The sequence below is a fragment of the Chenopodium album genome, chromosome 20 (genome assembly GCF_948465745.1).
Source record: "Chenopodium album chromosome 20, dcCheAlbu1.1, whole genome shotgun sequence".
Taxonomy (NCBI): Eukaryota; Viridiplantae; Streptophyta; class Magnoliopsida; order Caryophyllales; family Amaranthaceae; genus Chenopodium; species Chenopodium album.
In genome coordinates this window covers 28,824,057-28,928,372 of record NC_137853.1, presented here as the reverse complement: position 1 = coordinate 28,928,372, position 104,316 = coordinate 28,824,057, and the positions used below count along the sequence as shown (strand labels likewise).

Genomic DNA, 104,316 nt, shown 5'->3' with positions numbered 1-104,316 from the left:
TGCTAATAATTCTGATGAGTAGAGCTTGGCTAAATGCTTTACGAGCCAATTTAAGTGTACAACAGTTACTTACCCATTGTATTGGCCTTCTTGATAGGCAATGTATCAGCGTAACAGTCGACTGAAGGTTTGGTGTCGATGCAAGGCAAACGGTTTATTACAACATAAAAGCGGCTTTGTTGTGGTGGGATTAGAAGATGAACTGATCTAGCGCTTTTTGGTCGGTAAAGGTTCTCATAGTTCATCACCATACTCCACAATATTATGAGACTAAATCTCGTATACTATAGCTACGTTGCATACCCAACACCGAATTGCAGTTACTTCTGATCTCTATTGTCTTAGGCTAGCTAACCTGATCGTCTTTAGCAAATTTTGAGGTATATAGTGTGAAGCCATAGTTAACGTCATGCTTGTGACAACCTCCTTGGGTTACTTTTAGATTATGGAGCCGATCCCCTCAATCGAAAAGGTCCCATCATCTTCTATTACATCTACTTTTTCAATAAATGGTTCCCCATTATCGAGTAAAGTATAATAATGGTCTTTTATGTTTGGGGTTTGTTTTAATTTAGTCCCTATAGTTTCAAATGGTTGAGTTTAGTCCCTCAACCATCACTAAGGGTGGTCCAAATGCTGATCGGGACAAACTTGAGGGAAACGTTTGATGATTTGGATTTGAAACAACAAACTTGAGGCAAAACATAAAGGACTAAACTCCATAGTCTGATTTAATTGTTGAGTAGACTAAACTTGAGGGACTTTTGATGATTTCATCACCAAATATAACAAAATAGGAAGATGTTAAAACATTAAGGACTTCAATAAATGCAAAAAAAAAAAAATTTTAACAGCCAAAATAACTGAAATTTTTAACAGACTGGCCGACTGGGTGAAGTTTATCAAGGTCGGCCATGGTTTATCCTAAGTAATAAAAACCAACAGTGAGCAATCATACAAACAATTCAAATGTTTTTTCACAACATCCCCTGTTGTTTACACTACTAAAAACGATTTTCCAGGGTTTGATTTCAACATCAAAGTCAAAATTCAGTTTAATTTGTATCATCTAACCACCAAACACAAACTAACAACTTTATTAAAAACCACAATCAACAAATTTGACTACAAAAATCAACTGATCATCAAGCCACGAGTAAACCCTAACAATACCCATAAAATTTTCAACACAATTTTGGGGGAAAAAAATCAGTAACAAGTAAGCAATGTACCTTGCAAACTAGTTGAAATCAAGTCAAGAACGAACATGCAAATGCTAAATCGCCTTCTTTGAAGCTCTGTAAATGGAGTGGTTTTCTTGTAGAACAGGGGAGAGGAAATGAAAGGGCACCAAGCTTTTTTTGGGAGAAATGATTCTTTTTAATATTGACTTAACTTAAATCACTCATTTTGCGCGCTTCCCCATGTAATTTAACCTCAGTTTAACCTTACTATTACTAAGGCTAATTCTAAATCAATTTACCATACTAACCTTACGCGCCTTGTAATTGGTCCACATGTCAAACTTAATGTAGACACCTAAAAATGTCTCCCCAAAACCAAACCCGATGATGAGCAACCTTTCACCGCCACTATTGGTCGGGTTTAGTATTTAATCCCAAGAGTGCTTAAAAATCATATTTAATTAAATTCATATTTTTGAACAGTCCATGGATTAGTCTTGATGTTTGGTAAAAGAATAGTTTTAATTTCAGCCCAAAACCTCTTTCTTATTTTATTGTTTTATTTATTTTTGGCCCAAACCTTTTATTTATTTCTTTTTACTTATTTTCTTATTTTAGCCCAATATTAATAAATCAGAAAATGGCCCGAAATTATCAATCGGCACTAAAAATGCTGAATGAAATTAGGGTTAAAAATGTATTTAGACGGAAAAGTGGGCTGGAAATTCCCGCGCCACGGCAGGAATCTACCGCGTCACGGGAAACTCTCCCGTCTAACGGTGAGAATTCCCGTGACACGGGAAGTTTTCTGTGACACGGGAATTTCCATGTCCTTTCCGCGTAAACCCTAACGCGTTTTCTTCCCCCGTTTGCTAAAAACATCCTGCGTCACACAAAAATTGCACCGTGTCACGGGAATCATTCCCGTCTGACGGTGGAACTTCCCGTGTCACGGTACAGTTTTCCGTGTCGCGGGATACTTTTTTTTAGGGTTTTTATCTTTTTAGGGTTCCGTGTGTTCCCTCAGCACTTTTTTTCTATAAATACCCCCTCATTTCTGAGGTACGGGGCAAAAATCAACTCTCTCATTTCTCTTCTATGCTTTAGCCTAAACACTAGCCTACCCTTTTTCTCTCAAAATACCTTTCTTAAGCACTCCAAGGAGTCCGTACTTTACCCGAGGTTCTATCCTTAAACCACGGCGTGAAAGGTAGAACTGTTTGAGGGTTTGGCCCCTAATCAATTCTATTTAATTCTATTTAATTTAATTTTAATTATTGTTTTATTAATTTTCCTTGAAGTTACTAACGCGTTTATTGTTTTTATAGTAGCAAGCAAACAAAATCAAAGTAAGGAATCATGTTCCTTTTATTTCTATTATTTTTCTAACGATTTTTATATTGTTGGATTTATTGCTATATTGCTTCCAATATTAATGTTTATTCAATTATTTATGATCACCGTATTGCATGTTAAAGGGAATATGTAATTGAAAATCACGACTAATAAGATAATTTGGACAACCGGTTTAGGTTCCTTTAATCTTATTATTAAATCGAAGTGATCACCAATAATTTAGAATAACATGTTGCATTAATATTAAACCAATTTAGCTTAATAATAGTTTGGAGCAAATTGAATATTTTGTTTGTATGCCTTTGAGATCACAGGAATGCTTTTCACAATAAGAATCGAGTAGAGGTCAATACGGGCGAATGTGACTCCATGACTCACTTCGTACCATCATCCCCGATCCTCCTTTCGTGGTTCCGAACCATATGGAGTTAGTAATCTCATGGATTATGAATGGGGTGTAACCTTCACGGGTCAATCGTTGTTGCCTATCGTTGTCCCTTTTCGTGGTTGCCTTTTATGATCCGTGAACGGTTTACAAGTTCCTTAAAAACTTGTTGGCGGCTCCCTACTTTCCTTGTCCCTAATCAATGTCCCTAATCGTAATGTCAATTCCCACTTCCTATGAGTGCCAAGCATATTCACCACTATGCTTTAACGTAGGCGCACTTCGAACGACGCCTACAATTTGGCGACTCCACTGGGGAGGATTCTTGGTTATTTATCGATTTGAGTGATCGGTATTTAATTAAGATGAGTGGATGAGACTTGAAAGATTCTTGAAAAAATATTCCTGTGATTAATTTGGAATTTTTGCAAAAGCATAGACGTTTTAACGTCGCATTTAGATCTGTCCCGTAGGAAAAATTGAACAACTTGATTGCGTACGAAGAAAAACAGGGCACCAGTCAGATTTTCTGATTGTCGTGTCACGGCAGAATCTGCCGTGTCACGGTGCAGTTCACCGTCTGACGGTGGGGAGCACCGTGACACGGTGCTCATTGCCGTGACACGATAGTCTTTAAATCAGTCCGGTGGCTTATTTATTCTTCTCACAGTCAACTTCCTTCGGTTTTTCTGAAAAACCGTATGTGTTCTACATACGTCTTAGCCCCGGGGGATTTAAGCTCTATCAACCCAAAAACGCTCATGGCAATAAGGGTTCATCCGAGTTATTAAATCCACCCAAACCATGGAGTCGAGTTCGATTTCATCACGAACTCGCGGAGCCGCCCGTTGGCATACACCCCAAGGGAGGTTGCCTTGCTAACGCGTCCAAACTCTTAACCATGGTACCCTTTTGACACCAAACAAACCTGACCATAGTGGAACATAGAACTTGACCTTAGGTTGCGAACTCTTCTTTTCATCATTGTGCCTACGTGTACTATGTGTGTATATTTGATCGTTTTGATCTAACCTTAATGATTTTTCTTTGTCTATGGTGGATTATTTTATGACTAACAATTGCCAATGGACCGTACTCACTTATTAATTAGCGTAAAAAAAAAAACAAAAATTTTTTTGCTGTGCCACGTCAGCTTCCACCGCGCCACGGGAAAGCTCACTGTGTCACGGCAGAGTCCACCGTGGCACGGGAAAGCTCACCGTGTCACGGCAGAGTCCACCGTGGCACGGTGGATTTTCAGCAAAAAAAAAAAAATTTGCCGTGCCACGTCAGCTTCCACCGCGCCACGGGAAAGCTCACCGTGTCACGGCAGAGTCCACCGTGGCACGGGAAAGCTCACCGTGTCACGGCAGAGTCCACCGTGGCACGGTGGATTTTCAGCAAAAAAAAAAGAAAAAAAAAATTGCCGTGCCACGTCAGCTTCCACCGCGCCACGGGAAAGCTCACTGTGTCACGGTAGAGTCCACCGTGGCATGGGAAAGCTCACCGTGTCACGGCAGAATCCACCGTGGCACGATGGATTTTTAGCAAAAAAAAAAAAAAAAAATTTGCCGTGCCACGTCAGCTTGTGCTGTGACACGGTACAGTTTGCCGTGTCACGGTGCCTAGCAAATAAGTCCAGTCAGTTTTCTTTTAGTCTTCCGTGTTAATTTGGTCCTCGCATCAGTCATTTTGGTTACTGTTCACATGTCTAGCCATACGATCATACCACGAGTCTTATGACATCACTTAATCACTCACGAGTCAAGAATAGTCCACACACTTTCTTTATGTTCCGACTTGAGTCGTGCACCATGTCGTTTATGATCGTATACTAGGTTCATGCACCCTTTTTCCGTCATAATAAAAAATGAGTGGAGTTTTCTCACCTGTTTTCAAATGCCTTTTTCCTTGCTTTCCTATCTTGAGCAATGAGTCAAACAATTAAGTGATTTTATTTCATTTCATAGCACTTGGTCAAGAAGCATGGGTAGACTGTTACGGTTTGAGTCGCTACCTTACCAACCTCTTATACCTAAGAGGCGTACAAGAAAACCACCACAAGCATCCCCACAGAATCCATTTCCCATTTACTTTCAACCAATGCCCACTAAGGAAGATATGGAGAACATGAACCAGGCCATCGAAAGGTTGTCTACTATGATGGAAGCACTCACTACTAGGGTTCTCACGGTAGAGCAAAACAATCAAAGCAATGCCACTGTAGCTGCAATAGACAAGATCAGAGAACAGATGAGTAAGATCTCTGAAGAGTTTACCTATGTAGAGCAACCTGCCACTTCTTTGAACATAAGGGATAGGCTTCCTGAGAAGTTTTCCACCGCTGACATTCCCAAGTTCAAGCCTACTGATAACCCTATGTTTCATTTGAAGACTTTTTCTGCAACCATGGCTCTTAAGGGATTGGACGTAACACTCTTCCCTATGGTGTTCCTTCTCTCCTTAGAACATGCTTGCCAACAATGGTTTTATTCCCTAGATGCCAAGCGTACTGCGACTTGGCAAGATGTCACCGACAGTTTTATGAACCGTTACAAGTGTAACATTCAAAGTAAGACTTCTGAACGTGAACTCTCAATTCTCAAACAGAAAGAGAATGAAGGCTTCACTGCTTATCTGAATAGGTGGAGGGAAACAGCTGCGCTCTTGGTAGATCCTCCCAAAGAAAAAGAGATGATTCGCCTCTTCATCCAAAATCTGATTCATAAGTACAAGCAACATCTCAAATTTCTTCCGTTGAACACTTTTGAAGCTGTATATGACATCGACATCAATATCGAGGACGAGCTAATAAAGACTGCTGGTAGTAACAATAACAACACTTGGAAAAACAAGAAGAACGACTGTTTTGGGTGTTTTTGTCCCTTGGGAGAGTTACAGTTTGAAGATTGGTCCTGCTGGTTCTGTACCTGCAAAATTAACGGAGACACCGGTTGGGTGGTGCTCCGCCTCCAACGCTCAAGTTAGTAACTTGAAGGAGAGTAAAAAGTGCGAAAATTAAGGTGGGGATCTGCTTGGATTCCAAGCTCAGGAGTTCTCTGATGTGAGAGAAAGTAGGGTGTAATAAATGATTGTGAATGCCCCAAAAATGGGGGAATATCTCCCTATTTATAGGGTCATGGGAAAAAGTGCCCTCCCTTAGGTCATCTGACCTAGGGCAGGTGGGCTGCGCCGCAATAATGCGTTTTTGGGGAATTGGGCCTCTGAATTCCGCAATTCTGGAGACATATCTGGGGAGGCCACGTGTCTGCTGGGATAGGTCAGAGGTGACCTGCCAGCCTCTGACATGTGGCAGCCCCTCATTGGTCCAGGTGTCTAGGGTAAAAAAATCCCCTAAACATTTGCCCCTCACAGGTGGCACGTGGCAGGCCACGCGGCGCCTGTGACACGCGTCCACCCATGAGAGGTGAATAGTAAAACGACTAGGGTTAACGGTAGCTTTTTCCGTTTAACCTGCCTATAAATATAAGTTTACCCCCCTTCTCTCCTCTCACTTCATTCATCATTTTCATTTTCTAGAGAGAGAAAGAGAAGTTTTTAGAGAGAGGTGCTCTGATCCCGGTTGCGTACTCGCCTTTTCAAGATTCCCGTGTGCTCGTTCAAGAACACCCGGTCACCGGCTGTAGCTGTTTTCAGATTTTTCAGAACTTTTTAAAGAAAGGTAACTATCCGTTTCCTTCCTTCAATTTTCTTTTAACTTGTATACATTCTTTTTTCCGCCTGTATACATTCGTTTTCCAAAATAAAATAAATGGACTCTTCATCCACATACACGGCACGGCCTAGGACGCTCAGCCGGTCTCCTGGTACGGCTGAGTTTAGAACCGGGGGTGCCTTTTCCAGACAATCGGATCTTCTTTGCTCATCCCCGAATCCCTCCCTCTCTGTGTCTGTGCAGGACACAATGGCCAGAGTTAAGCAAACAGCTATTAAGCCTAGACACCGGCACGCTAGGAGAGTGCGCGTTGAAGATGTTACTAGGGAGGAGGACTATGAGAGTCCGGATGAGCAGGAAAGTTCTGAGAGTGGTGCCCCCTCCCAAGAAGAAATGAGGAAATCAGGCGGTGAGGAAGCTCCCTCTTCCTCAGAAAAGGAAGAGGGGTCAGGCGGCAATGAGGCTGCTGAGAGGTCAGGGTTAGAAGCTTCTGGCTCTGAACAAGAGAACTTTGCGGCTGACTATCAGGTGCCGGCAAAGACTTCGGACAAGCCTGACCCTAGAAAAATAAGGATGCTGCCGGCTGATAGAGCCTTGCTGAAAAGCAGCTTCAAAACTTTCAAACAGAAACACCCGTTTGGAAACGGGTGGTACATCACGGTTCCGCATGCGGATGCCGTCATGGCCTGGAAGGACGACATAGAGAATGCAGACAATTACTTCGTCTGCTTCGAGGCGGTCATCGAAGCCGGCCTCCGGTTCCCCCTTCACACTGGGATCAGGAAGATCCTCAAAGGGTATGACCTGGGGGTATGGTAATTAACTCCAAATTCATGGGGGAATATACTCAGTTATATTGCCGCCTGTGAATTTCAAAACATAGAGCCTAGTTTTTCGGCGTTTGCTCACATACATTATTTGAGCAGGGCCCCAGGCGGTCATGGGGCTTGGTACACTCTCACTACCTTGCCCCAATATTAGATAACTTTGGACAAGGTGTCCAAATGGTCCGGATGGAGGGAAAGGTTTTATTTGATTTCCTCCCCATCCCTCGACCACAACCGGACACTGCGCCGGTATAATAAAGAGCCGGCCCTCCTTGGCAGAAAATGCGCCCTCCCGGAGCTTTCTGCACGAGCTCGCCGGCAAATAATGGATCCGGGTTTCTTTGAAACCACGATTGAGCCCATGGAGGATGGGACTCAAATTATTGTACCAAAAAACTGGATCCCCCATCCGGACTTTTTCAAGGATGAGAGGTTCTTGTCCGCCTGTGGACTTAGCACCATGTTTCCTCAGGGTAGATTCCTATACTTGAAGAATTTTGCTTTGTTTTCAATAATTGTTAATGTTTCTTTGACTGATGTTCCGTCTGACTTTTGCAGTCGAAGCTAAAAAGATGGTGGACCCGGAAAAGACGCCGGCTAAACCTGCTGCCCAGCTGCGCAAAGAACAGCTGATGGCCAAGAAAGCGTCCTTAGAAGCAAAGGATGCGAAGAAAGGCGGGGTAAGGCCGCCTGTTCCAAAGTTTTTCAATAAATTTTCTTTAGGTACTTTTGCCGGCTACTAAAGTTTTACTTTCCTCTTTGCAGGGCACCGGCAAAATCATTCCTCGCTCCTTCTCCAAACATATCAAAAGAACTGGAGAGGAGCTTCATAAAACTCCGGCTGCCAAGATCCCCAGAAGGACACCTTCCCAGACAACCTCAACTGCCAAACCAGATCGTCCTACGACTGGTGGCAAGTCCCCTTCCAAAGTGAAGGCTTTGAGCGAGAGCTCAAAGAAGACGGGGGACAAAATGCCGGATGCCTCAGAGGAGGCATCGAAGAGTGGTGTGCCACTCGATGCTGCAGCCGGCACTGCAGCGGCTGGGGAGGGTTCAACTCCACAGCTTCGAACTCAAGGTAAAGCTACCATTGAAATTCCTTACCACTTGACTTTATGAGAGTCAAGACTAAGGTAGACCCATCCGGAGGCTCAGTGAGTAGCTGGGGACGGATGAATGCTGCATATGCTGCTTCCCTCTCACCAAGTACTTCTTTTGGTGCAGATGCTACCTCCGGGGCACCTGACTTCCCGGCTTTTGCCAAGCGGACGGTGAGGACCCTCACCCGGACAGAGAAAAATTCAGTACCTGATCTGCAGGTAGTGGACTTTGACCGGATAATGGGCCAACTGGCGGAGGTAAGCTGTTTTAACTTCTAGACTTGTGTTTTTATTTGATTGCATTGAGTATTAACTTTCCCGGCTGACTCATCTAGGTTATGCTGAGAGTGGACGGGCTCCGGGTTCCCTTCAGGCGGAATCAGGAAGAGGTAATTGACGCCAAAAGAAGGGCAATTCAAAATCTCAACTCTGCTGAACATGCATATTATATGTCTGATCTTGCAATTAAAGCAGTGGAGTTGAAGCAGGAGGAGCTGGTTCAGACTCTGACGGCTGCTAATGAGGCTGCGAACAACCGGGCCAACGACCTTGAGCTAAAATTGAAGAATACTGAATCTGATCTCAAGGCGTTGGAAGATGCTGACAAAGAAAATGTCCAACTTTGGGCTAATGTTTCCCGGTTGGGGGTGGAGATTGTCAACCTGAAGAACCAGCATCAGGATGAAATCGCCAAGGAGCAGAACCGGCTGGTCGCTGAGAATGAAAAAAATATTGAGGCCCGCCTGAGGATGGCTTGGAACCTCCTCTACGCAGAAGTGGACTTTGAGTATTACAAATTGAGGTATGATTACGCCACAGTGGCGTATGATGCCCAAGTTCTGGGAGAGGAAGCGCCGCCTCGTTTCAAGGTCTGGGCTGAAGAGCAGGGATATGAGGTCTCTGACGATGAAGCTGAGCAGGCGGAGGAGCAGGAAGAGGATCAAGGGAACCAGCCTAATGAGGCTGTGAACGCTGAAGAGAACCTCCCCCCAGTGCAAGACCAGCCGGAGCAGAAGCAGCCGGAGCAGCAAACTCCCCAAGAGTAAATAAGCTCTTGGATTCAGCGGCAGTATGCCAACCAACCAACCTTTCTTTTTATTTTTCTTTTGCCTTTCCGGCCTGTGTGCCGAGTAATCAGTGTATCTTTTACCAACCGTGGGGTCGGGTAACAATGATTTCTTCACCGGATGTAACTCCGGTTAATAATTATTTTGGCCTCTGAGCCAATTTCTATTTATGAAGTATACCGACTCGGTCGGTTTTTCTTATACTTGCACAATTTTCAATTTTTTCGCTTTTGCATATATACTCTATATATACTTGTGATTTTGCCTATCTTATAAGAAGCATGCGGCAGGTACAAATCCGGCTGTCCTTGCCCCTGGACGGCTGTGTGGTTGGTTTAATCTTATAAAAAGGATTGATTGCCTTGGAAACATCTTATACTTAAAAGAGTATGAGATGTTTGTGAGGCAATCAATCAGAATGGTGATTGCCCCAAACCAAGTACACAGCCGGTCAAATAGCAGGCATACAACCTCTGCCCCAGTCGGTTGCACCCAATAGGGGGAGTGCGCAACTTAAATGTGAAATAATCCTAAGTAAAAGCTAATGACAGTACTCTGGTTGATGTCTTGGAACACCCGGAGTTTCACAGTCAAAAAATTCTTAGGAAAGATTTAAGTCAGACGGCTATGAGTTGGCTTATTTAGCCGTTCAATTTTAACCGCCTGCATGGGTACATAGAACAAGCAGGTAGGCTGTTCTCTGCGACGATTGCACCCGGAGGGGTGTCGCCGGACGCCTACATCCATGATGGGATAGACGAATTTGTAAAAAAGACAATCATCTGGCTATTAGCCTCTGGTCTAGTTGGAGACCGGCTGCATAGCCACTAGGCGGTTTTGTGCCTAGCTTAAGGATCTGGCCATTGACCTCGTGTTACTATGGACTTTTAATTTTAAACACTAAGTATCAAACTTAGTTTTTTATCTTTCCATTGGCCTCAAGTTATTCACATATTAAATTTGGTACTAAACTTTACAGTACTTGTATGGGTAAACCCAGACGGAAATAAAAAGACAATAATTGAAACAAAAGCATTTCTCATTAACACTTCTTGTTACAAAAAACTTTACAATACTTAGAAGTAGTACTTTTTCAGGTTATCTACATTCCAAGTTCTAGGCAGGCGTCTACCGTCTGGGGTTTCCAGGCGGTATGTGCCATCCCTAACTTCTTCATAAATCCGGTAGGGGCCTTCCCAATTAGGAGTTAGCTTTCCAAGCTCATTGGCCCTACCGGTTGCCTCCATTTTTCGTAACACAAAATCGTCAACTTTCAAAGGACGTTTGTGTACTATTTTGTTGTAGGCTCTTGTCATTCTCAGACGGTATATCTCATGTCGCAGGGCAGCATTGCCCCTGCGTTCCGGGAGGGAGTCCAATGCCAGCCGCATGGCCTCCCAATTTGCCTCCTCATTATAGAGCATCACTCTGAGCGTAGGCTCATAGTGTTCAAAGGGTAAAACGGCTTCAGCTCCGTACACCATGAGAAATGGGGTTTCTCCGGTTGACCCCTTGACAGTTGTCCGGATGGCCCATAGGACATGAATTAACTCTTCAGCCCATAAACCACCGGCTCTTTCAATTTTCTTTTTGATGCCGTCTGAGATGAGTTTATTGCCTCAACCTGACCGTTTGCTTGAGGACGGCCGACTGAGGCAAAGTAACTTGAGATACCTTGATCTCCCAACCAAGTCTTGAGCTGAGGCGTTTCAAACTGAGGGCCGTTGTCAAATACCATAGACATAGGTACCCCAAACCGGGTGATGATGTTCTTCCAGATGAAAGAGATGACATCCTTTGTCTTGATATTCTTAACTGCCTCCGCCTCCACCCATTTGGTGAAATAGTCCACGGCCACCAAGATATAGCGTGTTCCGCCTGGTGCAGGCGTATAAGGAGCCAAAATGTCCATGCCCCATTTAGCAAACGGGACTGGGCTGTGGATTGCCGTCAGATCAGTAGCCGGGCAATGTATTAGCTTGCCAAACCTTTGGCATTTATCACATTTCTTCACAAACTCTTTGGCATCTGCCTCAAGGGTAGGCCAAAAATAGTGCCGCCTGGCTCTGACGGCTAGGGACTTGCCGCCTATATGGGAGGCGCAGAATCTCGCATGTAGCTCTTCGAGAACTTCTTTCCCCTTCTCTGGGGTAACACACTTCAACAAGGGCTTGAGAAATCCAGCCTTGAAGAGTTCTCCGTTTCTCAACTCGAAGTTGGCTGCTCTCTTTTTCATGACGGCTGCCTCCTGAGGTGAATCAGGGAGCGTACCGTCTGCAAGATACGCCCGGATGCCAACCATCCAAGTAGAACTTCGATCCAGAATTCCAATGGGCTCCTCATAGATACTTCTTTTTTCAAGAACTTCCCAAAAGACTGGCCGAGGCGTATCATGACAGGCGGAAGATGCCAATTTTGACATTGCATCCGCCGGGTGGTTATCTGACCGGGGCACTTGATTTAATCGGAACTCCTCAAGTGTCCCAGCCTCATCTTTGACAGCCTGAAACCTTATTCACACTCAGGCGGCATAAGGTTATGTTAAATCCTAAGAAATGCGTCTTTGGTGTTGAGTCTGGGAAGTTTCTCGGATTCCTGATTGATCAAAGGGGGATAGAGGCTAACCCTGAGAAGATACAGGCGGTAATTGACATGAAGTCACCCCGCACTGTTAAGGAAGTACAGAGACTTAACGGTTGCCTGGCTGCCTTGGGAAGATTCCTCAGCCGGTCAGGTGACAAATGCCTTTACTTCTTCCAAGCAATCAGGAAGAAGACTAGATTTGAATGGGGGGAGGATGCTGAGGCGGCCTTCTAGAAATTGAAAGAACACTTGCACTCTTTGCCAAGGCTTGTCAGCCCTTTGCCTAGAGAAAAGTTGTACATGTACTTAGCCGTCTCAGACCATGCCCTCAGTGCTGTTCTCCTTGCTGAACGAGACGGTACTCAGCTCCCGGTATATTTCATTAGCCATGTGTTAAAAAATGCTAAACTCTGGTACCCCATGGTGGAAAAATTTGGTCTTGCTTTATATATGGCCTTCAAAAAGCTGAAGCCATACTCTCTGGCACATCCGGTTGTAATTTACACCGACCTGCCCCTCAAGCGGCCAATGTCTACTCTGGAGTCATCCGGAAGAATGTTAAAGTGGGCTATTGAAATGCAAAGTCTTGAAATCACCTACGAACCAAGGAATGCAGTGAAAGGTCAGGCGTTTGCCGACTTCATTGTTGAAATGACTCGTCCGGTTCTTTCGGATAATATTGATCAGGTTTGGAAGGTGTATGTAGATGGGAGCTCTACAAAGAACGGCTGTGGTGCAGGCATTGTTTGTGAATCTCCAGAAGGAGATAAGTATGAGTATGCACTACGGTTCAAGTTTCAGGCCTAAAATAACGAGGCAGAGTATGAAGCCCTGCTAGCCGGAATCCGCATGTGTTAGGCGGCAGGGCCAGCAAAGATTGACGCCCACTCTGATTCTCAGTTGGTTGTTAGCCAGTATGAGGGCACTTATGAAGCAACTCATCCGGCTATGATCAAATATCTTCAGGCTGTCAAAGATGAGGCTGGGACACTTGAGGAGTTCCGATTAAATCAAGTGCCCCGGTCAGATAACCACCCGGCGGATGCAATGTCAAAATTGGCATCTTCCGCCTGTCATGATACGCCTCGGTCAGTCTTTTGGGAAGTTCTTGAAAAAAGAAGTATCTATGAGAGCCCATTGGAATCTGGATCGAAATTCTACTTGGATGGATGGCATCCGGGCGTATCTTGCAGACGGTACGCTCCCTGATTAACCTCAGGAGGCAGTCGTTATGAAAAAGAGAGCAGCCAACTTCGAGTTGAGAAACGGAGAACTCTTCAAGGCTGGATTTCTCAAGCCCTTGTTGAAGTGTGTTACCCCAGAGAAGGGGAAAGAAGTTCTCGAAGAGCTGCATGCGGGATTCTGCGCCTCCCATATAGGCGGCAAGCCCCTAGCCGTCAGAGCCAGGCGGCACTATTTTTGGCCTACCCTTGAGGCAGATGCCAAAGAGTTTGTGAAGAAATGTGATAAATGCCAAAGGTTTGGCAAGCTAATACATCGCCCGGCTACTGATCTGACGGCAATCTACAGCCCAGTCCCGTTTGCTAAATGGGGCATGGACATTTTGGGTCCTTATACGCCTGCACCAGGCGGAAAACGCTATATCTTGGTGGCCGTGGTCTATTTCACCAAATGGGTGGAGGCGGAGGCAGTTAAGAATATCAAGACAAAGGATGTCATCTCTTTCATCTGGAAGAACATCATCACCCGGTTTGGGGTACCTATGTCTATGGTATTTGACAACGGCCCTCAGTTTAAAACGCCTCAGCTCAAGACTTGGTTGGGAGATCAAGGTATCTCAAGTTACTTTTCCTCAGTCGGCCGTCCTCAAGCAAACGGTCAGGTTGAGGCATTCAACAAACTCATCTCAGACTGCATCAAAAAGAAAATTGAAAGAGCTGGTGGTTTATGGGCTGAAGAGTTAATTCATGTCCTATGGGCCATCCGGACAACTGTCAAGGGGTCAACCGGAGAAACCCCATTTCTCATGGTATACGGAGCTGAAGCCGTTTTACCCTTTGAACACTATGAGCCTACGCTTAGAGTGATGCTCTATAATGAGGAGGCAAATTGGGAGGCCATGCGGCTGGCATTGGACTCCCTCCCGGAACGCAGGGGCAATGCTGCCCTGCGACATGAGATATACCGTCTGAGAATGACAAGAGCCTACACAAAATAGTACACAAACGTCCTTTGAAAGTTGACGATTTTGTGTTACGAAAAATGGAGGCAACCGGTAGGGCCAATGAGTTTAGTAGCAAATTTAATATGTGAATAACTTGAGGCCAATGGCCAGATAAAAAACTAAGTTTGATACTTAGTGTTTAAAATTAAAAGTCCATAGTAACACGAGGCCAATGGCCAGATCCTTAAGCTAGGTACAAAACCGCCTAGTGGCTATGCAGCCGGTCTCCAACTAGACCAGAGGCCAATGGCCAGATGGTTGTCTTTTTTACAAATTCGTCTATCCCATCATGGATGTAGGCGTCCGGCGACACCCCTCCAGGTGCAATCGTCGCAGATAACAGCCTACCTGCTTGTTCTATGTACCCATGCAGGCGGTTAAGATTGAACGGCTAAATAAGCCAACTCATAGCCGTCTGACTTAAATCTTTCCTAAGAATTTTTTGACTGTGAAACTCCGGATGTTCCAAGACATCAGCCGGAGTACTTTCATAAGCTTTTACTTAGGATTATTTCACATTTAAGTTGCACACTCCCCCTATTGGGGCAAAACTCTTTTGCGTAATGGATATAATGAAATACCCAGGCGGTTTGATACCGACTGGGGCAGAGGTTGTATGCCTGCTATGTACTTGGTTTGGGGCAATCACCATTGTGATTGATTGCCTCACAAACATCTCATACTCTTTTAAGTATGAGAAGTTTCCAAGGCAATCAATCCTTTTTATAAGATTAAACCAACCACACAACCGTCCAGGGACAAGGACAACCGGATTTGTACCTGCCGCATGCTTCTTATAAGATAGGCAAAATCACAAGTATATATAGAGTATATATGCAAAAGCGAAAAAATTGAAAATTGTGCAAGTATAAGAAAAACCGACTGAGTCGGTATACTTCATAAATAGAAATTGGCTCAGAGGCCAAAATAATTGTTAACCGGAGTTACATCCGGTGAAGAAATCATTGTTACCCGACCCCACGGTCGGTAAAAGATACACTGATTACTCGGCACACAGGCCGGAAAGGCAAAAGAAAAATAAAAAGAAAGGTTGGTTGGTTGGCATACTGCCGCTGAATCCAAGAGCTTATTTACTCTTGGGGAGTTTGCTGCTCCGGCTGCTTCTGCTCCGGCTGGTCTTGCACTGGGGAGAGGTTCTCTTCAGCGTTCACAGCCTCATTAGGCTGGTTCCCTTGATCCTCTTCCTGCTCCCCCGCCTGCTCAGCTTCATCGTCAGAGACCTCATATCCCTGCTCTTCAGCCCAGACCTTGAAACGAGGCGGCGCTTCCTCTCCCAGAACTTGGGCATCATACGCCACTGTGGCGTAATCATACCTCAATTTGTAATACTCAAAGTCCACTTCTGGGTAGAGGAGGTTCCAAGCCATCCTCAGGCGGGCCTCAATATCTTTTTCATTCTCAGCGACCAGCCGGTTCTGCTCCTTGGCGATTTCATCCTGATGCTGGTTCTTCAGGTTGACAATCTCCACCCCCAACCGGGAAACATTAGCCCAGAGTTGGACATTTTCTTTGTCAGCATCTTCCAACGCCTTGAGATCAGATTCAGTATTCTTCAATTTTAGCTCAAGGTCGTTGGCCCGGTTGTTCGCAGCCTCATTAGCAGCCGTCAGAGTCTGAACCAGCTCCTCCTGCTTCAACTCCACTGCTTTAATTGCAAGATCAGACATATAATATGCATGTTCAGCAGAGTTGAGATTTTGAATTGCCCTTCTTTTGGCGTCAATTACCTCTTGCTGATTCCGCCTGAAGGGAACCCGGAGCCCGTCCACTCTCAGCATAACCTAGATGAGTCAGCCGGGAAAGTTAGTACTCAATGCAATCAAATAAAAACACAAGTCTAGAAGTTAAAACAGCTTACCTCCGCCAGTTGGCCCATTATCCGGTCAAAGTCCACTACCTGCAGATCAGGTACTGAATTTTTCTCTGTCCGGGTGAGGGTCCTCACCATCCGCTTGGCAAAAGCCGGGAAGTCAGGTGCCCCGGAGGTAGCATCTGCACCAAAAGAAGTACTTGGTGAGAGGGAAGCAGCATATGCAGCATTCATCCGTCCCCAGCTACTCACTGAGCCTCCGGATGGGTCTACCTTAGTCTTGACTCTCAAAAAGTCAAGTGGGTAAGGGATTTCAATGGTAGCCTTACCCTGAGTTCGGGGCTGTGGAGTTGAACCCTCCCCAGCCGCTGCAGTGCCGGCTGCAGCATCGAGTGGCACGCCACTCTTCGATGCCTCCTCTGAGGCATCCGACATTTTGTCCCCCGTCTTCTTTGAGCTCTCGCTCAAAGCCTTCACTTTGGAAGGGGACTTGCCACCAGTCGTAGGATGATCTGGTTTGGCAGTTGAGGTTGTCTGGGAAGGTGTCCTTCTGGGGATCTTGGCAGCCGGAGTTTTATGAAGCTCCTCTCCAGTTCTTTTGATATGTTTGGAGAAGGAGCGAGGAATGATTTTGCCGGTGCCTTGCAAAGAGGAAAGTAAAACTTTAGTAGCCGGCAAAAGTACCTAAAGAAAATTTATTGAAAAACTTTGGAACAGGCGGCCTTACCCCGCCTTTCTTCGCATCCTTTGCTTCTAAGGACGCTTTCTTGGCCATCAGCTGTTCTTTGCGCAGCTGGGCAGCAGGTTTAGCCGGCGTCTTTTCCGGGTCCACCATCTTTTTAGCTTCGACTGCAAAAGTCAGACGGAACATCAGTCAAAGAAACATTAACAATTATTGAAAACAAAGCAAAATTCTTCAAGTATAGGGATCTACCCTGAGGAAACATGGTGCTAAGTCCACAGGCGGACAAGAACCTCTCATCCTTGAAAAAGTCCGGATGGGGGATCCAGTTTTTTGGTACAATAATTTGAGTCCTATCCTCCATGGGCTCAGTCGTGGTTTCAAAGAAACCCGGATCCATTATTTGCCGGCGAGCTCGTGCAGAAAGCTCCGGGAGGGCGCATTTTCTGCCAAGGAGGTCCGGCTCTTTATTATACCGGCGCAGTGTTCGGTTGTGGTCGAGGGATGGGGAGGAAATCAAATAAAACCTTTCCCTCCGTCTGGACCATTTGGACACCTTGTCCAAAGTTATCTGATATTGGGGCAAGGTAGTGAGAGTGTACCAAGCCCCATGACCGCCTGGGGCGCTGCTCAAATAATGCATGTGAGCAAAGGCCTAAAAACTAGGCTCTATGTTCTGAAATTCACAGGCGGCAATATAACTGAGTATATTCCCCCATAAATTTGGAGTTAATTGCCATACCCCCAGGTCATACCCTTTGAGGATCTTCCTGATCCCAGTGTGAAGGGGGAACCGGAGGCCGGCTTTGATGACCGCCTCGAAGCAGAAGAAGTAATTGTCTGCATTCTCTATGTCGTCCTTCCAGGCCATGACGGCATCCAAAGGCGGAACCATGATGTATCACCCGTTTCCAAACAAACGGGTGTTTCTGTTTGAAAGTTTTGAAGCTACTTTTCAGCAAGGCTCTATCAGCCGGCAGCATCCTTATTTTTCTAGGGTCAGGCTTGTCGGAAGTCTTTGCCGGCACCTGATAGTCATCCGCAAAGTTCTCTTGTTCAGAGCCAGAAGCTTCTGACCCTGACCTCTCAGCAGCCTCAATGCCGCCTGACCCCTCTTCCTTTTCTGAGGAAGAGGCAGCTTCCTCACCGCCTGATTCCCTCATTTCTTCTTGGGAGGGGGCACCACTCTCAGAACTTTCCTGCTCATCCGGACTCTCATAGTCCTCCTCCCTAGTAACATCTTCAGCACGCACTCTCCTAGCGCGCCGGTGTCTAGGCTTAATAGCCGTTTGCTTAACTCTGGCCATTGTGTCCTGCACAGACACAGAGAGGGAGGGATTCGGGGATGAGCAAAGAAGATCCGATTGTCTAGAAAAGGCACCCCCGGTTCTAGACTCAGCCGTACCAGGAGACTGGCTGAGCGTCCTAGGCCGTGTCGTGTGTGTGGATGAAGAGTCCATTTATTTTATTTTGGAAAACGAATGTATACAGGCGGAAAAAAGAATGTATACAAGTTAAAAGAAAATTGAAGGAAGGAAACGGATAGTTACCTTTCTTTAAAAAGTTCTGAAAAATCTGAAAACAGCTACAGCCGGTGACCGGGTGTTCTTGAACGAGCACACGGGAATCTTGAAAAGGCGAGTATGCAACCGGGATCAGAGCACCTCTCTCTAAAAACTTCTCTTTCTCTCTCTAGAAAATGAAAATGATGAATGAAGTGAGAGGAGAGAAGAGGGGGGGGGGGGTAAACTTATATTAATAGGCAGGTTAAACGGAAAAAGCTACCGTTAACCCTAGCCATTTTACTATTCACCTCTCATGGGTGGACACGTGTCACAAGCGCCGCGTGGCCTGCCACGTGCCACCTGTGAGGGGCAAATGTTTAGGGGATTTTTTTACCCTAGACACCTGGACCAATGAGGGGCTGCCACGTGTCAGAGCCTGGCAGGTCACCTCTGACCTATCCCCAGCAGACTCGTGGCCTCCCTAGATATGTCTCCAGAATTGCGGCATTCAGAGGCCCAATTCCCAAAAACGCATTATTGCGGCGCAGCCCACCTGCCCTAGGTCAGATGACCTAAGGGAGGGCACTTTTTCCCATGACCCTATAAATAGGGAGATATTCCCCCATTTTGGGGGCATTCACAATCATTTATTACACCCTACTTTCTCTCACATCAGAGAACTCATGAGCTTGGAATCCAAGCAGATCCCCGCCTTAATTTCTGCACTTTTTACTCTCCTTCAAGTTACTAACTTGAGCGTTGGAGGCGGAGCACCACCCAACCAGTGTCTCCGTTGATTTTGCAGGTACAGAACCAGCAGGACCAGTCTTCGAGCTGTAACTTCCCAAGGGACAAAAACACCCAAAACACTTTATATCTCGATCATAGCAATTTTCTTTTAAAAAAAAAAATATTGCCGAACTAAACACATGCAAGGTACACCAATGATTTGAGGCGACTTTGCAACACATTCATTCCTTTAAAACATTGTCAAACACCCATTCCATTTCTTCGTCAACCACTTTGAGCCTCGTCTAACGATTGACCTTATTTATTCAACCCACATTCACTTAAACTAGGGATGGAAAGATGTGCAATTTGTGTAAAAGTAAGAAAGCAAGTTCAAATAATAAAAAATAAAATAAAAAAAAAATAAATAAAAAAAACAATGTCTAAAGGCAAGTGTTCCAATGTCTTCGATATGAACACGTCTCAAATTGCGTCTCTCATCGAGTGCTTGGTACCGTGCCTGAGAAACATGAATGCTAAGTGAGTGATGAACCACATGATCTGAGATTGCCTACATTGATTCAAAAGAATAAAAAAAAAAAGAAAAGAATTTCAAAGTAAAAAAAATATGTGAAAAATAAAACTTGCAAATTCAAAGTTTTCAAATACACAATTACACATCTCGGGGGGTTTCTCTCGGGTCTTGAGCCTTTTATCCCTTTCTTCCTTAAACCATCAACTTAACCACATTACAACCCTTGAAAGGCCTCTTTGAGGTGTACATATACTTGTACAAAGTTCGGTTAGAGCTACGTTCAGCCTGATTCCTAACGGATATGTAGGCAACCTCACATTGAGGTGCGGCCACATTCATATTCATATTTATGCAAGATCGAGTCAAGAATATCCAATGCTTATCCCTACCCATTTAGAGCTAGACTGGGGAGCTTGAACCCACATCATTTAGCTTACCCATCCTAAAAGAGTCACCATCTCGACTCTTCTCACATCTATTTCCATCACCACAACCTTTGCAGCCAACCTTAGTATCACTTTCACACACTTCACTCACACATACATAGCCATATCATCCTTCCCTTTAAGAACCCTTTATCATGAAATCTTGTTTCAACACTGTGCATGTCATCATCTTTCAAGACAACATTCATTAGAAGAAACATTGTATACTTGCCTAGCTTCCTGACCTGAGCAATATTCATTATTTCAGTGCATAATGTGCTGAGCAACATTTATATATCTAAGATCTATAATCATGCAAAGCATATCGTGCTTAGCTCCTTGACCTAAGCAATTTTCATTATGCAATAATCACTTCATCTATATACGTGCTCAGCTTCCAGACCTAAACAACGTTCGAGATCATTTCTTTAGACCATATATGATGCTTAGCTCCATGACCTAAGTTAATTCATCTATCGTGTCACATGATGCAATTGTCCTTAGCCTCCTGGCCTAAGAACATGTATCATGCATACATCATCTTCAAGAAAAGCAATTCGATCCATGCATGCGATCCATTTCGTCTTGCTGAACGAGAAGTTCAAAACTTCTTCCCTTTATATCTTTTCTTTGGGGAAGTTTAAAAAAAAACTTTTTCAAATTTGTTGAGGGATGTTCGAAAATAAACTTTTTTTTTCACGTCTTTCTTTTTCAGGAGAAAGTCGGTACCCTCCACTCATCTCTTGACGAAAATGACGGAAAATTTTTCTTTTGCATTTTCGGTTGCTTGTGTCTGTGCACACACTCACTCATACTCATACACACACAATCACAAGTCATACACATGTCATGTCATGTCAAGTCAAACTTGGTCAAGTCAGTTGGTCGATTCAATCATAGTCTATACGAGTCCCTTGACAAATTTTTTTTTGCAGGTCTCATCTAAAGCCCACGTTCGGGGATAAGCGGACCATTTACAGCCCACGTCCGGGGACAAGCGGACCATTAACAGCCCACGTCCGGGGACAAGCGGACCATCTACAGCCCACGTCCGGGGACAAGCGGACCATCTACAACCCACGTCCGGGGACAAGCGAACCAATTACATCCCACGTTCGGGGGCAAGCGAACCTTTTATAGCCCACGTTCGGGGACAAGCGAACCAACTACAGCCCACGTTCGGGGCCAATCGAACCATCATCATTTTAGTGATCATCTCCCAAGCGAAGACGATTCACGGCGCAAGGTTCTCGATACACAGAGACTTGCAATTTCATCATCAGACAAGTTTTTCCTCAAGCATGGAAAATTGTCATCTCTCGACTTTCCTCAAGCATGGAAAGTATCTCAACCGGTGGGTTTCTTCAAGCATAGAAAACTGCCATCATCATCTGTTGACTTTCCTCAAGCATGGAAAGTATCATCCGGTGGATTCCTTCAAGCATAGGAAGATACCAAGCATCATTTTGTCACCGATACACTGGTGTCAGATACGTATTCTATCCTTTTACTCTTTTATCTGTAGAACTAACATTTTTCTGCAGGTATCGGCGTATACAGAGTGATTTAGGATTGCAGAACGTTTTAAATCATTCTCCGTCCCAATCGACTACTTTGACTATCGTTTTCGAAACTTACGTTTCTACAAACTCAGTCAAAGTGGGGGCTTTTGTAGACACCTAAAAATGTCTCCCCAAAACCAAACCCGATGATGAGCAACCTTTCACCGCCACTATTGGTCGTGTTTAGTATTTAATCCCGAGAGTGCTTAAAAATCATATTTAATTAAATTCATATTTTTGAACAGTCCATGGATTAGTCTTGATGTTTGGTAAAAGAATAATTTTAATTTCTGCCCAAAACCTCTTTCTTATTTTATTGTTTTATTTATTTTTGGCCCAAACCTTTTATTTATTTCTTTTTACTTATTTTCTTATTTTAGCCCAATATTAATAAATCAGAAAATGGCCCGAAATTATCAATCGGCACTTAAAATGCTGAATGAAATTAGGGTTAAAAATGTATTTAGACGGAAAAGTGGGTTGGAAATTCCCGCGCCACGGCAGGAATCTACCGCGTCACGGGAAACTCTCCCGTCTAACGGTGAGAATTCCCGTGACACGGGAAGTTTGTTGTGACACGGGAATTTCCGTGTCCTTTCCGCGTAAACCCTAACGCGTTTTCTTCCCCCGTTTGCTAAAAACATCCCGCGTCACACAAAAATTGCACCGTGTCACGGGAATCATTCCTGTCTGACGGTGGAACTTCCCGTGTCACGGTACAGTTTGCCGTGTCGCGGGATACTTTTTTTAGGGTTTTTATCTTTTTAGGGTTCCGTGTGTTCCCTCAGCACTTTTTTTCTATAAATACCCCCTCATTTCTGAGGTACGGGGCAAAAATCAACTCTCTCATTTCTCTTCTATGCTTTAGCCTAAACACTAGCCTACCCTTTCTCTCTCAAAATACCTTTCTTAAGCACTCCAAGGAGTCCGTACTTTACCCGAGGTTCTATCCTTAAACCACGGTGTGAAAGGTAGAACTGTTTGAGGGTTTGGCCCCAAATCAATTCTATTTAATTCTATTTAATTTAATTTTAATTATTGTTTTATTAATTTTCCTTGAAGTTACTAACGCGTTTATTGTTTTTATAGTAGCAAGCAAACAAAATCAAAGTAAGGAATCATGTTCCTTTTATTTCTATATTTTTCTAACGATTTTTATATTGTTGGATTTATTGCTATATTGCTTCCAATATTAATGTTTATTCAATTATTTATGATTACCGTATTGCATGTTAAAGGGAATATGTAATTGAAAATCACGACTAATAAGATAATTTGGACAATCGGTTTAGGTTCCTTTAATCTTATTATTAAATCGAAGTGATCACCAATAATTTAGAATAACATGTTGCATTAATATTAAACCAATTTAGCTTAATAATAGTTTGGAGCAAATTGAATATTTTGTTTGTATGCCTTTGAGATCATAGGAATGCTTTTCATAATAAGAATCGAGTAGAGGCCAATACGGGCGAATGTGACTCCATGACTCACTTCGTACCATCATCCCCGATCCTCCTTTCGTGGTTCCGAACCATATGGAGTTAGTAATCTCATGGATTATGAATGGGGTGTAACCTTCACGGGTCAATCGTTGTTGCCTATCGTTGTCCCTTTTCGTGGTTGCCTTTTATGATCCGTGAACGGTTTACAAGTTCCTTAAAAACTTGTTGGCGGCTCCCTACTTTCCTTGTCCCTAATCGTAATGTCAATTCCCACTTCCTATGAGTGCCAAGCATATTCACCACTATGCTTTAATGTAGGCGCACTTCGAACGACGCCTACACTTACCCCTATTGTTTACTGTTTTAATGAAGCTTATAGAAGAAGCTACGCAAATATTGATAAACTTTGCCACGTCACAGTTGCAGGTCCCTCATGTTTGACGTTTCAATTCCAAATCAGCACACGTTTCCCTCAAGTTTGATGTTTCAAATACTAATCATCAATCGGGTTGTCCCACTCAGCATTTGGACCACCCTTAGTGCACTACTAGAAATGATCGATTTTCCGATGGCCAGAATCCATCGGTAAAATTGTAAAAAACCATCGGTATCTCGTTTACCGATGGCTGCCATCGGTAAAAAACCATCGGATGATAATACGTCGGTAAAATCGAAAATACCGATGGAAAAACCATCGGTAATCTTAATACCGATGGTTTTGCCGATGGCTTTAAACTATCGGTACCTTTTTAAATACCGATGGCAAAAGCCATCGGTTTTTTTTTCCCGATGGTAAAAGCCATCGGTATATATCGAATGCCGATGGCTTTTGGCCATCGGTAATTTTTAAAAAAAATAAAAAAAAAATTAATTTCCCTGCCTACCCACCCCGTGCCTGCCCCACCCAACACCACTCTGCCTCTGTAAACCACTTAGCACCAACCACCACCACAACCCTATTCCACCTACCACCGCCGCCGTAAACCACTCAACACCACCAACCACCACCCAAAACCCCCTTAAAATAAAAAAAAAAAAAAAAAAAAAAACAATCTACAAAAATCAACACAAAATAAACCACAAAAATCAAACCGAAATAAACTACAAAAATTAACAAGTGACAAACATTGATGAAAAATAAAGTTAAAAAACAATAAACACACAAAATTTAACAAACATACACCACGAATTGAAAATGGTAGAAAATTAAACCCACAAAAATTCACACAAATAAACCCACAAAAATCAACCCATAAAAACTAAACATCAATAATCAACGAAATTCTAAAATAAACCCAAATTAACTCACCAAATTAAGCAAAAAATCCACATACCTTTCAAATTTCTTCTTTTTTGGGTTTAAATGGTTAAACTCGACCATGAAAATTCCAGATTTGGAATTTTCATGGTCGAGTTTGACCAAAAAAACCTTAGAATTTGCACAAACCTCGTGATGGCGATGGTGGTAACCCCAAAAAATTGTGACATTTCTGCTGATGGTAGTGGTTTTGATGATGGAGAAGAGGGGGAGAGAAAGAAATCAAAATTCAAAAGAGAGGAGGGAGGAGGAACGTAAGAGAAGAGAAGGAGGGAGGAGAGAGGAGAGAGAAAAAGAGGAGAGAGGAGAGAGAATGAGAGGAAAGAGATAGAAGAAGAGAGGGGCGTGAATGAAGGAGGAAGAAATAGAAGGGGAAAGGGAGGCGGTAGTTTAAGTTAGGGTATGATCGTTTTTTTTTTTTTTTTTTTTTTTTTTTTTTTTTTTTTTTTTTTTTTTTTTTTAAAGAAAAATACCGATGGTTAAAAGCCATCGGTAAAATACCGATAGTATAAAGCCATCGGTATTTTTATTTTACCGATGGCTTTTAACCATCGGTAAAAAAAAATTATTTTCTTTTAAAAAATAAGATTTTACCGATGGATGAAAACCATCGGAAACAGTATGCCGATGGTAAGGCCATCGGTATTTTAAAAAATACCGATGGCTTGATAAAACCATCGGTAAAATATATTTTTACCGATGGATTTTAGTGGCCATCGGTATTTCCCATCGGTAAACGCGCGTATTCTTGTAGTGGTGGTGGTTGAGGGACTAAATTCAACCATTTGAAACTATAGGGACTAAATTCAAACAAACCCCAAACATAAAGGACCATTATTATACTTTACTCCCCCATTATCTCATTTCACATTTTTATATCTACTTTTCTAATTAATTATCAATTGTTGGTACCCAATTATCTCTTTTCACATTTACTTTTTTAATAAAATATCAATTATTAACTAAAGAAACAACTCTATTAAAAAAAAAAAAAAAAACAACTTATCACTTTAAATTATGTGTCATAATAAGCGTAAAGTTAATATGAGATATTTAAATCGTCTTCACCCTGGTGTCTAGAGTGCACCTATATATCTATACTATATATTAAAATGCGTTCCTTTTAAAAAAACGGTGCCACGTGGCACTCTTCACAATATGTGTGCCATTCACAATGCCACATCAACATTCAAAGTATATGCGTCACGTAACCTAGCTACTTCATTTAGCAAAATAAAATATGCTTTGTATAAGATTCGAACTCTTAACCTTTGATACATACAAGTGACACATTTACCATCTTAACCAACTTATATTAATATCTCTAATTTCACATAATATTATATATTCCTTTCATTTGTTAAGTAAATTAATTAGAGGCAATATAATTCATTTATTTTTCATAAGATTATAATATATACTGTAATACATATGATGTAAAAAAAAGTGACACCCGAGGCAACGCCCAAACCACTATACACACTACAACATAATTATTAAATTAAAGAACTACACAAACTAGCAACCCGGGGCATCGAGCGGGGTACACACTAGTTATTAATTAAATAGGTAAAATATACTTCTATGATGAAATTTTACCCGGGGCATCGAGCGGGGTACACACTAGTTATTAATTAAATAGGTAAAATATACTTCTATGATGAATTTTTTTTTTATCAATAAGAATCAATTTTGATAGACCATTCACTAAAGTTATTTCCCTTTTAATGGAGTACATTGAAATCCAGAAATAATATTATCTTTAACAATATACTACACCAATTGTTCCTCAAAGGGATTTTTTTTTATTCTTATAGAATGGAACTCTTGCAGTCGTATGTCCAATTAGACTCGGATATTTTAATCCTTTTTCTAAAAAATCTAGTTGGGTTATATAGTATGTACTTCTCTAGTAATTATAAAACTAAATTTCAATGGTCAATCAAGATCACAGAGGTGCATCTCTTGCAAGTAAAGCTTGTAACCTTTGCTAATAGATGAACTCTAATAATTAAACGATTTTAATAACAATTGTATATTAATAAATTATTTGATAAGAAGAATTCTATAAGTACCCATAAGATTATTATTTTTCTCATATATAAATTATAAACATCAATTAAAGTGGATTGGGTAAATAGTGCAAAAAGTCAAAGCGTTTCATTTAAAAAACTACGGAGGAAATTGTTCCGAGTGCGGTCCTGGTGGTGATGGTAGGGGCTGAATCTTAACTGGGTTCCACTAAGTGTACGCACAGTAGCGCGCATGACTGCCCTTGGAGGTGGCTCGAGGAACCCCCTTCGACAGTCAAGTAAGTGTTTGTCTTAGTGATAGAAAGTCTCTTTTTTTTTTTTTTTTTTTTTTTTTTTTTTTTTTTTTTTTGACAGGTGATAGAACGTCTCTTTAGGGTGAGAAAGTATAGATAATATACAATGTGTCTAATCCTCTTTCCGATGTACTTGGGTACTATTTAAAGGCGCATGAACTAGGTTGAGCAAGAGCTGTTCTGATCAGCAGTTCACCAACTATATAATGACACCCTTTGGGCTCAGCGGTGTTATACTCTGGGTCGATGCGCTCTATCTCCTAGGTGATATCTGGGAGCAAGAGATAGTTCATCGGGAGCTATGAGACAACTCATGCTTCATCTTTTGAGTTGTGACCTTATTGGTGGAGCTCAACCACTGGATTTGCTGAAGTCCTCCCCATACAATAATAACTTATTTAGTTTACCTTAGCTCGGATTAGAAAAATAAATTCAGATTAGAAAAAATAAGTTCAAATCAAGTCTGAAAAAGTAAATTCAGACATACTTTATCGTTTTATGTGTGGTTTTTATCGCTACATATTTTTAATATTGTAATTAAAAAATTATGAAATTTATATATAATTTTCATTTATTTTTTTGAAAAAAACATATAATCTTCAATTTCACATATTAATAAAATACAAGATCCAACTTGATATATTAATTCTTTATAGATTATCGTACATATAAAGTCAAAGTTTGGTAAAATTAGATAAGATCATATCAAATCATATTAGGGTAAGTAAATTTAAATTAGATAAGCAAAATTACGGTGAACTAAATAATCCCTTGTAGTTTATTGAACGATGCGAGTACATTTTGTGGAAATCGCTATGATGCTATTCTAATAGAGACAACCTACTCTTCCCCAGCAAAAACCAGTCCTCTTCAGACTTCTATGTAGTTGAAGGCTTATAAAATCATTGATTTTAAGTTTAAGCAGCTTTTAACAACTCAAACATGCAAAACTTTTAAGCACGTTTTATTTGTGGAATAAAATACACTAATAATGTTTCGATGGAACATAAATGGGACCCATATATTATTTTTATTTCCTACTGTATTATTCTTATTAAATCAGTTTTGTTGCAACTTTTCTGGTTATAGGCATGTGCCATTTGTCTTGGAGACAAAGGACAATATCTTGCTACTTGCAAACAATCTCATTAAGACAGCGACCCATTCGCTAACCTTGCCCCTAGTTTTTGTGATTTTTTTGCTTTTTGACAATTATTTTCATCAATCATTTTTTTTTTCTACTAGTATTTAAAATTTGTTTCTTAGAAAATATAACTAAAGTGGGAAGAATAAAAAGAAATGGAGAAAATAGTTTTTAATTTTTTTTATAACCTACAAGTATATGATAACAAAGTCATAGTAAGACTTTTGATTTATTTTTAGGAGAATAACAAAACAATATTATCATTGGATTAAGGACTTGTTCTCTTGAGCTTGTTTCAGATACTTATTACTTTTTTTTTTGTTTTGGATCAAGATACTTATCATTTATCCCTTAATAAATTAAGATTAAATCACACTAGACCTGAAACATTCAGATCTTTTAATTACCATTTACTTATTGCTAAATATCATTAATTGCGTATTAAAAAAATTATGGAAAATACATGTTTGAAAAGTTTATAATGAGACAAATCTAATTAAGAAGATCCATTTTGATAATGTTTTTCTTTATAGATTATATCAAAATACGGTCATTTTATTCTATCATATCAAAGCAGACCAAATTATAAAAATTTAGATCAGATCAGATCAAACCTTAATAAAAATCGGACCAGATCTACTTGTTTTAGGTGAAAAGAACATATTATAATTCAACTTTATCTTTTGGATTCTACATACTTCCACGAGTTTAACAATTTGGTGATAATTGGTGGTAAAAAAAATGTAAAGTACATTACATACAAATATAAATCAAAGTTCCCTTCAAAAAAAAAAAAAAAGGAATATTAGAGTACGAGAGCAGTTTATTTAAATTTCCTTTAAATAGTGTGAAAAATAATATTGTATTCATATATAAAGAACGCAAACATATTTATTCAAGGAAAAATACACTTAATAATCCTAACTATGGGCGATTTACTTCAATAATCCCAACTAAGGTTTATTATTTTTAATAATCCTAATTATGCTATGTGTTTTCCTCCAATGGTCCCAATGACCGGTAACCTGCTGCAGGAGTTTTTTTTTTTTTTTTTTTTTTTAAAAAAAAAAACTTTTTTAGCCACATGTCAACACGTGATTGATCCAAATGTAAAAAAAAAAGAATAAAACATAAAAAAAAGACAAAAATAAAAATATAAATTAAAAAAAATTGCCCAGCCAGCTTCTTCCAGCGCCAAACCCTAAACCCTCCCCCAAACTTAACCACCGGAAATCGGTCGGCCACCCACCTTAACCACCAAAATCGATCGACCGATCCTTTACCGGCCCATCTGACCCATCCCTTGCCCTTAACCCCCGCCACGTCTACTTGACAGCCCTCCTCCATCCTTCCCCTACCTGAAACAACCCCCAACTCCCTTTCCCACACCTCGAAACGGCGAGGAAGGTCATTTTGAGGTGGGTAAAAAGGGATTGGTGGCTGTTTCGTGGCGGTTAAGGGAGGAATGAGGGTGATCGGTGTTTTGGACTAGGTTGCGTGTGATTGTGTTCGTGGTGGGGGTAAGGGAAGAAGGAGAGCGAGGGAGAAAGGGAGGGAGATCGTCGGAGTAAGGATGTCAGCGCCCCGATAGAAGGTGGGCAGTCGGTTAGGGTGAAGGCTGGGTTGTGGTGGTGGGAGGGGTGGTTAATTGGGTTTAACTCTTAATTAAGTTTTAATTATTTTTATTTTTTGATTTTTTAATTTTTTTTTAAAAATTTTAGACCAATTAGAATAAGACACGTGTAAATTTTTTTTTTTTATAATGTTTTAATGGTTTTTATTTATTATTTTTTTTAAAAAAAATTTGGATTAATCACGTGTTGACACGTGTCATGATAACCTGTTATAATAGGTAATTGACTTTGTGTGGACCGGTTGGGACTATTGGAGGGGAAACGCATAGCATTGTTAGGATTATTAAAAAATAAATCTTAGTTGAGATTATTAGAAGCAAATCGCTCATAGTTGGGATTATTAAAGTGTTATTTTCCTTTATTTAAAATTTATGTAATTTAGAAAAAGATAAACATTAAATGTTGCCTACCCCACATATACCGTAAATCTTTTATTTAAGTTTCTCTTTCTGTAAAATATATTCTCCAAAAAAAAAAAAAAAACCTATCATTCATATTTTTTTCATCACCAAAGAAAAATTTTCTTTCATGTGTATTTCTTGTGATGCTTATTATACGAAGTATTATTTAATAATGTTCTTTATCAGAAAATTAATACGTTGTAATTTATATTGTCTGAAATGTATAATTATTAATAATAACAATATGTTCAATCAGTTCAATGCGTCTCCTCATCATGCTTGTTATTATATCTTTGATGAATCATTTTAACTATTCACGTCAATCGATTCTAATTGTAATGTAATTTTATTGTCACATAATATTCAATGCTTATTATGAAATGTTCAATAAATTTTAATTATTTATCTTTGGACTTTACCGGTTTATTTCACATGATAATGTTCATTATGTAGTAATATTATGTCATTCTTTAATAAAATTATAGATGTTCCTTAGATTTGAAAATCAATCATCAACATAGGAAGTACCGAAATTACATCATCCTGATTTCAAAAAAAAAAAAAAAAATCTACACATATACTATATGATATAAAAATAATTAAAAAAATACATTGAATTAATGATTTTCAAAATTAATATCAAATAATTATAATGTTCATAATAATTAAAAAATGATGTTCAAACTAGTTTAAAAATGGCATCTCTGTAAGAATGAAATTGTTTAGGACAAATTTAAGCTTAACAAAATGATCAAAAACTCAAAAGAATACGAGGGTTAAAACAAAACAAACATGAACCCTAAACATCATATATACAATCAAGTAAAAAAAAATTTTAAAAAACTTCGTATAAACTCAAAGAACGCTTTCAATTTACATACCTTAGAACCATAGTTTGATATGATTAAAGATCATAAATCATAATCCGATGAACATCACTTCAACCTCGGGAAAAACAAAATTAATGCAACGATAACTAGAAATAAATTGATAAATACTTTTTCTTTTAGTAACGTATACACGTCAATTATATCTCTCTATTATTAGATTCATTGAAATGACAAAATTAACGCCACAACTACAATTTGAATCACTTTAAAATTCAAAATTCGCCATTGTTTTTCTCTCTATTGAGGATAATGTTTGAGAGGGATAAAAAAGAAGATGTGCAATTAACTAAACAATATTAATTAGGAAAAATTGACTGGAATAATCTCAACTTTGCTCGAGTCGCTCAAAATAATCCCAACTTTTGATTATTTTTTAATAATCCGAACTTTAATGTGAATTTGTTTCTAATAGTCCCAACAGATAATAAAACTTGTTATAACAAGTCACCTAACACGTGTCAGGACGTGATTGGTAAAAAAAATTTAATTAAAATTTAAATAAAAATTAAAAAAATTTAACTAATATGTAAAAAAAAAAAGATTACGGAGTAATTAAAATACTTTAAAAGAATTTATATATATATATAAAAAAATCTCCATCAGCCAGCCACCGCAGCCACCAACGCCTGACCCTTATCTCCTGCTGCCGGTGCCTGGCCCACTCCCCGGCTGGCGGAACTCTCTAGCGCAAACAACCCCTCCCTCGCCGACAAAGCTTGGCGACTTAAACCCTTCCCCCTTCCCACGAACAACCCCCTACTTAGCGAATTTCCCCACCCCCAGTGGCGGAACCAGAAAATTTTCTTTAGGGGGGCCAAAATCAAATTCGAGTACATGTTTATTACAACTCAACGCATTTTCTAATTTCTTATTGGACAATGAATAACACAAAAGGCTCATGTAAGAACCCTCCTCTATATAAGAACCCAATCTTATATAAGAACCAATCTCAGCTCTTTATTAATTTTGATCTAACCATCTAAAATGATCCTTTAGTAATGGCATTTTTTTAATTTTGAGAATTTCGTATTTAGGACGTATAAAAAAAATTAGAACATGGAAAAAAAATTTAGAACATAAGTAAAATTTTAGAACATAGGCTGAAAAGATTTAGAACATAAGCAGAAAATTTTAGAACATAAGAAAAATAATTTCGAAGCAAAATTTAGAACATAAGCAACAAAAAATGTTTGAACATAAGAAAAATTTAGAACATAGGTAAAATTTAGAACATAAGCTGAATAAATTTAGAACATAAGCAGAAAATTTTAGGACATAAGAAAAATAATTTCGAAGATAGCAAAATTTAGAACATAAGCAACCAAAAATGTTAGAACATAAGAAAAATAATTTCGAACATAGCAAAATTTAGAACATAAACAACTAAAAATATTAGAACATAAGTTGAAAAAACGATTTTTAGCATAGGTATAATTTATAACATAGCTGAAAAAATAATTTAGAACATAGGATAAAATTTAGAACATAAGCTGAAAATTTATTTTAGAACATAGGAATAAATTTAGAACATAATCTAAAAAACAATTTAGAACATTAAAAATAATTTGCAACATAAGTAGAATTTTTTTTTTTATCATAAGCTGAAAAAAATAATTTAGAACATAGGAACAAATTTAGAACAAAATCTAAAAAACAATTTTGAACATTGGAAAAAAATTTGGAACATAAATAGAAAACTTTTAGAATATATGAAAAAATTTAGAATATAAGCAGAAAAAAATTTAGAACATAAAAAACAGTTTAGAACATAAGGTGTTCTTACATAAGAAAGGGTTCTTATATATATATATATATATATATATATATATATATATATATATATATATATATATATATATATATATATATATATATATATGTTAAAGTAATAGCAAAAACAAAAAAAAAAAAAAAAAAAAAAACCCAAAACCAAATAAAAGTTAAAAAATCAAAAAAAATGTCAACAACAAAAATTTAACAAATAAAATACAATTTTTTTTTTTAAAAAAAAAAAAGGAACCAAAAAAATGTCAGCTAGAAAGACTTGAACAACTGACTTGAATCATGCAAGTATATAAGTTGAAGCATGTATGCTCAACCAACTAAGCTACCCATAACATATGCTTTCACAGTATAAAATTAATTTTATATGGGCCCCCCTTGATTCCGCCCCTGCCCACCCCACACGTCGCCCTCCTCCCATTTCCCCCTCCTCGATCCACCGCATAAACGCCCCTCCTCCACGGAACGACCCTCGTTCCCTATTCACCAGCCCCCAAAACCTTAAGTCATACTTCAAACTACCTAGAAACCCCCAACGAGATGCCTGCCTTAAATAACCCAGAAAACCAACGGGAAGGGGATACGGTTGGGTTAGCTTCGCCAGCCGGGAGAGGGGGGGGGGGGGGAGGGGGAATTAAGCCAGCGGGATGGGTGTCGGCCATCCAGGGAATCAGGAAACCGCCGGTCATCAGAGGTGGGGTCAAGTTCGGTTCGGGCGGTGGTTGCATTGGTGGTGTTTTTTTTTTTATAATAATTTTTTAAAAGTTAATTAATTAAACAATTAAATCAATAACATAAATTAAAATTAAAATTATTTTTGACCAATTATGTAATGACACATGTACATTAATTATTTTTTTTAAAAAAAAATCACCTATTCATCAGGTTACTAGTCACCGGGACCATTAAAAGCAAATTAATGTTAAAGTTCAGATTAAAAAATAAACAAAAGGTGCGATTATTTTGAGCGAATTGAGCAAAGTTGGGATTATTTGTCAATTTTTCCTATTAATTAAGTAAAATTCACTATATTTATGGTTAGTGTAGACACCCATTTGTGTCTCCCCAAAACCAGACCCAGTGATGAATGACCTTTCACGTCGAACCATAATCGAATGAGATGAAAGTGTGAAAAGTCAAGTGTTGCGGTTTAGTTTTTATTAAAAATTCTCTTCTCTCTGTTTTTTAAAACAACCTTATTTTATTAAAATAGCCAATCTAGTTCAGTTTGGTCCTTAATAAGGGTCCAATAATAGTGTAGTTGGATGGGGCTCGCAAAGACCTTTCCAACGATATATTATAAGCCCAATTCCGATGGATATTGAGGAAGTTATGGCCAAAATACTAAACTGGGCCCGGGTTATTCTTTACATGCGGCCCAATGATCTAGAGGAGGGCCCGATGTTAATTGTTATTCCTAAAATTATTAGGATTAATTGTAATTTTCTAGAAGTTTCTAGAAGGTTCTTTTAAATCCTAGTAGAGTTAGGATTAATAATTATATTAAGATGGATTTTTATTTGGAATAAAATATTATTATTTTATTATTATATTATTATTTTAATTATATGATTTTAGCTTCTATACGGATTCCGTAGATCAAATTTGGTTAAAGATCGGATTCCGCGTGGAAAGCGCGTGAGAACCAGGCTGTCGTCAAACGACAAGTCTCGCGACAGACTCTGTCGCCACGCGACAGAGTGAATTTCTAGTGACAACGTGTAGTTTTATTCCTTATCAAATTCTATGTTTTTCCGGACTATTTTTCTTATAAATGGGGTCCTCGACCTCCGTTTTTCAATCATCAACTCTCATCAAGGCTTACTTGATATTCTCCCTCTCTTTCTAAACCAACCCTTTTGCAAACACAATACCGCATACACAAGACTTAGAAACATCTAGCCAAGTTCGAAGTTGCCTTCGCCTTAGACGTGAAAGGTTGATAATTTCTGAGGGTTTGGTCCCAAATCCAGTCTAAACTTTTTAACTCTTTCTTTCAATTATTTAATTTAATTGTTTAATTCTTTGATTTATTAATTTCATTGAAGTTTACTAACGCGTGTATTTTGTTATTAGAAAGAGGTACGAGGCTTCGAAGTAAGTAATTAGCTGTAGAAAGCATGTTAGGATGTTATTTATTGCTTTCTAGTACATGTTTAGGGTGCCTTTTATTCTTTCTAATATCATGTTAGTACCATATTAGGTTTAAAGCTTTGATTTTTAATGCTTAGTGACATGCTAGGATTTGTTATTTATCTTGTTAGTATCATGCCTAGGATCTTGCTATTGTTATTAAGCTTTATTATACCTTATTATAATTGTAGGGAATATTTCAAGCATTATGATCCCAAACTTGAACCCCACTGTGATCATACACTTAAGTATGGTGGCGTTCCAAAGGGAAGAAAAAGAGAGAAAAAGAGTCGCCAACAAGTTTTAGGAACTTGTAAACCCAAAACGATCCAGGAGATCGTCAACTCCATAAGGTCTTGAACCAAATAGGGTTCGGGGATGAGGGTACGAATCCAATCTACAAAAGAAAGGACCCGCCCTATAAAATTGGCCTCTACTTTGTTCTGCTCGTATTCATGTGCGCTTTCTGACTAACATGCAAACATTAGATTTAACCCTAACCTGTTTATCTATGTTGGTTGAATATTAATGCACAAATAAAACTATTATTGGCGATCACTTGAATTAAAATCATATTAGCCTAAACCAAATTATTAATTATCTTATTAAGCGTGATTTCAAGTACAAATTCCTTTTAAACATGCATAGAAGGTGTGATCAAGCAATAACAATAATATATAATATCAAGCAACATAATAATAAGCAAAATCATAATAATCATAATAATTATAATAATAATAATAATCATGATAAGGCATAATAAAGCTTAAATATAATAGCAAGATTCTAGGCATGATACTAACAAGATTAATAACAAATCCTAGCATGTCACTAAACAATAAAGATCAAAGCTTTAAACCTAACATGGTACTAACATGCTAACATGATATTAGAAATAATAAAGAGCATCCTAAACATGATACTAGAAAGCATTAAATAACATCTTAACATGATACTAGGAATTAAATACAATGATAAACATGCTTTCTACATTGTGAAAGAAATAGAGAGTAAGCTAATCTACTTACTTTGAAGCCTCGTACCTCTTTCTAATAAAAAAATACACAAGTTAGTAAACTTCAATGAAAATAATAAAGAATTAAAGTAAGTAAATTGAAATCAAATTAAATAAAGTTTAAACTAGATTTGGTCCAAACCCTCAGAAAATATCAAACCTTGCACGTCTAGGGCGAAGGCAACTTCGAACTTGGCTAGGTGATTCTAAGTCTTGTGAATGCGGTATATTGTTTAATAAAAAGGTTGGTTTAGAAAGAGAGAGAGAAAATAAGAATTAAGTAATTCTTGATGAGAGTTGATGAATAAAAACGGAGGTTTGAGACCCTATTCATAAGGAAATAATCCGGAAAAGTATGGAATTTGATAAGGAATAAAACTACACGCTGTCGCCAAGAATTCACTCTGTCGCGAGGCGACAACCTTGTCGTTTGGCGACAGTCTGACTTAGACGCGCTTTTCCACGCAGAATCCGATCTTTAATCAACTTGATCTACGGAATCCGTACAGAAGATAAAAACGTGTTTTTTAAAGATAATAATAATAATAATAATGATAATAAAACAATAATAATATTATTTTATTCCAAATAAAAATCCACCTTAAAATAAATAATTATTAAATCTAATAATATTAGAATTAAAAGGAACCTTCTAGAAACTTCTAGGAAGTTATAATTAATCCTAATAATTTTAGGAATAATAATTAACATTGGGCCCTCCTCTAGATCATTGGGCCGTATGTAAATAATTAACCGGGCCCAGTTTAGTATTTTGGCCATAACTTCCTCAATATTCATCGGAATTGGGCTTATAATATATCGTTGGAAAGGTCTCTTCGAGCCCTATCCAACTACACTATTATTGGACCTTAATTATGGACCAAACTAAACTAGTTTGGCTATTTTTAAATAAATAGAGTTATTTTCGAAAACAGAGAGAAGAGAATTTTAAATAAAACTAAACCGCAACACTTGACTTTTCCACACTTTCACCTCATTCGATTATGGTTCGACGTGAAAGGCATTCATCACTGGGTTTGGTTTTGGGGAGACACAAATGGGTGTCTATAGAAGCCCCCACTTTGACTGAGTTTGGAGAAACTTATGTTTCGAAAACAAAAGTCAAAGTAGCGATAGGGACGGAGAATGATTCAGAACGTTCTGCGATTCCAAATCATTCTTATAACGCCGATACCTGCAAACTAAATCATTAGTTAAAACAGATAAAAGAGTTAAGAAACGTGTATCTTGCACCGTCGAGCACACGTCTCTGAAAGTAACCATTTTGTTGTTGCTTTTGTTGTTTGTGACAACCTCCACAGTATCTCGTGAACACCATCATTGAAGGTAACAATACGTCGTCATATTCAATACTCTTGGTGACAATCCTCCACAGTATTTCGGGAACATCGTCGAAAATAACTGTATGTCGTCATCTTCAGGGTTGTGGCTGTATATGGCCACGGCAGTGCATCGCCGCTATAGACAATCTCTTCTTTACCTTGAGGGACCGTCGAAGGTGACCATATTTCGCCATCTTCAAAATTTGTGACATTACCTCGCCACGGCAGTATTTCGCCACTAGACAACTCCTCTCTATGTTGGGATATCGCCGAAGATCATTCTATGTATCGATCTTTAATATACCATTATTTTTTGTCCCAATACTTCGGTGCTTCTTCTTCTTTTTTTTGTGAACCATTACATCGGTGCTATTATTGAACCATTATTTCGGTGCCTTATTATGAGCCAATATGTAGGCGCTTTAAGCTAAGTGAGACGATCTTTCATCAGGTCGATCACTTAATGCAATCGCAATCAAGCTGACTAAATCATGTCAATTTTGCTTAAAAGGGGGCTAACTGGCGTACCAAGGAACCTAAACTGTTGCAATAGATCCACAAAGTCATAATGTAGAACCTATCATTCTGTCCCCGCTCCAGTGCTAGCCAAAAACAGTTGTCGCCAGCATTCACGCCTGTCGCGACGCGACAGAGTCTGTCGCCTCGCGACAATCCTGTCGTTTGGCGGCAGAATTGGGGTTTTTAAATACCCGTCTTCTTCTTCATTTCGCTGCTGCTCTGCTTCGTTCATTCTCACGAAAATTTCACAACACTCGTTCTTGCTCATTTCTTGACCAAATTCGCTCAAACTTGTTGCAAATCAAAGCTTTTTTCATCTATTTTCCCGATCTATGTAAGTTTTGCTCAAACTCTACTCGAATTTTGATGAATTGCGCATTCTTGTTCACGGATTTTTGAAAAATCCGAAAATGTTCTTGCTTAATTTGCTCTGTTTGTTGAATTTTATGCCTTGAACTTGTTTAATTATGCTTGTATATTTCCTTGGGGGTATTTTGAGACTTGTTTGACTCAATTTGGTGAAGAAACGAACAATTCACCATTGTTGGACCTCTTAAGGTCGTGAAGAACAATGTGACTCGTTTTTCGCATTTTTACTGCTTTTCCTTGTACAATTTGTCACAATATTCATCATATATTTGCAAGAAATCGTTTGTTTGCTTGAAAAATGCTTATCATGCTTAGTTGAATTTTTGCTCTGTTTTAGTACTACGTACTCTGTTTTGCGAACATAGTATCATGCGGCTTAGGCGAACCTTAGATATTGTAGAGCCTTAAAATTAATTACTTTTACATACTTTAGCATGGCTAGATGATGTGGTTCTGGCTCTCGATCGAGAGACTCGCGCCGAGAGGACGAGCCTACTAGCGAGGGCGAGGTTGTTCTATCTACATCCAGGCTAGGTCTCATGCCAGATTGGGATGAGCGCACCCTGTTTCACGCACCAGTTCACCATCTGTCGGAGCGAGTCCGACGTGGTCTTGCAGGTGGGAGGACCCGTAGCCACGGCTCGGGTAATTCCACCATCGGTTCTCTCTATGACACCTTCATCAGCCGAGATGAGGGATTGCGTCGGCTTTGGGAGTCATGTGGGTTGACTCCTCTTCTTCTGGCCACCCGGGCCATGCTTTCATACGATGGGGGTAACTTCGTCGTTCGATCTTTGGTGGAGTTCTTTTGGGACACCACCAACACCTTCCACTTTCCCTGGGGTGAAATGACTGTCACTCTAGCTGACTTCAGCCTCATCACGGGGCTAGAGTTCCAGTCTACTCCTTTGCCGTTCGACACCGACATTACGGTCTATTCACCGGACGTTCAGGAGTTGTTGGGGCCGATTGCTATTCGAGCCCAAGCTGAGGCTCATTCGGGACAGATGAGTTCCCGATGCATTCGTCACTGCACATTGGTTGCAGCTTTCGAGGATGATGCCACTACTCGTGAGCAGCGGGTGCGCATCTTTGTGCTGATCCTACTATCAGGGATGTTTTCCCCTGATCGAGGTAGTAGAGTACTTCTTTACTACCTGTCCGCCGTTCGCGACCTTCACCTGGTTGGGACATATGACTGGGCCAGCATGGCCTATGCGGACTTTCTACTGGGCCTGCGACGTTCTTGCCGTCACAGGGCCTTGTCTGGAGAGGTGGCACTTTCTAGCTTCTGGAGGGTCGTAGAGGTATATCTCTTTTCCTTTTGAGATTTAGCTCTAGGTTAGAAGCACAATCTTTACTGACTTTTGCTTTTCATATAGATCTGGTTCTACGAGTACTTTCCCTCACTTGCGCCTGCGAGGCCTTCTCCTCGCGTGCTCCCCGTTGCTGCTAGTTGGGGAGGCCGCCGAGGCTCACCAGAGGCGCTTCGCCTTCGAGAGATGATCCTCTCGGTAGGTCTTTATAAACAATACTTTTCCTTTATCACTTTTTGGTATTAGTTCCTTACATAGTAATTTTGCAGGAGCCCAGCCCGGTCTATCGACCTTGGTCTATTTTTCCTATTCCTGCGCTGGCGGCGCAGTACACTACTGAGCGTCGGTATTTTCTGGGGACATACGACGCGGTGGTCTACCTAGGGGAGAGGGTAGCCATTCAGCACTCCTCAGATGTCTTTGTTGTTCCTGCTCCTCCACCCCGGCACATGTTCCATGATGCCTTGCAGCGGGATCGAGCTAGTGGATCTTCTCGGGGTACTCCTTGGAGATCCCATATTCTCCTCGAGCAGAGTTATGAGGAGGATCTACTACCATTGCTAGCGCCGGCTCCTGTCCTTTCAGAGGAGGCAGCGGTATGCTTTTATTTACTTGACTTGTCTTTTATTAGGTAGCCCCCAACTATTCTCTAATTTTTGTTTTCACAAGGCTGGGAGTTCATTCCCCCGAGGATGTCTATACGCTATCAGGGCATGTACGAGCCGATTGAGGAGCTGATTCCGCCGGCTCCGGAGGGGGAGCGGTTCGTGGAGCGCTCTATTCCCCGTCACCAGACTCGGGTAAGCAACTTCGCATATCTTGTCTTTATGTTTGTTTATAGTTGTTACTGACTTAGTTACTTTGGCAGTTTTCTCGCGAGGTGGTGACAGCTATGGCAAGGTGCATAGACGCCTTTCGCAACCAGCTTGTGAGGTTGTGGAACCGTGCTACCTGTCGTAGCAACGACGCTGAGGAGGTATTACTTCTTGCATTTAGCATCTTTATCTTGCCTTTTACTTATGTTTGCTAATTTTGATTTATTCTTGTAGGGACAGCCTATTCCTTCTCCACGCACTCGGTCGAGACCCGAGCCTAGGAGAGAGACTACTAGGTCCGACTCGAGGCGTCGCCGGACTACTTCAGGTGGTCGGGGTGGTCGTTCTGAGGCCGCCGCTGTAGAGGACTCAGCATCATCTCCTGAGGATGCTCCGACTGGGCCGACCAGCCGAGGTGGGATGGGTGGTGGGACATACGAGGTTGGCTCGTCGTCGCAGCAGCCTTTGCAGCCTCAGCCTCTCTCTATTGGGTACCAGGGTGAGACAGGTTGGCCTGGCCCTGAGTTGCAGTTCCCGCCGACGGAGTAGGGCTTTCTTTGATACTTTTGGTGTCCCTCACCATTTGCGACCTCCTGCACCGTAGTTGTACCTGTAATTTTATTTATTTTGACTTTGAAGGACTTTGTCTATTTTTATTTATTTACATGACTCATGTATTAGACACTTTGTACATATGCACTTATTACTTATTAAACATTTTATCTCTTATTTTATTTTTTCATTTTATTTTATGTGCGTGTGAGTGTGTGAGAAAGTGTAATTTTTGCGCAAAATTTCCGTCATTTTTAATATTAGTGGAGGGTACCGACTCTCTCCCCCAAAAAGAAAAATGAATGAAAAAAAATGAAGGAAAAAAAGGGTATAGTTACTAAAAATAGGCCTAAAATTAATTAAGCTTAATTTAAGTAAAATAAAATAAAATAATAAGGGTAAAAAATGTGTAAGGATAAAAGAGAAAAATAATAATAAGGGTGAAATAAGGATAAGTCAAGTCAAAGTTGAATTCGAGTAAGTAAAACACGGTTTTCAACGCGTATCAACTGTCGCTACTGAAAAAATACTGGCGCCACGTAATCATACCTGTCGCCACGCGACAACTTTTGTCGTCACGCGACAGACTTGTCGCTTGGCGACAAAGTCAATTATCCTAGTTCTCACTGGAGTTGAATTCTGCCGTGAAAAAGCTTATAAATAGCCCCCAGAACTTACATTTTCTGCATAATTCGACCAGATTATTAATTAAGTAAATTAACTATTAATCATGCCTTTAGCTAAGAGAACTTTTTGCGAATATACACGTGAGTGGTGTCGTTCTTTAACTTCCAAAGAGAAAAAAGAATTAGACTTTTTCCATATGGGGGGTATTTATGGTGTAAAGGGGGTAGATCTTGACATAGACTTTATCCATTCCGCCGTAGTATATTGGGATATTAATACTCACTATTTTAGATTTTTTCATGATGAAATTTGCCCTTTACCGGAAGAATTTGGAGCCATTCTAGGCTTTAATTCCACGGATCTTGCGGTAATGCCTAGAGTAAGTGAATATTATTACAAAGATTAATTAATCCCCCCGATGATATTGAAAAATACACTCCCAACTGCTTGGTTCGGCGAAAGAAGCGATTTTTAAAGATAGGTCGCCGTGAGTGGAGCAAGGTGTTTGCCGCTGGTGATTTCACTCTGAACTGGGTTATCCCTTGGTGGAAGATTGAGAAGATGGTTGGTTGTAATAGCCAAGCATACTGCCGTCTCCCTAGCTTATCAAAATTAACTTTTTATTTCCCTTGTAGAGTTAAGAGACAATATGGACTTGCACAAACCATCCCTACGGGAGATCTCCGCCGTCCTTATGAATTCCCTGTGTCGCAAGAAGTTGAGCGCTTTGACATGTATTGGAGTGCTAGGCCCTTATGGGAGGTGATTACCCACAAGGTTCCACCTTGTTTGTCAAACAGTGTAAAGCAATGGCTTGATGGAAGACTTCAGAAATCCTAAGTCAAGGTTGAGAAGACCGATGTGAAGACTCGTCTGGGTGACAAGAAGGTTCCTGCTAAAGAACGCCTAGGAGAAAGAAGTGAATTTAAGACTACTATTATGCCAAAAAAGAAAAGTTCTAAGAAAGACAAAGGAAAAGAAAAGTTGACTCTACAGAAAAAAAAAAGTTTGGGTGGAAAAGAAGCACGGAGTCTTAGCGGAGGGAGAAACTATCTATACTAAAATAGAATGTAGATCTTCTAATGGATGTCTCCTAGCAAAGGTTATGGATGAAGAGGAAGAGTATGCGGACAAGAATTGGAAAAGAATTAAGAAGGAGAAGAAAGATTAGAGCATTGCTTTTCCTTTGATTTATTAGACAATTTTAATTTGTTTTAGTTAATTTTTAAGCTTTATTTTATCAATAATGTAATTTCTTTATTAATTAATAAAATTTCAGCTTTTATTTAAATTAACTTTACATTTAAAGAAATGAAAACAATTAAAATATTTATTTTTCGGGGAATTTCTTCGAGTACGGACGTCGAACAAATTTCTAGAATATACAAAATCTTCCCAGACACTCGCAGAAACTTAGCGCTACTGACTAAAAATCTGTCGCTGATAGTTTCACTCTGTTGCCTGGCGACAAAGTTGTCGTCTGGCGACAGAGTTCTTTTTCTGGCGCCAGTCTTGTAACTTTGCAGACGTGAACTTTTAATTCTGGAATGCGAGATTTTGAAAAATTATAGTGGCCGCACCCTTTTGGGGTTGCTTACGTATCCTTTGTTTAAGGAATCAGGCCAAACGTAGCTCTCTTGAGTGTTTTACTCAAGTAATTATGGGTAGTATTTCTTAAGTTGGTCAAGATTTGTCATATTTGAAAACTCATTGTCATCTATGTCAGTTAATTTAGCCGCGCCTCCTGACAGAATTGTTTTGACAATGTATGGTCCGGACCAATTAGGCCTAAATTTGCCTCTTGGGTCCAAAACATTTTTCCTTAGTGCTTTTAATACCAAGTCCCCAACCTTGATATTTCTAGTCTTGACCTTCTTATTGAAATGTCTAGCCATGCGAGTTTGATAGCATTGGGTATGATGTAGAGCTTCTAGTTGTTTTTCATCGAGTAGAATTACTTCATACCGTGCTCTAGTCCATTCGACTTCATCAAGTTTACTTTCTAACGCAATGCGTAGAGAAGGTATTTCTAATTCTACATGTTGTACGGCATCCATTCCATATACTAGGTTGAATGGCGTATTCCCTGTTGATGTTCGAATTGACGTGCGATAGCCCCACAGTGCGAAGTGAAGCTTATCAGGCCAATCTTTATAATTTTCAGTCATTTTTTCGATAATAGTCTTTAAGTTTTTATTAGCGGCCTCAACTGCTCCATTTGTTTGAGGTCTATAAGGGGAAGAATGGTGATGTTGAATACCATACTTTTGTAGCAGTTCTTCACATTCAGCTTGAAAGTGAGTTCCATTGTCACTTATCATTTCATGTGGGACTCCATATCGACAAATTATGTTTCTTTCGATAAAGAGTGCTACATGTTTTGCGGTGAGTTTAGTATATGATTGCGCTTCTACCCACTTTGTGAAGTAATCTATTGCGACTAGGATGTATTCATGACCTCCTGTTCCGGGAGGTGTGATTTTTCCAATTATGTCTATTCCCCATGTAGAGAAAGGCCATGGTGAAGTGTATGTGTAGAGGAGAGATGGTGGAACATGTTGTAAATTTGCATAAATTTGGCATTTGGGGCATCTTTTTACATATTGATGACAATCCCTATTCATGGTAGTCCAATAATACCCTTCTCGCATTATCTTTTGGACTAGCATTTTGCCATTAACATGTGTTCCACATATTCCTTCGTGGACTACTCTCATAGCTCTTTGAGCATCTTTTTTATCTACACATAATAAAGCTCGACCTTTAGGTACCCTTTTGTGTAACTCATCTCCTATGAGTACAAACTGGGAAGCCAAAAGTCTTAGTGCTCTTTTTGCCCTTTTGTCAGCATGAGGAGGATATTCTCCTTTGGTGACATAATTTAGTATGTCTGTAAACCATGGTTCTTCTTCTTGTTTTTCTTCTTGAATTACTTCATCATCTTCTAAAGCTTGAATGTATGCTGGTTTATGCCTTTTTTCTATGGTCAAAGGCATTTGCTCAATTTCCTTAGGAATCCTAACCATTGAGGCTAGTCTTGCCAAGGCATCGGCAAATTGGTTTTCCTCTCTAGGTAGATAAGTGTATTCCACTTTTTCCAACTGATTAGTGAGGGTTTCCAAATATGTTTGGTAGGGAGCTAAACTTTCACTCCTAACCTTCCATCTCTTTGAGATTTGATTAATGATTAATGAGGAATCTCCGAATATCCGGAGTTTCTTTACTCCTAAGGCTAAAGCAGTTTTGAGGCCTACCACGCATGCTTCATATTCGGCTGCTTGTTGGTAACGTCGAAATCTAACTTTATGGATATAGGAACATGTTCTTCTTTAGGTGATACTAGTAGGACTCCTACGCCACATCCCTTTTGGTTTGAGGCCCCATCAAAGTATAAAGTCCATGTATCATCTTCCGTCATCATTAAATTTTCATCTGGAAATTCGTTCTCTTCCAATGGTGTCGAATCTTCTATTGGGAAATCTGCTAGAAAATCCGATACCACTGATCCTTTGATTGCCTTTTGAGGCATGAATCTTATATCAAATTGGGCTAAGTTAACTATCCACCTTGAGATACGCCCGTTAAGTGTAGATCTTTCAAATAGATATTTGAGGGGATCCATTTGTGATACTACATAAACGGTATGTACAAGCATGTAATGTCTTAATTTAGTTGTGGCCCACACTAATGCGAGGCACAACTTTTCTAGTGGCGTATAGCGTGTCTCGTACTCGAGCATTTTCTTACTTAGGTAGTAAATGGCATTTTCTTTATCTTCTACCTCTTGCGCGAGCATGGCTCCCATTGTTTCTTTTGTAACGGTTAAGTATAACCTTAGAGGTATTCCTGGGAGTGCTGGAGCTAATACTGGAGGATTCGAGAGATAGGCTTTGATCTTTTCAAAGGCTTTTTGATACTCGTCGTCCCATATAACTGGCACGTTCTTCTTAAGTTTCTTGAATATTGGTTCATATATTGTGGTTAGCTTGGATATGAACCTACTTATGTATTGCAACTGGCCAATGAATCCCCGAATTTGCTTTTCGGTTTTGGGCGGTGGCATGGACATGATTGCCTTAATCTTGGTGGGGTCTATCTCTATTCCTCTAGAGCTTATGACATATCCCAAGAGCTTTCCTGAGGTTACTCCGAAAGCACATTTAGAAGGGTTTAACCTCATATTATATTTCTTTAGCCTTTCAAAGAACTTTTTTAAGGCTATTGGGTGTCCTGGACGGTCTTTAGATTTTACAATCATATCATCTACATAAACCTCCACTTCTTTATGCATCATGTCATGGAGTAGGGTCGTTGCTGCTCGTTGGTAAGTGGCACCTACCCGTGTTTTTCAACCCGAATGGCATCACCGTGTAACAGTAAGTACCCCAAGGTGTTATGAATGTTGTCTTTTCCATGTCTTCTTCATCCATAAGAATTTGGTTGTATCCTGCGTATCCATCCATAAATGAGAGAAGTGCATGATTTGCTGTATTATCTACCAAAATATCGATGTGTGGTAAAGGGAAGTCGTCCTTTGGACTTGCCTTATTTAGATCTCGATAGTCGACACACATTCGAACTTTACCATCTTTTTCCGGAACTGGGACGACATTGGCGACCCATTCGGGGTATTTAGATACCCTAATAAAACCTGCAGTTATTTGTTTTTGTACTTCTTCTTTTATTTTAAGAGCTACGTCGGGTTTCATTCGACGTAACTTTTGTTTTACAAGTTTCATTCCTGGAATTAACGGTATTGTGTGTTGAGCTATCTCTCTATTAATGCCTGGCATATCTTCGTATGACCAAGCGAATACATCAATAAATTCTTTGAGTAGATTAATTAAATCGGTCCTTTCATCTTTACTTAGTGTTAGTCCGATTTCAACTTCTCTTTTAATGGTTGGATCTTTTGATATGTCAACCATTTCTGTATCCTCAATTATAGGCGTTTTGTTTTCAAGTGTTTCCATTTCTTTAATTATTTCTTTGTCATTTTCATCATTAGTTAAGCAATGCTCGTCATCTTTAGATAAAGAAAAACAAGAGGAATAAGGGGAAGAAGACATATTATTAAATTCGGAAATCATTACATCAAATAACGAAATGTCCGTTGGGACTTGATTGCTAACAATCCTAGGAGTAGAAATAGAAGGTGGGGATGCTACAACTAAAGATTTGGAAGACTCTATAGGGGAAGACTCTGACTCGGACTCTGACTCAGACGATTCTTCGAACATTGGCCCTTGTCCCGTAGTTACTGAAATCTTCCTTCCATTTGTAGTGGTCACCTTCACTGTTTTGCGCCATCCTCGCTCTTGATCTTCTATAGGAGTGATGAATTTTGAGGGATCAAAATTTTCACTTTGAAGGACTGTTTGAATGAGTGAAGAGTTGTCTTCCACATATATTGGCTCATTCTTTTCTCTTCCAAAGAGAAGTCCCATGACATTAAAGTCAAAGCAAGGGGGTGCTTTCTCCTTATGAATTGGAGTTGGGATCTCATCTAGGAAGTAACAATCCAAAAAGATCTCGAACCCTGGTTGTCTTATGCCATTTACAACGAAAGGTTCAGGAAGTTCATGACAGGGGTAATCCTCTCCTTCTCTTATAAATTGTCCATTTAGAGTGAGAGGATATTGATCCATGGGTATTTCCCTCTTTTGTGTACGAGCGTTCCTTCGTGCTCTCGACTTTTCCTGGGCCCGCTTAAGATCTTCGCGAGTTGGATCAAAACCAAGTCCGAAAGTATCCAACTTAGGGAGGCCAGGTAATCCCATATGCTTAGCTATTCCTTTCTTCTTTCCTAGAGTCATTCCAGGAAAGTGTCCTTGTTTTCTTAGAATAGCATTAGTTACCATGTTTGAGTGGAGGTCGTAATGAAGAGGGATCCTCTCATCCTCCTCTATTAAGGAGACCTCTTCGTTAAAGCCCCACAAATCTTCATCATTTTCATCATGTTCTACATTGATTAGTGGGTTTTCCACTGTTTTGATCCTCATAGATGAAGCATCGATGGTGATTGGTATTCCTCCAACTATGGCTTTCACTTATTGGTGAAGAGATGAAGGGACGGCCTTTAGATCATGAAGCCAAGGGCGTCCTAATAACAAGTTGAAGGATGCTTTAATGTCCACTACTTGGAACGTAGTGGCATGTTCAATTGCCCCCGCCGTTATGTTCATAGTGATTGTTCCTAATGCTTGACAACGTGAGTTATCATAAGCCCTTATTCCTTGAGTTGATGGGGACAAATCCTCATATCTTATTCCTAACATTCTTGCGGTCCTAAGTGGGCAAACATTGATTGCCGAACCATTATCCACAAGGGTCATAGGAACATTCATCACTCGTGAGGAAGTTAGCTAGTCCCTCAGGAGTGGTGTCCGAATCTATCCCCACTTTAGCCAAGGCATCCATGACTGCAACTCTATGCTCTCGGGATGTGGCTAAGAGTTTCCATACATTCATTTCGACCTTAGTCTTTTTTAGTTGTTTGACAACATCGTTGTCTTCTATGATTGGTATAGGAACTTGTTGAGTGGTGGGCATAGGTTGTGTTGAAATGGGAGGTTGCATTTTCCCGGACCTAGTGAGGACATCTATGGGAGAATCTTCTTCGTCCTAAATGTCACTTACTGGGTATATTGTTGATAGAGGAGTCTCTTCGATATCTTTGAGGTAGACATCCTCAACATCACTGTCCCACACTCCATTGATCGCGGCATCCTGTGGGAGTTGGACCAGTTTCTTGTCATCAATCAGTCGTTGAACCAACTCTTTGAATTTAAAACAATTCTCTATTGTATGCCCCCCTGATTGATGGTATGAACAATAATACCTGTCTGTCCTCTTTAGTGACTCAAATGGTCTCGGTTCGAGAGGTTGGATCTTATCATTCTCGGAGAGCATTTTGAACATGTTAGCATATGACGTCCCAATTGGAGTATAAGGTTTGTTATTCTTCTTGGGAGTGTCAATTACTTGGAGAGAGAAAGGTTTCTTCTCCTTGGGTGGAGGTCTACTCTTGAGCATCTCGTTTTGCTCTCTTAGAATCTCCTTGGTTTGGAACAATAATTTGTGCACTTTCGCCAAAAGTAGTGTTAATGCATAAACGTCCTGCCTAGTCGCAGGTTCTTGGTCATGAGAGTCAACGGCATCTTCGAAGATTTCTTCTTCAATGGTCTCAATAGGTTCTATGAGACTAGATGGGTCCACTTGATTTTCTTCGTCAGAAATGGCCAAGGAATCCGACAGTGGTGCGGTGTTGATGCTTGGCTTCTTACTTGCAGGGGGCAATGGAAGTTTGTTACTATCAATCAAATCTTGGATGGCTTCTTTTAGCCTCCAACAATTTTCCGTAGAATGGCCTCTGCCTTGATGATATTTACAGTGTGCATTTGGGTTCTAGCTAGCCGTTCTCCTTTCGACAGGTGGGTCCCCAAATGGTCCAATAGGAGTTATAAGACCTTTTGCGTGTAAACGGTTAAACGCGGTGTCATAACTCATACCAATAGGAGTATAATTCTTCCTAAATGGTTTCTTTTGTCCTTGATTATTGTTCATAGCTAGGACTTCATTCAAATTAAAGGTGCTAACGTTATTTGAGTGGGTGGATTTAGAAGAAGAAGGATTGTCGTTCTTCTTACCCTTCCAGCCACTGTTGGAGTTATTATTAGCAGCTTTTTGTTTGGCTAGGTCATCTTCAATATTGATACCAATATCGTAGACGGCCTTAAAGGTGTGAAAATTACTTTGGTACCTAAGATGCTTGGAGTATTTCTCTTGGAGGTTCTTAATGAACATCCTGACAGACTCTTTTTCACTAGGTACTTCAACCATTTTTGCAGTGGTTTCCCTCCATTTATTAAAGAAGGAAGTGAATCCTTCATTTTCTTTTTGCTTTAGAATTTCAAGTTCTCTATGATCAGTTTCAACTTGAATATTGCATTTATATCTTTCAATGAAAGCACTTACAATAGACTCCCAACTAGAGGTCTTTTCTTTATCAAGTGAAAAGTACCACTGTTGACATACAGCTTCTAAAGACAAAGAAAATACAGAATGAAAGGCTTTCTTTTCTATCCCCTTAATATTCATTATAGTTTCAAATGCTCTTAAATGAAAGTAAGGGTTATCCATAGGCTTGAATTTAGGGATGTCGTTGGCATTGAACTTCTGCGGGAGAAGGTCCTTATCCACCGAGACCCCTTGTGAGCTAATCCCTTGGAATCTAAAGTCGTTGGATAGTTTGCCCAAGCTTTCCTGGATTAGGTCCATTTGTTGTTGTTTCGCAGGGTCATTCATTTGCAGAGTTAAGTTTTTCAATATCTCAGCCAAGTTGGCTACCTCTCCCTTGACTTCATTAAGTTCTTCTTGACTAGCCATTATCTTCTTAGCTTTCCTTTTCCTACCGATTGGTTTGTCAAAAAGTAAGACTTGAACAAAAGTGTTGTCCTTGATTAAACGCCCTTCCTTTCTTGTCCACGCGCTGTAAGTTAAACCATATTTGTTTTAATAACCCGACTCTACACTAGTAGAAAAAACTAAATGGCAAGCGGTTCAAACCCCCTAATGGCAAGCGGTTTTGAACCGCATGCTGTTGGGGGGCTTGCCAATAGCCTTTTAAATGGCAAGCGGTTCATAACCGCTTGCCATTTGTAGAGAAAGGGCAGCGGTTTGGCGCCAAAACCGCTGCCCATTATGGCTGTAAAAAATAAAAAAAAATTATTTTTTTTTTTGGTTTTTTTTCACTTAAATTAATTCACACACAATATATATGTAAAAACATTAATATTTGCATTAATAAATTGTTGTAATATTACAATTTCATCAAAAAAAAAATATTAAAAAAAATTATTACAAATAACAAAATTAATACAAGGCAGTTTCTCAAAAAAAAAAAAAATAAATAAAATACAAGGCTCTTGTTCCACCACCAACCACGAGCACCAGCACCATCATCCACGCGCACCAGCACCATCACCACCATCCATGCGCACCAGATCCCAGCCCACCACCACCATCCAACAGACCACCACCACTCACCATATCCATGAGCACAACCACCATACACCAGACCACGACCACCCACCAGTTCCCAGCCCACCTCACCACCAACACCCATAAACTCGTAACCCAGATCACCACCCACCAAAACCCTCACCGAAACAACAACCTCCACCCAAACTAGCTCATCTGCGGCCATGAAAACGCCAATTTTGGCTTGAATTTATGGTTTTAAAGGTCAAATTCGAACCTAAAAACTCTAGATCTAGAGTTTTTAGGGTCGAATTTGACCTAAAAAACTTGAATCCACACACATGCATGAATTTGCTCGAAATTGTACTTGAAATTTGCTCGAAATTGCCCTCGAAATCGGCTCAAATAAAATTGCTCTGAAATTTGCTCCAAATTTAACTTGGGGTTTTGGTCGAATTTGCTCGAAAATATTGTTTTGTGGTTCGAATTTGTGGAGATGAGAATGAACAAAGAAAAAGAGATTGTGAAAGAAAAGAGGAGCGAAGGACAGAGAAGAAGATTGGAGATGAAAAGGGAAGAGAAGAGGAAAGAGAGGGAGAACGGGAGATATGGAAGAGGAGAGAGAGAGCAGCGAAAATGAGAGTAAAGAAAGAGGAGAGAGAATCGGGAAATGAAGTGAAGGGTGGGCGGCTACAAGTGCTGAGCATTAGTTTTAGGTTTTTTTTTTAAAAAATGGCAAGCGGTTTGGGGTTGAACCGCTTGCCAATATATCTAATGGCAAGCGGTTCAACCCCAAACTGCTTGTCATTATATATATTGGCAAGCGGTTCGCGCCAAAACCGCTTGCCATTTAATATTAGAAGTTTTTTTAAAAAAAATTGGGTAAATGGCAAGCGGATTTTTAAAACCGCTTGCCATTTGGGGCTTCCCATTACGTTTTTTCTACTAATGCTAATTGACTTTGACTTTATGGTTTAAAAATTAAAAAGAAAAAGCAAAAATAGGGTGTATATTTTAGGGGAAGGTGCAAAAATAGGGTGTATATTTTAGGGGAAGGTGCAAAAATAGGGTGTATATTTTAGGGGAAGGTTTAATGAGTTTTTTAATTGGAGGATTAATATCCGACTTACCCCCCTAAAAAATGACGGAAAACACGAATAAGACTCTCTAGACATGGTCATGGTGTGACAAACATGTTATGTGTGTGCATTATGAATGTGTGTGAGTGACATGCTTTGACTCTAGTGTATGACCATTGGACTTTAAGTGCCTAGACTCCATTAAAGACTTGGACGTGGTTTGAACCATTAATAAATCGGTAAACTGATTAGTAGACTGTTTAATTAGACTCGTCGTGATGACTCGAGCAAGAAACTGGACTGTCACTAAAACGACAGAACTGTCGCCACTGTTTAAAGCCTGTCGCCCGACGACAGAACTGTCGCCAGGCGACAGACACTAAACAGAGGCGCCACAGCCCAAATTTCTGCGCCATTGCTAGAACATTAATCTGGACTGTTTCCAGTAATTTTACTCTAAGTGGACATGCCTAAAGTCGTACTAAGGCAAGTTGATTAATTTATTAACCTTAATTCGAAATTAATTAATTGATTATTAGACAAAGTCCTTTTAGTCATTAGTCAATTTATTTAGTCTTAACCACAAGTCAAACAAACGGTTAACACATATATAGTATGCACAAACAAGGATGCACAAGTAGTTCACATAGTCACGATATGATGCAATGAGTTTGCAACCTAACCATGGCTCTAGTTCTCTAAAGTTCAAGGATCTGGGTTAAGTCAAAAAGGGTCCATGGTTATGAGTCCAGATGCATCGCGCGGAAGCCTAACCGTGAAGGGTTGGCGCGTATGGATGGGACCCCGCAAGTTAGGAACTTGCTTCCATGCTTTGGTGGATTCACAAACTTGCATGTACCCGTTGTTGCAAGGAGCGTTCAATTGGGCAGATGAAGCGTGAACCCCCAGAGGTTTATGTCCATATGTAGAACACATATGGGTTCAGAAAAGTGAGAAAAGAACTCAATCAGGAAGTAGAATCGAGCCAACAGTAATAGAAATGGTCAAAACAAGAAGGCAGAGTCCTGGCTCGGTATTGGAAGAACTTGGCGCCAGACTACAGGGACTGTCGCCGCAAAAGAACCCCTGTCGCCAAGCGACAGAAGCTCTTTATAGGCGACAAGCCATGTTTTCTAGACGCTAGTTCCTACATGCCTTGGCAGGTATCTGTGTTCTTAGAATTTTCCAGATTTCGCAGCGTTATTTCGATTCTAGTTGTGAAAGAAATTTCTCAAATTTCCTACGTGTAAAAATCCTATGTTTTGACTCATTGGTCTCCCCCAATGAGAACCTTTTAATGCATATGACAATAATGTTAATCAAATTACGCACATGAAATACTTAGAATTTTTCGAGTCTCATCCGCTCATTCTAAATAATTGCCAAAATAAATTTCAGGAATATGAATAGAAATCCTCCCCAGTGGAGTCGCCAAAAACTATAGGGAACATTTCAAGCATTATGATCCCAAACTTGAAACCCACTGTGATCATACACTTAAGTATGGTGGCGTTCCAAAGGGAAGAAAAAGAGAGCAAAAGAGTCGCCAACAAGTTTTAGGAACTTGTAAACCCAAAACGATCCAGGAGATCGTAAACTCCATAAGGTCTTGAACCAAATAGGGTTCGGGGATGAGGGTACGAATCCAATCTACAAAAGAAATGACCCGCCCTAGAAAATAGGCCTTTACTTTGTTCTGCTCGTATTCATGTGCGCTTTCTGACTAACATGCAAACATTAAATTTAACCCTAACCTGTTTATCTATGTTGGTTGAATATTAATGCACAAATAAAAATATTATTGGCGATCACTTGAATTAAAATCATATTAGCCTAAACCAAATTATTAATTATCTTATTAAGCCTGATTTCAAGTACAAATTCCCAAACATGCATAAAAGGTGTGATCAAGCAGTAACAATAATATATAATATCAAGCAACATAATAATAAGCAAAATCATAATAATCATAATAATTATAATAATAATAATAATCATGATAAGGCATAATAAAGCTTAAATATAATAGCAAGATTCTAGTCATGATACTAACAAGATTAATAACAAATCCTAGCATGTCACTAAACAATAAAGATCAAAGCTTTAAACCTAACATGGTACTAACATGCTAACATGATATTAGAAATAATAAAGAGCATCCTAAACATGATATTAGAAAGCATTAAATAACATCTTAACATGATACTAGGAATTAAATACAATGATAAACATGCTTTCTACATTGTGAAAGAAATAGAGAGTAAGCTAATCTACTTACTTTGAAGCCTCGTACCTCTTTCTAATAAAAAAATACACAAGTTAGTAAACTTCAATGAAAATAATAAAGAATTAAAGTAAGTAAATTGAAATCAAATTAAATAAAGTTTAAACTAGATTTGGTCCAAACCCTCAGAAAATATCAAACCTTGCACGTCTAGGGCGAAGGCAACTTCGAACTTGGCTAGGTGATTCTAAGTCTTGTGAATGCGGTATATTGTTTAATAAAAAGGTTGGTTTAGAAAGAGAGAGAGAAAATAAGAATTAAGTAATTCTTGATGAGAGTTGATGAATAAAAACGGAGGTTTGAGACCCTATTTATAAGGAAATAATCCGGAAAAGTATGGAATTTGATAAGGAATAAAACTACACGCTGTCGCAAGAATTCACTCTGTCGCGATGCGACAGGGTATGTCGCGAGGCGACAGCCTTGTCGTTTGGCGACAGTCTGACTTAGACGCGCTTTTCCACGCAGAATCCGATCTTTAATCAACTTGATCTACGGAATCCGTACAGAAGATAAAAACGTGTTTTTTAAAGATAATAATAATAATAATGATGATAATAAAACAATAATAATATTATTTTATTCCAAATAAAAATCCACCTTAAAATAAATAATTATTAAATCTAATAATATTAGAATTAAAAGGAACCTTCTAGAAACTTCTAGGAAGTTATAATTAATCCTAATAATTTTAGGAATAATAATTAACATTGGGCCGTCCTCTAGATCATTGGGCCGTATGTAAATAATTAACCGGGCCCAGTTTAGTATTTTGGTCATAACTTCCTCAATATTCATCGGAATTGGGCTTATAATATATCGTTGGAAAGGTCTCTTCGAGCCCTATCCAACTACACTATTATTGGACCTTAATTATGGACCAAACTAAACTAGTTTGGCTATTTTTAAATAAATAGAGTTATTTTCGAAAACAGAGAGAAGAGAATTTTAAATAAAACTAAACCGCAACACTTGACTTTTCCACACTTTCACCTCATTCGATTATGGTTCGACGTGAAAGGCATTCATCACTGGGTTTGGTTTTGGGGAGACACAAATGGGTGTCTACAATAATTATGCTATGATTATTATTATGGTTGTTATTATGTTGCTTGATATGTTATATTTATTGTTATTGCTTGATCACGCCTTTTATGCATGTTAAAGGGAATTTGTACTTGAAATCACGCTTCATAAGATAATTAATAATTCGGTTTAGGCTAATATGATTTTTATTCAAGTGATCGCCAATAATAGAATTATTTGTGCATTAATATTCAACCAACATAGATTAAACAGGTTTAGGATTAATATAATGATTGCATGTTAGTCAAAAAACGCACATGAATACGAGTAGAATAAAGTAGAAGTCTATTTATAGGGCGGGTCCCTTCTTTTGTAGATTGGATTCGTACCCTCATCCCCGAACCCTATTTGGTTCAAGACCTTATGGAGTTAACAATCTCATGGATCGTTAAGGGGTGTAACCTTCACCTCGTGATTGGTTTGCAAGTTCCTAAAACTTGTTGGCGACTTTTTTGCACTTTTTTCTTTCCCTTTGGACGCCACCATACTTAGGTGTATGATCACAGTGGGGTTCAAGCTTGGGGTTATGATGCTTGAAATATTCCCTACAGTTAGGTTTGACATTATTGAACTTCATGGGAGGGAAAGTATATATGTTGCATATGAGAGTGAGGGATAGCTCATGTAGTTGGCCTAGTTAGAGCTTCTCTTTTGGTTTCAGGGGATCGATTCTCATCATATGTCTATGTGTCTCTCATCTAAACAGAGTAAACACCAACAAAAAAAAAGTATGTTGTTCTATGGAGAGTTGCAACTTTGTGGTGGTTCAATTGTACAAGTGACCAATTGATCTTTGTCGTTTTACCAGTTTAAGTTTTTCTTATGGATGAATATTACTCGTACTAAAACTTAAATCAACTTAATCATAGAAAAATTTGCAAAACCCAAGGAATTCTGGTATGCATATATGACTTTGTAATCCTTTTTTGTCCGTTTAATTGACATAAACCCGAGTTATCGAGTAAAATGAAAAAAATGGTGCGCCAAAAAGGTGAATGAATGGCCGGGATAGCTCAGCTGGTAGAGTAGAGGATTGAAACTCCTCGTGTTACCAGTTCAAATCTGGTCATAAGTCACAATAATATAACATGCGTTTATATAAAGTCTTATGGAAGTTAGTTAATATTAAGCATTGCTCTCTTCACCTTATTTTTACCGAAATGAAATTATTTTTGATGAATTTAATTTTTTTTTATTTTGAAGTGTAATTAATTTTACTAAATGGGAATTTTGTTTTTATTGATTCTCTACTATATTCTTTTAAACTACTGATTTATATCGATTAAAATAATTTTTACTGAACTAAAATAATTTTTACTAAACTGAACGTATTTTTACGAACTAAGGTAGTTATGAATTTTTCCCTCCTCAAATTGAAGATTTTAGATGAGACTAACTAAAAATGGGAGAGAGTAATACAAAAATTAGAACTAAAAATAATCTCACCAAGTCATGACTCATGAGAATTCATGAAAATGCAAGTCCCTTTCCGATAATAGTACTTCTTGAAACCTATCAATTTATCATATTATCACATTGTCATTTCTGTCAATCACGAAAAATTAACGTAATTCTTTCTAATTGAAATAATATTAAAAATAAAGAACAAATATAAATTAAAGAACATACAAAAATAAAAACATGTATAAAACGTGATAGAATAGAATTGAGGCTGAGGTTAGCATGCATGATTTTTTTTTTTTTTGAGGGAGCCTGCATGATTAAATTAGTGAAAATACGTTCAGTTAAGTAAAAATTATTTTTTCTTTCAAAAAAAGTAAAAATCATTTTTGTTAAAAAAAGATATTACTCATTACTTTTTATTTTTTTGGAGAATACTATTATCCAATAGTTACATCGATGTGATAATGCCGAAATGTTAAAGATAGTACAGTCAATCATGTCATCATTTTTATTTATTTCACATCATATATATACCATATATTTCCCTACTTACGTCATTTTCATATTATCTCACAAAAGTAAGAATGTCATATAATCAACATTTGTCTTCACCAAAAAAAAATAAATAAATAAATATCAACATTTGTCTATTTTTCACTAGAAAAAGGATTATTATTGTGTGATGGAGTTGACATATGTAAAGGATAATAAAATGGGGAAATCATAGGGGCTACAAATGCTAACATTAAAAGCTAAGTGGTCCGGTGTAATTTTGTTAAATTGGGCCTTAAAATTATTTATGTGAGGAAAAATATATTACTCAATTATAAATTTAATGATATAATTGTTGAATAGATTATTGATTGACAAGTTTTCTCTTTACTTTATATAAATAAATTTCAAAAACTGGGGTCCTTTTATAGTAGTTTCACTTAGGGAGCCTTGTGTGATCGACTATCCTGCACACGCTCAGAATCACCTCTGTATCGTACATATGAGGTGTTCGATAATTAGTATTTTGAGATTATTGTAGTATACATATTGTACCTCTGTTTTTAATAAATGCATCATTTTGATATTGTATGATACACTACTTATGTGACTTTTACAATTTTTGTTTTCTAATATACAATGATAAGTGTCATTAATTCAATTGTTACCTGATTAATCTCGATTTATATTATCCAATTATTTAATTTATAAATTTTACTAATAAATACTCAAAGATATAGAAATTAGTACAAGTTTTTAAATAATTTAAAAAGTCAAAGTGATACATTTATTGAGAAAAACTTCGTATAGTATATTCTAAATAAGATGCATAAGCCATCTTATACTTTTATATAGATCCATAAAATAATGTATAGTACTCGAATGTAATATATTTATATATAAAAAAAAAAGAAAAAAAAAAGTAGTGGGTTTGAGTAGAGACATGATAGAGATATATATTGTACTCCCTTCGTCCGCAAACTATTTAAATTGTGCACGTTTGCCAAAACAAAACTTTAACAGTAAAGATTGTTAGTTGCTTATTAGTGAAAAATATAGCAATCGAATATTAATAAACTATTCATTGAGACGAATCAAATAAGACATGACATGTTTCAAAAAAAAAAAAAAAAAAAATACATGACATGATTATGTTATGTTTCATATAAGAAGAGTAATTTATTTTTTTGACAAAAAGAAAAGTAAGTTAGAAGATTTACAAATGGGAAGATTAATAGGGATAGAGGGAGTACAAATGTAATTTTTGACAAAGAAAGTGTAAGATTTAAAAAAACGAGGAGTAATAAAATTACAAATAGAGGAGGAAGGATCTAAACTCTTTTTTTTTTTAAAGGAAAAAAGAAAAAGTCAAGGTTTTTTTTTGGTGCACAAAATAAGTCAAGTTTTTAATTCTTTATGACTAAAATTCATCACGGCATGTGTGTAAAGTTTTGGTTAAATTTGAAGGTAAAAAAGCACGTGTGAGAAATGCTAGTTTGCGGCTCAGCCAAAATGGCGAACTCCCGGTCCCGGCGCTAAAATTACAAGCGGGTCCCTCTCTAATAATCATGTTTGAAGACGTCAACCATTAATCAATAAAATGGTCCATTATTTTGGTGCGCAAAAGTATATGGGATACAATATGCGTGACCAAATGTAGTGTTCACTAGTCACTACTCATATGAGAATGATTTGTGCATTGGAGTGACAATTGACATAGAAAGATTGAAAATGAAAATGGTTTTTGGATTGTTGTTAGCTTCATCATATAACTAGCAGTATATATAGAGCTGTCAATTTGGGTAAATGGGTCGGGTTTGTGTGGGTCGGGTCATCTCGGGTCGGGTCAATACGGGTTAATGTCAGGACCTATGTGGGTCGGGTACAGGTTGGGTCATGCTTGAGTCGGGTCACGTCGGGTCATACATCTTTTCGGGTTCGGGTCGGGTCAATAAAAGGTCGGGTTACATTCGAGTCGGGTGAAAAACAAGTCGTGTTAAATTCGGGTTTTTACGGGTTTAAATGAGTTAGGGTCGTGTTCGAGTCGGGTTCGGTTCAAGTCAATTATTTTCGGGTTATAATCAGGTCGGGTCATTATCGGGTTTGAGTTGGGTTCGGTTCAAGTCAATAATTTGCGGGTCATAATCAAGTCGGGTCATTATCGGGTTTGAGTCGGGTTCTATTCAAGTCAATAATTTGCGGGTTATAATTAAGTCGGGTCATTCTCGGGTTCGGGTCGGGTTCGGTTCTAGTCAAAAACTTGCGGGTTATAATCGGGTCATTTCCAAGTCGGGTCATTCTTGGGTTCAAGTCGGGTTTAGTTAATAATTTGCGGGTTACAATCAAGTTGGGTCATTTAAACTTGTCTGGTCATTCTCGAGTTCAAATTGCATGGCAAGTCAATAATTTGCGGGTTATAATCATGTCGGGTCATTTCCAAGTCGGTCTCGGGTGTGGTCCAAGTCAAAAAATTTCGAGTTATAATTAGATCGGTTCTTTTCAAGTCTTTTTATTCTCGAGTTATAATAATCAAGTCGGGTCATGTTTGAATTCGGGTATCAAATATTGGATTAATATGGGTTTAAGTTTGATATCAGGTCGGGTCATATTGGGTCCGGTTACATTTTTTTTATTTTTTTTTAATTTATTTAAAACTCCAAATTAAATTACGTAATTTAAAACATTTTCTAAAAAAAATATTAAATAGACAAGTGAATAATAAAATTTGAATTCCCTTAAAAAAATAATAATAATAAAAAAAATAAGTCAAGTAAGATGAGAAAGACCTGCTATTGTCTGGGTCTCGTGTATTTTTTATTTTTTTGTTTAAATCTTTTTTTTTTGGCTGCTGTCCAGTTCAATTTTTCTTTGACGAGGATTATGTAAGAGATAAGTCAAGTAAGATGAGAAAGGCCACTTTTGTTTTATAATTGGAATCCATGTTAATAAATTGAAAAAAAACCTGAAACTCAATAGTCAATACGGAGTACTCTTTTTATCATAAAAATTCCTAAATCCTAAAATTCGGGTTAGTAATAGGTCGAGTTTAAATTCGGGTCGTGTCAATAACAAGTCGGGTTGAATTTGGGTCGGGTCAATAACAAGTCGGGTTGATTTTGGGTCGGGTTTGTAACAGGTCGGGTTTAAATTCGAGTCGGGTTAGGAACGGGTTGAGTTGAACTCGGGCCGGGTTAGTAACAGGTCGGGTTGAATTCGGGTTTTGACGGGTTAAATCGAGTTTGGGTCATTCTCGGGTTCGGTTGAGGTCAATAAATTACGGGTCACATTCGGGTCGGGTCCTCTCTAGGTCGGTTCATGGTCGGGTTTGAGTCTCAAATACTCGGGTCAACTCGGGCCTAGGGTTGGTTTCAGGTCGGGTTAGGTCGGGTTCGGGTCACCATTTTTTTTCGGGTTCAGACGGGTTAGGGTTAGGGTCGAGTTTTCGGGTCGGGTCAACTTTTGACAGCTCTAAGTATATACACATGATACGTACGATAATTTAATTAGTATATTTTTATTTGGTGATTAAATACAATTTTATTGCACATATACAATAAGATAAATTAGTATATTTTTTTTTTATTTAATTTTATTCTCGCATCGTATGATTTTGTTTATTTTTGGGAAGAATGTTAACGCGTGATAGTGTAGGAAATCGGGAAATTAAGAAGAACAAAACGAGATAGCAAAGGTGGCAAGCATTATTAGGGAGTAAAATTAGAGATATAAAGATTAAAGTGTTTGTTATTACTGTCGTTTTAAAAAGTCATTAAAATAATGGCAAAATTGGTCTCAACGCTCTAAACTCTGGCTTGGGTGTACTCAGCATCCTGAACTGAACGACATAGCCAAAATACCCTGAAGTATTAACTTGGGTGCACTTAGCACCATAAATGAAAATTTCCGGCAAAAAATGGCTAGATTCCGGCGAATTTTTTTTTAATAAAAAAATGTTTTTTATTAATAATAATAAAAAAAACATTTATTTAATAAAAAAAAAACCGTCGGAATCCGGCCACTTTTAGCCGGAAATTTTCATTTAAGGTGCTAAGTGCACTCAAGCTAATACTTGAGGGTGTTCTGGCTATGCCGCTTAGCCAAAGTTAAGAGTGTTGAGGCCAATTTTGCCTAAATAATTTAGGAGTGTTTACTTTAATTGTATTTTTTTATTTTCAAGGCAACTTATTTACACAAATTGCCTTCTAATAAACTTGAATTTGCTCATAACATTATTCTCATTGTTATAAACTTGAATTTGCTCATAACATTATTTAAAGCTCTTGTTTTCTTGGCACTAGGTAACTATTACTAAACTTTTGTGTTATCTCATTTTTGTTGGGTACTGCAACTACCTAAGTTAGATTAATCTGATGTGAATCAAAAGGCTAATTCTTTTGAAGGGTTTAATACATTTCTAGAAGGTCCAAACAACTCCATTGTAGGTTGCCAAGCAAGGAAAGTTTCAATAGCTTAAATGGGGAAGAAAGAAGCATGATTTACATGGAAGACGAAATGACACATATGACTTCCGACAAAGATTCCGGCTGCCACGCGCCGGCTCCCTAGCTCCAGATTGGTCTCTTCTTGACCGTGGTCAGTCGCATGCACCTTCTTGGTGGCGTGTGCAACGAGCTTTGGCTTCAACTTGAAATGGAAGATTTTCCATACTTAGTTTTTTTTTTCCTAGAGTTTTGCATGCAAGTTTTACCTTTTACTTAAAAGGATTTTTCTTGGTTTAAGAACTTAGGATTAGCTTTATTTTTGTTATTTAGTTGCTATAATCTTCCTAAGGTTGTTAGGAATGTTATTAGTTAATTAGAGTTTGTTGAGGAGTAGTTTTCCTATTTTAGTTAGAAGTAGTTATTCTATTCTAATTAGAATGCTTAGAGCACAAGGTTAGGGCTTTGTCTTAGTCCTTGTAGGAGTAGAAGTAGTGCCTCTTATGCCTATAAATAAGGGGAATTTCGTGGCTTTAAGAGACACATAATAATACACAAAAATTCAGATTAATTGTTTAAGTTTTATACTTAAGTTTTAGTTAATTTGCGAATCAATTGTTTTTTTGCTTGTTTAAGCTTAAAACATTCGCTTGGATTAATTAATTAGGTGGATTATATTTTTAGTTGATTGATCTTAGTTATTGTTTAATCTGGTGGATTTCCTGTACAATGTTAATTTTTCCACTCTTTTCTAATAATGTTCTACAAAAAACTGTAACACTCTTGCTAAACTTCTCCCAAAAACCCACCAAACGCTTTTTAATAAAATACATCACATCTTGCACATACAAAATGATCTCTAGACAAGTAGACATCCTATGAATAAAAGAATATTCAATCTCTATATATTTAATATACTCAAAAACGTTTACACAAACATAGGTAAAATTCGAGATGTTATTTACATTCCTCTGCAAACCTTATCCGTGCATACATTAATGCACTAAACCCAAATCTAATGTTTGACCCACTCAACCCCGGAAGACACGTATAAGATCCATCAAATTCGCCATCAAGTAACATTGCGTCTTTTACTGGTATTTTGACCCCTTTAGTTTCCCGACAAATACACTTTACGTGGATTGCATACAGGTATTTATCTACCTTGGCCACCAAGGCACCAACAACAAGATATTCATTTATAACCTAACAAAATTTTCTTAATCATTTATGCTTATTATAAAACTAATCCGAAAAAAATAATTTCTTAAAATATGAAGTATCACTAATAATGATTCTTATATCCCAACAAAACAAAACGAAGAAACCCATATGAAAATTAGCAAATCTATTAGTGGCAAATCTATCATTTTTTAGTTGTGTGTTCAATCAACATGAAAAAAATATATTAAAATTATATATATAATTAACAAATTCAATAGAAATATATATTTGACATATTATAATAAACTTTTTTTTTAAACCTCATTACCATAAACTTAAATCTACCCCTATTAGTAACTAAATATAATTTAACAATTAGAAAATTTGTCAGAAACAATCTTTTAAAAGCACCAATTTGTAAAAAAATAAATAAATAAATAAAATAAACCCACCACCTCCAACCACCAATGCACAACCCCCTCCCCCATTGATCCCACCCCCGTTGACCTACCTGTTGGTTGGACCTTCATTTCCCCTTTATCCCCGACAGTGACATCAACCTCCATTCTAAGTTCTTACTCTCATTTCTCCCTCAAATACTCTCAAATTCACTACGAAAACTTGCTAGGATATTCTTGAAAGCTTTAAATCAAGTTCTCCCATACAATCATTGTATTTTTGCTTCGATTTTGTCTTATAATTTGCTTGAATATAGTGATTATTTTATTAGAAAACCTAGAAAAATTGATTTGGGAGTTTACAATTTTGTGCATCTTGCTTGCAATTGATGCTTGTGTTTGCTTTGATAGGATTATGTATGTATGTGATGCTAGGGTGATTTAGAAGCAAATTGCAATTGTTCTGGCTTTCATCTAGGGAAAGGGTGGGAGAAGAGAAGGATTTGATGGTGGTGGAGAAGAAGGGTTTGGAGGTCTGATATTTATGGCAAAATTTGAGGTTGATGAGCTTAGTGGAGGAGGAGATGGAGGTGGAAGGGAGGAGAGAGAAAGTGGCGGCATAAGGGGCTGTTGTCGCCTGCCAGAGGAGGGGGAAAGGGAGGGGTGGCTGGATGGTGGTAGGGGTGGTGGTTTTGTTTTATTTTTTAGTTTATAAATTAATTTAGTTATTAAATGGCTAAGTAAGAGTTGTAAGATAATTAAACGAAATTAGAGACTAATTATGTGGATTAGATATCTTCAATAAAAAAAAATTTACAATTGGGTTTTCTTTTGCCAAAATGTTTTAATTCGGGTCTTCTTTTTTTTCGCAAAATGGTGCTTTTAAAAGATTTTTTTTAACAAATTTTTAAACGATTTTTGTTAGACCAAAATTAGCCTTATTCCTCATTTGATAAGTAGAGGGGTCTCATTTTTTTTCATTTTCAAGGTAAAACTAATGTTTGGAAATGATTGATTATATGTACATCTTTCTAATAACTTTTATGACTAAATTGACTAAATACGCAACTTCTATTCTTATAGATTAAAAATAATTGATGGTGAATCTCTTTTGCATTCTTTTGTTCCTCTACATAATTTTTTTTTTCAAAATCTCCTACAATTTTTTTTTTTTTTTTTTTGAAAACATCTCCTACAATTTATTAGTGATTGTAGAGTTTTGAATTTCCGCTATTTATCTATTATTCAAATTTAATGAATGAGAAACGAATGCTAACATTTTTAAAATTTCATTATAGCTAGGAACTTAATTAGAATATTTAACATCATGCCTTTCATTTTTGCTCAATTAATCTAACGAGAGGGATAATGGGTTATTATATTTTTCTTAATCAATCAATAAATAAATAATACTAAAACAGACACTAAGAATGACACATGTCAAATCCTGGTGCAAAATTTTCCCTCCAAAACCCTTTTTTTTGTAATTTTTTTTTTAAAAAAATTTCCTTCATTTTATTCATTTTCTAGGTTAGTTTCTATTATGTCTGGTTAGTTATTTCCTGTTAGTTCTTTTGTGATTGTTTCAACTATAATATTGTTTTTTATAATTCAATATTTGAATTTTATTATCATTGTTATAGGTTTGTGCCAATTTGTGGTTTGCATTAAGTATAGATCAAATCAATTATGAGCTAAATATGATTAAGTTATTTGATTTTCTAAAATAAATTACATTTATCTGTTCTTATAAGTGGTTAATCGTTGAAGTATAATTCTTTTGTAATATCATGCATTGCACGGAATCTAAGCTAGTACAAGTACATTTATATTACACACTTAGTCGCTTACAATCAAGTAACTTTTTTGTTATTAAAGATGTGCATCGCACAGGAATAATCTAGTTTAATTTATAATATCACCCTTTTCATCCCTCATACACCCAAAAACATGTACACATTTTTTACCACTGTTCCTTGCCATTATCCACAATTAACATCCATGTATTCCATTTTTATTTTTTATTTTTTTTTTTTTATTTTTTTTTGAAATAATACTGCATTTTTATTTATTTTACCTTAATTTATTTTTTATAAACACAATAATTCAAATAAGCCCATATTTTTGTCCATTTCTTTAAATGTAAAAAATAAAAATAAAAATAAAATAAAAATTTTAGGTGTTGTTTGATTGATATCGAAACTTAATTCCCATAGGCAATTGCATTTCATTGGAATTAAATTTTCACATTCAATTTTCTAAGAATTGCATAAATTTGTTTGGTTGCTATTAAAGAAATTGCAATTCATGGGAATTTTGAGTAGGAATTAGAAATAAGAAATTAGAAATTCCCATGAATTTTCAATTCCTAAATATTTCACTTTTTATAGCCAAACAAAGAAACCCCCAATAATAATAATAATAATAATAATAATAATAATAATAATAATAATAATAATAATAATAATAATAATAATAATAATAATAATAATAATAATAATAATAATAATAATAGTAATATTAATAGTAATATTAATAGTAATAGTAATAGTAATAATAATAGTAATAATAATAATAGTAATAGTAATAGTAATAGTAATAGTAATAGTAATAGTAATAGTAATAATAATAATAATAATAATAGTAATAATACTAGTAATAATAATAGTAATAATAATAGTAATAATAATAATAGTAATAATAATAATAATAATAATAATAATATTAATAATAATAATAGTAATAATAATATTAATAATAATAATAGTAGTAGTAATAGTAATAATAGTAATACTAGTAATAGTAATAATAGTAATAATAATAACAATAATAATAACAATAATAACAATAATAATAACAATAATAATAATAACAATAATAAGAATAGTAATAATAGTAATAATAATAACAATAATAATAATAATAATAACTTAATGATAAGAAGAAGAAAATAAAATAAAAAACATTTTTTTATTAAAAAATAATTGCCGGAATCTGGCCACTTTTGGCCGGAAATTTTCATTTATGGTGCTAAGTGCACCCAAGCTAATACTTCAGGGTGTTATGGCTATGCCTCTTAGTTCAGGGTGCTGAGTGCGCCCAAGCCAAAATTCAAAGTGTTGAGGCCAATTTTGCCTAAAATATTTGGTGGAAAACTTAATAGAGTAAGAAAATTGGGAAATTGACAAAGGATAGCAAATGAATGAGTGGTGGTGAGGAAAATCGGGAAAGCAAGAACTGGAAATGAGGTAGCATAGGTGGCAAGCAGCATGGAGCAAAACAAGGAGACCTAAAGATAATTTAATTCATACCAAAGGGATAAACTATCTTTTACTATCAATTTTTTAATAGCCATTGAAAGATTCAAAGAAAAACTGAAAAAAGGAATAAATTTTGGAAACTGACATTAGATACATGTGAGAGAGAGAGAGAGAGAGAGAGAGCCATGAAACATTGAAACAAATGAATGAGTGATAGTGAGGAAAATCAGGAAAACAAGAAGAAGAAACGAGATACCAAAGGTGGTAAGCAGTAGGGAGTAAAATAGGAGGGGAAAGATAATTCCATACCTAGGAGCAAAAATGTTTCATGCTGTTCATAAGCACAGTAACATGCATTTCTTACTTTTATACGAAGTATACAATTGTAGGTATTAAATTAAATATCAATACATCTCTTGATATTAATGTTATTAATTATAGTATCTTATTATCTTTAGTATAATAGGATATCATGTTATATAAATATCTTTGATTTTTATTTAATTAATAGTTATATTGAATAATATCTGATCATATCATAATTGGTACAAAAGTTTGTAACATACAAAGTTAAGAGCAAACTTTTGACCACTCTAATAACTTAGTTTTTACTCTATAAATAACCATTCATTTCGTGTTATATAAATATCTTTGATTTTGATTTAATTAATAGTTATATTGAATAATATCTGATCATATCATAATTAATACAAAAGTTTATAACATACAAAGTCAAGAGCAAACTTTTGACCACTCTAATAACTTAGTTTTTACTCTATAAATAACCATTCATTTCCCTTTGACATATATCTCTTCATCACAACCCTTAGTCCCTTATACACTTTGAAAATAAAATGTTTACCAACCCTTTTAATCTCTTCATTTTCTTCTCTCTTTTTCTCTTCATTTCCTCTTTCATTTACTTTCTATTCCTCAAATCCCAACCACCATCACATGGTCCTCCTTCTTACCCTATTATTGGCTGCCTTACTTCCTTCTACAAGAACAGGAAGAGGCTCTTAGACTGGTACACCAACCTCCTCTCCGAGTCGCCGACACAAACAATTGAAGTGAGCCGACTCGGACAACGTAAGGTGATCGTAACAGCAAACCCGAAAAACGTTGAATACATTCTTAAAACAAACTTCCCTAACTTTCCAAAGGGTCAGTCGTTTACTGAAGTTTTGGGAGATCTTCTAGGTAATGGTATATTTAATGTTGATGGCGAATTATGGGCGAATCAAAGGAAGTTAGCAAGCCACGAATTTACAACGAAATCGTTACGAGAATTTGTTGTTAAAATTTTGGAAGAAGAAGTTGACGGCCGACTTATTCCATTGCTTCAACTTGCTGCTCATGAAAATAGAATCATTGATTTGCAGGTAACTTGTTATGTCTAATTATTTGTTAATTATCCTTGTTGATTACTTATATAACGTACGTCATGTTATCATAATTCTTTCCTTTTCTTTTATATAGGATTAATTGCATTTTACAACCCTCAAAACACCCCTTTTATTTTGAAATTCTATGGTAGTCATCCTTAAACTACTACCGTTATACTAATTTTATATTGGTTGATTTTTTATTTATTTTATATGTCAAAATTTATTATAAATATTTTTTCTTATTTTTAAAATTTAAATTTATATTTTTCTGATTAATTTATTTATTATTTTCTAATTTCAATAAAATTAAAACTGAATTTTGTAAATAAATTAGGAAAATTATAAAAAAAAAATTTAAAAACTATTTCAAATTTAATAAATGATTTTAAATTAATTTTGACATTAAAAAAACTCAAAACTAACTAGTAAAAAATTAATATACTTGAAGTCATTTTAAGGATACCTACCATAGAATCATATCTTTTTATTTACCATCCGTAAACTTTATTTAAAAATATCAAACATAAAATTCCATTTCACCACCTTTTACCTTGATGCCGATTAACTTTCTGGTTGTGAGGTTCGTATAATAACTATTTTGACCATTTTAAGTCTTTTCTCCTCCATGACTACTTCTATACTATTTTTTTAAACAACTACTTATATACTATTTATTTCAACAAAAACATGCATTTGGATGAATAAGACGAGTGTTAAGCATTAATTTTTAATAATACTCCCTTCGTCTTCTAATGTTAGTCTCATTTAAAATCTTTTGACTAAAAAAAATAGAGGAAATTTTCTAAATTTCTTTTTAGAAATAAGAATTAAAATTATCATATATGATCAAGTTTTATTCATCTCGATTAATAAGTTATTAATATCTAATTTTTATAATTTTTTGAGATTAAAGATATTTGCCATTTAAAATTTGCACTAACATTAAAATACTAAGGGTGTACCAATATATACAATACAAATTATTAGTTAGACTACTTCGTTATTTAGGGAGTTAGAGAGTGGGGGTTTTGAATTTTATGGTCATTGTGGTATATTTTACAAAGGGGTCAAATAAGATTGTATAATGCACATATTTTATATAACATTATTTGACCGCTCTGGTTTTTTTTAAATTGAAACACTTTGACATTTAATACTATTTATTAATTTTAATGTTTTGTAGCTAAGAAAAATTATAATATTGTTGCTATATTTCACTATGACTAATTTAATTATTCTCGGCCTAGTAAACGCTAATTTTGAGAAACCTTGGAGACAAAAAAAGGAAATAGAAGAAGGGACGACTAAATATACGAACTTAATAATTAAAAGTAATTAATAATTGTTATCTTCAAATAAGTTTAAATTAGATACGATAAAGTAAGATATATGAAAATCAAGTGAATAGAATGCATCAAAGAAAAAACATACATCATCAATATATTAAGGTGGTAGATATTTGTAGGATGTAAACATAGTAAATTTGAGTTAGTGCAATCAATATGAAACACACTTAGGACTTTTTCTCCTCACCTTCAGATAATAATTAAATTAAATTTAGTTAAATTATTAAATTTAGTAAAAATAATTTAGTTTTTTAATTTAGTAAAAATAAGTTAGTTTTTCAAAAATAATTTATGTTCAATAAAAATAAGTTTTAATTGATAAAATCCGATAACCTTAAAAAAAAATTAATAGATAATCAATAAGAAAAAATAAGTTTTAATTATTTAAAAATATTTTAAGTCTAGTAACAAATAATTTCAGTTTAAAAAATTAATTTTATTTCAATCAAAATCATATTAGTTCAATAAAAATAACATAAAAAGAACATAGCTTTTATGTAATAGATTAACCATTAGACAAAAACTAATGATAGTCTCGCAACATATACTCCATCAACATTATTGGAAAATAACGTACAATGAGAAACTTGGATATCCGATTACATTATACGGTGGGATTGTAAGCAATGTTTTAGATTTCAATATCATTGTCAAATTAGATTAAACAACAAATTGTACAATGCCTTACCATCAAATACATTTCTCACAGAGAGTGAAGGATAGCTCAAGTGATTAGAGCTTCCCTCCCGATTCTAGAAGATTCTGGGATCGATTCTCATCACCCCTGCCTTTGTGGCTCTCTATGCACCCCAAAAAAAACATTTCTCACAAATTCCAAATTTGTTTTAAAAAAAACAACATATTTTTCACAATAAATGAAATATGTAGGCCTTTTGATTATCATTTATTTTAGGCGTTTGTTGGAAGTATATCATAAGATAAAAAATTGTAACTTGTAAGCAAAGGCGGAGCTAGTTATGGTCCTGGTAGGGCACGTGCCCTGCCAGGGAAAAAAAAAGTTAAAGAAGTTTTATTAGTTAAATAGAATATAAAATGCCCATTTATATCTTATCATACCAACAGCCTACTGGTTAAAGCATAAGTTTATCTATCAAGAGGTCGTGGGTTCAAATCTCTTTCCCATCATTCTCTCTTATTTTTTAATTTTTTTTGGTTGATTTTTGAATAATTTTCTATTTATCCAATAACAAAATTCTTACCATGAAAGTTAGTTATATTACTTTGAATAAGATTTTAATTTTCCATTTAGATGATGGAATTAATGATGTAATACCATGTCAAAACTTGAAGATTGGTCTAGTTTGATTGCACTCGTAATTTTTTGTTTTATATTTCTATTAATATATGTACACTCAAATCATTAGTTGTAGTTGCTATTTTTAATCACGCTATTTGACACAAAGAATGCATTTAGTGATTCAGAACCCATACATAGGATGAATAATTAATATATTTTTTAAATGGGTCATGCTGAAAGCCTTGACTAAGCCGGGGTAACATTTGATGGATTTTAGAATACTCTGTGATTAAGGTTTTGCAAATGTGATTGTTAAATAATTTTAAATTTTTATATTAAGAACATCCTTTCACTATTAATGTTATGCGATAAGTAATTTATCTTGATTTATTTTGTTGAAAAGTTTAAGGAGACATTTTTTTTTATAAGAGGATATTTAGATGGCGCAGTGCCCTACCATTGAAATTATCCTGGCTCCGCCACTGCTTGTAAGGCCTTTGATATTATGTATCTTTGGCATTGCAAGTGTTATTTATTTGATATTTCATGTGTGAATTGTGTTCGGGTAAGGAACTTAGATCAATTTATTATAGAGTTTTTACTTAGTTATCTATTGAGTCACACTATTCACTGATTAACTAGTGACAAAATGGAACTTAGATATGTTTAACAACGATGTCTGAAAAAGAAAAAAGTAAAATTGATAAATGGAATAACATAATAAGGCTAGAATTAAAGTACTTGAGAAAATTTTCTTAATAAAAAAAGTACTCTAGAAAAATAAATTAACAGCTTATTTGGGGATGGAAATTAAGTAGTGAATCAATTTAGGTCATTTTCTTTCCCTCATATATTATTTAAGGTACTTGTCAAACAATTCAAATAAAGTTTTAAGGTTTTTAATATTTTTAATATTACTCACCTTATCATTTTGGGAGAGGTTTTTTTTAATGAGATTTGAGTTATTTGAAATGTGTCATAGTCTGGATATTTGGTTAATTAGATTTGTTACAAACCCTATCTCCTTCCTTTCATCTTTTGTTGTTAAATCAACATTTCACGTATCCCTCACAAACCAAAAATTACATTGGATTAGTTTTATGATATTATTTACAAATTGATATTACCAATATTTTTGGCAATAACTTCTCAGATTTTTAATTTTTATCCATTATGTTGCATTAAATCCTTAACAAATACAATTATATTTGCTATCAATGCTAATTTTTTAACCTTCATTCGTTTACTTACAGGAAGTACTAAAAAGATTCACGTACGATTCAATATGTAAAGTCTCCCTAGGGATTGATCCAAACTGTCTAGACCTCTCAATTCCCAACCCGTCAATCGTTACCGCCTTTGAAAGCGCGGCCGAGATCTCGGCAAAGCGAGGTGCTAGCCCAGTCAATGTCATATGGAAGCTCAAGCGAATTCTTAACCTTGGATCCGAGCAGCAACTCAAGAAATCCATCAACATACTTCATAATCATGTTAGTGACATCATTTGTACTAAGAAAGAGTCACTTGCTAATAAACAAGAATTAGAAAATCACGACCTCCTCTCCCGCCTTCTCTTTGCCGGTTACGACGGCGATCTAGCTAGGGATATGGTGATCAGCTTTATTATGGCTGGTCGTGATACAACTGCGGCTGCAATGACATGGCTTTTTTGGCTTTTATCATCGGTGGACCCAACTGCTCGGGAGAGTATTAGGGCTGAATTGGCAAGTGGGATAAACTCGAGTTCAGGCGAACTAAGTTATGAGGTATTAAAGAAAGAATTAAGATATTTACATGCTTGCATATGTGAGGCAATGAGGTTGTATCCTCCGGTTGCATGGGACACAAAGCAAGCAATAAACAATGATGTTTTACCAGACGGCACTAAAGTGAGAAAAGGAGATCGTGTTACATACTTTCCTTATGGTATGGGGAGAATGGAGACAATCTGGGGGAAAGATTATACAAAGTTTAAGCCGGACCGTTGGTTTGAAAGTCAGTCTGATGACAAATCACTTTCTGACGATGAGAACGATAAAAGTAATCATGCCAGAAAGTTAAAGATGGTAAATCCTTATGAATTTCCGGTCTTTCAAGCTGGACCTAGGGTATGTCTTGGGAAAGAAATGGCACTTATTCAAATGAAGTATGTCATAGCCTCTATCATAAGTCGTTTTAATTTTGAGTCGGTTAATTATGAACCTCCAATATTTGTGCCCCTTTTAACTTCCCAAATGGTTGGGGGCTTGAAAGTGAGGGTGAAGGAAATATAAATTAAGTAATTTAGGGAGTTATCGGATTATGCACAAACCCATTATTGTAATTTTTATTTGTTTTCTTTTTTTTAGATCAACCCATCATGCATCGTCATATCATAGGGCATATCGAATGCCATGCATATTCCCTATATTTGCCCCATATTTTTTAGTCCGTCCATTTTAATTTGTTCATGCTTTGTAGCACCCCAAATTTCCCAACGTTATAATTTGTTCATGCCCGTAGATAAGGGTGTGCAAGAAGTGCTAATGAACAGGGCCTCCAATTTATTGGGGCCCCAAAACTGAGAAAGCCCAACGTTTTTATTAAAGGAAAATAAAAACCCTTTTCTTGGTAATTTCTCTGTCTTCCGGCCATTAAATGAGTAAATGGTAACCATCTTTAAACAATTTAATTGTTATTGGAACTCCCCAATTTCAATAAATTCTTCTACCTTTTCAATAAGCATTTAAATCTTCTCTCTTACTTCGAAAAATAATGGTTACATTCATTTTTTTTTCCCCAATTTTGCTTATCATAATCAATTGCTTATCTTAATCTAAGAGCAAGTTTAGCCCCGACATCATCATCTTGAGTCTTAAGACTTATGTTTAAGACTTTTCTCATTTTTCTTCTTAAATCTCAAGCAAGTCTCATATTGTGTCCTGAAATTTCAAGACTCACCTTAAGACTTGAGATGAGTTTTGAGATTGGGATCCACCTCAATTATATTTTTTATTATCCTTTTTTTTTTACACTTTTCTACATATAATATGTCATATATTTGAGTCTTAGGCTAAAGTGATAAATTTGGACAAGCTTTAGTGAGTCTTAACAAGAATTTGTTGACATCATTTTCAATGGGGACCACCAAAAATGACATCACATTCAAGTCTTAAGACTTGGGGCTAAACTTGCTCAATATTAGATTCAGATATGGTAATTTGATAACGTTATAATTATATTTTGTCACTGGGGGTTTTGATTAGTGTTGATTGGGTCACCATTATCATGAGCTCTATGAATTTTGGAAATATTAGGGCTTGTTTGGCATCGTTTTTTGTTTGTAGTTTTTTTTTTTTTTTTTTTTTTTGAAAACCAAAAACCAAAAACTAGAAACAAGAAAAAAGTGTTTCCACTTTTCTGTTGTCAGTTTTCAAAATTATCATGATTTTAATAAGTTTAACTAATTTTAATTCATTATATGACATATATTATATGATTTTAAAAAACAAAAAACCAAAAAACAGAAAACCACAGTAATGCCAAACGGAGGCTTAGTGGTAGGTTTTGTGATATTTTGATTTGAATTAAATTAAAATTATTTTCTCCATGGTACTCCGTAACTATTTTTTAACACATGGTACTCCATAACTTAATGACAATAATCTATACTTAGATGTTGCTTTAAATATATTTTTCTTTAAAATTTCTGAATAATTTTGTTATAGTGTTTGAATTTTTTTTTCCCCCTAACATTTGGCCAATTGGGGTTGTTTTGTTTTTAAATTATACGAAGTACTTTGTAAAAAGTACTAGATACTACCTTATTAGTTGTTACTATAGAATATTTTATATCTCATACTTCATAACTAATATTAATCGAAATAGTATAATGTTTTGCTGACAAGTGGTACCATTCGAGCCTAGACTATAGGTCTTATTGTCTTTTAACTTTGAGAGTTGAGACTAGGTCATATTACTCATGTACTTGTATAGTATCATAAGTATAGAATCATAAATAAAAGTACTCGTTCAATGTGTTTCAACAGTTTCTTACCAGGTTCTAGTAAATGGTAACCCTCTCCGGGCTTTTCAGCCTCGCAAGGCAGAACGAGACTCTCATTTTAAAGGAATACGCATTTCTCGTGGAGCTCCTGCAATTTCTCACCTGTTTTTCGCCGACAATTCCTTATTATTCTTGCATATTACTCCTGAGGCCTGTGAGAATCTTACGGCCCTGTTATCAAAATTATGTTCTTTGTCTGGTCAGGTGATTAATCTTCAGAAATCTTTTGTGAAGTTTAGCCCCAACACTCCGACAGACTATCGTGATTTCCTTGCTCAAAGTTTGAGGCTTCAGCATAAGCCTACCTTGGGTTCATATTTAGGCTTACCGGCGGAGTTAAACCGTAGTATAGTTTCTGATTTTGGTTTCCTCATTGACAAGGTGGTTAAGCGTTTGACAAGTTTTGCCTCCTTGGGTCTTTCCTCTGCTACGAAGTTGGTTATCATAAACTCGGTTTTGGTTGCCTCGTTCAATCATGTTCTCTCGGTGTTTAAGATTCCTTCTTCGATTTGTTCCAAAGTGGATAATCTTTTGGCCCACCTCTAGTGGAAGTTGGATTCTCAGTCTCGAGGGCTTACGTTCCAAAACTCTTCTACATCTTCCTAAAGGGCTGGGAGGTCTTGGCATTCGACGTCTTGGCTCTTTTAAATCTGTTCTTCTGGCTCGTCAATGTTGGCGTATTCATCATCACCCTCAGCTTCTTGTTTCCAGGCTCCTATTAGCAAAGTATCCTTCTCTTCTTTCTTTTCAGACGAGGGCAATTCCTGGGTCTTCTTGGGGTTATCGGGGGTTGTTGCAAGGATTGTCAGTGTTGTTTGATGGTATAGCTTGGAAGGTTGGTTCTGGCTCTCAGGTTTGCATTCTTGAGGACTCTTGGGTTCCTGGGGAACCTCTCTCTTTCCATGACGATAGTGAGACGCCTCTTCCGTCTCATGTATGTTTCTTTTATCATTAATCCGCGTTCTTACGCGTGGGACTCGACTTTGGTTCATCAGCTTTTTTATTCTTCCACAACTAGTCGTATTTTGGCTATGGAACGTCTTAGTAGGCCGATGAATGATTTTGTATACTTGAAATTCTCGAGGAATGGCAATTTCACTACCAAGTTTGCCTATGCTATGCTCCTTTGCAGGCTTGATCACTCGGGTGGAGTAACTTCCTTCCCCTCTTTATGGTGGAAGTTGTTTTGGAGTTTGCCACTTTTACCAAAGTTGCAGTGTTTTTGTTGGAAATTTCTCCACAACGCCTTGCCTCTCAATGGGGTTCTACAAGAAAGAGGGATTCTAGCGAATCCAACCTCTTTCCTATGCCTTGGTAATCAGGAGACGATCGATCATTTGTTTCCTGATTGCCCTTTTGTTTCCACTCTTTGGACGACTGCTCCAAATTTTCAGTCGCTTGATGTACGTTGAGGCCATTCACTGATTGGTTTGTAGACCAGGTTTTATCTTTGCGACAAACTAAGTCTTGGGAGCTTTAAAAGAATTTGGTTTCTTTTTTATGGGCCATCTGGATCGCTCGTAATCATAAGGTGTTCTGACAAGCTGTGCTTTCTCCTGCTCTTGTTCTTCACATTATGCAGGACTGGGTCTCTCGAAGCCTCGCGGTTCATGATTTTAAAGCTTCAGCTCTCTTGTCCAGTGCAGATCTCTGTCCTAGATCTAGATCCTCCTTTTCGTCCTGCTGTCTCCAAGGTCCTTCTAGGTCTACATATGATATTTGCCTGGTGTTTGATAAAGCTTTTACAGCTCATGATAGCTCTGTAATAGCTGGTTGGATTTTTTCACTACCCAGGTTCGGATATGGTATATGGTGGTGGTTTTAGATCTTTCCTCTCTTCCTCTGCTCTACACTCAGAATTACAGGCTTGTCTCTAGGCTTTCAAGGCTGTTGATCGTCGTGGTTTCAGGCGCTTGTTGATCTACACTAACTGCTCGACTTTATTTTCTTTTCTTCAAGATAAAGGAGGTCGAGATATTTCTTGCATCTGGGTTGATTTAGGACATTAATTAGGGATGTCATTCTTAGGTTCTCAGCTTGTGAACTTCGGAAGGTTCCTCGTCAGTGGGTGGCTCCGGCTCATTGGTTGACTATTCAGGCTCACCGTCGTCGTTTTTTGTTCTGGTCCTTTAGTTGTTTTAGTTTTTGTCAGTAGTTCTTTTATAGTTCGTCTTGTTACAAATAAAAGTACTCGTATAAAATATGTAACTAGAGGGCCTATTTTGTAATACGCACAGGGCTCGCAAAAAGTTTAAGTCGGCCATGCGTGTTATGGTAACATGTTCAACAGGTTTCAAGTTTTTTTTCCTATTTAAATTCAACACTTTCTAAATGTTGTAAGATTAATGTATAATCCAAAGGTTGTATTATTAAAAAAGAACGGGCCAAAGATTGCATTATTATTTACAATTTTTCCAAAATTTAATCAATTAAACTAGTTATCATCCATGGTCAAACTTGAGACACAAATAGTGTTTGATCTACTGTATATCTAGATATTTGCTTTAATTTAGGATTTTTTTGTAAATAACAACCCCAAAATGTACCCTGTATCAAATTAACCACCCGTTTTTTTCCGAAATTAAAAAATATCACCCATTAAAGCCATAACCAGTAGATATCACCAACCTTCTCTAATTCCGACTAGTTTTCCGACTTAGGGTACATATGTCACCACGTGATTGGTCAAAATAAAAAATTAAATTAAAAAAAAAATTCCCTGGCCCAAATTGGCAGCCCCTCCCCTATTTCCTACCACCCCACCGATCAAACACCGATACCTCTGCTCATTCAAAGGTTGCATTCTTCAAAAAAAAAGTTATAATTTAATTTACTTATTTTAAGGGTTTAAATTGTTGGTTTATCGAGATCAATTTTTCAGGGGAAGGGAAGCGATTGCTGAAAACGGGGATGGGGAAGGAAGGGGGTGTCGGAATCGGAAACGGGGAAGGGGAAGGGGTGTTGGAGGTGGTAGATCTGCCGCCTACTGGAGGTGGAAAGGGTGGGTTTGGGTTTTTTTTTTATAATTAATTACAAGTTTTTTGCCCGAGCAAAGCTAAAGCTCGGATATTCAAAAGAAAAAAATATACTCCCTCCGTTTCTTATTTCTTGCAACAAAGGGGGGGTTGCACGGTTCCCAAGTCAAAAGTTTTTAAGCATAATTATTAAAAAGTAAGGGCATGTAAATAACGTAATTTTAAGGAGAGAGGGTGAATAATTAATTAAACAATTAAAAGTTCAGCACCACCACTGATGAACGCACACCCCACCAGAACCACCAGCAACGAAAGGCTACCACCTGGAACCAGCAACGAAACAACCCAGAAACCACCCGAAACCACCTAACACCACCCGAAATCACCCAACGAAACCACTTCTACCTGAAACCACCCAGATCTAGAACCCACGCCACCCACAACCACCACCCAGACCAACCACACCAAACCCACGAAACCACCAAAATCCCTCCTCCACCCCTGCGAAACCACCAACACCACTAACACTACTAGATCTAGACCCACCGACTAACCAACACCACCAACACCATCGAAAACGACCAGCTCAAGACCCACGCCACCAACCCCACGACCCTCCTCCACCCCTGCGAAACCACAAACCACAAAAACCACCGAACCACAAAAACCCATCGACAACCCACCAGAACCACCCACGACACCACCAGAATCACCGACGACCTACCAGAACCACCCACGACCTACCAAAATCACCCACGACACCACCTGCAAAATCATCAATGAACCACCAAACTCACCAATAATCAGATCTGAAACCCACTATAAGGGTGGTTTGGAATTTGATTATGAAAGGTGAAGATGATGAAATGATAGATGGAGGAGAGAGAAAGATAATGGGTTTGATTATTTGGGTGTGATTTCATAGATAATTAATTTAGATTAAGGTTATAATGGATTGTTATTATGTGTAGCATTATGTGTTAAAAAAATTTTAAGTAAGGGTATATGGGTCATTTTGATAGAAAAAAGTTTCAATAAGGAAAAAAATAAGTTTGTTGCAAGAAATGTAAACCACCCCATAATGGCAAATGTTGCAAGAAATAAGAAATGGAGGAAGTATATTTTTTATATATTGTGCGAAGTATCTTTTTTTTTTTTTTTTTGAATAGAAGTATCTATTTATATTCTTTCAAAAAAAAAAGTATCTATTTATATTACCAAATTAATATAGATTAAATACATTAATGTAGAGTACTTATCTCTGATTTTAGTTTGCTGACATTTTATGAATTTGAAATTGTGTAAAAATCCTTTTTCTAAGTAGATTATGAACAACACATAGATTCAAGGGAATATATATAATACATTTTATAGATTGTTATTATTGTTCTATTTTTTAGGCTATTTACTAGGTTGTATATTCTCTTTTTATTTATTTATTATTATTAGCTATCTTATTTTGAAAAAATAAAGATATTTGGCGGGAAATTTTTAATGTGAGCGCGACACGTGTACTTTGGGGATAATGCAGGTGATTACTTTAGTATATAAGTATTGATGATGATTTTATATTTTGTGGGCCCCTAAGTCGGAAAACTGCCCGGACTAGGTCAGAAAACTAATCATAATAGGAGAAGGGTGGTGATATCCAGTATATCTAATGGTTTTGACATTAATGAGGGGTTTTTTTACTACACTTTTTTTAATTTTGTAAAAAATGAATGATTAGTTCAATACATGATACATTTTGAGGTGGTTATTTAAAAATTAAAAAATAAAAAAATAAAAATAAAATAAAAAATCTTTAATTTTAATATGGAAAACCACGTGAGAGAATACCAGTTTGCGGCTCAGCAAAAGTGCCGAACTCCCGCAGTTATATGAGTACTGTCTCTTTCTAGTCATGTTTAAAGAAGTCAACCATTAATGAACAGTGTGGTCCATTTTATTGACCTCGTGTTGTATACAAATAACAAATGTTTTAAAAGTTACTTCAATATCCGCTTTTTTTTTTCTTTTTTTTTTTTAATTTTTTTTTTTTTTTTTAGTTATATACATGGATCCTTCCCTACCTTATAAAAAACACAAGATTACTTTTATGATTAGTGTGATGTTAATTATGCCATTTAAAATGTGTATTACTGTATTTACATATATTCACTCATTAATATGTACAAGTTTTTTTAAATAAACAGTGTTTGAACAATTATACTCTCTTAAATATTAATGTACTTATTTCTCTCGTAATTGTTAGTTGTGTTGGACTTTTTTTTTTTGTAACAAATTGTGTTGGACATTTATACCCCTAAACATTTACCAATTTTCTCTTATTAATTCTGCCAACAACTAAATTTGTGATTTTAAGGCCAAATAAAAAGAGTATCTGAATAAGATACCTATGATGCGCACATCGCGAGCGTTAGCCGCTCTAAGTGTAAAAAAACGTAAAATGAGAGCTAAGTAGTATATACCTTATGCATTGAAATATGAAGTTTTTAATTTGTCCACAATAAGAAACAAAGAAAGAATATGTTTGACTTTTTTTTTTTTTTTTTTTTTTTTTTTTACTATAATAACCATATGTTAATTTGACTAGTTTTATCATATGCGGTCATAACACTATAATCTTTAGTATTGGCACATAGGTCATATGATAGGATGATATTATTGTAAATAATGGGAAATTGAGGGTGGAAAATATAATGGCAAAAAGTATCACTACATACATAATAATACACAAAAAGTATTATTAGACAACTTATATTTTAATGGTACATTATACATGCATAGTAGTACACAAAAATGTACCATTGTACCATTAAGAGACAAAAAATATATCACCGAACCCCACGTCGTTCTCCTATGTGCATGCCAAATACATAAACCCTATGCCCCTAGATACACTCTAAGAATCCTAACAGTTAACACTATTATACATTAGCAAACATTCTACTTAATCAAAACATTACAATTTCGGAGTATTTTGAAACAATAGAAGGAACCGAAAAATCATATTACATAAAAAATTATCTAATTATAATAATGATGATAAAAATCGTCAATCAAGTTTAACTATGTCAAAAAGTAATCTACTACGAAAAAATCATATCTAACCCGAAGTAACTCAGTAGATATTGATTTGCATGGACACAACAATTTAACATTTACCATGATCCAAACCAAAGTAGTGACTCGGATTAAATCAGATTGATAACCTGAATTGACTCCGTACTTTATCATTCTTTTATTTCATTATTGCCATAATTGGATTGATTGGTGGCATGTGAAACAACGATAACATGCATCAACTTTCCAATGAGCAATTCTGACTTGGATCAAAAATAAAATAGCCGGAATCCAGTGTTATGTCGGCACCGGAAATCATTGATGTCATCTATCGCACCCAACTCTCAAAATTCGTGTTGTTGAGCTCACCCAAGCGTTTGTGTTGTTCTAGCCAATTTTGCCTATAATTAATCAAAGTTGTTATTTAATTCGTAACTAGTATTTAGGCTCGGACAATATCATCAATCATATTACATGAAATTAACCGCTATTGTACATCAATTTTAATAATTTAGGACTCCATTTCGTTATAAATTGTTATTCAAATCATATATTCACTACATGTCTACATATGAGTAGTTTATTTTCCAAAGAGAATTTAAAGTATGACATAACTTAAATTGGTTGTAGAAATTGGTAAGGTATATGTAGTGTTTCGTGAGAATTGAAGGTTATATATTTGAATCTTGTATGAGTAGCTTTTTAAATTAATTATAAGTTAATAGAATGTCACATTGTCACGTGACACTTAGGCTTCATTTAAAATGCCTCGTAATGTTTGTTTATACTTACTACTAGCTTTTAAATAGTTTGGTAGCTTCTAATATCAAGACAGTCTTCCAAACAATGTGTTCTCCTTCAAGTTGCATTACAATCTACATAATTATTGTTAAGAAATGAAATTATTGGTTTAAACTACGTTATATATGCTACAAACCTATGGATCCAAGCAAGCAGTATAGTACTCGTAGTTTATATAAAAGTACAAGATAAATAAGTAATATAATTTACGTAGAACAAATGTACAATATTGTCAAATTTATCATATATTCGTACTCCGTATTAATTATCATATGAAACCGAGGTGATAACAAAGATAAAATGAGATAGCCATGTACTGAAGCGATGATTAGTTACTAGTTAGTGCGCCACCATTTATAATTTACAAAAAATTTTATATTTGACACCACCTCAGTTGAGGTGGCCTAGAATACAAGGAAATTAAATGTGGAACGTTGTTATTTTTTGGAATGTAAGTCAAATACTCAAATGGGTTCTTTTTCATTATTATTTAATAATCTGAACTTTGGAATCGTTCACTTTCTTTAGTCATAAGCGGTCACTAACTTGTTACAACAGGTTACTTGGAACATGTGATAAAAAAAAAAATTAAAAATTAAAACCCGAGGGCTACCTCCCTTCTTCCACCACCGTCGACCACCCCACTCCCCATAACCACCACCAAAACCCTACCCCTTCCTTAGCCTCCTCCACCATCGCCAGCCACCCATCTATTTCCCCAGCTTCGAAACCCCCCTCCCTTCCCAAATCTCGAAACCATCCCCTCCCTATACAACCCCCTCTCCTTCCCTAGCCCAAAACCACTGCCCCACTTCTCTCTCCCCCTCTCACATATTTCTAATGTTTTGATGCATGGGGAGAGGAGTAGTTGCATTGCTGGTAATTATGTAATGAAGGTGAGGAACGGGAGGAGGGAGGGGGGAGGTGGGTTCGTTGACGGTTTAAGGGAAGGGGAAGGGGGTGTAGTGGTTGGGAGGAGGCGGTGGTTTGGGGGGGGGGGGGAGGAGGGTTTCATTGGAGTCAAATGGCCCCGGAAGAAGGAAAAAAAAAAAGAGAATTACTTATTAAACCATTAATATTGTTATCTTTCATTGCATACTTGTTAAAATTATAATGATTAATTATTTAATAAATTATTTATTGAGACGAATCAAATAAGACCTCACATAACTATATTATTTGTATCTTATTGAAAATAAATTACAAAGTAGAAGATTTTATTACTTTACAAACAATGTCAAGAATCAAATCGTAACCAATAAAAAGAAACAGTGGAAGTTATTAGTTGATGATTGATATAAGCCGGTAGAAGATATTTTGTGATTTAAAATCACACCTCTTTGGGTATAGCTAGCTAGTAGTCCCTAGTATTACCAAAGATTGGGAATTTGATGTCCTTCGAGTTCTCAACTACCAATCAAACAAACTCACCTTTATTTCTTCTTTTTTACCCTATAAATAACCATTCATTTCTCTACCTCCGACATATCTTCATCTCTCTTATACTCTTTGAAATTGACAACTACCAAAACTCCCATTAAATTAAAATGTCTTTCAACCCTTTTCATCTCTTCATTTTCTTCACTCTTTTCCTCTTCATTTTCTCAATTTTACACAAATTTAAACCAACATTATTCTCAACAAAACATTCTAATAAAACTACCAAATCACAATCACATGGTCCTCCTTCTTACCCTATCATTGGTTGCCTTATTTCCTTCTACAAAAACCGGAAGAGGCTCTTAGACTGGTACACCGACCTACTCTCCATGTCGCCGACTCAAACAATTGTAGTGAGCCGGCTTGGAGCACGTAAGGTGATCGTAACAGCTAACCCTGAAAACGTCGAATACATTCTTAAAACAAACTTCCCTAACTTTCCTAAGGGTAAACCCTTTGCTGAAATTTTAGGTGATCTTCTAGGTAATGGTATATTTAACGTTGATGGCGAGTTATGGGCGAATCAAAGAAAGTTGGCAAGCCACGAGTTTACGACTAAATCGTTACGAGAATTTGTTGTTAAAATTTTGGAAGAAGAAGTTGAAGGTCGACTCATTCCTTTGCTTCAACTTGCTGCTAATGAAAATAAAATCATTGATTTACAGGTAATTAAGTTTTAATTATTTGTTAATTAAACATGTTAATTACTTATATATAAGCTACTTGGTACTTGTTCACTGTTTTATACTAATAAAGTAATAAGTTAGTTCTGCCATAATATAATAGTACTGAATTTGAGATCTTTATACGTCATGTTCATGTATAATTGATTCTTTTCTTTATTAAAAATATGTTAGATCATTTAGAAAATTGTGAATCTAGACAAATAATATACGGAGTATAAAATTAATCATATTATAAAGTGTAGAAGGTAAGATTTTTATGACTTGAAAGATTTACTTTTCTAGATCAAACTTTGTCTTAAGATCAGATGGTGATTTTATTTATTATTGGTTGTTCGTTTGAAATTAAAACACAAATAAATAAGCAAAAATAAATTAATTTTACTTAAGTATTTTAGACACGTGATTGTATATACGAAGTAATAAAGTTTGTGACATAAAATTTCAGTCCATGATCCTAGAGTCACATCTCATTATACACACTTATGGGTAACTTCCCCTTATCCCCTTGTTTTATCTCCCCAACTCCTTGAATATGCCCTTAAAGTGAATAAAATATTATTCTTATGTGTTTTATCCTCTCTACCAACGATTTTCGACATAAAATTAATTATGATATACGTAGAACATCACTTGTACTTTTAATGTTGGACATAAATATTGGTAGGATCATCTGAATTAGTCACTAGTATAAGTTATAAAACAGAGTGTATTCCACCTATCCACTTCACCTTTTATGTTTTAAATGAAATTATGATTAAAATATGTAACAAATTGGTAGGAAAATTGAAGATTAGTTGTAGATATGAATCCATTGTAAATGGGTATATATATAATGATTAAATTAAGACCGAATTTGAAGATATGTGAGAATTGATGTAGTTAACTAGTAGAATAAAACACGAGAATGGATAAAAGTTTCAAAAAGGCACTAGTTTTGGCTTGAACCAGTGCCTTTAATGTTGAAAGGCACCCATTTAGAACATATGCCTTCAAATTAGTCGCCTTAATTACAGACTATATACAGAACGAACCGGAGTAATTTAGCTTTTTTCAACTAGTGAAAATTTCTGACATAAAATTAACTATGATACACATAGAACATCACTTGTACTTTTAAATGTTGGACATAAAATACTAGTGGCATCACCCGAATCAGTCACTAGTATAAGTTATAAAACAGAATGTATTCCACCTATCCACTTCACCTTTTAAGTTTTAAATAAAGTCATGGTTAAAATATGTAACAAATCATCGGTAGGAAATTTGGAGATTAGTTGTAGACATTAAATCGATTTTGATGATATATGAGAATTGATATGGTTAACTAGTAGAATAAAACATGAGAATGGTTAAAAGCTTCACCAAGGCACTAGTTTTGGCTTGAACCGGTGCCTTTAATGTTGAAAGGCACCAATTCAGAACCGATGCCTTTTAAAAAGCTAAATGACATCGGTTCAAATTAGTTGATTTAATCAAGAACTATAAAACCGGAGTAATTTAGCTTTTTCCAAGTAGTGATAGTACAAGAAAAAATGTGGTTCAATGAAAAAAAACCTACAATTCTTAATTGCTTTGTAAGAATAATAGTCATTTCCCCGTCAAAAAAAGAATAATAGTCATTTAAGCAAAAGACCCTAAATTTTTTAAAAAAAAAAACATGAATCTCAATTTCATAACGCAATATTTTATGTTGTGAGAAAATAAAACTTGTACTCCATAAGTGTATGTGTATACTTTTTGCTTATTGAAAGTCCAACCACTAGATCACGATACAATATAATAATCCAATCTTCTATACGTGATAATTTTTAAATAATGCTTTATCTTCCCTTAGTTTCAGAGAAATTGCCATTTTGGTAATCCATTGACTACTTCTAAACTTAATTATGTCAACAATAGCATGCATCTAGATGAATATTAAACGAGCGCGTTTCAACGATCTACATTAATTTTTGATTAATTAGATCGTGAAGCATTAAACAATACTAATTTATATTGTATATTTATTGTCTTCAACAAAAAAAATGTATTCCCTCCGTCCCTAAATTACATTCCTCCTTTCTATTTTTGGTATTCCAAAATTACATTTCTCCTTTCTATTTTTGGTAAGTTTTTTTTAGTAAATCAACTCTTTTTTTTGTTTTATATTTAATGTTTTCTCACTCATCCTTACCTAATCTCACTCATAATCCTTGTGCCAAATTACAATGAATATGATTGGTTAAAAATTTTCAATTAGGAGCATGTGATTGGTCCTTTTTTTGCAAAGGATTGATGACATGTCATGAGTAATAACTAATCTATATTTGTACTTCCCATAACATTATCTAATCATTGTTATTTGTCTTACTCATTTCTCCTTAATTCCCGTGTAAATTTCCAAAGAGGAATGTAATTTAGGGACGCAGGGAGTATATTTATTCTATTGTTAGGCCTCGTTCGCTTTATCTTATTTTTGCTGAACTGAAATTTTTTTTACTGAATTGAAATTTTTGCTGAACTGAAATTATTTTTGCTGAACTAAAATTAATTTTATTGAACTGATATTAATTTTACTAAACTGAAATTATTTTGCTGAAGTGAAATTTTTTTTACTGATTGTCTATATTTCTTCTTTATAGCCACTGAATTTTACAGAATTGAAATTGTTTTTACTGAACTGAACTTATTTTCACTAAATTGAAGAATTTTTACTGAATTGAAATTATTTTTACTTGTAAAGTGAATATTAGACTATAGTATAGGGATTTAAGAGGGGGGGTTGTTTGAATTTTATAGTCAAATGTTTACCCTTTTTTTTCATTTTTTTTTAGGAAGTCAAATGTTTACTTTGGTTGGACAAAAGTGGTCAATGTCATACAGTAATAATTGAATAATATTTTTCATCCAAATTCTTAAGCATTGCGTAATTATATTTTAAGCATTGCATAAATTATATTCTTAATTTAATTTACGAGTGATACAAAAAAAATGCTATTGTATAGTAAATTGGAATATGCAACAGATTTTTTAAATCTGTTTTGTTCAACTTATTTTTTATAGGAAAAAAATAGTTCTTATAATAAAAAAAAAAATAAAAATCCTAAGAAAAATGAGAGTGAGGGATAGCTCAAGTGCTAAGAGCTCCTTTACAATTAAAATAAGATATGATAAGTTTAGAGAAATACAAATAAATTCAAATAAAGATAAATAAGTTCATTCTAAAAGATAAAAGAAATTCAGACATACATGTTGTAAAAAAATAAAGGGAGGTTAGATAAATGAAAAATTAGATAAATATGACGTATTTTGAAAAAGAAATTGCATACATAATGTAGATTATTTATAAAATTAAGGTGATAGATAATTAAACGGTATAAAGAAATCAAAATTGATTCGAATTAGTGCAATCCACTATGTAACACTTAATGTTAGGTAGATTAACCATTAGACAAAAATTCTACTGTTCAAAGCTGCAGCAAATACCCAAAAAATCCACAGCATAAGTCATTTTTTCTACTAGTGAATCTCACAACATATACTCCATCAACATCAATGGAGAATAACATAAAATAAGAAAATATTTAGATATTCCATTACATAATAGCTAGGGAGAAACCGTAAGCAACGTTTCATATTTCAACTTTATTGTCAAATTAAGCTAAAAAAAATTTGTATCTCACCTATTGAGGAAAAAAAAAAAATTTCTCTCACAAATTCTATGTAGATCATCTTTTAACAATAATGGAAAGATGCATGTAGGCTTTTTTCTTTATTTATTTAATTTGGGCGTTGAAAGTGGTATTTGTAGCATGAGCTAATTTTTTGTTTTATTGTGAAGAGCTATACGACAAGTTCCGAAAAAAAAAAACCAAAAAAAACAGCTTTTTTTATTAAGTCATACTATTCACTAACTAGCATGAAGTGACAAATTGTAACTAGGATATGTTTAGCAATGTCTGAAAATTAGGTGAAATTGATCAATCAATTGTCATTGATAAGGCTGGATTGAAATACTAGCTTTAGCTAGATATATAAGTCAATACCTTATTTTGAGATGGGAATTAAATTATCACCTGGCCTTAGAGTTATTATTATCAACCTTTTTTTTTTTATTTAAGGTACTTGTATTGCCAAACAATCCTACTCCGTAATAATTTAAGGTATCTTTAATTTTCAGTGCTAACTCACCTTATCATTTTAAATATTTAAAGGAGACGTGTTATCATATATAGCTTAGATATTTTGTTATTTGATTTATTGTGGACCTCATCTCTTTCCTTCCATCTTTTGTTGTTACCTAACTTGTTAAATCAATTTTTCCCTTAATATTTGATCACGAATTAAAAATAAAGAATTTACTCACCTTTAAATATCTACGATGTATGATTTAGATTAATTTGATGATACATTTTTCATATTAACATTACCAATATCTCTAACCCTGTCTTCAAAAAAAAAAATTTTGTTTTTATTCATATCCTATACGTTAATTGAATTAAAATTTCAACAAATGCACTTACAGTTATTAACTTTTTAACCTTCTTTTACGTACAGGAAATACTAAAACGATTCACGTATGATTCAATATGTAAAGTCTCCTTAGGGATTGATCCAAATTGTCTAGACCTCTCAGTTCCCATCCCGCCTGTCATTAGCGCCTTCGAGAGCGCAGCTGAGATCTCGGCTAAGCGAGCTGCTAGTCCAATCTATGTCATATGGAAGCTCAAGCGAGCTCTTAACCTTGGCTCTGAGATGCAACTCAAGCAATCCATCAACAAACTTCATAATCTTGTTAGTGACATCATTTGTACTAAGCAAGAGTCAGTTGCTAATTCAAAAGAGACAAATAATCATGACCTTCTCTCTCGATTTCTCTCCGCCGGTTACGATGGCGATCTAGCTAGAGATATGGTGATCAGTTTTATTTTGGCTGGTCGCGATACAACAGCGGCTGCAATGACATGGCTTTTTTGGCTTTTATCATCGGTGAATCCCGCTGCTCGAGAGAGTATTAGAACTGAACTGGCAACCGGGAGCGATTCGAGTTCGAAGCCATTAGGGTATGAGGTATTAAAGAGAGAAATGAGATATTTGCACGCTTGCATATGTGAGGCAATGAGGTTATATCCTCCAGTTCCATGGGACTCAAAGCATGCCCTAAACAACGACGTATTACCAGATGGGACTAGGGTGAGAAAAGGAGATCGTGTTACATACTTTCCTTACGGTATGGGAAGAATGGAGGCTATTTGGGGGGAAGATTGTTTAAAGTTTGAGCCAAAACGCTGGTTCGAAAGCCAAACTGCTGACAAATCACTTTCAGCCGAAGAGAACAATATAAATAATCATACAAGAAAGTTAAAGATGGTAAATCCGTACGAATTTCCGATCTTTCAAGCCGGACCTCGGGTATGTCTTGGGAAAGAAATGGCATTTATTCAAATGAAGTATGTTCTGGCCTCTATCATAAGTCGTTTCAATTTTGAGCCGGTTAATTATGAACCTCCAATATTTGTGCCCCTTTTAACTGCCCATATGGCTGGGGGCTTAAAAGTGAGGGTGAAGGAAATATGAATTAGGTAATGTGGGGACTTGTTAGATGATCCCATTCCCATTATTGTATTTATTTAAAATTAAAAAAAAAATTGACAAAATGGTGGGGAAAAGGCAAAAAAGGAAATCAATCATAGTCATTTTATGGGCATGTCGAACGTCATAAGAAATTTTTGCATGTGGGTATTATGAGTTGTCTTGCATAGTGGAGGAGTATTTTACAAAGGTAGGGCATTGACTTGGATACAAACAATTTTAGGTTTCTTTTTCCAAGTCAACTCTATGTTTAGATCTATGGCGTTTTCTCCCAAAGAAGATTTTTCATAGGGGGTTTTCATTGCCTAATTTGGCTTTTGTATTTCTGTTTAAGTTTGTACTACAAAAATAAAATGCAGTCATGTTTCATAAATTGCTTCTCCGATTGGTTTTGGCTTTTTCATATGGTCAAATAATCAAAATTTATGTTTGTTTAGCGGCATTTAGTTGCAAAAAACTGGCTTTTAAGCCAAAATGTAAAAAGTAGTAGGACTAATTGCTTTTGTAGAGTAACTTTTAATAATCATTATCTATACACAAGCAAAGCATATATGATCAAATTAGTTAATTGTAATACGAGTATTACAAAAATAAGAAATGATGAAATTATTTGAAAGCAGATGAACCATAAGTGTTGGTAGAGTTTTTATACACCAACAAATTTCCATGTCAAGGCTTGAAATATCGTTCCCTACCTTAAAGACAAGTTTCTCAACAATGGCCTACCAATACAGGATAGCCATTGTCTTTTGTAATACTATTTTTAAGAAGCCCAGTTTGGGGCATCCCACTATCCTTTGTGTTTCACACATTCCTATTTAGGGATACAAAATTGGACTTTATATTTACCATGACATTTTCTTTAAAAGGATTAAGCTCTCTTAAGATGGGAACAAAAAGACATTTTACATTCTTATAGAAACATCATATTTTACTATTATTGATTTTACAAAATTGTTATTGCCATTGTAATTTTAAATCACAAACGAAGAAATTACATATTCGACCTACACCACGTATTTATGCCCTGTTCTTTTCACCTTAAAAATATAATAATTCAGTAAAAATAATTTAATAATTTCAATTTAGTAAAAATAATTTTAAATCATCAAAAATAAAGTGAACTCGAATCATCTTCCCCTTTCCCCTCCCTCTTGTTTGATTTCTTCAATCCTCTCACAAGTCACTACTGCGTGTAAGCTCAAAGCATTTATCAAACTTTATTGTTTTGTTCTCATATATACATCTTCTTCTTAAATTCCACAATAACCAAGTCTCTCATTAACTCTTACATACTCCCTTCTCTCCATTAGATCCTTTCATAATATGTTATTAGGGCCAATTTTATGGCATTAAACGAATTTCATCCTTCTATCAACCGTTAATGTAGGAAGATGTATATCTTGTTATTACCTATCAATAAAATCTGAACTGCAATTCTATATACATGATTTTGCTTGTCTGTTGAACTATTATTTTTAACAAATATACTACCTCCGTTTCGTATTAGTTACAACTTTGGAATATTTTATATCTCACAAATAATACCCAAAGTTGCAACTAATAAGAAACGGAGGTAGTACATACATAATCAATATTCTTTGTACTACCTCCGTTTCATGTTTTTTGCAACTTTGGAATATTTTATATCTCACAAATAATGGCCAAAGTTGCAAAAAACATGAAACGGAGGTAGTAGAATATTATGCAAAGCTAAAGCAAGAAAACAAATCATCTTTACTCCTCAATTAATGTATTCCCCTGTTCTATTTTGTATATTTAACGTTCTAAGATTGGAGAAGATTCAACCTGTTCTTGCGTTGCTTTTGCTCCTACATCTACTAAAAGACTGGAGAAGATTTAACCTGTTCTTGTTATGCATTAGCTCCGAGACCTATAAGAAGACAACCAACGCAGAGTTTAACCTGTTCTTGTGTTTATTTCGCTCATAGATCTACTAGATCCCAGGCGTAGCACACTAGGAAATAATAGAAACCTAACCTTATTTATTTGCCTCGTTTTTCTTTCTAAAGTTTTTGAACCAAACTTCATCTTTCCTTCTTCTGAACCTCAGACCAAACCAACCATAGGATTTAGCATCTTTATCGAGTTACACAGTAACAACAATGATAAAGATTACTTTTTGATTGAAGAGATACATACAAGAATCAATACAACAAATTCGGATATGAAACAAAGCACTCACACCTCTTCCATCGATGGCTAAAAATTATCACAATTTCTACAATCCTAGCTATTAAAAGTGACACTACATAAGTACATAACTCATTTACTCATGATGTGAAACTACAAAAAATGAACTAGTTCTTTAACGAAGAAATATGGCATTAAAAGGAGGTTACTAGCTGACATTTTAATCTCATTCAAAACTAAATCTAGTAACAAGAGATTAATTCCGCTAGTAATACTAAATTTTCCTTATGAGGTACAAGGCAATTAAACTGTTGAAGTCCTCAGCTTCATCTCTGTGATAATATTGACATGCTATCTACTCTAGGGTGCTAGTATCTTTTGAACAAAAAAGCATCTCACATTATGTTTTTGTGACGCCAAAAATAGAGGTCCAACCATCAGTATTCAACATGCAATAACCTTGTACCTAATTAGATATCACAAATCACGTAGCTCCTGCAGCATCACCTCCACTGGCAGTTTTGCGATTCAAGTAACGCATAACAGCATCTTCAACCCTAGAATGAACAAACAAAAATTTTCAGAACAATAATCAAGCAAGCAGACCATTAGAAGAACGAAGAAACAAGCATTGCAACTTCCTTGACCAAACATGTTCTTTTCCACAACAACCAGCCTAACGAAATTGTTCACAATCAAGTCAACCCAAAGCAAAATCTAACAATAACCTGAGAGAGTAGATAAATCTTTCTTTGCAACTGGAACTACATAGTAATCCCTCCAGCTCCTAGCACCTTTAAAGCTTAATCACATACTCTTTGCTACTAGTACATATCTTACCCAAAATTAGGGCAAGGCAATTCGCATTTTGATTAATCAGCTGAAATCATAGCACAAAGCACATTGCTCAGACCCAAAGAGTCCAAGTGACACAAGATTTCAATACCAACAGAATTATATGGTTTTTTTTTCCTAAGTAGTCAGCTACATGGCTGAGAACTGATCATCAGCCAGGCAATCTCCCGGCCAAATGTGATTAATCAATAATCAAAACCTTGGTACTTAAGGGGCTGCCTGGAATGACTGAATAAGGGTCCCCCACCAACTGCCTCTCTTTCTTCTCTCTCCCTTGAGCCAACAGTCATCTTTCTGTCTTCTTCTGCTTCCAAGTTTTGCTAGCAATATCTCTTATCTCTCCTCTTTCTTCATTGACCGCCAAGGAGCCCTACCTAGCATTGAGCTCACGATAGAGGAGCATGAGGATGCGAGACTGGGAGAGAGCTGAGGCAACTAGAGGAAGAGGGAAAAAGAAGACTCAAGGTAAAAACTACTCTGATTAAACCCAATCTTGAAGCATGGAGAATTCCTTCACCCTAAAATCATCCCATCCCCATCCCCACCCTTACCCCCAATCCCCCACCCAAATTTAAAAAGTTCCAATCACTCGATGACCATGAGGAAAAATGAGATACATTCTTTCAGTCCACCATAATTTTCTACACAATTTAAGCAACTAGAGTGTATCCGTGAATATACGTATGTCGTATGTATATTTAAAAGAAAAAAAAATTAAGTGGAAGTTACAGTTTTCTTTTTCTTTTTTTTTTTTTGGAAATGAAAAATTGAGAAGCGGAAGTGATGCGGTAAAGTAATGGAAGTTAGAGAGAAGTTATTTAAAAAATAGAATGCATAGAATTGTTCCATTCAAGAATTAGAGTGTTGTGGTGAGAAGTTGAAAAACAACTCTTAATTTATATAAAAGATTAGGTCGCTTACTAAGAGCTTCAGTAAGTGTGTTAACACTGCAGAAAACATTAGTATGCCCAATCCCAATCAACGGTCTTATAAGGCTGAATAGTCGATCCCTTTCAGTAACCCCAAGGCACTAGGAAAACACATTGATTGAATGGACTTCTTGGAAGGTGGATGATCCTACACTAGTAAATTCTAGTACCATGTAATAGAATGAAGTGGGGGAGAACCCTAGCCACGCTCAGGCTTAGAAGCTTTGATAGACAAAACATACATGAAGAAATATAAGGAAAAACTGATAAATGGTTACATTACCGATGCAATTAAACAATCATCACTAAGGAGAGTACTTACCTAGTACCCTAGGATTTAAGAAGAAAGAGAAAAGTTTAAATATATTTTTCCCTTCTGTTCATACTACTCTCATCATTGACACTATTCCCAAAGCTAACTAACTCTAAGGTCATTTGATATTTTGATGATGAACCCTTCATCTTCCTCTTCAAGACAAATGATGTCACACTCCTCTAACAAAGCTTTGGTGATGTATCCCTCAATCCCCTCTTAGACACATTGCATATGTGTACTTAATGGGTAGCTTAGTATGGGTGTACTAATGCTTTGTGTGAGAGTTGTGTATTTGAAAATTTGATTTTTCATAAGATAAAATGAATCTCTTAGTTGATTAACTATATTGATTTACCGGGAGAAAAGACTCTAGCTATTGAACACACAAAAGCTTAACAAAAAAAAAATAGAGTGTTTCAGAGTCCAAGCTTTTGAAATTGAAATTGAAATTGAAATTAAATTTGTACTTCCTTCCAGTTCTCAAAAGCTCCTAGGGCCCATGTATCTCACCATCTTTATGTTCCAGTAATCTTTAGATTGATACTCATTGTACAAAACTTTACTCTCATTGACAAAATTCAACCACATACACTGTCCATATACAGCTAGTGTCCCCTCATTCTACCAACAAATGGCATAACAGTCTGGGACTCTGGGTGTATAGAAATAAACCCCAACAGCAGACGTTAATCAAAGTTCAGGATAAGAGTTGTGTAGGAATTGGGTTCAAGCTTTCCCCAGCCCCTTCTCATCAATGGACTCCTGACACATATGAAGGAGTGCGGTTCGTTCGAGAAATTCCTACCTCTCTATCTATCTCTGAGATGTTTGGATTTTTCAAAACTCCATGGACATGCAGAAGAGAAATGCTATTCCCACTCGGACCAAGACATGACTTTTACTTGTTCAAATAACAAGTAAGGTGAAGCAGGGTCAGGAACAACGAATCTCTTTTCTTTATGATATCTATTTGGCAAGTTCGTTATTACGGGTAGTTCCTACAAAGGAGATGACATGATTTCAAAACGAAAGTTGATTTAGGACCCCATCAAATAAATAGAAATTTGCAACAGTAGAGTAGCAAAATTCCATAAGCCAGGAACAAGTATTTAACAAAGAAATTAAGACAGGACTAAAAGTCAACCCGATAGCCAAATCCAACCACTGAATTCTACACCACCAGGAAAACTTAGAATTATGGGCATAACTTTGCAGTCTACCAAAAACAGCCTGCCTAAAAAATCACCAAGTCCAAAACTAAAATTACTTTACTTACCGACCTAACCAACCCTATTCACAAAATTAGGAAAAGTCAACATTATTATCTAATAGAGCAATTAAAATTGTCTTCTAAATGATTTGTGTAAGCTATGTTTCACAAGCCAGCATATGTCCCATGTACAAGATCGAACACATACCTAAACTGGTGACATAATTAGTACTTATGACTGTCGGTGACAGTCAAATAATTGAAGGGACAATACTATCATCAAACTAAAATACAAAATAATACGCAATCCAGAAATACTACAAGCATAAGAAACTATGTTATTCAATAATTATTAACCACAAGAATTATGAAAAAATAGATGCACAAAATAAGAACTAATGCATGGAGGAAAATGGTAAGATGATAAAGCTATTTTAATGCATAGTCTGTTCCAATGTAAAATGATTTTATATAATAAAGCATGAAAAAGAAACTCTAGCTATGTGAAGGTAATTTTTGATTCACTGGCTAAGGGTTATCTAAGAAAATGCTTGGAACAACACTAAAATAGAAAATTAGCTCTAATAGTGATCTAAAAGCCTAGTAAGTAATAAATGCAAGTACTTCATACATCTTGATTATCGTTTATTCACCTCAACTAGTAAGGTTAAAAGCTATACGCACGAAATTCTAATGGAATTGTTTAAAGGATTCATAGTAATTTTTCCAACATTTCTAGGAATTTTTAAAGGAAGGGCCCTACAACCTAGTGTCTTCAAGTATAAGCCTTCAAGTATTTCACTTAAAACTTTTTGGGTAGAAAAAAAAGAAAGTTGTGTAGAAACATTAGTATTATTTAGTAAAATATGGATCTGAGGTGGGGTAAGGTAGTGTAAAAGTGAAAAAAAGAAAAAAAAAACATAGGGACATGGTTTTAAATCTTGGATGTGATCTTAATTGCGATAATGGCCATATACACTTTCGCGAGCAATGCGGGTGGAATGCAGCTATGGCAACCTAATATATCAGTAAGCTTAAATTCTTTTACAATGTGGTTGAGCAGTTGTGCGGCCGAGGGGATAATGAAATGCAATGATTTGTTAGTTTCATTAATAACTATACCAAAATACCATGTATATCTTTACATCAAATAAACACTCATAATTAGAATTTTTGTCATATAATACCTTATTCAACCTACACCTATAGAAAAAAATAGAAGAGTTGTATAAGAGATATTAAGGCTACTGATACATTTAGATTTTATTTTGAAAAATATGAAAACAAAAATGTAGGGAATATGGGAATAAAAATTAATTTAACAAGAACAAAGTAACCTTCTAGACTATTAGTCAATGTAAATATATCTATTCATTACCTTTACGAAATGCATGATAAGGTGCCCATATCATTTAAAAATTTTATTTTAAAATCAAAATTTTAGAGCTCGTGTGTTTGTGCGATACATGAACTTAAAAAAAATATGAAATTTGTTTCTAACATTATTATAAATTATATGTAGTAATTTTTCCCTTAATACACACACACACACACACACACACACACACACACACTTCCTACTTACGGCGGTTCATAGTAAGTTGAAAGTAGGTCCTTTTTTTTTAACTTTTTAGATAGAAGAAAGAAAATTTTTTAAAAACATTGCTATTATTATATTGTTTTATGTGGATCATGTGGTTGGGTAAAAAGTAATAAAAGTGGAAATTTCCCTTAACAAAAAAAAAAAAGAATAACTAAGAAGATTTAAAAAAAAAACCATATCAAAACGGAAAGTAGAAAGATAAACAAAGAATGGAAGGAGTATATCACATTTTATTTTATTTAATTCTTAAGATTACTTGCTATATACATAGTATACACACTACGTACTATTTTTCAAAATATCCGCAGTGATTATTAACATAGGTAGTTGTAAATTTACTTGTATATTTTTACAACTCCGTATTTATTGATAAGTTATTAATGGATTCAGTATAAAAGTAGATTATGTATATCAAAGAGGTAAGATCCAATAACTCATATAGAGTTTTATATAGTAGAATAAAATAGAAAGAGATACTTCTAAAAATTTTTTTTATAAAAAAAAAAAATAAAAAAAATAAAAAAAAATTGAAAGAAATACTTCTTTTAAAACTCTTAATTTTTCTTAATTGCTCAATCGTTCACTCATTTCACTCGCCTTTATCAAACTCTTTTAAATGATGGTTTTGTTATGTCCGTTTCTTTATATTGTGCGAAACCTTATGAAGTTTATATTAGCCGACCCCTAATCATTTTAGAACGAAGGCTTTGTTGTTGTTGAAAAGAAAATGACTTTGCACATTTTGACCCATGTCATAGTTGATGTCTTTTATATATAAAAAATTTATACTCATACATATTATACTCCTTCCGTTATTAGGACCATGCATGGGACTACTTTTGCTTTAAAGAAGAGAGGGGTAGAGAGTAAGTAATGTATTTAACATAGTTGGCTCCACAAAGACAGGTTGTAGTTGATTAAAAAAAAAAATTTAAAAATTTAAAAAAAAAAAAAAGAATAAAAGATAATTATAATAGGAATAAAGTAAAAGTGACAGGAACTTAAGAAAATGGATGAAAGCGAAAAGTGAGTGAGAGAGTATCATCCTTAAATTAATATATGCTCTAGCCTTTTATGATATCTAACAAAAAGAATTATTTATAAGAAAAAGTTGTATGACAAACTTCATGGTGTCATTACTCTTTGAATATAAAGTATTAAAATTATAGATTAATCATTTTCCATTTTTCAATTACAACCCTTTTTTTCCACATATAGGAACATAATATATTTTGATTGTCAACGACGTGTCGTGATTACATATACTTTTTAAAATTATTATTCGTTTTTAATTTTATTTTTAGCCCACCAATGTTTTATAAACTACATTGTTTTCTTTTGCTAAAGTTTTCTCATCTTTATGCTTTCGACTTGAATGTTTTAACCACTCTTTTAAAACTTTCTTGAATTATTATTTTTTATTCTCTTTTAAAACTCCCTTAATTTTTCTTAAATGCTCTTTCGTTTACTCACTTTAGTCATTTTTTTTCAAAATCCTTTAAATGATGGTTTTGTTATGTCCATTACTTTATATCGAACGATTCCTTATGACAATTCATGTTAGCCGACCCCAAATCATTTTGGGACTAAGGCATTGTTGTTGTTGTATAAAGTAATTCTATTGACATGATAAAGCAATAATTTTCTACAAAATGGAAAGAGAAATTTATAATCGTTTTGAATTAACATAATAAAATGTATTTTTGCTTGAATTAAATTTTACTTTATCGCATTGCTTCATCTAAGTTCATCACTTTTTGAGTTTTTGAAAATGTTTGGCGGTAGTATTTTAGATAGCGGTTAGCATTTGGACAAGTCAAAACTCTAGTAAGAAAAAACAAAAAAAAAAAAAAAAAAAAAAAAAAAAGAAAAAAAAAAAAAAAAAAAAGTGTTTAGTAGGGTAGCATTTCATGTAGTAGTTAGTGGTAGAGGTAGCGTATTGGTAACTTTTCTCAAACATAAAAATGTTAAACATTTCTAAACTTTTGGTTGCTATAATATGTGTGGCTTTGCTTGTATTTTAATATTTCAACTGCTATTTTTGCCAAACACTCAAATATCAACCACTACATTAATATCTAACCTCTGCCCACTACTACTAAAACTACTAGCTACCCTTCTATTCGACATCTAAAAGCTACCCTTACCACTATTTTTGCCGAAGAGGACCCGAATATAATACATTGAAGATATAGAACATTATTTTAATTGGCTGTATATGGAAGAAATATGATAGGATTGATGACCAAATAGAAAGGAAAATATTACATTGTAAGAAATATTTTCCTAGAGGATTGTCAAAAATAGTTATATGGTTTCGCATTTAGTATACATTATAGTTATTGTAGATAGATTCTTACCCTCTCTCTCTCTGTATACAAAAGGGTTATTAAACTTCACATAATCTGACAGACTGACACCCCAGTTGTGTCGATCAAAGGCTACTATAACAATAGGCTGCTATCTCTTATTACCAAACTATAACAATACTTGTTTGGGAAACAAGAACCCCTACCATATATGCAAGTAGACATGGTAAAATTGAAAATTATTTAACAAAGGGGATCAACCTGTAGAATAATACTTTTGCTTTTGACACCATCCTAATAAGGCATTCCCACAAAGATTTTTGTAATATAATACAATTCTTCTCTTTCCCATACACCAAACTTCTTTCTCCCTCTATCACAATACTTATGCTACCCTTTAGGCCTTTATTTTTCTCTCTTTACCCACTTCATTGTTATTCTACTTTTATTACTGTCCTTAACCTCTTAGTTTTAGAGGTATAGGGATTAAATTGATTAGAACATGTTTAAAATGTGGGAGCTATAGACAATATTTAGTTTTAGAGCTCAAATTACAGGTTACAACAAACTTGGTGTGTTGAGAAATGAGACTTTTTAACATTCCAGATCATTAGTTAATGAATAACACATGTACAAGAACATACAATATACAGTTTAAGAATGTACTTTAAGAAGAGTAGTTGAGAAGATAATCAGATATTTAGCAACCTGAAATCTAAACAGAGGCATGAACATCTAGGAATAGCCAATATACTGAAATATATAATCAAAATCATTTTTTCATATCATAAAAACTTTTTTATTTTCTCTCCGTATAATATTCTCTAATCTCCAATAAAACAAATAATGATGGCAATAGCACTGCATTAGAAGCAAAGAGCTCGCTATTTTATTTAGGCAACTGTCCATCCTACACTGGCTACATGATTTGTTTAGCTATCCATCTCACTACACAATAAATAATCAAGTAATCAATGTCCAAAATTGCATTCCATATGGACAAATAAACAACAAGAAAAAATTCTCAAGTTTCAAAATAAGATCAAAATCCAACTACATTTAGAAGGAAAATTTATTCCCTGTCTTCATTGAATCTCCATGAGAGGTGTGTGAGATTCACAGCTAATATACCTAAGCCCCTTCAGAATTGGGCTAAGAATAAATCTTATAATACCTTATAAATTGAGAGGGGAGTTTAATGAAAGTGCATTCTTTACCCATAATATACTCAATCTCTATTTATATATTACAGAAAATTAATTGAGGTAACGCAAGCACATATTATGCTATAATGGTGCCTAATATATTTAATGACCAGTGAGAGATAGTAATGTTCCTTACCAAGGTTGGTTGAAAAAGTCACTTCGATGCTCTTTCTCAGCATTCTGAACTGCTTCACCGGCAACAACCTTCAAATCTTTATCCTGAGAAGCAATTAATGTGTTAACAAACTCTGCAGGTGAATGACTAAAGCCAAGGAAAAAAGCTTGTCTTCGCCGGTGCTCATTGATCTTCTTTATAGCAGCAACAATGGATTTGTCATAATCATCGATTTCTTTGCATTTCTCCATCTTTTCCAGGATAGCAGACATATCCTTCTCTAAAGGAAAAGGAACATCAACAAGCACATCATAACACATACTTCCGCTGGGATTGTTTCCAGAAAGCTTAATCTTATGCTCCAAATGTATGGGTTGTAGAGGAGTTAAATGTTGAGTGAGAATCTGTGAAGCCACAGCAAACTTAACCTTCTCTTCACCAAACACTTCTCGCAGAGGTGGATCGCAAATAAAGAATGCTGGATCATTCGAGTCTTGCAACTTCTTAATCTTCACATAGTGCCACAATGCAGCCATGATTCTTTCGCGAGTTTCTGCCTCAAGTCCAAGAGCTTGAGTAAGAGCAGCTGATAGTTTAAACTTCTCTGGATTATGATTCATTTCAAGCCTTATAATTGCGGTAGATTCTGTATCTCCCTTCCTTTTAACCTCAAATCCTTCATGAAGCAAACGAGAACGAGAACTCTCCCATACTATTACATGGTTGTCAGGATAAAGGGTCTGATCTAAGCATATGGTAATTTTCTTGAAGAAAGACGAAAATTTTGGGTAAGGAGTGGACCTATTATCCATAGTCCCAGGGCTGGAATCACCCCCATATTCTAATATATTCCCAATTATCTTAAGCGTCCAAGTAGGTGTTTCGGAACTCTTATTTTCACCATTTTCAAGTGGCTGATTGGCAAAAGTGTTGAACACATAGATACGAAGTATTTTCTGAATACAGGGAGGCCTTTTTACAGTTTCCTGAATATCTATTTTCTTTCTAGCAAGGGCAGCATCAACCTTGGCTTCCAATTCCACTAATTGGGTGTAAAGAGCACTTTCTGGCAAAAGGGCTGCCACTTTCTCCGGTAATTTATTCTCCGGAACCTTCCTTTTCTTCCTACGAGCAGCCGGAGCAAGCTCCATTGTCTTAAACGGAGTACCACCACCAGTCCCAGAAGAGCTTTGAGGCTTAGTAGAATTTTTATTATGACTTTTCTTGGTATTTGCAGTACTAGTAGCAGCAACACCCACAGACGAAGACACTCCGGCATTACTACTATTAGTCCCTAGGTTCACGACACGAGCATTAGACTTCCCAGGAACTTGTGCAGCCTGAGCACTCTGCGGTTGAGCCATTGCCAGAGTCTCGGAAAATCGAAAATTACCCAACAACTGACACTCACCTAGTGTTTGATTATTTTCCTGATCAACTAACTGAGACTAATCAAGCGATTCAGGCCCGTCCCTGAGCCGGGGCACGAGAGGCAGCCGCCATTGGCCCAGGGAGTAACGGTTCGTTTTCAAAGTTCCGTACTAACATTACAAGGTTATAAACAACATCCTGCACCACAATCGCAACCCAATTTCACTCAATTATCAAACAATGCACGAAATAACACATGAATTCTTCACATTCAATAAACATGACGCAAATTGAACATAGAAAAATTCAATTAACAACAATCGCTCGTTATAATCTTTCATAAATTCCAAAATTACAAACAAAAATTCATTAATTACCTTACAAAAATGACAATGCTGACAATTAAATTAACGATAGTGTGAAACTAAACCCTAAATTGAGAAATTGATATTGGATGATTGAGAATAAAGGGAAAAAAAAATACCACGGAAGCTTCTTCAATGGAGGAGAGAAAGCTTAGAAGCTGCTTCAATGGAGAATTCAGAGTATTTCAAATGAGAGCTCAGAGGGCGCTTCAATAGAAGAGAGAGATGTGAATGAAGCGTAAAAGGTGAACAACTGTGAGGGGTAAAATAATGAAAACAAAAGGAAAAATGAAGTAGATTAATGCAACGCATCCCTACCTTATAAAACCCTACCTTATAAAAAGTAGAAAATTACTCTTATGAATAGTATAATGCCAAATATACCCTTTAAAATGTGTATTTACATATATACCCTCATTAATGTATACAAGTTTTTTTTAATGAATAGTGTTTGGGCAATTATACCCTCTAAAATATTTAATTATGTACTTATTTGCTCTCATGCTTTAATATTAGTTGTCTTAGACATTTATATACTCATAAACATAAACATAGTTGTTTACATATTTTTTTTTGTCATTAAATCTGTCAACAAATAAATTTATGATTTTAATACCAAGCCGAAAGAGTCTCTAGATATAACTAGCTATGTGCACGCATCACGCGCGTTAGCTACCCTAGTAAAAATAAAAGTCCGGTTTACTTCATGTTATTTTTGCTGATCTGAAATTATCTTTTCTGAAATTAAATTATTTTGTAAGTAAACTTGATTATTTTTGTTGAACTGAAATTATTTCTATTGATTTCTATAATAACATGTCTAAAGTTATTGATTTTTGTTGAAGTGAAATTATATTTGTTGGAGTGAAATTATTTTTGGTGGACTGAATTGAAATTATTGTTACTTAATATTTCCTTTTAATTTGCTCACTGATTAATATTTCCTTTTTATTTATTGATTGATTAATCTTTCCTTTTTTATTTGCCAATTGATTATACTTTCCTTTTTTTTGCTCACTAATTAATCTTTCCTTTTTATTTGATGATTGATCAATCTTTCCTTTTATTTGCTCACTAATTAATTTTTCCTTTTTATTTGATGACTAGATTAAACCCCGTGCAATGCACGATTGTTAAATAATTCTAATGATAATAAATTTTACTAAAAATAATGGATATAAATATTATAAATAGACATAGTAAAAAGTATGAAATATTGTGATAGAAATTAATTAAACATATAATAGTTATAATGGGCAATTTGATATTTAAGGACATTTATTTTAGATTTTATACAAACTAAAAGTCATAATTTAATTACAGTAAGTTTTTTTTTAGTAAGTGGTTTTGGAGGGAAAACATTTTATAATATGTTGCCAAGTATTCGCTAAGTTTCGCCTTTAGTATAATGTAATTGATTGATTGATTGATTAATCTTTTTTGCTCACTAATTAATTTTTCCTTTTTATTTGATGATTGATTAATCTTTCCTTTTATTTGCTCACTGATTATTCTTTCCTTTTTATTTGTTGATTGATTAATCTTTCCTTTTTATTTGATGATTTATTGATTTTTCCTTTTTATTTGTTCACTTATTAATCTTTCCTTTTTATTTGCTCACTGATTAATCTTTCCTTTTTTATTTGTTGATTGGTTGATCTTTCCTTTTTATTTGCTCACTGATTAATCTTTTCTTTTTATTTGTTGATTGATTAATCTTTCCTTTTTATTTGCTAATTGATTAATCTTTCATTTTTAATCAATACATTAGATATACAAGTAGGAAGGCAAAAGCTAGGAATGTATCAATGTAAAAAAGTTAATACCAGAGGTGTACCAATGATAATTTCCCTAAAGATTAAGGGTTATTTTTGGTGAAGAAGATTAAAGGTTATTAAACGTTTACTTAATGGATTAGTCACAGCAGTTAATTAGTTCAAAGTACAAGTGTACCGCTAGTAAATGTAATTAGAGAGGGTGTACCATTGACAAAAGCCAAAACCAGGGATGTGCCAATGATAATTACATTATGACTGCAAACTAATTCTTAAGGATCAAAAGGACCCCGACAACCTTAGCAGAATAATTTTTTCACCATGCAAATCCAAAAAAAAAAAAAATGTGAAAAAAATCATAAGGGTGAGTAGTAGTAAAAATAAATAAATAAATAAATAATAAAATACTTTTTTAAAAAAAAAAACTAATTTTGGCATTGATTTTTGTAAAACAGGTGCATTTCCTCCACTCAGTCCACTGCCTTGAACACCTTTTCTACTAGTTAAAATAGAAATGTTCCATGACACCTTTGATTTATATGCCTAAGGAAAAAGAGGATGTGAAAAACTCATGATCTAATGCAATCCAAAGAGCCTGTGTTTTGCACGCCAAAGACGCGAGAATGTAAAAACTCGGAACACTAATAAATTATGATATACAACCACCCGGAACAGTCTGAAGATTAAGGACACCAAAATTGAGTCCAAACCACAAGAAAAAGTCTATTTACATAGCTAGATTTACCAGGAGACAAAATGTCATAGCCACCGTTAGTTACATACATAGCATCGTAGCTGCAACACAATTAGCGGACTCAAATCACAACAAAAACGAAGGAGAGATTTGACTGCTATTGTAATATGTTGTATTATAATTGGAAGCTGTTTATCTCGAGAGTATGATGCATCAAATAAATCTGGCACCTTTACAGAAAGAATCCTACTTACAAGGTAGTGATGGTCAAATAGATGTATCTCCAGAATCGAAGAAAGCATTGATGATTTGTTCTTGTGAAAAATCAGTAAAATAACCCTTTCCGGCAATCATACCTTCTTCCTGTGGAAGGCACTCAACTTCAATTTGTACTTGATCTCCTCCAACCTTTTTCGGTTCCAGTAAATTGCAAGCAACACCTCGATGACTTCTTCTCCATGAGAAAGTGCCATAGCTTGAACTGATGGAAGTCCACCTCCTCTTTCGCTAACAAGTTTGGCAATTCTACGAACAGCTGAAAGATTGGTTGAAAAGATTGGAACGTTGTAGTTATCCACCCATCTTGTACACCCTATAACAACAACGCCCTTAGATGGGTCAGCTTGATTTGGCCCTTCATCGGGATGCAAAGGTAAAGTCTCTGAGCTCAGCCCTCCCGCCCAGATATTTCCATGAGTGTTAGGCCTAAAGTAGCCAAGCTCTCTTCTTACTGAATCAAGAGTTCGTCCTTTTTCATGTGCCGCTCCATATAAGAAGGTAGGATCTGCAGCTTTCACATATAAATCGCATAAGAAGATATTATAGCCCAGTAAGCTTTAACCAAATAATAGTCCTTTACTTGGGGAAGAAACTTCTAGCTGTGAGTTCAATATAATAGCTAAAACTGACGATTGCAAAATCTTGGCAATTGCTAGTTTTGACACCAAAGACAGCCTTAAGCATTAGTTTGATAGTCATTAGTCAATGTCA

The 104,316-nt window shown here is 36.1% G+C and overlaps 3 protein-coding genes and 1 pseudogene across 4 annotated transcripts in view; 2 read left to right on the top strand and 2 right to left on the bottom strand.

Moving 5' to 3' along the window:
* Nucleotides 1–38,799: 38,799 nt before the first annotated feature.
* LOC145596986 (uncharacterized) lies at nucleotides 38,800–75,024 on the top strand. The gene is made up of 9 exons (XM_081653175.1): nucleotides 38,800–39,085; nucleotides 39,937–40,067; nucleotides 63,068–63,252; nucleotides 64,494–64,561; nucleotides 66,798–67,231; nucleotides 71,095–72,099; nucleotides 73,881–74,320; nucleotides 74,433–74,820; nucleotides 75,019–75,024. Exons 1-9 carry the CDS (start codon nucleotides 38,800–38,802, stop codon nucleotides 75,022–75,024), a joined length of 2,943 nt encoding a protein of 980 aa, XP_081509301.1.
* A 7,251-nt stretch (nucleotides 75,025–82,275) lies between these two features.
* LOC145596985 (cytochrome P450 94B3-like) lies at nucleotides 82,276–88,410 on the top strand. The gene is made up of 2 exons (XM_081653174.1): nucleotides 82,276–82,833; nucleotides 87,391–88,410. The coding sequence occupies exons 1-2, from the start codon at nucleotides 82,276–82,278 to the stop codon at nucleotides 88,408–88,410; spliced, it is 1,578 nt and encodes a 525-aa protein (XP_081509300.1).
* A 2,232-nt stretch (nucleotides 88,411–90,642) lies between these two features.
* On the bottom strand, nucleotides 90,643–101,112 carry LOC145597961 (SWI/SNF complex component SNF12 homolog). Its single transcript, XM_081654241.1, has 3 exons — nucleotides 100,977–101,112; nucleotides 99,143–100,690; nucleotides 90,643–91,136 (listed from the first exon to the last, which is right to left on the bottom strand). Exons 2-3 carry the CDS (start codon nucleotides 100,483–100,485, stop codon nucleotides 91,064–91,066), a joined length of 1,416 nt encoding a protein of 471 aa, XP_081510367.1. The 5' UTR covers nucleotides 100,486–100,690; nucleotides 100,977–101,112; the 3' UTR covers nucleotides 90,643–91,063.
* Nucleotides 101,113–103,481: 2,369 nt separating this feature from the next.
* LOC145598932 (formiminotransferase cyclodeaminase-like protein) overlaps nucleotides 103,482–104,316 on the bottom strand; it is a 9,357-nt pseudogene continuing 8,522 nt past the window's right edge. Inside the window, exon 4 of the transcript XR_014103658.1 lies at nucleotides 103,482–104,110. The product of XR_014103658.1 is annotated as a formiminotransferase cyclodeaminase-like protein (transcript). The remainder of the gene's footprint in view (nucleotides 104,111–104,316) is intronic.

What these genes read in the sequence shown, in the direction of transcription:
- LOC145597961 (XM_081654241.1), bottom strand. Translation starts at nt 100,485, where the DNA reads ATGGCTCAACCGCAGAGTGCTCAGGCTGCACAAGTTCCTGGGAAGTCT. An exon ending in GACTTTTTCAACCAACCTTG is followed by an intron (nt 91,137 to 99,142) that starts GTAAGGAACATT and finishes TGTTCATTCTAG; the next exon opens with GGTTGAAGATGCTGTTATGC.
- LOC145596985 (XM_081653174.1), top strand. Translation starts at nt 82,276, where the DNA reads ATGTCTTTCAACCCTTTTCATCTCTTCATTTTCTTCACTCTTTTCCTC. An exon ending in ATAAAATCATTGATTTACAG is followed by an intron (nt 82,834 to 87,390) that starts GTAATTAAGTTT and finishes TTTTACGTACAG; the next exon opens with GAAATACTAAAACGATTCAC.
- LOC145596986 (XM_081653175.1), top strand. Translation starts at nt 38,800, where the DNA reads ATGACTGTCACTCTAGCTGACTTCAGCCTCATCACGGGGCTAGAGTTC. An exon ending in TTCCCCGTCACCAGACTCGG is followed by an intron (nt 40,068 to 63,067) that starts GTAAGCAACTTC and finishes GCTTTCATCTAG; the next exon opens with GGAAAGGGTGGGAGAAGAGA. An exon ending in GAGGAGGGGGAAAGGGAGGG is followed by an intron (nt 63,253 to 64,493) that starts GTGGCTGGATGG and finishes GGAATAATCTAG; the next exon opens with TTTAATTTATAATATCACCC.